The sequence below is a fragment of the Lissotriton vulgaris genome, chromosome 7 (assembly GCF_964263255.1).
Source record: "Lissotriton vulgaris chromosome 7, aLisVul1.2, whole genome shotgun sequence".
NCBI lineage: Eukaryota > Metazoa > Chordata > Amphibia > Caudata > Salamandridae > Lissotriton > Lissotriton vulgaris.
Window position 1 is genome coordinate 1767642360 of NC_141695.1, and position 135487 is coordinate 1767777846.

At 45.9% G+C, this 135487-nt stretch overlaps 1 protein-coding gene across 1 annotated transcript; it reads right to left on the reverse strand.

The window, feature by feature from the left end:
• Positions 1-17662: 17662 nt before the first annotated feature.
• On the reverse strand, positions 17663-121604 carry LOC147706626 (cell adhesion molecule CEACAM6-like). Its single transcript, XM_086933116.1, has 8 exons — positions 119383-121604; positions 90569-90934; positions 52598-52879; positions 52242-52505; positions 34763-34895; positions 33484-33527; positions 23583-23614; positions 17663-19268 (listed from the first exon to the last, which is right to left on the reverse strand). Exons 1-8 carry the CDS (start codon positions 119450-119452, stop codon positions 18903-18905), a joined length of 1557 nt encoding a protein of 518 aa, XP_086789242.1. The 5' UTR covers positions 119453-121604; the 3' UTR covers positions 17663-18902.
• Positions 121605-135487: the final 13883 nt, after the last annotated feature.

A 135487-nucleotide genomic window follows, 5' to 3' on the forward strand; every position in this document is an offset into this window, starting at 1 on the left:
ATAGTGGTGGGTCCAGCCCTTCTATCCTTGTCCGCCATTACCGGGGCCAACCTCTCGACCACCAGGCTGCCCAGGGTCGCCCGGGAGGCTCGAAATCTGTCGCCCTACCCTCCCCAGCCGGTGGTCACTTCCTCCCAGTGGAGAGCTTGCCATATCCCCCCTCAGAGCTGGCCTATAGAGCCCGGCAAGCGGGCTCCCATCCATCTTGTTTAGCCACTATTTACTGATCGCAGGTCTCTTCTCCGCCACAAGGGTGGCCAAGGCCCACAGGTCTGACACCCTCTCCACCTGCGTTCAGAATAAATGACCATAGTTCTTGGATAAACGTATCAGTTCCATAGTCCGATAAATGCACCCCATCCTGGTGGTACATTGGTTCTCCGGAAATCATCCGGTGCTGGAGGTAGCGCAAGCGGCCCTTCACTGAGCACAGCCTTGCTAGCTCGCCGTTCAATCGCCTCACCGAGACGTTCAAAGATCTAGGACGCACTCCTGGGCCCCATGCACTGCGTGATATCATGCCAGACCAGACTAGTTTCATTGATGGGAACACATGCCCCAGCCAAGCAAACTCCGCTAGTAGGGCTTCCTTGACAGCCAAGTGCCCCCTGTCGACCATGTCGTTGCCTCCCAAATGCAAAACAATCCAATCCGGCGATTTGTGCTCTCGTGCCCTGAGCTCCTCGACGATCCGCCTCAAGTGTCGGATCCGCATCCCTCCAACGCCATGCCATACGAATTCGGTCTCGCCCAATGTGGCCGGTTTCACCACCTCTCTTTGCTGCAAGCGCACCGCTGCGTGACGCACGAAAGAGTGCCCAATTACCCATACCACGGAAGCGGGCATACTAATCAAAAAGGAGAGAGATGGAACCGTTAGACACTGCACACATATGCATTACAACAATTCAGGCCTCACATATTGTTTGTAACAATCAGAGGTCCAGCGACCTATACCTTTCACCATGATGGGGGGGAGACCCACCCCAGCCGCTAAAGTTGCGGCGCCAATCCTAAAGGAATGAGAAGAATAGCCCGCTGGTCCCAGTCCCAGGTTCCCCAGGGCCAACCCAAAGACTGCCTTAAACTGGTATTGCGACAGGCAATCCCCGTTTTCGTGGACGAAAAGAGCCGACCCCCCCCTGCTGGGCGTCGGGCTAGGTACGCCTGCATACGGGATACGGGGCAGGCTGCTATCCCTGGGGCAGACCGCAACTGAATGTTGACCCCCTTTCCTGTTTGGTCTGTTTTGGACCGTCTTAACCGCACTACTAGGCCCCCCGAGGAAATGGAGATATCCTTGAGCTGCAGGCCCCCCCCCGTGGTCTACTCTGGAGGCCCCCACAATTTCACCCAGGCGGAAGGCCCCGTAAAAGGCCAGGCAGAAGGCCGCCCCCAGCATGATTCCCTCGAATGGTGACTGGCAAATAACAGGCAGTACCCCCAAAATATCAATCAAGGTCGGGAGATCCAAAGGCCTACGACAGTCCCGCCGTGTCCGATCTAATCGGGCCCATCCCGCTAAGGCCTTCCTGATCAAGAATGAAGCCCCAGGATCCCGCTCCCCCGCCAGTTTAGCAAAGAAGCCTATCGCCGCCAGGGAAGCCTTAGCATAAGACACTGTTTTACCCTGGTCCTGCAGAACCTGTAAAAAGGCGTACATCGTTTTAGTTGAGAAGACCCTTCCCCCACCCAACTGTTCAACAAATGATTTGTAAACATTAAACTGCGACTGATAGGCGCGTTTGGTGCGATCACTCAGAGCGGCACCTACCAGCCCCACTAAAGCGGGGCTCCAATTCTCCACAGTGACGTAGGGAACGTTGTCATGCGCTCTTCCGCCTGCGGGTGGAACCTCCGGAAGTCCTGCAACTTGGAACGAGACAAAGCGTCAGCAGCATGGTTATCAACACCAGGTATATGCGCAGCTTTAAAAGTCAAATTCAATTTCAAGCATGCCAACACCAACAACTTCAGCAACCTCAGTACGTGCGGGCAAGTCGCCCCCTGCCGATTGATAACCTGAACCACTGCCATGTTATCCGACCAGAAGGTCACGACCTTGTCCCTGAAGCACACTGCCCACACCGTAACTGCCACCCAGATGGGAAAGAGCTCTAAAAAGGCTAAATTCTTAGTCAGGCCCGCTAAGTGCCACTCCGCTGGCCAGACCGCCCCACACCAGGCAGGGCCCAAGATTGCGCCAAAACCAACACTACCAGCTGAATCGGTGAATAGTCCTAGTTCTTTACTGGACACCGGCGGCGCGGGCCACACCACCCGCCCATTGAGATCTGCCAGGAAATCCCGTCACACATTGAGGTCCTCCTTCACCCCTGCCTTTAACCTCACCCGGTGATGCTTCTGGGTAAAACCCACCATCGCTCTGGCTATAGACCTCGAGAAAGGGCGTCCCATCGGAATGATCCGCAAAGCAAAGTTGAGCTGCCCCACAAGCACTTGTAACTGGTGCAACGTCACCTTCGGACATGCCAATGCCGCCTCAATGGCTACAGAAAAAGCCTTTACTTTATCCATCGGCAATCTACATTCCCCCGCCACTGTGTCAATTTCAATGCCTAGGAAGGACATGCACGTGTCAGGGCCGACTGTCTTGCTCGGTGCCAGCGGCACCCCAAATTCCTTCATCATCGCCACCAGCTGGCTTAGGGCCAACGCGCAGGCATCCGACGATGCGGGACCCATTACCATGAAATCGTCTAGGTAATGCACCACATCCGTACATCCTGACTTTTGCGAAAACACCCATTGCAGCATGGAGCTAAAGGTCTCAAAGTACTTGCAGGAGACCGCATAACCCATAGGCATACATCTGTAGTAATAAAATTGCTGTTGGACCTGGAAGCCTAACAAATGATAATCCTCGGGGTGTACCGGTAACAAGCGGAATGCTGACTCAATGTCGGTTTTTGCCAGTAACGCCCTCGGCCTAGCTCCCTCACCTTCTGAACCGTGGCATCAAAGGACGAGTACGTCACTGAGCACACCGCCGGGTCTATGGCATCGTTTACCGATGCACCTTTCGGTGCGGATAAGTTATGGATCATCCTGAACTGTCCCGGCTCCTTTTTGGGGACCACTCCTAAAGGGGAGCAGACAAAGTTCTCCCAGGGAGGAGCCGGGAACGGGCCTGCTACTCAGCCTAAGGCCCGCTCCTTCTCTACCTTTGTGGCCACTACTGAAGGATGGGTTCTTGCTGAAACCTGGTTCCTACACTGGGAAATAGGAGGGACATGCGAAGCTGGTATACGAAAACCGCTGGAAAAACCTTCAAAAAACATCCTGGCAGCTGCCCTATCTGGATACCTACCCAACCAAAAGATCAGTTTCTCAATGTCAACAGGAGTAGGCAGATTAGGCTTGGGGAGGCTTGATATCCTTAGGGGGTTGCCCCCTCGCTCTTTGGATTTCTTATTGCACCTTGACTCAGGATGGGACTGGTGACCGCAGTAGGCGCATGCGTGCTTGAACTTGCACTGCCCCGGGGGCCACGTGCACCCTTTACCATTGAATGCCCAGCATGTACCTTTCTTCTCACCCGGCCCTCCCTGGGAAGTCCGAAAGGGCTGCCTAGCCGGGGGTTCCCTATTGCTTACGCTCTCTAACCAAGCATTGACCTCAACCTGACCCCAACAAATGGAGGGGTTTTCTTCCTTCGCCCAGCGAAACTCCCTATTGTATGTCAGCAAGGCAGAACCGCCATGAGTGGCATGCGCCTTTACAATCTTATTAGTATAAAACACCAGCGGAATCGCCAACTCCGGTCTTTTTTCCAACAACACCGTAACATATACGTGAAAGCCGAACAACCAATTGGTTATAGTCTCCTCTATCCTAGGTCTCCGATCTCCGAAGGAATGATCCTTCCCATCCCTGTCCTTGTAATCCTCTTCCCGCCTCTTCGGCCTGATAAGAGAGAATATATCCACGTAGGCACCTCTCCAAATCTTCTCTCGCATTTCCGTACTAACATGCGTAGCTAACATCCCTGACTGGGACAACACGTTCCCCTGGCTAGTTCCCACCTCGCTGCTCCTTAGCGCAGTGTTACCAGGGTTACCTCCTGTAGGTGGCACCGCTATCACTGTCGCGGGGGGCTGTGCTTCAATCGCTACGCTGGTCAACGCTTTACGCGACTCGACTAAAAGCGCCAACTGCCTCTGAACATTTTGCAATGCGCCCTGTTCTGTGACCTGCGGAGGCACCCACGGTGCTGCCGCCCCAGCGCTCGCTCTCTCTAATACCCTTCAAGGGGCTGATAGTTGGCCCACTAGGGAGGAAACTGACGCCAGCAAGCTATCCAATGGATCGCTAACGGCTACCAGTGCGGCCACCGGCTGCGGCGGGAGCGGTGCCGGATGGACCGTAACCAATAGTACAGCGCCTCCCGGCGCCAACGCCCTAAGCGCTTCCCTAATCTGAGACAAAACTGACCCCACTGGGTCTGCTGGTGTGTCCGCACCCGGCTCAGGATCTGAAGGAAAGACCCGTTCTGCATCTGGAGGAGGAGTGGGGACGGGACCTACTGATCCCTCGTCCCGATTCCCCCCGGCAGGGTTAGGCCTATTCTTCGTCCCTTTCCCTTTTGGCTGCGCCTTGGCCTTCTTCTTTAATGGCGGACAAGCAGCCTTCGGTCGCACCCCCCTGCACGGCCGCTTTACTACTTTGGGCTGCTCCCCCTGGGAAGAATCACTCTCGTCCCCGCTATCGGGGGTCTCCTTGCTCAACTTTTTTAGCAGCAATTTCATAATCTGCGCTAGTCCAGGTTCAGAGTCTTTTCGCTTTTGTCCACCCTTTTTTGGCGCCATGCTAACAATCGCGTGCCTCGCACTACCTCGCTATAGCACCTAACGCGCCCTGAGTTCCCTGTTCCCACACCCCTAAGCACCGTTCATGCCACCCGGCAGGTGCCCGTACCACGAAGAAACCCCGCACACAGCCGTAAGCCCCGTAAGGCAGCGACACTCCAATCCCTACCCTGCACCCACCGTGACTCACGGCTGCCCACGAGGCCCCCGAGGCACTCGACCCCTTACCTGGCTACACGAACGATGCTCAATCCTTCTGCTTCTGGAATTTCGGAAAGCCGGCCTGGGTCTCGAGAATGGCCAGGAGCCGGCGTGCAGTCAGGAATCCAGGAGTGATAGCGGGAACAGAGACCCCAGTCACAGGGAGTTGACCCTGAATAGGCCCAGAGTCTCCACCCCCTGACCCTCCGGTCACGCGATATCGCCAGAGCGGAAATGGGTTGGTTCGGACGCCGATTGGGCCGTCCGCCTGACCAATCACCAGAGACCAGGAGCGGGCGGGGTCCGGAGAGGCCGGGTCCTAAGTGCGCGCGTCGTGATTCTCCACGCTTGTCAACTTATAGACAGACTGAAATATAAAAGTACAGACCAAAAGGATAGGTCATTAATTATGATCAATGTATATATCCACCCAACAAAAACAAGTAGAGCACCCATATGTGCAACCCTTAACACCATATTATTGGAACAAATCCTAGAAAATCCATTAGTGGATTATTTGATGACTGTGGATTTTAACCTTAATTTACTAATACCGTTTATAAGGGATGATGTCTCACAATCACAAGACCTTCAATGCTCAATTCTGCAGCAGGACTATCAAGGAGTCACGACTAATAAGGCACGAAACCAAATTGGTATAACATTCATTAAGGATATAGAAGCATTGGGATTGCGAGTCCTTAATGGGCGATTTAAAGAGGATATACCCCCCGCATTCACGTATTTCGCACATAATGCAAGCACTAGGATCGATTATACAATGGTTTCACTCAACATATTTCAAAACATAAACTCTTATAGATTAGTTAAAGTTGGAGATAGTGACCATTGCCAGCAGATAACTACCAACATTAGACACAATATTAACCAACCGTACAATACTGTGCCGGGGTATACTGGAACAATAAATTATAAAAAACTAATTTGGACTAATCTGAATAAGGATAGTATGAATGAAAAAGTTGAGAACATTATAAAGAGCTGCTTTACTGAAAATACGACAGAAACAGCAGTTGAACAGTGATGGAATTCACTAAGAAAATAGTGAAACCCCAAACCCAGGTTAACCCCAACAAAAGGAATGTAAAATGGAAAGAAGAAGGAAAGGACTCATATATTAATCTTCCGTATACAATAGCGAAGTTAAAAAGAGACCGAAACAGAAGACAAATAAAAACCACAGTAACTAATGATGAAATCTTGAACAATCTAAAAGCATTAAATCAATCCCTGAAGAAGCTAATATGTAATGAGAAATACCAAGCTAAACAGGAAATATGGACTAAATTATTACATGCAAGCAAACAAGCAAACGCAAGAGAATTTGGGAAAATTATAAACAAATTAGTACGGCCGGACAAATTGGTAGTTTCATCAACTTTAACTGAGCAAGAATGGGCTACTTTTCTTGAAAAGCATCTAAACAGTAAGGGAGCTACAAAATCATTGTGAACATACAAGAGAGCTCTACAATAAGTGATGAGATGCAAGAACAATTCATAATCTCAAAAGAACAATTAGTAAAACTAATAAAGAAGCAGAAAGATGGGGCACCAGGCCCCAATGGGATACCATTTGCCCTTTATAAAGAAAACCCGGACTTTTGGTCGAGCTATTTGGAAAAGGTATTCAAAGAAGTTATAGAGACAGGCAACATCCCTGAGTCCTGGCGAGGATCTCTAATTTCCCCCATATTCAAGAAAGGCAATTGGGCACTTGCGGAGAACTACAGACTCATCACTCTACAAGATACAGATGCCAAGCTGTTTGCAGGAGTACTGCTAATTAAATTAAATGAATGGGTAACAGAAAACCAGATTTTGGAATTAAATCAAACTGGTTTTATTAAGGGGCTTGGAACAATGACAAACATTATGGCGTTATCACTAATAATTGAAAATCACTCAGAGTAAAACAGCCCTTGTATCTGTGCTTTGTAGATTTTAAATCTGCTTTTGACTGCGTGCAAAGGAATTTATTGTGGAAAAAACGTATTAAATAAGACATTCCAATTGAACTATTAAGACTGATTCAATTGTTACACAGTAAAACCTGGGTAAGAGTAAGGATGGGGGACGGCCGATCATTAACAAAGGAGATTCCAGCAACAGAAGGGCTAAAGCAGGGATGTGTGTTGGCCCCCCTCCTTTTTAATCTATTCCTAGGAGATCTATCAGGGAACCTTGACAAACTTAATGCACAATGAAGTTAGGGCGTAAACTGATATCTAACTTAATGTATGCAGATGACGCCATCCTTCTAAGCCATACTAAAATCGGTCTTCGGCGCTTAATTAACAGAATGGTTCTGTATGCTCAGGAAAATGGAATGGTAATGAATGAAACCAAAACAAAAATCATGGTTGTCACTAGGAACATAAAACTGAGACAAAAACATAAATGGTATATGGAAAATACCCAACTGGAACAAATAGAAGTGTACAAGTATTTGGGTGTACTATTTGACCAGAAAGGAAACTATCAACTACAAAAACTGGACATACAAAGGAAAGCTAACTCACTAACTGCAGCATTCAAGATAGCAAAGAAATCGCTCGGAAATCTGACCTATCGGCCGCTTTTGAAAATTTTAGGGGCTAAATTGCTCTCAACAATAACATATGGCAGTGAGGCATTAATGGGGACGGATGCAGAATTGATAAACAAGGTCCTTTCCAAAACATATAAAACTCTCTTCTATCTCCCAAATAATGCTTCCCCAGCTCAAATTAGACTGGAGTTTGGGTTAAACGATCAAGTTTTTGCAAGAAAAGGCCAATTTATTAAAACGTGGTATAGGATCAAAAATGACCATGATAATCATATATCTCAGCTACTTTGGCAAGAAATAAATAAGAACACGAGATCAGTTGCATGGAAATATCTCAATGATGCATTAGAAGAGTTTGCACTAACGCCAATCTGGAACAATATGATAAACAATGGATCCTTTAAAAAAATAGTAAATCGAACAACAAACCACCTATCACTTGTAAACGACAAAGATACACTGGCAAAAAGAAAACATTTGTGGTCAGTAATAAATGGATACTAAAAAAAGAAAGTACAAGAATACTTGGACATACCTTGGTCTGAAAAAAGTAAACAATGTCTTGTGAGAGCAAGATTTGGAATTCTACCAGGCCTTAGTCACGCCCCGCCTTGGAAAAAAACCAACAGCAGCACTTTGTGTAGACTTTGTAAAGGTGGGGAAGAGAATATTGTCCACCTCTTATGTATCTGTCCTGGACTCCGTAACGAAAGATGCACAATACTTAAACCTCACTTTAACATGCGTGGAACAAGGACATGTAGACAGGCATTGACAGTCTGTCTTCATTCGAATGATATAGTCATGAACGCTGCCTTTGTAAAGTTCCTAAAGATAGCATCTACAAAACTGGGAGAATAAATTAGAAAAAATGCTTTTATGAATATTTTTTAAAGAAATTTTTTAGGATATAATTGCTTTTATTGTATTGTATTTATTGAATATGTTTTTGTACTGGAAAAATTGTAAGATTTTAAATAATCAAACAATAAAGAATTTACATTACATACACATGCTAACAGCTGTTTTTCGATTACAGCGTATCTTCGTTCAGTTTCATTGACGGTACGAGAGGCAAAACACACATTCCACTCCTCTTTCCCACACCTTTGTGACAAAACTCCACGATACCATATAAACTGGCATTCACCGTAATGACACACTCCTTGTTCATACAATAGGGGTTATGTGAGGAGGCTTGAAGGATGTCAGCTTTGATTAGCTCAAATGCTAGCTGTTGCTCTTGTTTTCATTCAAAACTGGTATTGTGTCTAAGAAGTTTCCTAAGAGGCTCCATTTTAGATGCAGAATTGTTCACCAACTTGCTATAATACTCAGAAATACTGCAACGCACTATTGTACTAAGGTGCCTGCGTTGGCACAGGCAGCCCATTGTGCGCTGGTGCAGGGGAAAAGGACAGGAATGCGCTGTATCTAATACATACAGCACATTCCTGCCCTTTTCTTTTGCAGTAGGGAACAACAGCAGGAAGGCGTGTGGCACTGACCTACTGCAAAACCTCATAAATGAGGCTCCAGATGTCTTGGGTACCACTCCATCTCCTGACAGAGTGTGACCTAAATATTCCACAGAGCTTTTGAACATTTTACATTTGCTTGATTTTATGGTCAGACCATTTTTCCTCAAATTTTCACATACATCTCTTAAATGTTGAACATGTTCCTCTACAGTACTTGAAAAAATCAAAATGACATCCTGAAAACATTTGACATATTTATCAACATCTCTGAATATATTGAACATAATTCTTTGAAATACCGATGCCACAGAGGCTAAGCCAAACGGCATCCTGATGTATTGGTACAATCCCTGTGGAGTGATAAAAGCTGTGAGACTTTTTGATTCCTCTGTAAAGGGAATTTGATGGTGTGCTGATTTAAGATCCAGTGTGGAGAAAACCTTTGCACCCACCAACATAGAAACCACCTCATTAATGTTGGGAAGGGGATGACAGTCTACAATTATACCAGAATTGAGTGCCCTGAGATCAACACACACTCTTACATTTTTATCAGATTTCATCACCAAAACAATGGGAGAAACCCATTCAGCTGAGTCTATGGGCTCAATAATTCCTTCAGATACCAAATCATTTAACATGTTGTAAGTTCCTCTCCAACATTAATGGGAACACCGCTCAGTTTTTGTTTAACCGGAATGACCCCACGTTTAAGTTTTATTTTAAGGTAATAATCTTTAATCTTACCTAACATATCTGAAAAAACATCTTTGAATTCATTTTTATTCAAATTCTCTTTCTCCTCAGAACTGACTACAGCAATGCCATCTAAACAAAAAATCTCATCTAACATCACAGGTTCTTCAGCACGGGTACTAAGAATAATCCCCAAATTCGATTGATCTCTCCACCCTAACACATTTACACCCTTGACCGCAATATACAGCTTGACAACCATACACCTAGTTTTAAAACTAAGATCTACTCCCAAATGACCCAAGATATCAATTCTGGACCCATCAAAGCTTTCCCCAATAATGTCAAACGGTAACATTTTTGTGATATCCAGAACAGAACTCAAACAAAAATGTCAAAATAACCTTCGAAATAATTGTCCTGGGTGATCCTGAATCAGCCATTAGCTCAAGCTTAACACCACCCACCACCACTTTACACATGGGATGCTTTTTGTATTGACAGGATGTAGAGTCATTACCATTAGAAATACCTTCAATAAGATAATCTACGAATCCTTTTTTTTTCATTGCATCCACCACATTCACACTTACAACCCGTAGAATTGTCCTCTGAAATACAACACTTTACCACGAGTGGTGGAAGTAAATCTCCTAACATCTCTACATACCATAAAAAAGTGTCCTAATCTGCCACACTTCCTGCACTCTTTGTTAATAGCAGGACATCCTCCATACGAGGCCATTTGTGTCCTGCTACCTCATTTGTAACACATTTTCTCAAATTTCCATAATTGCGAGGCCGAGTAGAACTCGAACCAGCATGCACGTTGTCATTACTCTGTGTTTCTTTGCGCTTGACAGCGCAAACTTCATCACACAACTCTGTTTTAGTGCCATTGTGGTTCTTAACAGGGAGCATCCATTTCTCAGATTGTCTACAGCTTTAGCAATGAAGATTGCTTCAGACATTTAGGATCTCCTAATTCCCACAGACGTTTCTGAGTCTTCTTATTCTTAACATGCACAATGATTTGACCTCTTAACATTTCATCACACATATTACCAAAGTTATAATGCAAGGATAAAGATCTTGAATCAGTAACACAAATCATCAAAAGATTCTGAATCATTCTGAGCCCGCGTATAAAATGTATATCTAATAAGGGCTATATTTGTAACTGGTTTAAACCTTTTCTCCATCCTAAGTAAAGCCTCTTTATATACATTTGAACCTTCACCTTCAGTGGGTGGAACTTGAGGTAATGCTCTAAACACAACTTGCCCCTCTGAACCTAAACAATGTAATAAAATACTTTTTTTTCTTTCTGCTCCCATGCGCTCCCCATCAATAGCCCTCATGTCATTAATAAATTCTTTCTTCCATCGTGTCCACGGATTGGGGGTTCTCCATTGTTTTGTAGAAATTTGTCTGGAGGATAGAACTGCATGGTTCTAATATGAGGTATGAATTCACACAGGATGTACCACAAAATACACTGCGATCCTGGAAGGACTATAATATGTGAACAGTTCCTTTACAATGAAATGAAGAGAAATTATGCTTTTTTTAATGGAAAGAAAAACAAAAACAAAAACAAAATAAAATAATAACAAAAACACCAGAGTAATTTGAATGTAGCAGTTCAACAAAACCATGCAAATAATCTTTCAAAAGATTTAGAGTATGCTAAAAAAAAATGGTATTGATGCGAGAAGATAATGCCTCGACCTTTATGATATTCCCACCTGTTCTTTCTTCTTTTCAAACTTTGCAACCAAATGTAATATAGGTGGTCTTTTGACAGATTAGGTCTTTGAAAAATGTGACGATAAGAAACAACAAAATGGCCGTCACGTTGCTTTTTGTTGCATGTACACGCAGTCAGTGACATACCACAACTCAACGTAGACTCCGAGCGATGCAGTCTGAATCTGGAATCCTGCGTCAGATTGCTCAAAGCTTACCAGGCTCGCTCCGCCAAGATGACGCCCTGTATACCTTCAAAATTTAGGCGCGCCCTATCCACTGACCTATCCACTGACTTCTCTGATGTGAACTGCTGCGATCTATGAAAATATGTAAAAAATAAGCTTTACCGACCCAGAGCAGCTCCTTGTTTCTGGATTTTCTGCAGCTTTTCGGTTCCAGCTCGCATCTTCTAAAGCTCAGTTTCCTTTTTCTTTAAAATAACAAGTAAATGTGGTGACACACGTTTCATCCAGGTTGAGGAACACTCCGCGCCTGTGCTGCATAAAAAGTTGGTAGGGATGTTCTTCTCTTCTCCTCTTCGCCAATTTGCAAGAGATAATGCTGGAAACTGGTAAATTAAAGTATTTCATAATATAATTGCAGCACAGCAACAGGCTACAACTGCCCAGCACACATGAGCAGTACAACTGACCTGAGTGCTTAGCAGCCACGTAAGGTTCTCAGTATAACTGGAATGTACATTGTAAGATGCAGCAACCTTAAAGGCGAAGGAGAACAAACTAAACAGTAAAATGCAATTGTAACACACTCCCTGAGTTCAAGCCCCTTTTCTATGTTGTCTAGTTTGGCGGAGGTTTTTACCATCGCTAATGTTATTGTTTGGATTATGTCCATTTTGATTTCCAGATTGTGTGATTTCCAGGTGCGGGCATTAAGTGCTGCCGTAAGAGTCGTGTTTATGGAGTTTCAAACACGGGGATTACCATATGTTCTATCCGGCATGAAGATTAAAGAATTTGGAATTAAACTGAAGTCTGGCAAGTGTTTCCTTGTTTCCTGTTCTTGTTGTAGCAGGTCCGGGTCTTCAATATCACCTGGGATTAAGGCTGTAGAGTTGACAGTACCAAGCCGGCCATCATTGTGGTCTCTGAGGATGTAAGGACTGGCTCCTGCTGGACACTGCAACTCCTGCACCTGGGCAAAGTAATTTTTCTAGAGGTTCAACTAGGGTGTGGTTTGCTCAAAGGCGTTGTTCTTGTTTGGGGGATTGCGATCTTATGGCTTCCTGTTAAGTAGATTTGATTGCCACATTTGTAGATCGAATCTCCTTTGTATCATATCCACCATAGGTGTGGTCTCTTTTGAGCATAGCGGGGGCCTCCTACATTAGAAATGGGTGTTCCCTTGGTCAGTGACGGCCGGCACAGATAAACGCAGTGGGGCAGGAGGAGGGAAGTTGACATACGATGGAAAAGGTATACTTAAATAAATAAATAATACCTATTTTGTCGACTGTTGGCTTCTCCCCTGCAGTGCCATGCCCGCCTCACCGCACTTACCTGTGCCGGCCACCTCTGCCCTTGGCTACAATTGGAAAGTATTCAGTGAGTGTCTTATGTCTTGTGTCTCAGTCCCTGCCTGCTTCCTTTTTTTCCGGTGGATCAGATAGTTGTCTTTTGTGTGTTTCTAATTGTTGTGGGGGTTACTGCCTCTATAATGTCCTTTGATAGTGGTGGTTCATTGTCAGTGTAATTGAGTAGCTAGAAACAACACCGTCCTGAGGCTTATGCCAGTGAAACCTCCTGTGTTGATATTGATCATTGTGGATGGACATTCACTGTCTGTTAATTCATTAATCTTTGCTGATTCACTGCCCATAGAATAGACGATGACACGCCTGTCTTCTTGGGTTGTGGTCATGCTTTTTTGACCTCTACTCTGTAGTGTCTGCTTGAGCCTGCTTCTACATTTCACCATTATTCTCCTTTGTAAAAAGTTTCTATGGGCTAGCTTCCAACCCTCTGCAAATGGGTGTTTTTTACTCAAAATGATGTTCAGGCTCTTACGCTTGAGTTACAGAGAGCACACCTATGTATTCCTTGCACCAACTCCAACTCCTGGGCCCATGTCAGGGCTCTCTTTTATACTCATTAAGGCTCATTTGAAAACAGTTAAGATAACAGTGGAGTGGGATACGCAGTACAGTGCATATGGCGAGCGGGGCACTGTGAGGAGAACCTTTAAGCCACACCTGGCACCTAGCCAGGCTGCCTCTGCAGGCCCCTCAGGGCACACTCTCTGCAGCGGCTGGCTGCAGCTACTGTGCTCGCTGCATACACGTCCTTACTTGATCGTTCTGTGCTGCCAAGGTACTTTTTGCTGCGTTTTCACTCTTCCTTATGAGCGGGGTTTTGCGGTAGAAGGTAGTACCCCTCTGCTAACTTTATCTGCGGTCTCCCTCTTGTGCCACCCCTCCACCTCCCAAACTGTTCTTGCCCCCACTAGAGCCAACCAGAGTCAGCACCAATGCCAGCACCTGTGTTGTTTGAATCTCTTGCCCGGCGTGCCTGGCTCGTTGTGGAGGAAACTGGGAGCCGGAAGCTGGAGCTGGATGTAGTGGGGTATGGACATGGGCAAAACAAGGACAGCACAGTGCATGGGCTAAAACACAATGGAGACATTGTGGCAGATTGACTCCACCAAGACTGAAGAGTCCGATGGTGACTGCATTCGCGGAGGCGTTGGAGTTGGTGGCTCTGCGTCCCAGCTGCTGCTGCGACTCCGCTCAGCTCAGCTTGCGTGCATTACATTGCTGCGTATCTCTTCAATCCCAGAATGTTGGAACCAGTGATTCAAGCAAATACTTAATTTTCCTATCTTCAAACCACTGAGCATATAGAAAGTTGTCTACTCTGTTTGATCCTGTGCAATTAACAAGTAATTTATTGCTATGTGTGCCACGATCATGCAAAACCACTTTACTTTAGACATCCTTTTAATGAAGGAGGATGGAGTTTGTCGTGTTTTTAGGGGTCAACCATGTTGCACCTGTATTCCTGATAATACCATACTTATTTATACATAGGTAATCTAACTATTATTTTGTGTAAATGAAAGGTTCATGAAGAATAAGGATTGTGGAAATTAGTTTGGTGTGGTTCAGGGAAATTGAAAAGTGTTTTGCAATGGTTGGTGAGTGGATTGGTAGAATTGGGGGGGGGGTCTTATCAAAAATACAGTTTACTGTTTTAATTCTTCTTCTAAAGTTCTTTATATTAACCTGCTTTAAAAAAGGTTAGGATTGTGGATGTGAAAAAAGTGCCAGCAACATCAAAAGACGCAATGTGAAATAGAGGAGATGAAAAAAATGAAGGCTTGTGTTCATGATGAGATGAAGGCTTTGGAAGAATGGGGAAAAAGAGATTTAAAAGAATGAAACTATATTCTAAATTGAGTAGTGGATTTTGACGAGTGATTAATCATTCTGAGGGGGACTGATAGAGAGGATTTAAATGTATTCATTTATTAAAATTGTGCACCTAATGTTATGTACCGAAATGAAGAAATTACACTTTCAAAAATGATACGTTTCTGTGCTGGACAAAACTAGGCTTGAACTATGCGTAAATGTGATCTTGACTCCCATGAGGCACAGGGTCAGACTGATTTGCATATGGCCATGTCTGAACTGGGGTGGTGTGGAGTGCAAAAAAACGATGGATTTAGGCCCAGATCTCTGTACAGGTGTGAATGTATGACATTGTTCTGCATTCTGTCCATCAAGTGAGGTTTTTGCACTTGACTCCTAATGTAGCCATGATGTGGGTTTTCATGTCTCCTCTCCTCTGAGAAATCTCTTTTTTCAGCTGCGAACAGCCATAAAAGCATGCAGGATATTTCAAATATCAATTAAATATATACAATTTATTAAAATCATGAAAATAAAATACATAAAATCATCAGGTTTGGGAAATTGATGACAAACAATCTAAATAAAACAGAATGAGCAAAACCGAAAATAAAACACAGACGGGTCCTAATTCATCACTCTACTAAAATTAATCTAAAAGCATCACCCTCCTGGAGCCGACTGCAGCTTTAAGAAACAGAATCACATGTCCACATGTCGTCTGGAAAGGCCAGTAAAAAATAATATGCTTGTATACAAATCTGTAGATTCCCAAGCCTTAAAAATTGTATGAGTATTTTTTGGGTATACATTTTATAATATTCACAAAAAAAGAGAATAATTGCCATAGTTTGTGCAAGTTAGTACATGGGCATTTTCTAGAGTCTCGCTGGGGTTGGTGTCCTACTAGAAGACAAAGAAAATATTTCACTATACCCACCTGGAAGTTAAAGGGTAATACCCCTAGATTCATCATCGGCATGTTTTGCGAGTCTGTAATAGCGATTAATAAGGAATCGCTATTACAGACTCGCAAAACGGGATTCATGTAGGAATCGCAATATTCATTGCGATTCCTACAGCTTCCTTATTTGCGATTAGCTAATTGCTAATCGCAAATAAGGAATAACTCCCCATTCATTCCTATGGGCCTAAAGGCCCATAGGAATGAATGGGAAGACATATCAATGTGCGAATCGCTATTAGCGATCCGCATTTTGAGTTTGCGATTTCAAGGGTGCAGGGGTGTCCAAAGGATACCCTGTTGCACCCCTGAAATGATATTGGATGCTGGTGTTATGCACACACATGTCCTAAGGACATGTGTGTGCGTAACATACAACTTAGAAAAATGCACTTCAGTGCATTTTTCGAAGTTTCCGCTATTTACCACGAGGTTTGACTTTGCGGTAAATTGCGGCCCAAAATTGCAAATTCGTAATTTTAAAATGTTTCATGAATTGCATTTAAGGAATCTCAAATAGAGATTCCTTAAATGCAATTCCTCGCAAATTTGCAAATTCTATAATAGCGATTTTTGCATTTGGGATGATGAATCCCAAATGTAAAATTGCGCTCGCAACTTTGCGAGCCGATTTTCCATTGATGAATCTGGCCGTTAGTCTTTCCCAGCTCTTATTAGTACTCTGCAAATAGTTGGCAGGAACGGCTTTGGACTTAACATGTAAATAATGCTTCACATTTGTCTTTCAGACATCTTCCTCTCTTCTTTGGCTCACTCTAGCAGCAAGACTTGCACTTGCTTTCTGACAGGGTCTTCCCGCAGCGATCTGTCTGAAAACATATTAGCCAATCCAATGGCATCCAGAGATTTCTTGATGTACGCTATCCAGGGGATCAAAAGACCCTTATCACATGCCAAGCAGTCTAAAACTATCTCTCTACTTAATTTTTCTTCTTCTGGGCTCAAGATAGATAGCTACAAGAGAATTGTCCGGCTCGAATTAATTCGCTCATAAAGTCTAATTCTAGTTCGTTGTGGCAAATAAAGCTAGAAGTTGACATGGGGGGTTGACAATGCTCTCTGGCAGAAATTATTTTCCACCCTTTGGAGGGTTGTCAAGTTACCTAAGACCCATATGCTTGCCCAATGAGTTGCTATAGGAGCACATTGTGCCACATATATTTGCAAAAGGGGGGGAAAACCCTCCCTCCCTTGGGTGACAGGAGACTTAGCAGAGAGCCAACAGCCCTGGAGAACTTTGTCCTACCTTGTGCTATATTCCAGACCATGTCCCAGACAAGCTGAGAGTAACCCCCATGTAAGAGAAGGAACATTGTGCTTAATAACACTTCCTTGCCTACCGTATAGTTCAGGGTCGTGTGCGCTTTGGGCCACAGGTCATTATAATGACTTAGTACAATTTGTTAATAAATCTAGCCTGCCAATAAAATTGGCAGAGGAGTGCACTAGATAGGGCAAGGCTTTGGAGGTGTGAGCAAATAAGACTGCGTCATCCACGTATAATAATGCTGGAAGGGGGGACCCGCTCACAAGCGGCACATCCGGGGTGCACTTACTAAGCTCCCTACTGAGATCGTTAATACATAAAATAAAAAGGAATGGGGCTAAATCGCACTCCTGGTGAACCCCTCAAGCAAAATACTAAATACAGCAGTGTCTCCTCTCATTGTATGAAACAAAATGTGCACAAGTGTCATGTTCTATGTTAAGTTGCTGTTCTCGAAGAGCACTAAAGAAAGCTTTTTGCGACATTTATTTTTTTATTTTATTTATTTTTAAGGTTTTATAGAGTGCAAACAAGATCCTTGCGGATATCAGAGCGCTGCACAGTGATCAAAGCTGATTATAGATACTGAATAGCATGACACATTATACATGCGGTAAAGACTATTAACTCTTACACCCCACACTCAAAAGTCTCAAAAGGCTTCCAACCAAGGTCACTCAACTGCCTAGACTCCACTTGTAAAGAAGGGTATCAAGGCACTTTTAAAAACCACTGCAGCCTAGCCACCATCTGTAAGGATACTTATGATGCTCCCACAAAGACCCCTAACTAAATTATAAACCACATCTCTATCCCAAGTACTAACCATTGCAGCCTGCCCGCGCCCCCGCCCCCCCTACAAGATTGGTCAACTAAAGCCTCCAAGCTTTAGTCAGGCCACCTTCACCCTTCGAACAAATACTATACCTACCATATTCTGGCTCTTCCTGCCTGAATATGGTAGGTTTATTCATGTTATGATACTTTCATCTTTTAATGTAACTTGATAGATCCGATGACATTTGGGTGAAAAAGATTGGTTTAGATCTTCATGTGGGAATGGAGTTGGGATGGAGCCAGCTGATGCTGCAGAATATTTTGCCTTCTGATTTGTTAATTTGTGTAATGACTCAATCACCTTATGCTGACCCTGCTATTTTTACTGTGTATTTTGTTATATATGGATCTGTTTTTGGTGTGCCCACTAAAGTTTGATCTGACTCTAGAGATCACACCCCTGCTGGTCTCTTTCTTCATTAGGCTTTACAATCATTTTGCTCTGAGACTTAACTTCATGTCATGTTCCTGCTGCAGCTCATTGCGCCTCATGCTCATTCTCTACATTGATTTACTGTGCATTTTGACTATTATTTGTGCCTTCTCTACTGGGCTTTCATTCTTTAATACATTTTTATAATTTCAACCTTTTAGAAGTCTCAAGTCCTTTTGACTTAAGGCTTCTTTAATTGACTGTGCTGCTATGGTTGCTAATAACTGCTCTCTGTTGGGCCACATTGCCTCATATGCTCTTGAGGTTACCACTGTCTCCCATCCTTGGTAGGCACTTTATCATAGACCACCTGATAAGATAGCGTCAGCAGTAGCGTCAGTAGATGGTTGGTCAGACGGTCGGACACCGTGACGTGTACACCAGAGAGTAAATTGTGTTCTCCGGAGGTGGCGGCTCACACTGTTGTTCTTCACGTGTAACCTTGGACAGAGAGAAGATGGTCATTTCAGCAGAGGTGGTTCATTGAGGCGGGTAAACCTGAGAGTAAATAGTGTCCTCCGGAGGTGACAGCTCGCACGATTGTCCTTCACATGTAGCATTGGCCAGAGAGTAGATTGTCGTTTCAGCAGAGGGTGGATCAACATGGCGCGTGGCCTTCACCTGGGAGTACATAGTGTTCCCAGGAGGTGGCAGCTGAACAGATTGTCCTTCACATGTAGCATCGGCCAGAGAGTAGATGGCAGTTTCAGCAGATGGTGGGTCGGGTGGTAGCGCATTGCGGTGTGTAGCCTTCACTTGAGAGTAAATGGTGTTTTCGAGAGGTGGCGGCGCTGTTGCTTTTCCTGTCTTCGGCTCAAAATGGACTGCCATGTACTGAAGCTCCTCCTGCAGGCAAGAAAAAACTGTAAACACACATGCTTGGTCTTGCATTTAATGGTGCATCAACAAATATGGCTGAAGGAAATCCCTCCTCCCCCATGTCATCCGCCATGTCATTTTTGGGGAAAAAAGCTAGCCTTATGACCCAAACCAGAGAATACGGTTCGAAAAGAAGCAGCTCTGTGCAGAGAGCAGGAATGAACCAGAGCAGACTGTGATTCAGGAGGAGACCTGCTGCTGTGACCTAAAGGAGGAGAAGATGGTAAAGCACTGACTATTCCAAGAATCTTCCTTTATATTTTTTATTTTTTTATTTTATGCCCAGACCCCTAAGACCAGTTGCAGACTCTGCAAAGGGCTGAGAGGACCTCCAAGCACAGAATATTGCTGGGATGGGAGATCTGTTTCAGATTTATAACTTGACCCTAAGATCAGGTAAGCCTGGTAAGCCCGGAAAGGGGCCCACTCACGAGCTGCATTTTGTAGAACGCTTAGTAAAACATCAATACTATTACAGGTGCACTCAAACTGCTATTTACAAACATGTGTCTACCTCTGTCTCGCCTATTGTTTTCAATTCGGAGATCTCGGCCGCAACTGCAGAGCCTCCACACACATAAGGATTGGTTTTAGTGGTAAATTTGGGAGGGGAAAGTGGAGTGCCTGGAAATAGAGGAATACTTCCAACTAAAGGGGATGGGCTTAGCGACGTGTAAAGTCAATCTATCAATTATTCACAGGGTTCTTGTAAAGAGGGGCTTTTCACCCCTGAGCCTCTTCAGGCACCAGGTCCTAACGTTGTTGGTGGAAGAGCCATGTCTTGAGCTTCTTCCTGAATTCTTCCAAGTGAAGGGCAGGTGCGAAGGTGGAGGGGAGGTCATTCCATGACTTGGTGGTGAGGTAAGAGAGTGGTCCCTACGGATGAGGGGGTTGTGGGCCAAGGTGAGGGAGGCAGAGCGGAGTTCCCTAGTGGATCGATGGAACGTCAGGCGGCGGTTTATTGTAGGCGGGCTCAGAGTTGTGGAGGGTCTTGTAGGCATGAGCCTGGTGCTTGAAGAAGCATCTTTTCTGCATCTGAAGCCCGTGCTTGGCTCTGAGGTCGGGGGAGGTGCTGGTTCTCCTGGGGAAGTTGAGGCTGAGTGTTGCTGAAGTGTTCAGGAAGGTCTGGAGGCGGTTGAGTAGTTGCTTGGTGGTTCCAGCATAGAGTGCATTGCCGTAGTAGAGGCGGATGGAGATGAGGGCTTGGGTGACTGTGTTCCTGTGGAGACGAGGATCTATTGGAAAATCTTGCAGAGCATTCAGAGGGTGGTGCAGGGTGCCGGAGAAGGAGACAGAGTTAACTTAATTCTTCATGGTTAGTTGGCTGTCCAGGATGATTCTGAGGTTGAATGCATGTTAAGAGGGAGCAGGCCAAGAGCAGTGAGCCACCAGGAGTCATCCCAGGGGGAGGGGATGTTTCCGAAGATTAATACCTCTGTTTTCTCTGAGTTGAGCTTCAGGCAATTGGCCTTCATCAAGTTGGCGACGTCAGACAAGGTGTTCTGGAAGTGGCTCTGGTAGTGTTGTTGTCTTCCGTGAGGGAAAGGGTGAGCTGTGTCGTCTGCATAAGAGATGATGTTGAGTACGTTGGAGTGGGCGATGTCTGTTAGAGGTGTCATGTAGGTGTTAAAAAGGGTGGGGTAAGGAGTAGCCTAAGGTAATGCTGCAGAAGATGTTTTTGGGCTTGAAGGAAAAAGGTGGAAGGTGGATCCTCTGCGTTCGGCCTGTGATGAAGGAGTTGATCCAGTTGAGAGCCTTTTCTTGGATTCCTCAAATGGTGGAGTCTGGTGATGAGGGTTTGATGGGAAACAGTGTTGAAGGCCGCCAAGAGGTCAGGGAGGCTGTTCCCACTTGGTGCAGTAGCCATTAGATGTCATCAGAGGTTGCAATCAGGGCGGTCTTTGTACTTTGGTGGCCCAGAGGCCTTATTGGGAAGCGTCAAGAAGGTTGTTCTCTTCTCGATGGACCTCGGCTGGGAAGGGGATAGTGAGATGAGTCAACAGTTCTTGAGTACGCTAGGGTCGGCATCGTTTTTTTTCAGGTGAGGCTTGACCTCCGCGTCCTTCCATGCAGCGGGAATGGTGGCTGTCATGATGGACGTGTTGAGGATCTTGTTGAGGTTGTTGTTGATTTCTACTCTCCCTATGTTGTAGATGTGGTATGGGCAGGGGTCTGTGGGTGCGCCAGAGTGGATTGAGTTAATGATGGTAGTGGTGTCTTGGATCGAGAGCTGCTCCCAGTTGGAAAGTGGGTGGCATCGGTAGGATAGCAGAGATGTTTGAAGTCAGTGGGCTGAGGGTCAAAGTCCTGTAGATGTCTGAGATCTTCTGGTGGAATCAGTCTACTAGGGTGTTGCAGAGGGGTTAGGCGGGTGAATTGAGTTTTTGATGGTAGCTGGGCAGGAGAAATCTCTGATGATGGTGAAGAGCACTTTTGCGTGGTTTGCACTTGCCCGGATGCGGTTGGTGAGGACGTTACTCTTGGTCTCCCTGAGGTGGTGGTGGTATTTGTTGAGGGCAGATCTGAATGAGCTGAGATCAGAGTGGTTCTTGTTAATGCACCAGCATCTCTCAGTTTCTTGCAGTCGTATTTCACTGTCTGTAGATCGGGTGCAAACCAGCTGGCATGCTTTGTGGGACTGTTGCAGGGGTTGTGCTTCATAGAGGCGATGATATCTGAGGTGGCAGAGAGGCAGTTATAGAAGTTCTAGACTTTGAGGCTGAGGTTGCCGGCAGAGTCGAGTCTGTTTGTTTTGAGGTAGGAGGTCCTGAGGGGTTCTGTGACTAAAGTGGGGTATAAGGAGGGTATAAGGACAGTCAAGGAGGGTTTAGGGAGGAACATGCACCTATCGATGAAAGAGTATGCCCAAATATATTTTTCAATTTAAGCTACAGAGAAATAATTGTCATTTTTTGTTAATATATATAAACTATTTAAAGATTTATGTCAAACTGAAGATATTAGTGCTGTAGCATTTTTTCTTTCCTTCTACATTTAAAATAAAGATATCAAATTAATTCGCATGAATGGAGAGAAGAAATGAGAGCAATTAGATGAGAGATAAATTGGGCGATGTGGGGAGATAAATGGACAGAAATGTGGGGAGAGACAAATGGACAGCAAGGAGTGGAAAGATAAGAAAAAAGAAATGAGGGAACTTGGAGGGAGAAAAATGGGGGGCATAAAGGAAAAAGAGTGGAGAGCAATTGGGAGAAATTGAAGAATTGTCATGAGGGAATATATGAAGGGAAAACTCAACAATGAGAAGAAAGATGAAGGTAGAACACAGAGGAGAAAAAGGAAAACCTAAGTGGGAGAAAAAGTTAAGAATAACAGGGGAATTTAGTAAGGGAAGAGTGAGGGAGGAAAGGTAAAATGGGAAGAAAGTGGAGATACAAAGAGAGAAGAGGTAAGGTAAATATGAAAAGATGAATTCAAAGAAAGCAGAAGAAAGGGAGCAATGAAAAAAGGCGTTTATGCGAGAGGTGCAACTAAGGAAGATATGAAGGGTGGGCAGAGAAGTGAGATATATGGGTGGCCATGAGGGGACGGGGTGACAGGGTAACTGCAAGAGAGATTAAAGGAGTGAAATGTGGGGCTATGAAAGAAGAGCAGCAAAAGGAGCCATTGAAGGGAGCAACGAAGAAACATATGACATGAAAAGAAATAGGTTAGAGCTAAATGGAGAGCAGTGAGGGCAGTGAGGGGCGAGATGCGGCTGGTTAGAGGGAGAGGTACCAAGAATAAAGGAGAGAATATGGAGTGAGATGAAGGGAGAGTAGGTAGAGATTGGAAGAAGGAAAAGTAATGAGCAAACAGAAGATGGGAGAACAATTAAGGGAAGTTGAGGAAGAGCAATGAGGGAAAATGTGATGGGAGAGGTATGAGATAAGAGATGAAAGGAGAGATATAAGGAGGAAAATGAAGGTAGAGTGCCTAAAGAGAAAAAAGTAAGAATGAAAGCGGGAAGTTATGGAAAGGAAGAGTGAGGCAGGGAAAGGAAGACAGAAAGAAGGTAGAGATAAAAGAAGAAAGGGAATGTAGAACTGGAAAGAATAAAATAAGTCTTTAGTTGAATTTAGTTCTTACATATTTTTTATTTCCTATAAAATGACCACTGGCATAAAAAAGGTTCTACCTTCAAGCCACTAACAAGACAAGACTAAACCTCAAGAGACAAATAATAAGTGATTATGGAACAGACAGCAAGAAAGCTTGGTCAAAATAGGCACAAAACAGAATAAATGCACTCATATGAAATGGACCAAAAACATGTCTCACCCCTCTGGAGTTAGTGTTGGTTTCTGCCCCATCTGAAAAAAGAAAGGATCATTAAAATAACGCCATGTAGGTCTCCATAAAATACATCTGTTCCTTAGCTGCAACGTTCCATGTAATCATCTTAATGAATGATCTGAGGGCCTCGGAGCTCCAACTCTCTTGTGCTTTTGAGAAAGATGGGAGCTCCCTTATCCTGTCCACTCCTCAAGCCACACGCCTGAAGAGAAGTCCTTTCGCTTAGACCTTCTAGGCGCTGCTCTGTGTCGCAGGACTGGGCGGTGGGACAGACTGACGGACTTGGGCTGCCTTCTTGCTCCTTGATGGCAGGACATCATGTTTCAAGTCCTGACCTATCCTGCTACAAATCACTGTTAGAGAGTGCGCCAGCCAAAGAGCTGAAGGAAATCAATCTATGGCTCCGCCTCACAGAACAAAAAGGGTTCTTGCATGAAAAGCTGGAACTGGAAACCTGTATCTTGGGTAAGGAACAAAATGGCAACTGTAGACAGGAGAAATGGAGGCCAAAGCCAACAACTGCTGTTAAACCTCTTGGAATATTCTTGTTTTTTGTACCAGAGGACAGCTGATCCCTCATCTTTCCCTGAGGGAGAGGTGCTTGTGGATACAGGCTCTGAGATCCATACTCGAGGGACTTAGTGCCTGAATTAGATGAGAGTTTAGTGGAAGGGTTAATCCTTCTCAAAGGTGGGGATATCCCGTCCGCCCTATTGATAACGCCTTATATCCTATGGAACTTGTGGCAACGCTGGCGTGATAGCTGTGATGATTGTGATGGAGTCCCTGTCCATCAAACTCTAATCAGGCCCAGGGTCTGCTTCATGGTCCAGTTTACGCCCAGCATGCACGGATACAAGAAGAGGACTGATGTCTTGGATCACTCCCTGGCAATCTTCATCAATCTTGGCTCTAATACTCCTCGCTGCAGTCCCATCCATCTGATGGAACAACCTCCCCATGGTCTATCCTAAGCTGTGGCAGGGTTCCCTTTGTGTCCCTGGTAGAGGAAACTTTAGATCTCTGAACAACTTGAGGTGTTTACCAAAAGGAAACTAGAGAAAGGGGCATTCAGTGCTGGTGTGAGCAGTGATACGTTTCGAATGAGTCCCTCTCTGTGATTGGACTACAGAGTGCGCTGGATAGAAATGCTGCCATCTGCACTCCAAGTGACATTGACATACATCCACAGCAGGCACTACAGCTGAAACCACATCTACCAGTGCTGCAGGGACCACAGCACCAACCAGGGCTGCCACCACAGCAGGGACAACAACGGCTGTCAACACAGCAGGGTCACCAACAGCAACAACAGCTGAACGCACAGCAGGTACAGGAGCAGCAACTACTGCTGTACAAACAACAAGAACCACCTCACCAACCAGAGCTGCCACCACGGCAGGGACAGCACCAGCTCTGACCCTCCTTATGCTGGACTGGTTCTTAGATAGAAGTAGTTATTACGCAGCACAGGACTGATTGCTACATAGTTCAAGATGGTTGTACCTGTGACTCTCCTTTTACAGGATTGATTCTTGTGAGAAGAGATGTTGTTATGCAGCTTCAGGATGGATAGACCACAGGTGGAGGTTCTTTTTGCATTAATGTGAGTTGAACAATACTGATTCTGGAGAGTGCTGCACTGAACATACCCATGTGTGGGACTGCTTGACTGCTCACCTATGCCACCACCACTGGTTGATCCATGTGGGACCCACCCCAGTAAAGACAAGGAACTACCTGCTGCCCTTTGGCCTCAATCCACAGCTTAGAAACAATAAAAACAACTCCTATCATTGAGTATAGTACAAGGGAATGCATGAGTGGAGTAACGGAAGCATTTAAAAGGGGATAGTACTAGAGCAGGAGCATGGGGTGCACAGAAGCAACTGTCATTAGAGATTAGCAGTTCTACAGGTAAAGACTGAAATGCACGAGGCACCAGGCCATGAGTTTCTAGAGAGGTACCTGGCCAGTCAGTCAGCCACCCACCAGGGGTTATCCCCTACCCCTTACACCAGAATGAATCTATGTGTCCTCCATCACTCTCCTGATTGAATATCCCTGGAGGGGGCTTTCTGTGAAGGTCACTGTTGCAGCCTAGCAAGGTCTTCTTCCTGACTTTGAACTCTGAGGCGACATCTGTTGTGGCTGGTAACGTGGTCTCCTGACCATTGATGGTGGAAATGTCTGGTGTCCACGGTGTGATCTGAAGTGTATGTGTGAAGGGGGGGACCCTCTCACGAAGATGTGCGCACTATTAAACTGGAAACTGCTAGGTTTCTTCTCTTCTTTGTCGTTAAATTGTTCAATAATTAATTCATGAGGCTTTTTTCATAGTTCATATGGTATTTATTGCATCAAAATATTTATTTCTTATTGTACTTCATAAAAAAAAATTCTTCCATATTTACATTCTTTGCATTTTATCTGTTGTCCAATGCATTTCGGGTCGAAAGGAATGACCCTTCTTCAGGGGCCTACCAAACGAACTGACTTCCAAACGAAAGACAATATGTTAAAAAGAAGTCTTTTTGAAAAATGACCGATATTTCTCATGAGTATTCCCAATTACAGAAATGTGCAAATATCTACTGTTTCTAAACTCTATATTTTGTTCCCATATCAGAAATACATAGGTATCTTTCATACCAATTTGTCCATGTATACATTTTCCCAGAATAATTGCTATATACTCGGTACATAATAAAAAACCATTGCAAGTCGCTGCTCAGTTTTTGGCTCTGGGTTTGTCAGGTTCTTGATGAACCTACAAGTCCTATATAGCCCCACAACCAGTAAGGTCCCGTGGATGTAACAGTATATTGCTTTCAAAGAGCTATCATAATTAGAATAAGTTACATATGAAAACGTTGACACAAAAGGCTGTTTTTTTAACTAATTTTCAATTTTTCCTATATATAACTGATAGTTTCAATAAAGAAACCTTGAAGAATCTACACAAATGACCCTTTGCTGAATTCAGCATTTTGTTTACTTTACTAAATTGTATAGATTTCTAGGATCCAATATTGCTGTCATACCCATTTCTACCATTAACTGGAAGGAGGTTGAAAGCAAAAAAAATAGCAAAAATAGGCTATGTCCCAGAAAAATGCCAAAACTTTGTAAACAATTTTGGTTTTCTGGCAAATGTCTGTCATTCCCTAAAAGCTGAGAAAATAGTGATTTCAGGTCCACAAACCATTTTTTGATACCATTTGCAAGGAAAAACCCAGATGCTTTTATTTGCAGCACTTTTTTCCCATTTTTCCCCTAAAAAACTAAATTAAGCTGTATTGTGGCTAATTTCTGGGGCCAGTACTGGGGAATCCATAAACCCTGGGTACCTTCAAAATTCCTATGATGTTAGGAGAAAAGGACGCAAATTTGGTGAGGATACCTTATATGGTCAAAAAAATACAGGGGCCTAAGCACGAACTTCCTCAAATAGCCAAAAAAAGGCTTAGCACAGGGGGAAAGGCCTAGCTGCAGAGGGGTTAATTCAGGATATGTTCTTACCATCTTGCCAAATAAGACTTTATAATCTATATCACGCCAGACCAATCTAAGGTCATCAGTGGAGGGGGACCAATCCCTTGCACCACACTCTTGACCATAGATCGGCCTCGGGGCAAGATTCAGAGTTAGGTTAATGGGGTTATGATCCCCATGGACAGTAGGAACAGACTCAGATTTTAACAGACATTTTTCTAACGACGAGGAGATAAAAATAAAATCAATGGTGGAGGCCGAGCCCCTGCCTGTGTACCAAGGTTCTTTATGGTTAGCTCTTGTAGATACTGCAGCAAGCTCCATCACATCCAAAAAGTTGTTAGTGCTTATATAATTTAATAATTGGGCCCCCCTATTACATAATGATGCCTTGCTGGTAGGGTGAATAGCAGAATACATTCTGCTGGGTAGCTTAACATTGGAGTCCCCCCCTATAGAAATACCTACAGAGCTAGCGACACATTTGGACTTCTGAAGGAAGGAAATACATTTAAACCAATTAGTAAAATTCATGTTTGGGACACTCTGAAAAGCATTATTATAAACATTAATTAAACAAACCGAAACCCCTGTTTATAAATTATTGCCTGAAATGTATCGTTTTTTGGTGTCAAGGACCCTTGCTCTACCACCTGCCGTGATATTAATCCAAATTGAGAGACCTACTGCCGGACGACCAGAATTTGGACTTGGGACTACAATGTTAAAACATTCAAACCCCTCCAGGAAAACCTCCCGTGTGGCCCATGTCTCCTGAACCATTAAAATATCCTGTTTTTAGACTAGCTACAACCAGTCTGGTAAGTTCATTTTAGATGCCAGACCCGCAATGTTCCAGCTTAATATTTTCAGAGTGGGATCAGCGTCAAGCACAATTGGGGTATCAAGTTCACAGGATGGGAACACAGTTGGAAAGGGAGCTGGCTCAGGTCATACTGATGGTGCTGGTGGAGGAGACAGTCAATCCTGGCTATCCAAACCTGACAGTGGTAAGAACCTATTTTGTAAAGAGAGGGAAGGGGCGGCAGAGGGAGCATCAGAAAGTGTAGCTCCCAAGGGGGGTTTATAAAAATAGCCCAAGGGTAATGCACATATGCTAGTGACGATATTGGAATGTGCCTCCTGTGCCATTATTATCAATTAAGCCACTGATGGATTGTGGAAATTAATGCCTATACAATCCCCATTGATACTCTTTGGAAACTGCCCCACCTAACCAACTCTGCGTACCATGATGATGTTATTGGTAAGGGACGCCCTAAACCCTTTGTGTTTGGATAGCAATTCAACACTTTTGTTAAGTAGTGGATCCCACGATCCAGCTTGATTTGCCTAAAGAGGGGGCACACCTGCCAAGACCATAACGTAAGGGCAGGCTGCCGGGGCAAGTTTAACACCTCCCTACTACCATTAGGACTTAACATGCGTGTAGTATCAGTACCACCCTCAAATGATATGCTATTACACTGTATTAAAGCCTCTATACATGTATTTTGTTACATGTATTCACTCAGATTTCCACGGTAGGCAAGAATGCTTGCATTGGCCACCTCTTAAACAAGCCCTAGAGATAAAAGATTTGCACTTTGAGAATCCTTGTTATGTAATTTATGAAGTGGTGTATATTGTTTTACCAACTGTAATACTGTACATATTTGTACTTTTAAGACTTTATACTGATAGTTGCCTTGGAGGACAGTGTGTACTCAAGGTATTGGTTATGGCGACAGCTGGTGATAAGGGTATAAGCCTTATTAATTAATTGGAAAAAGTTATATCAGGGACCATAGGAGTAATCTTTTTATTTTACAAATGTATGGCATACGTAGTAGGCCTGATTTATTTATTGTACAACGTATCTGTTAATGTGAACAAGCCTTTAAGAGTGGGTTCTCACTACATTGTGTTAAAGCCTGTAGACAAGTGTTACGTCACATGGATTCATATTTGTTTACTGCTCGGGCAAGGGTTTGGGGGTTGGTAGCCTCCTCTTTCCCCTCCTCTGACAAACCCTGTAAGGAGAAGGTTTGCACCTCAATGCTGCTTGTTAACTTTATTAGAAATGGTTGAATGTTGTTTTTCTAACTGTCATTTTTTGTAGATGTGTACTTTCCCAACTGTATGCTTGAGGGTTACCTTGTGGGAAAGTGTGTACAGAGCTCAGTAAGTCTCAATCAGTGATGGTGATAAATGTGGTAAAAGCCATCCTGATTGGATTATTGGGAAAACTTGTGTCAGATGCGGTAGGTCTAAATTAATTGATATAAAAAGTGACGGCAAGGACAGTAGCCCTGACTTATTGAGAAAAGCTATTCTTGCTTCTAAATGTGGCAACAATGTTGGAACTTTAAAATAACAATGCGCTATGTGCAGTACCATTGCAAGATGGCCACCAGTTGCTATCTGAATGTGGGAGCAATGTTGGAAATTTGAAATAACAATACAGTATGTGTAATACCACTGCAAGAGGGCCACCTGTTGCTATCTGAATGTGGGAGCAATGTTGGAACTTTAAAATAACAATAAAGTATGTGTAATACCACTGCAAGAGGGCCACCTGTTGCTATCTAAATGTGGTAGCAATGTTGGAACTTTTTTTTTGTTTAGGAAATTTTTATTAATCATTTGAAAAGTAATACAAAGGACATGTCATAAATAATTAGGAAAAAATACATGTGAATATAGTATTAAATGACATAAATCATCATAAAGAAGTGCATGAGAAAGAGGGGAAAAAGAATAGTGAAAGAGATGATAAAGAAAAAAGGGAGAGAAAAGAAAAGAAAGAAGGAGAAGAATAAAAGGAAAAAGAAAAAAGAAATAGAAGAGCAAGACATACTATGTGGGATTAGTAGCAGGCAATAAAGGAGGAGGGTTGGAAGAAAGATATGAGGTGAAGGGAAGCCACAGTAGATCAGATTTAATTTTTAGGGGGACAGAGGTGGAGGATGCAATAGATATTCTGTGTTCATCACAAACATAGTTCCACCAAGTGTGGACAGAAAGCTTAGAACTATCCTTCCAACACGATAAAATAACTTTAAATGCAAGAGCAATAAACAGGTCTAATAACTTAGTAGAAGAAGGTACAATATCAATATCATCAGATAAGGAACCTAAAAACACATTCAATAGAGATAATGGGGAGGAGCAAGAAAACATAGGCATGCAGATATTCCATACTTCAGTCCAAAATGATAAAACAGGGGAACAATCGTATAGTTGGTGTTTAAGAGTACCAGGGGGCATATTATCAAGGGGGTTTATCTCCGCTTTTTTGGCTTTAAAAGCCAAGAAAGCGGAGATAAAATTATCTCCCTATTACCTAGCTGTCGCTAACACCAGTTAGCGACAGCTAGTAGGAGATAGCGACCATCTTGGGCCCCACTTTTCATGTCAGTGATATTTATCACTAATGAGATGCAGAGTGGGCGTGCCAAGATGTTAGCGACTGAAAACAGTCGCTAACATCGCTATCTCCTATTACCAACTTTTGGAGATATTCGCGCTAAGCGCGAATATCTCCAAAAGCTAACACCTGCCCTGAGCAGTTCTTAGCCATGTTATCCAATGGGAGGTGGATAACATGGCTAAGAGCATTAGCTCGGTAATGCATGAATATCGCTGACTTTTCAGCGATATTCATGCATTGCGGCGATTTTTATCGCATTTGCGATAAACCTTGGTAATACCAAGGCTTATTTGCGGTAAAAATCGCCGCAGCTCAGCGGTAAATTTTTGTCTCTAACCAAGCAATAGCGATAATTATCGCTATTGCTTGGTAATATGCCCCCAGGTTCCTTGGAACATGACCAGCATAATGGTGAGGAAACTGGAGAAAACCTATGGATACTAACCGGGGTATTAACTACTCTATGATATATAAAGAATAAAGATTGCCTAATACGTGCAGCAACAGATACTTTAAAAAGTTTGGACCATAAACGATCCCACAATGCAACAGATAGAGAGACATCAAGGTCAGTCTCCCAAGCAGTCTCTATGTTAGATTTAGGACGTTCTGAGATATTAGATAACAAAATTTAATAAACAAGAGCAGCTTTAGGTAGTTGAGTAGAAAATAAAGGGTACAATGGAGTGGTGGGGGTGAAGGAAGAAAAAGAATCAGATGAGGAGAGGGAAGACACGTGAGATTGAATTGAAGATGTTATAATGGTATATTCAGTAATAAACAATGAAGGCAAATGAAATACATTTAGCAATACTGGGAAGGAAATAATGGATGAACCAACAAAAAATTGATGCACAAATAGGATACCCTTTTCTTTCCAGTGTTTAAAGTAAAATGATTTGCCCTCGTATCGAAGGAATTTGTTGTACCACACCAGAGAGGACAAGAAACACTGAAGCGGGGATAGAGTAGAAGAAAAAACAGTTTGTAATCAAAATTGGGAATATTTCAAAATGGGATATTTGGATAAAAAAGAGCAATTTGACATGAAAACAATATGTTGGAATGGGAAATCTTTCAAAAGGGAGCGTTCTAGGAGAACCCACTTAGGCACAGGGTTATCCATGAAGTCATAAGCCAAGGAAAATAACTGTTTAATCAAAAAAGCAGAATGGTATGATTAAAAATCAGGAAAACGAACACCACCTTCATGTTTAGGACAAATTAACTTGTGCAGAGCAATTCGTGGATGTTTGTTATTCCACAGAAATTTTATACAAAGAGAATTAATGCGTGCAAAATAGGATTTGGGAATTTTAAAAGGGAGCATGGAAACAGTATAAAGAACATGAGGGGTATTCATCATTTTGATGGTATCCAATCTACCCCACCAGGATAGGAATAAGGGGGACCAAATTTGAAGAAGGGATTGAATTTTCTGAATTGGTGAATCAAAGGTTAATTTAAGGGTGTCTTTTAGGGAGGAAGAAAACCATATACCAAGGTATTTAATTTTGGAGGGACACCATGCAAAATCAGTATTATTAAACATGTACTGGAAACAGAGTGGATTAAGGGGTAGAACTTCTGTTTTATATAAATTTAGCTTATATCCTGATATGGAAGAGTACAGATGGACCTCATTCAAAAAATGTGGAAGGGAGGATTTCTTTTTTTTTAATCCTCACCAAAACATACCTTAACAAAATTATCACCAATGAAGCGTGTCACACCCTTCTCAAAATTAAATCTAAATTCCATGGTGGCCAGAATAAAGCAGGTAAAATGTTGGCAAATTATTTAAAAATAAAATCTGAACGTAAAACTGTTGGTCCTATCTTTAATGAATCTCTTAATAAATTAGTCACTTCCAATGAAGATATTGCAGAAGTATTTCATAAATATTACCAATCCTTATACTCTGATGACACACATCCCTCTGAAGTGGACTTAACAACATTTTTTGAGGGTCTCCCAGCTCCCCCTTCCCTTCCGATGGACTTTGCTCTTTTGGAACGGGAAATTACTCTCCAGGAAGTTATTACAGCCATTAACTCTCTCAAAAAGTCGAAAGCCCCTGGCCCTGATGGTTTACCTGTTGAGTTTTATTCCTCTTTTAATTCTTTTTTTGCACCTAAATTCCTTCAATTATTTAATTCATTTATTTCAGATGCCAAAGCCTCTGGGTCCTTTTTGGAGGCTCTCATTGTCATTATTCCCAAACCTGATAAAGACCACTCACAATGTAAACATTTTCGCCCCATACCTTTAATTAATTATGATTGCAAAATTTTTGCTAAAATCCTTGCATCTCGTCTAGATTCTATTATTCCCCGTTTAATTAAAACAGACCAAGTGGGATTTGTGAAGGGTAGACTTGCTGCTGATAATGCTCGCCTGTTTTCCAGTGTCATTGCACATGCTAAAAATGTTAAAGTCCCATTGGCGGCCATATCCCTGGATGCTGAAAAAGCTTTTGATCGTATTAATTGGCAATTCATGTTTCGTACCCTCAAATGGTTTGGTTTTGGTCCATCTTTCATATCCTTGGTTAAACTTCTTTATTCTTCCTCCCGTGCCAGTATTTTTGTTAATAACCAATTCTCTAGATTTTTTTCATTGACTAGAGGTACAAGACAAGGCTGTCCCCTTTCCCCCTTGTTATTTATTTTATGTCTTAAGCATTTCTTAAAACATATTCGTTCCAACTCTAATATTACTCTCCTCTACTGAATCTAAACTGTCTGCTTATGCAGATGATGTACTGATATATATGTGCAATGTTGGAACTTTAAAATAAACATTTTACTATGTTTATCTGCATTGTTGTGTTGGAAGCAAATGCTATCTATGATTAGTTGGCCACATGATTTCTTTTTCCTACCTCCTGCCAGCCACACACATTCTTAAAATCACATCCCTGCTCTGACCACAGGGTGCGTAGATCCTTTTACTTACTGTTGCCATGTGTGGTACCTGTAGAAATCACGCCAGCTGTGGATCTAAAGAAAGAAGAGAATGCATTATTGTATTTAACGTTAAACAGTGCATTAAAAGTCAATAATTTTTAATTTTTAAATTTTTATTGAATGCGATTTTATATAGCGCGAACATTACCCGAAGGTGTCAGAGCGCTTTACATAATAACCAGTTGCGATACATAAGGACTTAGGATTACACGTGTTACATAAAAGATACAAAGAGAAAAAAAATTGCAAATGTACAAGTTATAAAGACACACAAGGAAGAGATATTCAAGGAAGGGATAGTTATGGATATACTCCAAGAGTCACATAGGAATGGTAGAGTACAAAGGTCTACTGCATATACTAGTGATTAGAGTTATCTCTATATACATAAGGAAGGGATATGAATGGATATACTCTAAGAGTCACAAAGGAATGGTAGAAAGTACAAAGGTCTACCACATATACCAGTGATTAGAGTTATCTCTATATACATAGGGAAGGGATACGAATGGATATACTCTAAGAGTCACATAGGAATGGTAGAGAGTACAGGCTACTACATATACTAGTGGTTAGAGTTATCTCTATATACATAAGGAAGGGATACTAATGGATATACTCTAAGAGTACAGGTTTGATGAGTCTTGACAGTGGTTTGCTACTTATGTATAAGTGGTTTATTTCTCCCATGATGCCTGGAGTCAATTTTCTCTCAGTATTTACCTTTAATATTTTTTCCGATGGTATCATAAATGACAGCTGTCTGTGATAGACGTGTGCCCTTGGCCTGTAGCCAGATTGTATTTAAGGTGTGAGGTTCTGTAGAGTAGATATCACGTATTGTTGTTAGTTGTGGAAATCCCATCATAACTTCTTTTACATGAAGTGTTGCATTTGAATTATGCTTTGAATGGTCAAATGTGTGAGTCAGATTCAATCCCTGCAGTATTTCAAAAGGCTGAAAGGCTCTTGCCCTCATCATATATAATCTATTTTAGTAATAGTATATGTCTTTACAAACACACAGCCCAGTAGGATTTCCATTCTGGCATTAGCAATAGTATCACAATGTCATTGAAACGTAACTGTGTGAGAGGCGGTATTTCTGATGGGAGGGCATAGATGGAAAAGGTGAGTCAGCAGTGGTGGCTCAGTGAGGTTGTATCCCGTGTAATAAAGATGTTTGATTCTGGCTCATCCTTCAGATTGTTCTTCAGGTGTAATGTCCACCAGCCCATTTATCATTGTTTGGTACACGGGATGCTTACCGTACTGTGGAACTCTTTGTACGACAGTAGTAAACCAACACAGCAACAAGAATGACAGCAACCAGGCTAGCAATCGCAAAGCCTACAATGGCGTAGACGGGCATCGAGCCGGTGTCGTCTTGAGGATCACGATCTGGCAAGAAACAAAGAGGGGTACAGGTATTACACACACTTCATGATAAGAAACAAATGTGCTTTTTTCAAGACACTCAATCCACTATGAGACTCTGGGTCTGATTTTGAGTTTGGCCCACAGGTTACTGTGTTGTAAACTCAATGCGTCACAGTTTTTTTTACATAGTCAGTGCTCCTTGCTGTTTATTATCTAAAAACTGAGGGGTTGAATCAAATGCATCACTTTGTAGAGCCCTGCGTCACATTGTACCTGCACCAGATATAATGTATGCAGGGTAGGCATCCCCACGCCAAAATCCATGTAGAAGTGGCACAGTTAATTTTACATTTTACTGTGTCACTACATGTCTTTACAGTATCAAACTCCTTACGCCTGCTCAGACCAGGCATAAGGATTGACGCAGAACTTTTACAATGAGGCTCGCCTCTGTGTTCTGATGCACTGCTGGTGTTGCTTCAGTTTTATGACCAACTCCAGCAATGCGTCACTTTAGCACCAACAGATGTGCCAGAATTTCTGACACGTCTGTTAATCCTTGCACCATGGACCCCTGTATTATTAATACAGTCATCCATAGTGATTTGATGCAGGCACAAAAAATCTGATGCATCAATGCCGATGTGTCAGTTTCTTGTAAAGGAGGCCCTCGGTCCACCCGCCTTATTTAGAGTGCCCATTGGCTAGATCAACAGAATACTTCCTCCAATGGCAAAATCTTATAGGGGGTGTCAGAGAAAGGGTTTCATAATGTCTTCCCTATATTGGGTGGATATTGTAAAATCCTTTTTCCTGTCCACCACTGCCAGGAAAAACGTGGCAGTAAGGGGCAGGAAAAAACACAATAATGGCCCTCACAACCTCAGAGAAAACTCTCAGGGTGAGGGGCCTTTACAGTGTCAAAAAACCCTTGAAACGTTTAGCCGTTGGCCGTCTCAGCTAATAGCTAATAGTACGGGCTTTTAAACTTTATGTATATTAACAGGAAACCCCATTAGGGCAGTTCCTGCGTATGTAGACAGTTGTCCACAGGGTAGGCAGGCACCTCTAAGTTTGGTGGGTGGACGTCCCTCAGCATGGCAGAGGTATTGCCACCCCCATTCCGATGAAGTAAACTCAGTCTGAAAAATTATAAATCAGGCCCTTTGTAACATAAAATTTCAAATATTTTGCTTGTACTGTCCCAAGATGTTGTCCACAAACATTTGTTCTGGTGTCAATATACATTAATTGACACAATAGCCTCAATATAACTTAATGCGTTATTTTTTACAGACTAATATTGCTAAACATGAGTTTGCTTTGCTTCTGTAGAACATTGCAGAGTAAGGTCTAGAGACTCTTGTATTTCTCATCATTTTGGGTTTATTCTGTTTTCAAGCCAGCTACATATTTTTTTTACAAAGGTTTTTAACTCAGATTTTAATCTGTATATTTTGCACATCGAATGGAGAGGGATCTTTCCTGAGTATAATTGTTTGGTGGCTCATTAATAACTATTATCTGATATTAATGATTGCCCTCAAGGCACTTTGGGGGTTACTTATGCGAACCCTGCTTGACTTTTGCACCACGTGCAGTGGTACATGTGTGACGCAGAGCTCTGAATCAGGTTTATAAAGCCACGCAAAGCCACCCTCATAAGCCTTAAGTAAGGCGACGCAGCGCAGATCGCTGTGGACATACTCTGCGCCCGGGAGGCGTTCCATGGGCAGTGCGGTGGGTATTTCTACGCAACTCCCATGGAGTTTTTTTTTGTTTTTTTTTTTTAAATTTTGAAAACCTTTATTGTGCATCAACAGCATACATATACGGGCCTACAACCACCTGGCCGGCCTCGAAAGCAATTTATAGCACAACCGTTAGCAATAAGGCAACTCAGCAGTCCCCCCAGCACGAGATACAACAGTTTTACCAAAATAGGACTTCAGTTTGACGCGACCATTGAGTTACAGGATTAGGTAAGGTTATTTTTAAAGTTATGAAAATAAAGGATCAGACGTAATTCAAGCAACCGAGGACCTAGGGTGAGCAATGCACGCAACAATGTGTCAACAGAACGGGTGAGCACAAACTAGGTGTCCGAGCTAAATTACACTCATCAGGATGTAAAGCACGCATGCAAGTTCGAGCTAGCCATCGCCCACCCCATAGACGTGAGGCTACCATAATAATGACTGCAAAGAAAGGAAAAACCAGCACACGGAAGCACAAAAGGCGCAAAGTCTAACCGCCATGCTGACCCAAAAAAGAAAGGAGAAAAAAGAGGAAGAAAAAGGGAAGGGAAGAGAAAAATAGAGGCCCATGGAAACTGAAAAAAGGGACAAAACAAGAAAAAAACCCTCCCCCAACCCCCCACCCTGCACCCCTGCAGAGGCCACGGCCTACCCCCCCCCCAAGCAGCGTGCCTGTCGCCCATGAGAGTACCCGAAATGTAGTAGCAGAAAAGAGAAAAAGAAAGAGTTATATATAAAACTGGAGGAGGGCCATCCGTACTGGCTCCCGGTCACCCCGTCCCATAAGATTCACTCCTCCCCAAGATACATAATGCAACACGTTAAGCAAGCGAATCAATCAGGAAAGGGGAGAATTAGCAACATACTGCACTAATAAACACATCTGAAAAGCACACGCCCCCCAACCCCGCCAGCCACCGAAATGTCAACATTTAAGAATACTGCTTATCCTTGGCCAGTCCTCGCAAGTCCCCGGAGGCATGTATGTCGAGTAATTCCCTCATCCGCTGACACAAAGAAACCAAGTGCCCAAGCAAGGCCAGAGGGCGACATGAGCGTACAAAATGGATGCCGCGGGCCACCAACAGATTCATCCGCATATACGGCCATCTTCCCCAATGCAGTCCCAGAACACGTACCCGACATCAAGGATGAAAAGACAAGGGTAAAAGAAGCAGGGACAGGAACCAGTCGTTGCCGTGGCAAAGCAGAGGACATCGAAAGTTTTACAGAGTGCGAAGCCACCATCGTCTGCTGTGAAAGGAAACCATCAGAATAGTTCAAATCCCCGGCTAGTTGTCGACCTTTCACAGCATAGTCCAATGTCATCTCTGCCCCCCCGCACAAAAGGGCGGCCACAGCACCCCCATCGGAGACAGGCTGGGAAAGATCCTCGTGTACCAGGGGGTCGTCCGACCGTAAGTGCCCCAGCATGAACGCGACACCATCCAGCTTCCTCCCCAGTTCACGGACGCCGTGGTCCCAGGCAGATCGAAAGGCACCAATAGCAGCAAGGATGTCGCTGCAAGAGAATGCAGGCCCTTTCTCCCATACCGCAGCATTATTTGGCTGTGCACATTCCCCCTCTTGCTGTACATCGATAGTCAGGGTAGCAGCCTCCAGCACTTCTCGGCGGCCCCTCGGAGTTCCCATCGCAACTGGGGACAGGGAGGCGGTCATAGGCGAGTCCAACTCGGTGCGACCACTATCCGAGTCGCAGGGACAGTGTAGGCAGATCGCCTAAGGAGCGGTTTCCTGCGGTGTTCTTCGTCGCTCTGTTCCAACGCCAGCCCAAAATTCGGGAGCTGCCCGCGAAATCCGGGCAGAATCCTAAATCGCGTCAAGGCGCCCACCGTCTGTGTTCCACATACATACAAGGGTTCCACCAGGTCACCGCCTCGGGGGTACTCTACAGCCGCGTTGTCTGGCAATCAGGGCTTTTGTGGTGAAAATCGGGCGGATGGACAGTGGGCTCCATCAGACCGACGCCGCGCCAGTGGAAATGGCCGCTGTTGTTGTCTTAGCGTCCGGCCATGTTAGGCAGCAGATGTCCCGGTCACAGAGTCTTTCAGGCCTCCGGATGCCGTCGCGGATTTCTCCGGCTATGGGACCGGCAGGGAGCACGGTATCGCGCTATCAGTTTCAGCGCTCATTCCCAAACTCCAAAATGAGGCACAATTGCAGGATGGTGAGCAGGATAGTCGTGCGGGGCTCGGAGGTTCACGGAGCCGGGAGCCTACGCGTCCGTCCCGATCGCCATCTTGGCTCCTCCCCAACTCCCATGGAGTTTGATGCTGACCCAGATTTGCAACAATACATAAACCTGGGGAAGCTCCAAATCCTTCTGCCTCCTGCGGCAAGCCGTAATGAGGAGAAACATGTTTATTTATCCTTGTTTTTCCCTCTTTCCGTGTGTGCTACATTCTGCATCGCACATAGAAAGAGGAGAACACCTCTTAGGATGACTTCTGTGCAGGAAGGTACCCCTTCCTGCTTAAAAACAATCCTACACGCAACGGAGGCTCCCTTGCACCATGGTATGTGGGCGCTAGGCTGCCGAAGCAGCACCAGCGAAGGGAGATAGGATGAGAATGCACCGTATTGCATAAATATAGTGAATTTCTGGCCTTTCACTTTGGTGTAGGGCAGTGGAGAAAGCTGACTTCAGGGCCGGACTGGGAACCAGAACCGGGCCTGGCAAAGTGCTCGGCCGGCCCCCCCTCCCCACTCGGGAGGAGAGGGGAGGGGGGAGAGGTGCGACCGTGCTCTGTGACAGGGCCGGTTTTCGGCCGTTTTTGTTACAGGGCCGTTTTTGAAGCATAACGGCCCCAGGGGCCCAAAACCGGCCCCAGGGGCCCAAAACCGGCCCCCAACCATGCGGCCCACCGGGGAATTGCCCGGTGCCCTCCACGGCCAGTCCGGGCCTGGCTGACTTGCTGCGCTGCCCTACGCCAAAATCCAGTAAATGAGGGCCTTTGTTTCTTATGGTTAATGTTAAGAATTGCCCTCTGCACTTTGTATTCCATTAAGGTGTCTGGACTGTTGAGGCGGTACCCCACAGCCTGTTCTGCCACTTTTAGGTTGAGTCTGGGCAGCGCATGTGCTGCTCTGCGAGGCATGCTGTATTTGAGTATGCGCTTAAGGCTCCGCCCACTGGCCGCCCATATTTTTCTTTGGCTTGCGTTTTTGTTGTTTGTAAATGCTGGCTTCTGATTGTGTAATCGGATTGTTAGTCCCTCTTTAGTACCACTTTGTCTTCAGTTGTAACCTCCCATGAGGGCTGGGACTTTTACTTCTGTTGTTACACTGTCTTTGTTATTCAGTCTGTAAGCACTATTTCTTTAGTGAGTTTTGTCTTACGGCAGGCACAACCTGCTGTGCAGTAACATTCTGAAACAAATAAAACACAGTGCCGAACAGTCTGGGTTAATGAAAACAAATGCACACCTAGTATCATTAATTACTAGGCTGGTTTGTCAGCCTAGTAATTAATGATACTAGGTGTGCATTTGTTTTCATTAACCCAGACTGTTCGGCACTGTGTTTTGTTTGTTTCAGAAGAGTGGTCCAAGCCGGTCAGAGACAGGACCCAGCCTTTCCCCCTTCTTTCTGTGCAGTAACATTCAGCACGCCATGCATGCTTTCACTTTCCAAGCAGCCGGGAAAATGGTGGCTGCTTCTTTGGAATGCCATAGGTCTCGCATTTAGGAGCGTTTGAGCTATTGGCATTGTAAATGAGAATGGCTCAAACTCTCGCAAATGCGACACCTATTGTTTTACAAATTTTATTTTTGGGTGCATTTTTTCCAAGCGCGCCATGCAGCGCTTGCACTTAATATAGGTCATGCTCCTTTCTTTAGACGCGGCTTGTCTGAAGAAAGGGGCGTGGCCTCTATTAAGTGCAAGTGGGCATGGGGCGCTTGGAAACAAACATTATTTGCAATTCAATAAGTCTTGCATTTGCAGAAATTAAAGCTATTGACATTTACAATGCCAATAGCTCAAAGTTTTGTAACTGCAAGACCTATTGCATTGGAAATGCTTGTTTCTTTTGTAAGGTGTGACGCAGAGAACAGACATGTTGGGAAGCGATCTAGAGGATGGGAGGAGGTCATGTGTATGTAATTGAGGAGGAATATAAGCAGGCTTGCGGCACGTTTGCGGAGAGGGGAAGTGCAGTGGGTGTGTGAGAGGCAAGCCACGGCAAGATCATGTACCCGCACACTGCGTGCAGTGCCAGCCGTGGTGCCCAACTGGGAAGCAGTGGAATTACTGAAGCAGAATTACCTTGTCCATCAGGCTGGGTTTATTCCAGGGAGACATTCAAATCTGTCAGTGGAGAAGTGTGGCTCAATGCTTAGAGCGGCAGACCTTGATGCAGAATGCTGGCCAGGGACCAGGGTTCGATTCCCGCCTCGGCGGGTTTCGGGCTTAAATTCCTCTGACCGGATATTCTCGCCTCAGTGCCGATTCTAAGCATGGGTCCCACGCTGCAACTCTGGGCAATAGCTTGCTCACAGCCTGATTCATGTAGCTAAATTGCACTCGCAAAGGGCCAGATTCTCAGAATCTGGCCCTTTGCGAGCGCAATTTTTGCATTTGGTATTCATGATACCAAATGCAAAAATCGCTATTTAAGAATTCGCATATTTGCGTGGAATAGCATTTAAGGAATCTCTAATAGAGATTCCTTAAATGCTATTCATGACACACAACAATATAGCGATATTGGACATTTGGGGCCGCTATTTACCGACAGGTCAGACCTGTCGGTAAATAGCAAAAACTCAGAAAAATGCTTTTAAAAGCATTTTTCAAAGTTGCATGCAGCACACACACATGTCCTTTGGACATGTGTGTGCGCAACACCTGTCCAAAAGGGCATTTTAGGGGTGCTACAGGGCGTCCTTTGGACACCCCTGTCACCCTTAAAATCGCTATCTCAGTTGCGAGTAGCAAATTGCTACTCGCAAATCCCCATTCATTCCAATGGGCCTCTTGGCCCATAGGAATGAATGGGGAGTATTTGCGAGTAGCAAATTGCTACTCGCAAATAAAGAACATGTAGGAATCGCTATTTAAGTAGCAATTCCTACATGAATGCCGTTTTGCGTGTCCTCAATAGCGAATCGCTATGATTCGCTATTAGGGAAACGCAAAACGGCCCGTACATGAATCAGGCTGTTAGTCTCCACAAAGGCCCCCTGATACACAAGGGATGCCTGGTTTCACCATGGGATGCCCAGGAGTGGACACCCCACAAGGAAAAGCCAGGAGGGGTTCCCTTGTGGTAGGAGTACAAGCGCCGGGATGCCTCCGGGTCACTGTTCGCGCTATACAAATACGCCACATTTACATTTACATTTACAGCAATTGGAATATTTAAGAGTGTTTCAATCACAGGCTATGAAGTGTACTCTGTCAGAGATGGTGGGAGATTTAGGTCAACAAGTCAACAATCCTAAGAGACAAAAAAAGGCAAAAGAAACTTGGCTTCAACTCTGGTGATTCTTTGAAGGATCCAATGGTTAATGAGATTTCCTTGCCCAGCATGCGGTCGAAGGTTTGAATTTAAATATTCAACACGATTCCGATGTGTTTTTTTATCACATAGACTTGGACATTGGGTTCTTGCACACCGGATTTAGCCTTAGCGTGTCCATTTGGTTTTAAAATCAAGCACCAGCTTGGCCTAGTAAGAGAAGCAGAGGCTTGGCTATTGATTTTAAACAATGATTTAAACATTGCAATAGTTGTACTATTTTACTCATGTTGGGGAAACTGGGAATGTCTGAAACTGTGAATACCTATGACAACAATTGGAGGTGTTTTGTGTAAACACTCCTGGTCCTTGCCAGATGTTTGGCAAACTTTTAGCGGATTTCTTGTCCTCACCAAACTTTAGTAATTCAAGAGTTTATGGAGGAACATTTCAATGATTGGGCTGATGAAGGCTTCCCTTATTGGTTCTTTAGATTCCCTTAATCTTTGCCATCAAGTCAAAGAGCCCTCACACCAAGCCGCCACTGCCAGATCTTCATTTCCGCAACCCAAGGTTGAATAAACTTCAGTTACTTTTTAATTTAATTTTGTGTTGTCTTCACAACACTTTTAATCGACTGGACTGTGATGGCTCTGTGCAACGGCTTAATTCTGAGCAATGTCTTAATTATCAATGGGTGAGGTTTCTGCTACTCCTTTCTCCACTACAGCCTCAGCATTGCCTTCCTGGCATTAAATCCTAGAATGATTCAGATCACAACTCAATGCCCACATGTTCATCAGCAGTTGTAGACCAGGCTTTACCAAAGATGTTCATTGATCCTCAAAGAAGGCGACTTTCTGTGCCCTGGTACAGGGCAGAGAAGGTCTTTAGTCTTTTAGTCTTTAGTCAAAGAGGATAAGCTCAGATGTTAATACTTGAATTGCGAATGACATTCTAACTACAATCCAGAGACCAAGGTAGCCTTTAAGGATGGACTCAGATCCTACACAAAAATAAGTCCTGACAGTAAATGTTCATTACTAAGCAAATATAATCCTTTTTCTCCCTTTTTGGATCAATAATAAAATCAGCCGCTAGTTTTTATGTTGGTAGAAAGGGACATACGGGAGGTTAGATGTGTTGTGCATCTTGGGCATGATATGATTTATATCCAATTTTCAGGTTTGATCTACATGCATGAGCTTCCAAAATACTATTAAGTGCAGCATGATAAGATTGTACAGACTTTATGTCAAATCCTGTATTGTTGTCTTACTAATAGTAGTAATAATAGAGTATTTAATGCACTGGTAAATCTAATAGATGGAGGTAGGACTTCCTTTCTTTGTGCATTTGAAATGTCTCGCTGTGAGGCCAGAGTATAGTCAGATATTGCGCTTTCATGGGAGGTGCTTCCCAACCCTAGGATGGAATAAACGATGGTCCATGATCCACTCCTCTTCTCGCTTGGCTAGCGCCACTCAAACTCTTTCATCTTTTACAGTGGAATACCTCATGTGCCTGTGGATTTATATGAAATGATAATGCGTAATCGAAATCAGTGTTGGCCCTGTTGGCTTCATAAGGATCATGCAATGCATATGTGTGTCCTGTGCCCTAAGCTTCAGATGTTTTGGTCTGAACTCTGGCATAAAACTACTCAGATTTGTAAATCAATGCTCCTTTTTCGATTGTGAATCGATTCTTGGGACATATTCATGATGTGTGGTTGTAATACCTTTTAAAGATGACACAATTGATATTTAGTGTGTTGCATTACAGGTTGTGACATCAACTTAGAGGAGTTATAATAATCCTTCCTATAAAGCCTGGTGGAGCTTGGTGTGTCATAACCATAAGTTATATACTTTAGCTATGAAAAGCTATAAGTTGAGATAATCCTTGACTCCATTCTTAACTAAGCGGCTGATTTATATCTTGGTGGTATGTATACTCTATCGCAACAACAACAACATATTATACATACCGCCAAGATAAAGGTCTGCCTGGCCGATTCTGAAGTGGGTTGACCTTAGGTTTGCCTACGGCAGTGGCTACTCTGTCACTGCATAGTCAAACTTCTCCGATGACCAAACAGAGTAAGGGCCACTGGAGAAATGGCTATATCTCCACCCACTTAATCAGCATGGGTGGACATTTCTTTCAGTTTGTGGGCGACAGGCAAACCCTAGTAGTGAGGGACAGTAAAATAGTAATAATAATGCTGCCCTTGCCATTGCAAGGGGAGCATCACATTTTTTGCTGAAATGCGTTGGTAGGAACACGCGGTGACAGCTGTGTCGACCAATGAATTATAAATGACTGCTTGGCGGTCATTAGGTTGAGCCTAGGCAGCACATGTGCGAGGCATGCTGAATAGGAGTATGTACTTCAAGCTCCGCCCAATCTCCGCCCATATTATTCATTGGTGTGTGTCCTTGTCCTTCCTAAATGCTGGCTTCTAATTCAGTAATTGGCTTGTTAGTCCCTCCTTAGTACCACCTCGTCTTCATATGTAACTTCCCATAAGAACTGGCCCTTTTACTTCGGTTGTTACACCGTCTGTGTTATTACTCTGTAAGCACTATTTTCTTTAATGGGTTTTGCTTTTCTCATCTTCAGCCCGCCAGGCGTGCTTTCACTTTCCAAGCAGCCAAGACAACGGCGACCACTTGTTTGCAATGCCATAGGTGAGAGTTTGAGCTATTGGCATTGGTAAATAATAATAGCTTAAACTCTCACAAATGCGACACCTATTGCTTTACAAATATTTTTGGGGTGGGTTGTTTCCAAGTGCCTCATGCCGCGCTTGCACTTAATATAGGCCACACCCTTTTTTTAGACACGACTCATCTAAAGAAATGGGCATGACCTCTAATAAGTGCAAGCGCGGCATGGGGTGCTTGGAAACACACAATATTTGAAATTCAATAGGTCTCGCATTTGCGAGAAATTAAGCTATTGACATTTACAGTGCAAATAGCTCAAAGTCTTGCAAATGCGAGACCTATTGCATTGCAAAGGCTTGTTTATGAATGTAGTGGGCAGGCCCTGCACCAGAAGGACGGAGTTATTTACTCCGCCCACTTGACACAACAACAGGCCGTCTGCCCATATATAAATTGACTCCTAAGTCTTCATTATCATCAATCAACAACGCTGATGTACTAAAATCTGTTGAGTCTCAATGTTGAAATGTCCTTGCTGTTATGCAGTTAGTTCCCATATGATTTTTCTTATTTCATAGTTTTATTTAATTTACAGTCTTCGTTTTTATATTGATACTGAATTTGCTTAGACTTTGATTATTTTGCTAATCTTTTCTTTTCCTATTACTTTCTTTTATACATTCATTCTTGCTTTATTTCTCTTTTCCTGTTTTGTAATGTATTTTTTCTTTCCTTTCCTAGCTTCAACCAACGATTTGTAGAACGCTGCTCATTGCCCATGAGGGTATCCAGCACTGGGGGGCTGGCGGGGGGGGGGGGGGGGTTGGGGAGGGGGGTTTAGGGAAACTGCCTCTGAGATTTTTCTGTCGCTCATCCAGGTTTTTAAGCCATCTCTGAACTTCTGTAGGGTGGATGCAGTCGGGAGTTGGTGTGGGAGGTCATTTAAGGTGTTGCCGGCCAGGTAGGAGAAGGTGCAGTAGCTGCTTTTGTGGAAGCAGAGTATTTGGGCAAGGGAGAGGGAGGAGAAGTGCAGTTGTCTGCCGGTTTGTGGAAGTTCAGTAGGTGGTTGAGGTAGGCTGGTCCTTTGTTCTGCAGTGCCTTGTATGCGTTGGTCAGCAGTTTGAACTGACACCTTTTTTGGACAGGGAGACAGTAGAGCGCCCTAAAGTAGGAGGTAATGTGGGTTCTTCTTGGGAGGTCGAGGAGGAGCCTGGATGTAGCATTCTGGATGGTTCGCAGTCTTCTCTGTAGTTGTGAGGTGATGCCCATGTACAGGAATTTTCCGTAGTCCAGGTGCCTGGTGATGAGGGCTTTGGTGATGGTGAGTCTGGTGTTACTGGAGAGCCATTTGAATATTTTCACAAGCATCTGGAGGTGAGGAAGCAGGCTGAGGAGACAACGTTTATCTGCTTCTTCATGGTGAGCTTGTTGTCGAGTATGATGCTGAGGTGTCTGGCGCGGTCTGTGGGAGAGGGGTCTAGTTCCGCTGGCCACCAGGAGTCATCCCATGGTGAGGTGTTGCTCCCGAAGTTGAGTACCTCTGTTTTGTCAGTGTTGAGTTTGAGGCATTTGTTTGCAACCAGCTGGCTGCACTGGTCATGCACCTGTGGAAATTAGTGTTGGTGTTAGTGGATTTTGAGGATAGGGAGAGGATGAGCTCAGTGTCCTCAGTGTATGATATGATGTTCATGCCATAGGATTTAACCAGTGTGGCCAGAAAGGCCATGCATGTATTGAACAGGGTTGGACTTAGTGAAGCCCTTCGGGGAACGCCACAGAAGATGTGGTTTGGGCCTAAGGTTTAAAGCGGGAGGCGGACACTCTGGCTTCTTCCGGTGAGGAAGGACACAATCTATATAAGGGCATTACCTTGGATCCCCATCTGATGGGGTCCGTGTAGGATGATGCAGTGTGACAAAGGTGCTAAAGGTTGCTGAGAATTTGAGGAGGATCAGGGCTGCTGTCTTTCCCTAGTCTAGGAGAGACTAGATGTCATCTCTGGCTGAGATTAGGGCGGTTTCTGTGCTGTGATTTAGCATGGAATCCCAATTGGTATGGAACCAGGAGGTTGTCGATCTTTAGGTGGTTGTAGAGTTGTCTGTTTATTGCTTTCTCCAGGACATTAGCCAAGAATGGGAGCAGGGAGATGGGCCGGTAGTTCTTTTGGGTCAGTGCTAGTCGTTTTAGCAGAGGTTTTTCTTCTTCCTCTTTCCATCCTTCTGGGAAGGAGACAAAGGTGATGGATGAGTTGCAGATGGTGGGGAGTTCCTAACTGATGAAGTTGCTCCACAGGTTGACCATGTGGTTGATGGGGACAGGGGACTGTGGGTGCTCCTGAGTGGATGAAGCTCATGATGGTAGCAATGGTTTGTGTGATTAGTTGAGCCCACGTAGTGATTATAGTACTTAAGATAGAGTTACTGCTGTTGAAGAGTTCTTCAAAGTTGTCACTGGTTGGTTGAAGTGTTCATAGATAGTGCCTATTTTGTTGTAATTGAAGTCTGTGAGGGTGTTGCAGAGCTCCTGTGAGGGGGTTACGATGTTCTCAGATGCTGAGTGGGGGTGAGCTCTTTGAGGATGCTGAAGAGTTACTTCCTATGGCTGGAGCTAGCTTCGAGGTGGGTGGTTCGGGCTTCCTTTTGCCATTTTTCAGGCACATGTGAGAGCCAATTTAAAGTTTGCTCGGTCGCTGAATGTTTTGTTCTTCAACAGATTCTTTCTAGTCATTTGCAATGGCATTTGGAGGCTTTTAGTTCAGAAGTGAACTTAATGGTGTTTTTTGAGGATCAGCCTTGTTTAGCTGGTTTGAGAGGGTGCAAGTATGTTGGTGCATTTGGTGACCCAGGTGTTGATATTTTTGACGACGAACTTGAGGTCGGCAGTGGTGTCCGTGGGTAGGTGTTGAGGGTGTTAGTCCATAAATTGCCTTGCTCCAGCTCCAGTGCTGGTCTGGGCCGTGGCAGTGTTGGCGGGAGGGTGGTGGTGAAGATGGAGAAGTGGATGATTGTATGGTCGGATCAGGTGGTCTCCATGCTGTGGCTGTATTTGAATCTGTTGCTGGCTGTGAAGATTGGATCCAGAGTATGTCCAGCTATGTGCAATATTGTGAAACTACTTCTTATGGTTATAACATCAAATTACAATCAGAAGACCTTGCAAAAAAGCTATAACAACAAAAAAAGAAAATGAGGGTTAATTGTAATTTAAATTTAAAGCCCCACCTGAGTGTTCGTAAAGAGCATATTTTGTAGGAAAAACAGACACTCTTGTTGTAGACACATTGGAGACTCAGGATCATAATGTATAGAAAATATGTAAATTATCTATATTTAATTTAATGATGCTGGTATAGAGTACTCTAGGAGGAATTCTAAAGTCTATTTTAGTGTTCAATAAGCATGTCAGAATGGCTTTGATTTTGAAAGATTTGTAGATTAAATTAAGTATGTTAGATGTAAATTTAAGAGGATATCATTTAATAAATCCACAGACATTTCAGATAAGTGTGTGAATGCAGCTGGGTCGGTGACCCATGAGTCTGCGTCTATCTTTCAATGTCCCTTACAGGTGGTGCCATATCAAAATATCCACAACTTTTCATCTTTACAAAATTGTGTAAGATACAATAATGGTGAATAGGTTTTGTAACAGAAGACCCTATTCATGTGACAATAACACACGTTCCAGAAGTAGGTGAGAAATAAAAGGTGAAACCTGGTTTGAAAAGTAAAAATGCTTATACGAGTGACGAAGAATGTCCTACCAAGGAAAGATGTATAATGTCCATTAAATGGATAAGGAAGTTGCAGCTTGGAAAGATAGTTGAGATTGCAGTAATACACTTTCTGACTCTAAATAAGTAATTGTAGAGAATGAACTAGAAGGTAGTCTGAAGTGAGCAGGGATTTAAAGGCCTTTAAACAAGACACAAGGTTAGTGTTGACTCAAGACAAACAATTGCAGGGTCATTGCCAATGAATTGACATAGAAGATCCACACAACTCAGAGTCAGTCAAGAATATATGTTAAGAGCAATGTCTGTGGATGGAGGACAATGAAAGTTTAGTTTCTGTCTATCAAAGATGCGAAAAAGATGAGGAAGCCTTGGCCACACGCTTGACAGTCTTCATTGAAGGATGTGGAGCGTGATGTACAATACGTGTATTCACAAAAAGTGGTCACATATTGCACAGCTGCTTTTAAAAATGGAAAAAAACTTTGCAAACTGACCTATGTGCTAATGCGTCTGTTCACAAAATTCCAAATTGTAGTGGGACATAAACAAACCTAGCTCATCAATATTCATGTCGGAGATACCAAATTGCGAATCACAATGATTGGGTGCCATCACAGGGATGGTAGACTACTGCGTAGTCAGTAAACCTTTTAAAATTCAGTCTGAATTTCTTGAATACAAAAGCAGATTTAAAAATAATGTTTTCCCCAGTTGGTTGACCATGGTGTCTGGGGGATCTCCTACTCCCTACTTATTTACATTTACAAAGGGGAAAAGGGTCCTCAGGGGACCTGTTGGATTTTGAAATGTTTTTTCATCCCAACTTGGGAGTTGGTAACTTTTTAAAGTTTTGCAACAGGATTTTGGTTGCAAAACATTGATAAACACAATAGGAAATAGGTATTTAGAAGGGACGCCCTACACACGTCCCATCCAAATAGCGATACTCAATACTTTTCTAAACCCATTTTGTGATTCGGTAACTTCCCTCCCTTCTCCCATTGTCTGCAAAGAAGGCTTGCGTTTGCCATGTACTGTATGGATCAAGGGTGCAGAAAAGGTCCTGGAAGGCTGGATTATTGATACCCAGTACTAAGGGCGAAGATAAATGAGACTGGGCCTCTCTTGATAGTGGTGACTTAGAACTGTGCTAGATATCCAATGCTTTTCCCTTCCTGGGTGTAACTACTTAAAGTCATAGGGGTAGATTTACGTTTCCTGGCGTATCCCTGCAAATCAGCAGGGATGCGCCAAGAAACGTGCAACACGTAATGCCATTGTTGCACCACCACGGATGCGCCGCATTTACAATGCAGCGCGCAATGGCGCAAGGATAGGCAGATGCGTGTCGCATCTGCCGGCGTAAGGTTGGCGCATCTCTGTGCCGTACTCGGCCTATCTTCCACATGGTGCGTCACACCTTACACCTGCTTCAAGTAGCCACAAGGTTTTGATGCAGCGGGGTCGGAAAAGTGACTGAGTGAAATCTTGTAGATTTCACTGAGGCACTTTTCCGAGGCGTTCCTGTGCCAGAACACCCACCCTGCGCCGGTACGCCCACATGAAACCTGACACAGGTTTCATGTGGCACAGGGCTTTACAACGTGACGCATCTCCCTAGATACGTCACGTTGTAAACCCCCCACAGCATAGCGCTAGCTTTACACCACTGCTGAGTCACAGAAGTGATGCAACGGCTGCACAAAATTGGGGCACGGGGCTTGTAAATCTGCCCCATTGAATCATTGGTACAAAAATGTTGACCAGGTGGAAATTCATGGGCTGTGGTTTGTTTTTGAATGGTCAATATTTGACCCAATACTCTTCACTCATACCATTAAGTCATGTGGATGGGCTGAAATCTGTCCCCCAAAAACTTTTCAATAGATGTGTCTCTGATTCTATGCTCAGGGTATGCTTGGATCTTTTCTGGGTTTTACTGTGGTGGTTTTCACAAAGTAAGATGGCAGCATGGGGATAAAATAATCTTGAGAGGTGACTCTCTGATACTGTGTGATGAGGTCTATTATTCATCATATGATGGTGTAGTGCCTCACCTAGCGTTGCTTCACAAAAGGCAATTCTTCAGTGCACTATTGAAAGACTATCTTGTCCCTTGTCTCCTCCCTTCTGCCAGTGCTGGTCTTCAGCATTTATCTGCCAGATTCCATGACCTCAAGTAAAAGTCTTGGGAATCTCAGTAGCTGTCTGCTGCCAGAGGGCATCTTTACTAAAGGCTGTCCCGATTGGCCCTCCTATGCAGGATGGGATGAAGGAGCTGACACTTACACCTGAATGGGCTGTGCCTGTCGCTACATGAAGGGCTGAACACCGCTCTGTAGTGAATCTGGAGCTAAGGCAGGAAGGGCTGGGACACTGTGCACTTCACAGACCTCTCTTTGAAGTCTCCCTACTACAAAGGCACAACTGGTAGAAGTATTGGACTTCAGGCCCCACCACTTCAGCACACTTCTGGACCTGAGGACATTCTGCCCGGAAGAAGGACTGCTGTGCTGCTGTAAGGACTGTCACTCTGCTGGCCTCTGCTGGACTTTGCTGGACTCCTGCTCTGCTGTACCTGCCCTGCTGCCTGCTGCCCTCCTTGCCCAGGAGTGATGAGGACTGAACCTGCATCTCTACATACCTAGAACCAAGGTGACTCCAAGGGTTTGTCTCATGTTCTAAAGTCTCAGGGACATCAACTTCCAACAACCCTGCTGCACTAACTCTGAGCCTTGCCCTGCGATGCATAGCCAATCCAGTTCTGGGCCCTTGGATGTGGGTTTTCTGTGCTGCATCCACCAAAATTCATGGATCACTGTTGTTGCACCGATCAGAAACAACACATCTCCCCATGACTCATCGCCACTGCCGCCGAGGATAAAGACATTGCATTTCAGGCTGCATGGCTGGACGACAACACTTCGCCTACATCTGCAGGGGATGACGACGATGCATCTTGATTTGTGCAGCTCAGAACCGATGCATCTTCTACACCCAGAAGGATCGACAATGACACATCGCCTCCTCTTCTACATGCATCGAGCTCTGTGGTGTCTACAAGATCGGTCCCAGTGTCCGATCCACACTCCATCGCAATCAGCCTAAACTTTTGAATGTGACCCAGTCAAGCGTGACTAGATAGTCCCATGTGTCAACCCATGCTTTCAAGCACTATATTTACAGATGTTCAACTTATTGAATGTTTGTCGTGTTTGTTTTGTTTTGATCAATACATTAAGCACTGTTCTTCTAACCAGGTGTGGTAATTTTGTGTGGTGTTTTCACTTGTTTACTGTTTTAAGTGTTGCACAACTATTTTATACAATACCTCTTAAATTAAGCGAGACTGCTCTGAGCCAAACTACCTGAGGGTGAGCACATATTTTTTTAGGGTGTGTATCTGACTTATCCTGACTAGGATTGTGGTCCAGACTGGGACATGGTGCATTCCTCTGCCAACTAGAGACACAATTTCTAACAGAGGGTTAGGGAGCTGCTGTCATGTCCAACTAACCTCAAAGACCAGCCCTTCAACTGGCCTCAATGGAGGAGTTGAGTTTCTTCATGTGAGTCCAAAGTGTGATACCAGATAAGTATATATCACTACCCAGACCATTTTAGCCGTGTGACATGCATAGAGCCAATTAGTCTGTATGTGCCATAAGGAACCATGTGTAGAGCCATACAGAAACATATAGAAACCATGCAGAAATGTACCTTTTACAGCTATGAAGACAGAGGCATTGGAAGTCTTTCCGGTGGCTGTATTACGGGCCACACAGGTGTAGTTTCCCTCATCTTTAGAAGACACTCTGAAGACAGGTAGCTGCGTTTTGTTGAAAGTTAAACTGGAGTTATTGAAAAACCATTCATATGTGTCTATCTCTGGAACAGACCGTGTGAAGCAACTTAAAGATACATTTGCCCCTGCTTCTAGGATCTGAGTTCCTGAGGGGTCAATCCTTGTGTCCTCTGGCCCATCTGTAAATGAACAGAAAAGAAATGTAGCTCTGAGGGCAGTAACAGAGAACAAAAATGAGAGAGCAAAAACTATGAACTTCGAGTTTACTTACAGGAAACAGCTAGAGTCTGCGGGTCACTCGTGATGTTACTGATGGGGTTAATGGCTTTACACTGATAGATCCCGGACTCCAATCGGGTCACGTTGGTGATTCTTATGGTTCGGTTGTCTTGAGACAGGACAGTCCTTGTGTTATTAATCAGAAGATGTTGTCTATCAAAGAACCATAGAAGTGTTTCGGCTGCCCCTGAGGTGTTACAGGTCACTGTTACTGTATCTTTATACTCCACTGGCTGTAGTTTGGTCATTGTTACAGTAGGTTTAGTCACAAGTGCTGGAATCAAAATACAAAAGCAAGGTGTTAAGACTTGTATGTTCACCTCAGGGGTGGTGGAAAGAGGAATCAAAGCAGCTCAGTATGGCTACGTCCATGTGTCTGCTGACTCTTTGTGCTGTAGCTACATGGGTGGCACCTGTTCATAGATCTACTGGTGGATAAACCATTACAACAAGCCTCCAAAATGGCCTCCTCTGAAGATGCAACTTCATCTAAGGAGAAGTGGTGTTACATCTGCCATGTCCTATACTCAACATCCACCCCTAGTTCAGCCCCATTCTCTACATCCTATTGAAATGATGAGTCTGATTGAATCCCAGAGGGATCGAGCGCCCTCTTTCGATCCATAATGGCCACAAACCACTCTGTCTATACTGCTGACTTCTTTGATACCTCTCCTTCTGAAACGTTGCAGCCTGTGTCTTCTCTGTAACAAAGGTTCACATGCTCTTGTCTCCTGATATCCAGCATCATCATGGAGGCACACACTCTGTGACTGAATTTCCTGAAAGACCTATAAGACCTGATTATTTTTTTACACTCTTCTGCATGTATGTTCTCAGTTACTATTGCCCTGAGGAATCCCCTGACATTCAATTTTTTTCTAATTACTGAGTTCTGCATATATAGTCCTGACTTCTTCTCCACTACCCGGCCACAAATACCTGGGTGGGTTATTATGCTGTACTTTGTAGAAGAATACTGCCTCTAGACACTGATCTAGCATCTTTACATCAGGTGCAACCTCCATTTTGGTTTGAATCAGTTAAAGTTATCAATGGCTCATAGTTTGAAGGGGTATATGTTCCACATCTGCCACACGCAACACTAAGTTAAGCTTCACTCCTAAGTGCGGAGGGTCCGGTGCCCCAAAGTGATGAAGTCTTCTTTTAAATTTGGGACTGTCGACTCTTAACTCTTCATAACATTCTATCTACAAAAGAGTATCCAGATCAAATTTGCATCCTTTTTCCACACATGTTCATGTTGGAGTTTTTATAGGTAGCCAGAGTTTACTATTGACTATGTAGGGGCTTAAGAAAATCACCAACATATGGCAAATCTTTTTTTTTCTAAAAACAAAATGGGGAAAAGCAATGTAGTATAAGGTTTGCTGTGTGTGTTGTATAGCTTTTTAGGACCCTAGTGTAATTTTCCCGATTCATGCCCTTATATAGGTATGAAATACTGTATCCTTATATAGGCATAGAAATCATAACCATATTAAGACATAGCTCACATAGTCCTAATACGGCTTGGCTACTTCTACTAGTTCCGAAAATCTACAATGATTTCTAGGAAAAACATGCCTTCAGCAGTCAGGGACCTCCCCCTGCATGAATATTGATTTATCCAAGAACTCATAGAGTTTTCAGAGAATTAAGTCTCTGATGACGTTATTATGTCCAACCTTACGTCAAACTCGGCACCTTCAAGGTATAAATATGCCCACACTTGTCCAAACAAACACACAGTGGTTTGGAGCAGTTCGACTATCTACTTGCCGACACGCCCTGCTGCAGCAAGTGCCGAAGGAAGCCGACCCTCCAGCTGACGCACTGAGAGATGCTGTACTTTCTCCAGCCGAGAAATCCAGCTCCAGTATTTCCAGGCTACACTTGCGGGTTGCTGGGAAGTCGAGTTCTGAAAGAGAGATACCAGACCTCCTACATTTGAAAACCAAGGTACAGAGCTGATTAGACCCTAGGAGAATTCTTGGATTAGATTCTTGGCAAAGAATACTGAAACTAAGCTACACCTCACTTATTTCTTCCCTTGTACTAGATCTAGATTAGGTACACCGGGGTAGGCGTATTTTAGAAGCACCAGTTGAGTACTTTTAGTCATTATTTATCAATGTATGTATTTTATATATTTTATGGCTTAGAAAACATATCATTCTTTTACAGTATTATTTTATAATACTCTTCCTACTGTACGCTTTGTACTTTACACCAAGTATTACGATTGCAGCAGTTCATTTCTTATGCTTGAGAAAGAAGACTGTTCAATAAATACATTTTATTGAAAACGCCCGTCTCTATTTTCTCTGCACCTCTGGTGAAACGAAGCATGCACGATTGACTGAGTGAAATAACTATCTATTGTTTCCACGACTCTAGAGATACATTTCTTATTCTTGGGAAACAAAGTTGTCATGTTTTAAGCGGTTGTCAGAAACTAATCCCTTCTTGTTCATTCGAGAAAGTTTCTCGTGACTCCTCAGCTAGCTGGCACACACACAATTAATTCTAGTATATTCGGTAGAGACCTAGTCGACTTCAGTCCTACGTCTAAACTAAAGTAAACACTATTCCAATGCGCAGAGCCTATTGGGAATATAGGAACTACACTACATGTGTAGGCTGCCATCTCTCCAGATTTCAGAAAAGGGCAGAGTTGGAAAAACCTATCACCACTGTTTTTGCAATTTTCTAATGTGATGAAAATATTTGAAATGTTTGTGCTGTGTTCCTTCTTGGTCTGTGTAAGGAAAGCAGGTGTGGAACCCTTGAACAAACCCAGGAAGCTGTACATTTCTGGAACAAAATTCTGAATTGATCAAGAAATCCTTTGTGTGAATAGTTAGAAAAACATAGTAACCATAAGTGTTAAAAAATGTAAAAGGTGACAATGTTTTCTTCTCTAACTTTCTGCACCCATCTATAAAGTAAAATATATAGTGTGAACTTCAAGGTTCATAATGTTACATAGAAATACAGTGTGTGTGGTTTGTCCAAAAACCTGCAATACCCTGAACCAACAACTTAGACTTGGCTCACAATGACTTTTTGTTATTCACCAACTAAGTATACCTGGATATTAAAAAATCCAATTACTACGCATTTTTTTACGCATGAATTTGAGTCTTGGATATGGGGCATGTGTACCACTCCTAATTTCTGATTACCCCAATGTCTTATGATTGTGTGGGAGGTTTTTCAAAAAGTGTTCATTTTGGTGAGTTTATCAGATAAACAACAAATTTCTTAACATTCTTCCACAGTTTCCCACTAAGAATGAGACACTACATATGTGAATGAGCCTATTACATGGGAGAGGAAAGGACCAAACCCAAGTCCAAAAATGAACTTCAAAGATTTTTCCATAAGTCCATTTCTTGGGATGTTGGTAGTTGCGGTTTTTGTGTCCAGGGTCACTGAGCACTTAGAGAAACATAATAACCACAGGCATTTCTGAAAGCGGGAGCTACATGGGGTCCTGTGTGGTGTGGCTTGTTCGGGCACTTCAGGAGAGGTTTTTAGGCTAATGGCTTGACGATTTCTGGATTACTAATATGTACCCACCAGACCTCCCTCAACCCCGTGAAGCCATAAGACCCCTCAACAGGAGTTTTTTATCCCTTTTTTTCTCACCCATTGTGGGAGTGAAACTAGATCCTACTACAGATTTTTTGTATGTAGGTTCCAACAATAGGAATCTTGGACTGGCAGGGTGTTAGTGAAGCTTGACCACCCATTTTCCTACGGTCCTGAAGAAAACCCGGTAATTTCCTTAATACGGGTTGAAACATGTAGACCTTGCACATTGATACACACAGCCATAACTTACTGTAATTGTATCACCACACATTTTATTAATGTCCAGTAGTCTTAAAATAAATTCATTTTTCACAGACATACCAGGAAATTTTTTAACATTTTTTCTGCACCATTCACAAGAACCTGCTCCACTGCATCCCAGGTGTTGTAGCACACCCTGTTGGCACTCTGCCTTCGGGGTGGCCCCGATGATGAAGCCTGTCACCACTAGGTGGTGAGTGAGGGGTTTATTATAACCTAACAAGGACTCCTGTCTTTCTTCTTTTGCTTCATCATCTATCCATCCAGACCACCTTTTGATCTTTTCTAGGTGTTACTCCTCTCTTGTTTATTGTGGCTTGTTTGGGAGCCATCAGTTTTTCATACTCAGGATGCTTTGCTTCCAAAATAGATTTTTATCATATTTTTTTGATGGAAATATCAGACATTTGTGTGTGGAGGTAATTCCCATTTTTTGTGCAGTTTTCACTTATTTTTGCCCCATTTGCTTATCTGGCTTTTGAACTTTATGGAACCCCAAATTATATAAAGATATAGTATATGGTGCAAATGTGCCCCAGAGACATAGAAAGTTAGAGTCTACCGGTGGACTGCAGCAACTATTGTGCCAACCACTACAGTGGCAGTGAAAACCTGGCTTCAGCTCTAAAACATGTCACCTGACAGCAGCAGCCTGAATCCTGCAGCCCAAGCCTGCCAAAATCAATCTTTTGACAGGCAAAAAAGTCTGATTTTAAATATTAAGTAAGTCACCCCTAAAAGCATCTTGTTGCCCACAAGGTAGGGTGAATAGCATTTGAGAGTGGAAGACGTGTGACCTTAGAAATGGCATGTTTCCCCGGTAACGAGGGTCAGGCCGTAGCTGTCACAATGGAAGTATATAGTACATCTGTCTATCTTTTGGCCTGTACCAGTTACAGACTCACTTTAAGACTTATTTTCATCATAATACAAATCTAATCTAATTGTAATTTAATAAATGTTTTGGAAATGTAACTACATTGCATTTTCTTTCCAGCAACTGAGCCAGTACTTGGCATGAAATCAATGTGGAAACTGCTTTGAGAGCAGAGATAACGGCGTGAAAATGAGGAGGTGGTTTTCGTACCCTGTCAGGAAGACCAGATTGGTGGGCCCAGGGACTTAATGAAAATCATAAGCATGCCCTGTCACAAATACATGTTAGCCTCTGTCCCCATAGTACTGCTGGCATCAAACCCAGTGGCAAGGACCCATCACCGGTTGTAAGTGACCACAGAGGAGAGGGCTGTTCATTACCCTGGCCACACCTCTGGGCGGGCACACAGGCGCTGCACAAGGAAGGAAGACTTTCCCCCTCTTGTATTCTGGGAATAAGGTGCACTGTGGGATTGTTTGCAGCATAGAAATCCAGACACAGACTGTGAAGATATTACCAATATGGCTTTCAGGATTACAGTTGAGAGACACAGACTGTGAAGATATGCCCAATAGGGCAATCAAGTTACGGTGGGTTGTTGGGCCCACCAAATCGGGCACTGTGCACTTAGCGCTCCGCGCTTTAATTATACTTCGCACACTTTAAATGTTTAGTTGCTTGTTTTATTCTTGTTCTATTTCAAGCTTATTTATATTACTCATGTATTATTGTCATTATTCATAATACAAGCGTATTTCAACATTTTATCATTTTTACATACATAACAAATACTTCAGTGCTTTGATATCAATTCAATTACCACACTATACAGTATATACATATTTTACACGTGAGCCCAATGCATTTCGGCGCCGCGATGGTGCCTTCATCAGGGGCGTGTCTGGAAATCAAACATATGAAATGATGTCAGAATCTTAATAGGGGTTCATGGGGTGCGTGTGTCTAAATTCTATCGTTAGGTCATACCTGATGGTTCAAACAATTTATATGCGTCTCAATCCTTTTGTTCAGTGTTCGTCACTGTGGGTGATAATAAATCAAAGTTGATTGTCAACTAATGGCCGCATAAGGGTTTAATAAACTATATCCTGAAGGAACTAATGGGAACATACCTGTATGTGTCGTTATGTGATCGCTTGTCTTCACCAAAATCAGATCACTATCTGATGAAAGAAAACTCAATTACTAATCTGCTTAGGAGCAGTGCGGCGATATTTTCTAAATACTCGAGATAAACATGTTGCAGGCATACCTGGTTCGCCAAATGTTTCCGCCTTGTATGGGGTTTCGTGTGATGGGCGTTATGCTACGCGGAGTGCCGGTAAAACGCCATATGTAGCTCCGTTTGCTTCGCCGCGGAGCGGAGTTGAGGACATTAAGGAAGGACTGCACCAAAAAGGACGTGGGAGTCCTGTTGATCGATGTGGGCGCCATATTTGAACCTGTCTTTTGCCAGGAAACTCAATGTTCACTGCTATATCGGCAATCTAACACTCTAAATTCATGGTAATTTATTCGATCGCCCACGGGTGGACAATCTGTAGAGCCTGTTATTAGAATGTGCACTAGCCTGTTGGAAGAAATTACGATACCAGCAGATTCCCGATGTGTGTTATAATGGGTCTCTGACAGAATGTGATCGATGAGCTGTCAACGAGCAATCGCTATATTAAGAAATTATATTCGTAATAGAGATATGCTTAAACAGACTGACCCAATTCGTATTGTTATATTTACTATGGAGTTACTATTGTTTGTAACAACTCTCTGCAGGCAATCGCTGTTTAAGGATACTTACATAATAATCGGAGTTGATTAGAGGGACTGGCCCGGTGGTTCAAGTTATGTATTTCTACTCTACTAAGGACGACCATCATTAATAGTGTGATGGTCGTGTGGATTACTGGTTAAAGCTTGTGGGTTGTTTGAAAAATGTACTAACCTAAGCCTTCAAGCTTGTTTCAAATTGTATGAGACATGAAATCACGTGAACCTATAAACGGTCTGTACACATTCACTTAAGCATTTGGTGATCATATCTATTTGCAAACATTAATCAATTTCAAACAATGTGATGCAAAAGATCTTATACACTTATGTGAACATTAAATGGTCATGTCCATTCTCAATCTATAACATCATATAATATGTTGGTAAGTATGCAAATAGGTGGATCATAAGGTGATCAAACATATGACTCATATCACTAACCCCACATCAGATGAGATTCATGTGTCATTTAAAACAGATTTACATAATCAGATCCGTTCAATGTGAATTATCGTTATTGTACCAAGGGATGAATCTTAGGGATTTGTACAGTAACTAGATGCTCCCTATGGTTGTGTCAATTCATGTAGCGAATGGAATTCCTACAGATAACATGAAAGATCGTATTTATCGTTCAACCCCAGAGGGGTTAATGTTTTTAGATATTTGATCCAAAACAGTTCGCGTTGCATTAATCTCTGATGATTATCAATGCCTTCCTTAATCTGTACCTTTTCAATTACAAAAAATCGCAATTGTGATATGGTATGTTTTTCATCTCTCCAGTGAAGTACTAAGGGTGATGTTAGGTTCAAATTGCGAATTCTGCTCTTGTGCTCTGTTATACGCACTTTCACTTTGCGTTCCGTTTTTCCAACGTACATTTTGCCGCAAGGGCACTTGATGGCGTATACGACGTTGTTGGAATTGCAATCACTGCTATGTTTGAGCTGTATGGTTTTTCCTGTTGTTGGGTGTGTACACACATTTCCTATAATCACATTATTGCAATTGGTGCAATTGGTGCATCTTGTTGTTCCTTTGTATGTTGTTGGGCTCATGGTAGGTTGTTTATGTTTTAACTTGGTTCTTAGGTTAGGTCCTCTGGTATGGGCATGTACTGGTGACTCTCTAAAAATCCCATGAAAGTCTGGTTCTTCTGATAATAGCTCCCATCTTTTGTTGATGATAGCTCTGATTTTTGTAGAGAGTGTTGTATATTTGGTCACGAATACCATTCTGGTTTGAGTTTTTCTTTCTCGTGTTTTTAAGAGGTCAACTCTGTTCATCGTCGTTATTTTATTCAAGTGTTGTTCCAAAACTTCAGGCGGATAGCCTCTGTCTATATATTTCTGGGTTTGTTTTTCCAAGTTCATTTGACACTCGTGTGGTTCCGAACAGATACGTTTGCTTCGAATGAACTGAGATGCCGGTAAATTGCTGATAAGACTCCTGGGGTGAAAGCTTTTGTAGTGGAGCGCACTGTTGCGATCCGTTGGTTTCGTGTATAGTGCTGTTTCAAAACCATATTGTGTTTTTGTTATCCTGACATCAAGGTAGTCGATAGTGCGATCACTGATTTTATGAGTGAATTGAATCCTGTGGTCCACTGTGTTTAATTCCGTGATTAGTTCTTCAAGTTTTTCACGTGTGTCATCCCAAATTAAAAATACGTCGTCTATGAACCGACTGTACATTTTGACATGTGACCATTCCATGTGTGTCATTAGGTTGTTCGCTTCATATTGGGCCATGAAAATGTTAGCATATGCAGGGGCCCCTGCAAAACCCATAGAAGTTCCGTGTAATTGAGCGAAGTACTCATTTTTCCAAGAGAAATAGCTGTTGTGCAAACAGAACTTTAACAACTGTAGCAAAAAAATTTTTTGATTATTTGATAAGTTCTCCATTTTGAGCAATGCCCATTCAATAGATTCCAATCCTGCATGATGTGGTATGGAAGTGTAAAGTGCCACCACGTCAATGGTGCACATGATCCAGTGTTCTTGGAATCCTTCTTCAGTCCATTTTAATTTGTTGATGAAGTCTGTGGTGTCTCGTATGTAGGATCCCCATCCTTGGACAAACTGTTGTAAGTGGTGATCGATGTATTTACCTAAGGGGTCGAAGATTGATCCACATCCTGACACTATTGGTCTAAAGGGAGGATTGGTTGGGTGCTTGTGTATCTTCGGGATCATGTAAAGGCTGGGGCGTCTAGGGTTCCTCTCCGTTAAATATGCTGACGTTTGTTCATTGATCCAGTCATTATCCACCGCTGATTTTAATAGATTACTAAGCATCTGTTGTAAACTGCCCGTTGGATCCATTGGTAGTTTCAGGTATGTGTTGATGTCTGTTACATGTTCCTCAACTTTTTGCTCATAAAATTCCGTGTCCATTAGTACCAGGGCTCCCCCCTTGTCTGCGGGTTGGATTGTCAGTGTTGGATCGTTAGCTAAATTGTTGATTATATTTTGCTCCATCTTAGTTAGATTATGGTGTTTTTTCTTTTGATAATCCATTGCTTGTAAATCTTTTCTTACCAAGATTTCGAAAGTATCAAGCATCTTATGTGATACTGGTGCTTGGAAGATGCTTTTAGGTTTGAATCTCTTAGTTTTGTCCTCGTCAGTATTCTCTGTGGGTTCAATGACATTCTCGAAATAGTGCCTCAATCTTAATGTTCTCATAAATCTAAAGAATGCCCCCTCTGTTTCCAGTTCGTTTGTGGTTACTGTGGGAACAAATGTTAGACCTTTGTTTAAGGTTGAGGTTTGTTGTTCAGTTAATGTGATTGAAGATATGTTGATAATCAAATCACTGTGCGTCCGCTCCTGAGGGCTTTTCCGGCCACTTCCTCTCCTTGTTTTCCGCTTGATGCCAGTGGATCGGGTACTGATGTTGGGGGTTGTCCTGGCTCCTGTGCCTGTAACAAAAAAGATGCCGTTTCACTACTAGTTGTAGCTTGATTGGTGCTTTCACCAGTTAATATGATGCCCTCCTGTGTTGCTTTGACTGGTCCTCTGCGTATGGATATTTCTTTGTCAGTTACAAGGCTTTCTTCTGACGACCGTGCTGACGTGGGTGTTTTCTTTGGTACATATTGGCGTCGTGCATATATGTCTGCCCAAGTATAAACCTCGTTGAGTTTATAGTCGATGGTATCGCGTTTGTATTTCCTGAGTTTTCCTTCCTGTAATTCCTTTTCATATTTGTCGAGTTTGATGTTGATACCTTCCAGACTCATTTTCCAGGTGTCGGTCTCCATTCTAGCTTCTAATTCCGTTTTTAAAACGTAAATTTCATCTTCGAGTTCCCTTATGGTTTTTGCTAGTTCTTCTATTATGAGGAGTATTAGGTCCAAAGAACATTTGTTTAAAATACTAAACCATTTCTCCATAAACTTTGAGTTAAGATTGAAACGAAATAACATGGGTTTGATTGATAGACGTAGGCCTCTTGGGATGCGTTTAGCTCGATGATATTGGATGAGGGTTGAAGCGTGCATCCTTTGGTTTAATTGACGTCGTGACAAATATTGATTTATTATCACCCACAGTGACGAACACTGAACAAAAGGATTGAGACGCATATAAATTGTTTGAACCATCAGGTATGACCTAACGATAGAATTTAGACACACGCACCCCATGAACCCCTATTAAGATTCTGACATCATTTCATATGTTTGATTTCCAGACACGCCCCTGATGAAGGCACCATCGCGGCGCCGAAATGCATTGGGCTCACGTGTAAAATATGTATATACTGTATAGTGTGGTAATTGAATTGATATCAAAGCACTGAAGTATTTGTTATGTATGTAAAAATGATAAAATGTTGAAATACGCTTGTATTATGAATAATGACAATAATACATGAGTAATATAAATAAGCTTGAAATAGAACAAGAATAAAACAAGCAACTAAACATTTAAAGTGTGCGAAGTATAATTAAAGCGCGGAGCGCTAAGTGCACAGTGCCCGATTTGGTGGGCCCAACAACCCACCGTAACTTGCTTTCATACCCCAGGATTGACAACCCTGATAAATCGGAGCACCATTGGAATAGCAAGAAATATCGTGAATAAAAGGGAGTGCTCCTTGCGCACACCATTTACTTGAATCAATAGGGCAATCAGGAATGTAGATGCGAAATGCAGACTTTGAAGATATGGCCAACAGGGCTATCAGGAATGAAGTTGAGAGACGCAGACTGTGAAGATATGCCCGATAGGGCAATCAGGAATGTAGATGAGAGGTGCAGACTTTGAAGATATGGCCAACAGGGCTATTAGGAATGAAGTTGAGAGACACAGACTGTGAAGATATGCCCGATAGGGCTATCAGGAATGTAGATGAGAGCCGCTGACTGTGAATATACTATGGTCTTCTATGAATGATAAATGTGCCAATCAGGATTTTTAGGCAATTTCAAAATGTTTTACATGTCAGAGCACCGGCTTGGGTGCCATGGGACCGATTCACAGAACAGATCTGAGATAAAATCCTAAACTTACTACTTTTCGTATTCACAGAAGGCATTTAGTAATAGTAAACTTAGGAGTCCTACTTCCACAACATTGAACAGAGCCACATCGAGGCAGATGCTGAGCACACCTTGTTATTTCGTGTGTGTTTTTAATATGTGTGTTTTATGGTGATCTATTTACTCCATTTTTAACTGTTATTGTGATTCCTGGATTTTGTTTTTCACTAACAGTTGCATTTTAATATTCATTGGTATTTGCACTTCCTTCATTAATGCTTAGCAATCCCCATTACATTTACCTCCTGATAGACTGCCCATTTGCGTTCAGTATTCTAGCGGCAGTTGTGCATGCCGCAGGGGGGCTCTTTAGGAAGCAGGCCGTGGGTTCACACTAGTTAGTCACAGTGTGTTTTTTATATTTGTTTTTTTTTGTGATTTTTTTACTTTGTTAGTACTGTGATTTTTTGATTTTGTTTTGCACTAGCAGTTGTATTTTAATATCTACATGATTTACTATACAGTGTACGGTCAGCGTTCTAATGGGCCACTTGGATGCACAGCAGATGCGTGCAGGGGGCGCACCTGTTGCACACCAATGCCAAGCCCAACTGAGCCTGTCCATGCACGGCCAGGACCAGGGTCCAGCTACTATGCCAACAATGTGATTCATTCAATTTTAGAAGCAAATGGCATATGTGCTCCAAGGGCCTCATTTACAAAGAATTTACATAGAGCAGCACCACAAGTCATTTTTGAAAGGGCAGAAATGTACCATATTTACAAGATATGGAGCATTCCTGTCCTTTCAGCCAGTGGATAATTTGAAGCCGCGTGCCAAAGTAGGCACCCTTGGTGCAAGGCTGCCTGTGGTGTTGGTATGATTGTTTTTGTGCAGAAATGGGCACCATCGTGCACAAAAGCAATCACGAGAGGCATTTTCCTCGTTCTATGTGTGCTGAAGAAGGCAGCACAAGTGGAAAGTGGAAAAAACGTAAACATTTCTCCTCATTACGCCTGCTCTGGGGGGCGTATGTTTTTGCTGTTGCCACAGGTTTACGTGCTGTTGTAAATCTGGGGCAGTGTCAGAACCCATGGGTGTTGAGTGATAACGCCCACAGCAATGCCCATGGAATGGCGCCTTGACACAGAGTCTGGTGAGGCAGTGCTTTGCTCTCCATTGCCTTACTCCACTTCTATGAGGCCATGCAGAGCATCGCGTGGCAGCTTTGCAACACCTCATAGATATGATTGAGAGGCCTGCATCACTGGAGCGTCATACAATGTGATGCTCCTGCAGCGCGTGCCTCTTGCAAATGAGGCCCATAGTTTTTAATGGAAGCATGGTGGTCTGAGGAATCTATTCCGGGCATGCTCGAAGCTATTGCTGATGACTATTACATAATGAAACAGAAATAGAGCCTGTACTACAAAAGGAGGCGGACAAGTAGCAAATATCCATTGTAGACTATGATGTATGGTAGACCTGACTGGCTCGATACATCTAGAGTAACGCAACGCACCGGAAATCCCTGAGTTGCGTTACTCTGCCCCAGGGAGGCGTTGCATGGGTGGAGCGTGGGTGTTCCCACACATCCACCAATGGTTTTTGGTGCTTTCCCATATATACTATTAGTGGTAGACCTGGGAATGCATCAAAATGCTAAGCATCCTCAGGAGAGGCGTAACAAGGAGAAATGTCTTTATTTCTCCTTGTTATATCGTCATTCTGCAGCACACATAAAAAGAGCAAAATGCCTCTCAGGATTGTTTTTGTGAAGGAAGGTGTCCATTCCTGCACAAACACAATTCTGCTTACAATGCTGGCACCCTATTAGGCACCTTTGTACCATGGTGCAAGGATGCATGCATTGGCGCTTGGCAGCCAAAAGTGCACCAGCCCAGTGAAAGCAGGAATGCACTGTGTGATGTTAAATACAACACATTCCTGCCCTTTTCCTTTCCCTTTCACACAGCGCAGCACAGAAAGGTGGCTTGCTGCATTGCGCTCAGTGAAGTATGATAAACACGCTCCCTAGTGTCTACTCTACATACACTACAGATCTTTCCAACCGATGTGGCTCACCTAATCCACCACCTTCCAAGATGGATGCATGCATTTGGTTTGGCGCTCTGTCTACTTCAAATGGGCCGGGCACCTTATTTAAGCAGGGCCGATGCATGGACACACAGCTGACGTGCCAAAGTTAAGCCTGTCTGAGCCAGGCTGCACCTGTGAGGCGACCGGCACTGACCATGCTGCTGTTTTTTTTCACGCTGGCCAATATATGCTATTCGGCTAACGCCTTTTTTGCATTGTGACCTGGAGGTAAGTGCTGCAGCTTTAAATGCTCCCTGGTCTCCATGTCTAACCTGTCTGTTTGCCCTGCTAGCTCCTAGAAATTCAAACCTTTTAAGGCCGGCCCAAATCCCTCAGACCCCACACCCCATATGAGGCCTAATGAAACAAAACCGTATCCTATCAATGTGCATTCACTTTCAAAACACTCGACAGATTTTTAACCAGCTTAATGGTTGCAAACCGGATTTACTATTTCTCACAGAAACATTGATACATGATGCCTAAAACCCACACATTTCTCCGATTCTCCCTTTAACCTATTGCGTTCTATACAGAGACAAAGAAGGACATTTGTGGGGAAGCAGTGAATTTTCAAGAAAGTGCCTTTTGTATGGTTAACCCCCACTTTTTGCCTGATGTAATTTCGAAATTGTAAGTGCACTGAGTCCCTGCTAACAAGGTTCCAGTGCCAGATCTCTTTCTCTAAACACTGTATCGCATTTGGCACACCTTCAACTACCCCTGTAAGTCCCTTGTAAGTGCTGACCTTGGTATCTAGTGAATGGGTACTGAAGAGGGTTCTAGGGGACTGCAACACTGGTTTTGCCACCCCAGGAACCCTCACCAAGACTGTGCACTATGCCATTGCAGGCTGCGTGTCTTGGTGCAAGAAATTCCGAAGAGTGCACACCATAGGCACCGATTCCCATGAGGTTCAGTTTGTCAACTTACTGCTCCTTGAATACCTCAATGCAGCACCAAAGCAATAAGAGGTATAGCAGTTCGAGTGGGTCAGATGTGCTCTCTATCAAGTTTGGAGGCACCAGGACCTACCAGAGCTGCGGTGTACCAATACCTGGGGTACCGGACCACCAACGGTAAAAACCAAGAAGAAGAGTCCACAACAGACACCAAAAGCAACAGAAGCAAGCACCTGTCAAGGCACATCACAGCACCCTAGACCAACTTCCTGAATGGCCCAGAAGTCCGGAGATTGCCTCTACATGTTGCCAGCTCCTGACAGCGAGGACCCTAAAGATGCACGATGCCCAGCTGTCTTGTTTGCTCGGCACTCTGCCCCATTAGCCCCAGCCCCGACTAACCCGCTCTGCTCCAATGGTCCCCAGTCCCTTGTGACCTCCTCCCTCAAACAGAGACCCACCAATCTTAACTGTAAGTCCACCTGTGCTGTGCATTTTCAAGTGGCCCCTTCGTCTTTGAGCACCAGTTTCCAAGACCCTCAGCACTCTGCTCCTACCCAATCCTGGACGCTCCCGAACTTCTCCTGATGGAGCTTTGGAACTGGTCTAGGCATCGATCGAAAATAAGGTGAAATTTGTGAAAGCACTGCCTGATGTTATAGATATTTTTCCCCATTGTTTCATATGGTGCGTAATCTCGCACAAAAGTGATATATTTTCTGAACTTTGAAAAATAGTAACTCCGACAGTACTTAACTTAGAACTGTGTAGTTGGTCTTAAAAAAAAAATATATATATATATATTTTTTTAACAATTGGTCACAGATCTCTTTGATTGCCTCTGTGAGTACAACAAATTCTTAGCAGTACCCTCTGATAAGCCTAACTGCTCGCCCACACTACCACAAAGAGAGTATTAGAATGATCTGCTTTTACCTCTGTGTACCCTTTGGGTATTCTCTGCACATTGTACTTCTTTTTAGTACACTATAAAGAGCCAGGGGAACTGCACCTTTCCTTCATATAATCCACTGCGAATGGAAGAGCTCGGTTTCTCTATTAAGATTTCTCTCAATTTTACCCTTTCGGGGGCACTTTTCTACCATCCTCCAGGGTCGAGAGTAGAAGTCATTAGGTCCATTGGGCTGGCAATGGCTCCCATCTGTGTGAAGTCAGCCAATTTTATGGTTTTAGGAGATTTCAACCTACATGTCGACAATGATTTACAAGGGGATCAACTGATCGACACTATGGCCTCGTTAAATATCCACCAATGGATACGTTTGCCTACGGATGTAATGCAGGGTAGGTCAAAACGCCTCTGCCCAAGTTACGGCGGCCACGCATTCAATGCCACAAGGAATTGGGTTGCAGGCTTACAGGTGTGCTGTGAGGAGCCATCTCCCTGTTAGACGCATTGAGGAAGTTGGTCCCTGATGCGGTGGCCACAAGCCTTGGCTGCTGTAACTGAAGAGTTGGTGATGAGTGGCATTGACATATACCATGTCGGTTTTCACCACTTGCCCATCTTTACCAGCATTGTGCCAGGGACTAGAGCCTCCAGCCCAGAGGGAGCTTCTTGTCGATTTTTTGAAGGGTGGAGGTATCTGGGGATTTTTGGGAGCCTCACAGTTTCCCAGGAAGGCAGCAGGTTGCAATTGTCAAGATCCTTAGCAGTGGCAGGGGTTGGTGCCAATTTCTTCTACACGGGACTCATTTCTTGAACTGGATGAGTCCTCTTCCATCGTCTTCATTTTGCCTATCGAATCTGAATTCAAATTCTTGGGGAGCCACCCAAATAATACATTTTGGGCGTTTTCTAGGGGAGGCCAGGTAGTAGCCAATAGGGTATCTACCTGTGGGTGTCTTCACCCTCTTTATGCTCACCCCATGTGGGAGGTGGGCATACCCTGACTCCTAATTGGCTACTATCCCTATCCTCAAGATGGTGGATAGTGAAAAGTGGGGTCTACCTCGCCTGCCCCACCTGACGGGTGGTGCAGGGTGAAGGTAGACCCACCTTCTACTTTGCCTAATGTTCCTGGCAATCCTACAGCTGAAAGTGGAGCAGGATTGGGGGGGGCACCATCTGCTTCTAACACCAGAGGGCTGGGGGAAGGGTTCAAATGTGGCATGTCTTTGAAGCCTCCACTTCTGCCAAGGCAGATCCTGCAATGGTAAATGTTTGATCACCTCCGCCCAGAAACGACATTGTGTCTGAGCTCTGGCTCCCTACTCAGGGGTCGAGAAACATGTCTGGTGATGGCAGGCTGGCTAAAACTAGACAAGGAAAACATCAGTAGTTGGTAAGGCTTCAGGGAACCCTTTAAAAGGGTCTTCTTCTGTGAATGTATTAATATGTTGAATGCTGGCATCAGCACAGATTTATTAATACAAGATGTTTGGTATCAAACATCATAGAAATTTTTGCAGGAATTCTGCTCTGGAACACAACTATGCTTGGGATCATGGAACATTAGATATATAATGTGGCAACAGAGACAAACGTGTTAATATATAGTAACTTAGGGACTTTATTTCTGTTCAACTACCTCTATTTAACTGTTTTAATAGAAAATAACCAGCAGAGGTCAGTAAAATACCAGAATTGATTTCTGCTGAGGGACTTTCTTTTATTTTTCTGGCAACTGCCTCTATTGAACTATCTTAATAGAAAACGACCCGCAGAGGTCAGTAAAATACCAGAATCAATTTAGCATTCTTTAGATTCCAATCCATAGAAATTGTCTTCCACGAGCACCTGTACACAATAATATTTTTTTCAAATCTTATATTTTCAGTGATATGACCACCAAAGGCTCTGGTTTTATATTAAAAACAGAGCTTTGGACTTTACCATTTCCAACTGAAAGGCAATATTTCTCTCCATGTCTTCCCGTTCCTAGCGTGTCATGCAGTTTGTTGCTTACTTTCCCTCCATGTTAAAGAACAATAGATGTTTCAGCACCCAGGCTAATGTGCTGCATAGCTAAATATATATAAGGTCCTAAAGGCGAGACCTTTTGCATTGCAAACGCTTGTTGGCTTTAGCTTTGATCTGTTGAAGAAGGGAGACCTTATTGATTGAAAAACAAACACACAGGGAAGGTTTACAAAGACCATCATAACCTCCAATGTTAAATGTTGCTTGGATGGTGACTCATGGAAAGACATCAACATTGTCTTTTGTGATTAATATAAACCGGTCGCCTGCAATGGTTTGGCAAATGCCTTATCTAGAGAGAATGAAGCTGAAATGAGATTAACCCTGTTAGTGAACCTCCATTGAACTTGAAGCTGAGACCCAGAAAAATCCTTCCATGGCTGAGATCAATGTTGAAGGTTTCCTTATCAATGTGCACAGTCACAGTATTGGTAGAATAGCTTGGCTCAGAGGAAGGGAAGGTAGAAACAAGGACAATGGTTTGTTAAATGAAGGGATTTCTTTTTATTCACATTTGGTGCATTTAATTCAACAAATTGTAAGATGTCTTCATGACTCTAAGGCTTTTGGCATAACGGAAAAACGAAAACAAAAGCAGCAGTTGAATGATATTTTGGGTGACCAGGATTTTTACTGGCATTAGGTCATATTGGCAGACATGCTGTTTGAGTCCAAATAAAGGGCCATGCGCAAAAATCAGGGGTCTCTTAACCTCATGCACGCGGCGGCTTTTCCCGCTGTGCGCTGAAGTTTTGTAAATACCGCGGTTCATGACGGGCTCAGCTCGTTATGAGCGTACGAGAGGTGTACCTCATGACGAGCTGAGCTTGTCATCAGCGTGGAAGGGGTTAAAACAAATACCTGCTTCGCCCAGACAACGCATTATCCGTTGACTCCAAGCCCCTCAACACTGGGGAGAGGATGTGGCCTAACGGCTAGGGGGCTCGACCTCGAATCTGGGGAATCGGGTGCGAGTCTCGGCAATGACGCTCAACATCCTGTGATTCTGGGAAAATCACTTAATCTCCCTGTGCCTAACAAAAATGAATGTGTCCTCATGTAACGCAACTGGTGCTATGTAAAGCTCCTGCTTGATACCCAATACCTTTGGGTCAAGTTCACCCTATATAAAACTCTTTAAAAAAATTAAAAAACGATGAGAGACTCTAATTAACACCGGGCGGTAGACTCGACTCGGAGCAAGCAGGTCGGAAGTAGGCCTGAGTGGAATTTCAATTACGCAGGTTAATTAAAGTGATTTTAGTAACTCTGCGTAAATCTTTGACATAGTATTTTCGATAGCTATGCAATTACTGCTACTCGCGTAATTAAGTGTAATTTGCGGGAAAGATCCTATCATAAGATCACATTTACTGAGCATGAATGGCAACTTATTCTACTAATTTATGTTCTGCTGCGTTTAGCGCTGTTTCTTGGTGCAAACTGCATCCTCGTGTCCATTTTGAAAAAAAGAAGAGCTAAATATTGTTAGTAAGTTGGGGGAAAATCCTGCCCCAGGAGTACATTTAGGAAGATGGAGCGACCACTCGTACGTGCTATTGATGTACTGGTACATTTACTTGTATTTCTTCGGCCAAATGCACCCTTATGTCTGTTTTGGATGCGATGCAGCATTTTTGCTCTCAGAAATACCACTAGATGCAAATCTATCCTTCTTTGTAACTCAAGCCTAATCTTGTGAATCTCTTAGGTGATTCCGCATGATGACGCTACACTGAATTACGCCAGTTATGCCCACCCCTAGTCAGAGGCCCCGGCCGCAGAGCAGAACCCCACCAAGTAGACCCCAGAGGCCCCCTAGATGCACAGGGCCCCAGTGACGACAGAGCACGATACAGATAAGGACCTCGGAGCATTCCCTGGCTCCCTGAAAGTGGGCAGCTATGAAGGTGATAAGAGTCTAATAACTCGGTGAAGGTACGGCTTGCCTGACAGCAAATGGTCGGACTGGGGCAGTCATGAGTCAATGAAAATGGTGTCCATGCTTGGTGAGGGTGTGGTCACTGCTCACGTCTGAGCTCCTCGTTATGGTCTATGAGGAACGTTCTTGTATCTGACAGTGTGTGGTCCCTGGCCAGGTGTCTAGCTCACCTGTGTGGGTGCAGGGAGGTCTCTTAATTCTGTTTGTTATTGAAGGATTGTATGATCTCATCCATTCTAGACTGAGGTTGGCCTCTTACAGTGTAGATGATCATGATAGAAACTCGAGATGTGGACAGTGGGCCAAAAAGCTACATGTGCAGCACCTGCACCGTAAATGACCAATACACTTTTTTCAAAAACAAAACAAATCTCCAAATGTGCCCCCTGGCCAGAAACACCTCCCCTAACAAGGGGACATAGAACAACAAAACTAGATTGGAGCCACATTACTAATAATCACAGGCATTAAGAGCATCAATGAAGAGAGTGGCTTTTGATACCAGCTGTGTATAGTTTTCTTCTTTATTATTCTGTTCATAAAAAACCATCAGCCAACGTGTTTCGTCCTTTTTACATAGGACTTCTTCAGGGCTGTAAGTTAAAAAGATGTGTACAGCACATTTACAAAAAAACAAACTGTACATGACTAACCACATTTATATATACACAACATGCTAACCATGGGGACTTTCATGGCTGGTCATATTTTAGAATGAATTGTGGGAATCTGGCAGCGATGACCACGATCAGAGAAATGATTAGTGGATCAGGTTATTCAGGTTAGAAGTTTGTGCAAATCTCTGGCATGCAGGCAAAGAAATTCAGTTTTAAGGAAAAGGAGACCCTCTATTGCTCCATGGTGTTATTATATTTCTTCTTTTAAGTGTATTATTGTGAACCCTATGAGGGGTGGATTCATCATCCATCCTATTATCACTAATAATGTCAGAGCATATTAATGATAATTCACTGAGGAAATGGAGCCAAGGAAGAAAACACATGCATTTGATGAGCCTGTCAGGGACTGCGGAGAGAAGGTGAGAGAGAACCAGAGGTGCTTTAGGTGTAAAGAACAGCGTAAGGGGGTGAGCAGCTGCATGTCTGAGCTTCCAAAATGTGTGTCAGCACACGCTAATGGTGAAGGCCACACGGTGGGATATTTGGGTACGTCACCAAAAATATACTGAGGACTATGTCAAAAGAGAATCAATGAAATCCAAATGACATAATTCAGGAAAACCACTTTGAAGGAAAATGCAAATACTTCTGAGTACACTAATTACATGACAACACTTATCAAGTAGATGAAGTATGCTTGGGAATGATGACGGAAGAAGAGCGTTTGCCATCAATTTAGAGCCAATATCTGGAATCGCAAAACATGCATTATCCAGGTGTCCAACTAAGAATTTAACAAGTGCTATCACCATGGAACAGCTGTGATGGTGGAAAAAGACTGACCAGCAGTGTTGCCTGAGGCTGATCCTCTTCTCCTGAGAAGCAGAGTTGATTTCTAGTTCCCAGGACAACCCTGAAAATTACATGGCACATCTATTGTGTTAATGTTGTAGTTGTGGGACTTGTGAACATCTGCTCCACACATGACACTTTCCAAACTGCACACATTCCTCCCTCCCACAAGGGCACAATGGTGGTTTTGCCGCGTGGTGGTAAGAGTTTGCAGTGAAATGCTTCAGTTGGTGAGTTGCCTTCAGTGGAACACACTTTAGGTGGAATGTGACGTCACCTGCATGTCTGTGAACAGCGCTGTCATTGCTTCACAGCAGCCTCCTGAAGGCTCCTTGTGGACCCGAAGAGACAAGGGCTACAAGCATCGGACCCTGCTGCATCCCACATGGTGAGACCAGGGGCAGCTGTGGGTGTTTTATCTTCACCGTCTGGGATCCACCTAGTGAGGAATGAAGAGAACTCGTACACAGCAATGTCACCTGTGTCCACTCAGGAAAACATTCTGCCAAAGAGGTTGTGGGGAAGGCAGCTGGGAGATCAAAGCTTGAGTTTCTTCTTTTCCGAATAAAGGGCGTGTCTGCCTGATTTTCTGATTGTCTGAAAACACCTTTTATTTTCGGGAATCATTTCCACTGTAAGGAGACAGCGAGGCGCCACGAGGCAGTGTGAGGACAGCTGGCCGCTGGACCAGTGAGATGGCTCCATCCAGCAGAGGGTTGGCAGAAGGATGGGAGATGCATTCTGGGAAGGGAGGGATTTCATACTCAACAATGGATATTCTGCGCATGTCACAGGGTATGTGTATCGTTTACCCTCTCAAACAATATTTCTTATTCACAATAAGGTGGGGGCGGGGGTATGTCCCAGGAGACAGGGCACCTTTTAAAAAATACACAAGTCACTTTTCTTAATTGTGTTTCAAACATACTAGAAAAATATGTTGTGCTAAATCTGTTGTCTACAGCGGGAACAGTCTTTCTTCTGTGGGAATACGCTGCACTGTGCTACACGGCCCTGCATCTTTCAAGACGGTTTATTTCGACAATTCGTGCCAGAAAAGCAGTCCAATGCCACCATCAATGTTAATAAAAGAGGAGATAAAAACAAGCATTTGCAATGCAATAGGTCTCGCATTTGCGAGAGTTTAAGTTATTGGCATTTTAAATGACAATGCCTTTTATTTATCTGTTCTGATAATTAACATATAAATAAAAGACATTAGGCCATATTATCAAGTAATTGCGATAATGATCGAAAAGCTCACTTAGTGCGTTTTTCATTATCGCCCTCTATCGATGAATTACATCGCTGTGTTAGCGGTGTATTAGCAACGCTTTGCTAACAGGCGATGTTCAATCCAGCGATAGACTGCGATAAACATCATTAGCGTGTGAAATCAAGCAATTATTTTAGAGCGCTAATGATAAGCTTGTAAAAATGGGAGTGTAGCCTTAATCTGTTAATCCACCTCCCATTGAAAAGATAGCTAAGTCAGGATTTTACCTGATGTAATATTCCTATGATAACCGCGGTTAGCGTGGCTATTTTTATCGCATCGCGTGTCCACGTCCGGCTTGCTAATAGCGCGATGTTGTCTTTGCGACTATTTTGCAGATGTTTTGTGAAGGAACACCTACTCTGCATCTAATTAGCGATGCGAGGCGTTAGTAAAACTGCTGCTAACATGCGCTAATGCATGTTAGCGGCGCATTGATGTTATGGAGATAAATATATCGCCGCTTTTCGGCCGAAAACGGCCGCTAAAGCGGAGATGTTGGCCTTGATAATATGCCTCTGTCATTTACAACGTCAATAGCTCAAACTCTTGTAAAAGTGAGACCTATTTAATTTCAAAGAAGCAGCCGCCTTTGTCCCAGGCTGCCTGGAAAGTGAAAGCGAACATGACTACCTGAATGTTGTAGGAAAGCATGTCGTGCCTGCAGTAGGAGAAAGTCATTAAAGAAAATAGTACGTACAGACCAAATAAGACATACCGTGTAACAACAGAGGTAAAAGGGCCAGTCGTCATGGAAGGTTACAAATGAAGACAAGGCGGTACTAAGGAGGGACGAGTAAGCCTATTAACGAATCAGAAGCCAGCATTTACAGAGGACAATGACACAAGCCAATGACAATTAGGGTGGAGAGTGCGCTGGGCTTCAAGTCCGTACTCAATTACAGGCCCGACCTAAAAAGGAGAAAGAACCTTGAAGGGCCTTGGGTCCAGTCTATGGAGCAACCAACACTCAAGCCTGAGATCCAAACGAATGCGACAGAAACATTCTGGAAAGTCATAAAACCTGCAGAGTGAGAACGGAAATAGCAGGGTCTGAAGGAGTCCCAGTGCACATCTGTCTTGCTAATATTATCACATCTCTGATCCTGCTTGGGTGAAATAGCCTCCATCAACTAGGAGGACAACCAAACAAGTGGCACATTCACATCCAAGAGCTGTCTGGTCCTCCCCTTGTTGCCATCAGGATATTTCAGTGTATAAAACCCTCGCTGCTGAAATACGTGGTGAGCTGCTAATTGAGTTTGAATCCCCAGGCTGAGTCTATTCCTACCAGCTCAGCAATTGAGTAACAACAAACTGAGCAATACAAACGTGTTATTTACAGTGCTTAAAAATGCCAGACATCTGCTGTGAAGCTACAAAAATAAGGTGTTATTCATATTATTAATTTTTCTTTTTAAGGAAACAAGAACATCATCAAAACTAAAGGTCTGATCACAAGTAGTCTGGAACCTGCATGGGAATATACCAGGTCTGTAATGATGAAGTTGGATATTCAGTCCACAGAATGAGGAATAACTTCGAAGGCACAGAATCACCAGGTGAAAAGCTGGAGGTTTTCTTCTGGAGGCTATTCTACTCACATTTGGTGGTAAATCTGAGCTAGTGGCCCAAGTTGGTTGCTGTGCTGAGGGGGTGGAAGGTCAGGAAGGCTGGGGACGTATCATGATCCCCGTGCTGCAGGAAGGGATGGGATAGGATCCTAGCTGAACAGGGATTCCTTCGGGTAATTGACTCATCCCCTTTCCGCTGATGAAGGGGAGGACGAGGACATCATCTGGCGGCTCAGGGATCCCTGCACGAGGAGTTTCTGTTACTTGCAGCTGTTGCCTCTGTCCCACCGGAGGGTGCCTCACCCAGCGGTCATACCAATTGGGGTGCCAAACGGAGAAATCTGATCTGACTGTTTGGTCTGCAGAGTCAGCAGTGGAGAACTGGTTTCTTTGAGCTTCGGATATCAGGTGAGTCAGTTTTGATTTTATGTAAATGTGGTACCACTATGGTTTGTGTTTGGTTTTGTTTTGGTATTTGGAATGTTTTGGAAAAAAAGTGTTTGCAAATACTTTGCAAGGTACAATAACGATTTGTTTTTATTCCTTGGCAATGCCTATTTTTAGTAAACGTCTGAGCTTGTTTTGTGGTTGTTGTTCAACTGATGCACGGTTGGACAAATCCCAACCTGCACCTCCTGAGGGCAGTCCTAATTATGATATGTATGTGAAACATGGCCTTGGCCCTGTTATGTTTAGTACATTTTGGCATAAATATACGAGGGACAATGGAGAGTTACAGTGGCCTTTGATGGGCTCTTTTGATGAGCAGAAGATGGGGTTTCTACAGGAACAGTTGTTTAAAAGATGTAGTCGACAATCTATGTTTGATTCTCTTCATACTTGGCAGAAAGAGGCCAAGCAGAGACGGTTAAAGATGGAAAGAGAAGCTAGAAAAGCAAAGATGCAAATGCTTACACAGAAAGCTGTAGCTTATAATAAAGAAAAACAGGAGACAGGAATAGAAAGTGAGCATATGAGATTTTGGTTGCATATTGATAAGTCTTATGTGCCTAAGGAGGAGGATGAGACTTTTGTGGAAGCTTTGTTACATACTCAGCTCCCATCACCCTATGCCCCGCAAACAATATACCCTATGGTTCCTCCTCAGCAGCAACAGCCTTCCCACGGTGCCCCTGTCATGCCAACAGCTCCAGTTCACGTACCCCCTACTTTTGATCTTTCCTCACCACCTTCGACGACCATGACATCGGTTACATCTATTGCTCCGGTTTCTTCGCCTCCGTTACAGTCTTTAACCACTGTAATGCCTACTACTCCCATTCCGTTTATTCATATTCCATTGCCATTGACTACTGATACGCCTGTACGTAGTTTAGAAGAAGAGATTTGACTAGGTTCAGGGAACGGTTAGTTCCATTGGTGGGGAGAGGTGTGACGCCGCGGCGTGGGCGACTGACAGCTGGAATCTGGGTATCACGGTTCGATCCCCAGCTCCGGCGGCAGGTTAGTCCAGCACCATGTGGCTCTGGGCAATAGCCTAGAGACCCTTACCGGTGAGTGTTTGCGCTTTACAAATGTGGATTATTATTATTATTATTATTGGTGCGATCTGAAGTGGGGGAGGATGGGACGAGGGTAATAGCGAGTAGGCAATGCTGTAGGCTTGTAATGCGATCTATAGCCTTGAGGATATTTGGCAGGTCGTGTGTGATTTTGAACCTTTTATACAACAGCATGCCCTTAAATACATGTCTGCCACATTGACTTATCGTTGAAACACACATATTGAAATGAGGGATCTCCAAATATTGTTTGATATCAGGGATTGCGTCTATGTTACAGAGCAAGAGCCAGAACAAGTGTTTGGTAATATTTACACTTTACTGTCTTACAGAGGTAGATTATATAAAAAAAAGTCCTACTCAAATAGCTCAGTATCCTATGTGTGAAGACCACCCAATTTATCACCCAGAAATACCTGTGTTGATGGACCAGAACGGAACGGTCACTAGATCGGCTGTGGCTGCCCGTTTTCAGGAACAATGGGTTTACACTCTGTGGAAAAGGAGGGAAGTTTTGGCCCTTAAGGCCACCTTGCCCGATCCTAAAAAGAATCCTACTGTTATTATAAAGAATTGACTGAGACTGCCTCTTCTATTGTAATGATTCTTGCTGATATTGAAATGTTTTTTGGGTTGCTCGTCCTGGTTGATATTTGGTGGCAGGTACATACTCAAGACCATGTCGCTAAGTTGGGCGGAACATGGGATGTAATTAGAGGTTGGGAGCAAGACAGGAAAAACCAGGAGACAAACCACGTCCTGAGATACTTGCTTTGCCTGGTCGTATTAAAGCTTATATGCATACACTTATTCCACCTAAGAAGGTTAGTTGGGATAGATTGACAGTCTGTCGGCAAAAGAAAGATGAGAGTGTGTCTTAATTCTTTACTTGGTGTGAAGATACGTTTTTAGATGACAGTGGGCAGGATATGTCCACGGAAGGGGGAGTCCGTTTGTTTGTTGACAGGTTTGTCACTAACCTCCTTTGTGAAATAATGTCTAGATTGCAGGTATCTGAAAGCACCTAGTCCACATCTTCTCCCTCTGTTATTCTAAATATGGCCCAATATTATGAGCATCTAGATAATAAGGAGAAAGACAAGAATGATAAAAAAAACATAAGGATTTGAAGACAAAGGTGTTGTTGCAGCCGGGGTATCGGGGTAACACCAGAGGATGGGGAGGTCCCTTGCAACAACTCCCTTGTACAAGGCAGCCTTTGATGACATCCTTTGGACAGAATCAGTGTGCTTATTGCAAGGAGGAATTACATTGGCACTGCCAGTGCCCTGTACTTTTGCAGAATATTGCAGCCCCTAGAGGACGGAGTTCTGGTAATAGGGGCCGCTGGACTGATAGACAACAACTCAAGCGGCTCCCATAGGCCGTTCTGATAATGATTATTTTGACGACCCGAGAGATGGACAGTACTATAATGATGATTTATGACTTTGACTATGTAACAGGTATGTTTTACATCTAGGACAGCCAGGGACAGGGTGAGGGACCAGTTCAGATACCTGTAGATCAGCGTGGTCCTTATGTCAAAGGGGATTTGCACGGCTCAACTAAGGAATGTTTGGTGTACACAGGTGCAGCAAAGAGTTCGGTTTCCCGACATATGGTCCCCGGAGCGGCCCTGTCTGGCCATAATAATGTTTCCGGGTTTTTCAAGAGTACTGGTTGTAAGCCTCATTTTATGACCCAGTGCACTTACTATTGGTACTTTTATTGTGGAGTCAACATTTCTGTTAAAACTGTGGTGCAAATTTGATGGGTTGGATTTATTGAAAAAGCTGCACGCTATTTATTGTTCTCCTGATGGTGTTTATATTACCATGGGTCAAGATGTAAGTACTAGACAGTGTCTGTCCAAAGGTTGCACCTCTTCCAGCTGAGTTTGAACAAGTACCACCCATGTTATGGACCACTGGTGGTACTGATGTGGGTCTATTGCATATACCACCAGTTTCTATACAGGTCAAAGATAATGCCATTTTACCCCGCATTCCTCAGTATAAAAATACTGCAGGCAGGGAAACGGGCCCTTCTTCAGATTGTTAAGGATTTAATATGCAACGGAGTGGTCAAAAAGACGACTGGCAACATATGTAATAGTCCTATTCTTCCGGTTCTTTAAATGGCACATTTTTTTTTGATTGATTTGCGAGAGGTCAATAGAATAGTGGTTCCAAAATTTCCTGTAGTTCCTGCTATTTCCACACTCTTAACATTGATCCCATCTGCCGCTAAGTTATTCTCTGTCATTGATTTGCAGAATGCATTTTTTAGTATTCCTATACATCCAGATAGTAGGTACTTGTTTGGACCCAATCTGCAATATAACCTGACAGGAGAGTCAGAGGAGGGGCTTTGGGGTATGTCCATCCTGACCCTTGCTTGACTGTCAGCCTACAATGAAGTCATCATCCTGGAGGTGCAGCGCCTGGACACGTTCCACGCAGTCAGGGAACAGCTTTTGTTAGTTTCCCTAAAGGATGTGAAGTTGGTGCTGCTCTTAATGCCACCTGGCCCAGGTTTACACCCCACCACCTGCCCCAGCCTGCCAGTCCAAGAGCTGCCTCTCTATATAGCATGTGCCATCCGTGCATTGCTTTTGGCTGGCACAAGGCCGTCCATTTTGGGGCCTGAGCCCACTAAAGTGAAATTTCAGGGAGGGGGGGGGGGGGGGATTTTTCCAGCAATGGAGTGAAGATGCAGGGTCTCTAAGAAGGGATGAAAGAACATCAAAGCCTTGTTAACAAGTAAATGGTCTTTTAAAGACCAGTGAAGTACTCAGGTGTGGCTGTGTGTATGCCCTGGAAGTTGTCTCACCCAGGCTGACACACACGACGGGGGTTGCCGGGGTAGGGGGGCGAGGGGAGTTTGAAGCCCGTTGAGCCCAGTGGGCGTTGCACGCCTGACTGCTGCCAAACAAATAGTTAAGGATAGGCCTTCATTACTGTACGACTGGTAAGCAAATGTTCTCTGCTGCTCTTCAAGTAAGTCCTGAACACGTACAAAGGAGAAAGGGCCTCTTTCTCATGAGAGTTGGGCGAGCCAATCAATTAACCGGGAGCAGCCTAACAAGCCCTGGCACAAACTGAGAGCCATGAGAATATTTGCAGCAATGTAAAAATATGATAAAACCTCTTCAAGAGTAAAAAAGGGCATTTCTTAAACTTGCTGAGAGCGCACGGTTTCACCTTAAAATTATCACATTATATCACTGCGTTGAGAGGAGTTTATTAAAACGAATGGTTCCAAACTTAAGCCTGGAAACGTTCCTGCCCCCACCTAGACAACAATGGCATTAGTGAACACTAAGCAGCAAGCAAAATGTCTTGTGTGCCCTGGATTATAATATGTAGAGCAACATTTTAGCATATTAAATCACACACACACAAGATTTTTGTACAGAACACATCCTAAATTCTCCTGTTTGAAGGTGTTCTCAAATGCGACAATGTAGGAAAGACGGCATGAGGATAAAAAATCTTTCCTTAGGATCACACAATTTGTCAAGCGGGGAAGCTGGGATTGGTCACATTTGTTATAGTTTCACATTGTACATTTTAAATTAGTCACTAGATGGGAATGTCTGTTGCTCCTATTGTACATCAAAGGTTAATGCTTTGACTTTGAAACGTATTTCCTGAAAGCAAAACAGCTTTACCTTAAAATGTCAGATGATATCACTGCATTATTAGGCATTCATTAAAACAGATTAAACTTCAACTTAAAAGCATTCTTGTCCCCCTCCAACACAACAGTGCCATTGGTGAAGTCTAAGAGGCAAGTCAGCTGTCCTTTGTGCCCCATATTATTAAAGGTGGGGCTCCATTAGGGCTTATTAAATCAAACACGTGAGGTTTTTGTACTGTGCATATCTGATACTCACGTATTTTAAGGTGTTCTCATATTTGGGTATTAGGACAACAAATTGGAAACAAATATCATGGGAATAATTCCATGTAAAAAATATTGAGGACAAGAATATTGTGTCAGTCATTTGTTATGGGTAAGGAAAGCTTTACTATATATAACTCCACATAGTGGAAAAGTGTGGCTCAGGGGTTAGAGGCGGCAGACCTGGAGCTTGAGTTCGGCCCTGGACCAGGGTTCAATTCCCCGCCTCGGCGGGTCTTGGGCTCAAAAATTCCATGGACTCGTTAATTCTCGCTCTGGTGCCTTCTCGACTCACGGGTTCACACTCTGCAACTCTGGGCAATAGCTTGCTTAATCTCCACAACGGCCCCTCGCAGTGGGATGCCTGGCTTTCACCTTGTGGATACCCTGCCAGGGTTATCTCACAAGGGAATACCAGGACGGGTTCCCTAAGCAAGCGCTGAGATGCCCCAGGGTAGTCGTGCGCTATATAAGTTTCATTCATTTCATTTCATTTCATATATGTACCATGGGAATATCCTAAAGGTATGTAGATCTGGAGTTAAGAGTAGCAAATTATACCTACCTATTGGCACTTACCTACTAAATAGTCTTGCCATAGATATTTTTGACACAATATTCTTCCCACACAATATTTGTGCTTTCAATATTCTGTCACTAATCCCACATGCAATAATGAAGAAAAGGCACCATGGGAAAAAACATTTGCCTTGGATAACACAGTTTGGTCAAGCAGGGAAGCTGGGATTAATCCCAGGTTTCATAGTTTCACATTTGGAGTTTAGAAGCCAGATGGAAATCTATTCCTCTCATCTGTCTGTTTTACATTAGTGGTTAATGCTTTAACTTTATTTCTTGAATCCGGAAAACAGAAGAGTTCCTCTTAAAATATCAGATTATATCACTGATTTGAGAGACATTTATTGAAACCGATAGTTTTTAAGCTTCAGCATAAAAACATTCCTGCTCCAGGCAGGGACGTAACACAGGCCCCTGCAGCCCGCAGCCCCCACGGTGCGTGGGGGCCCGAGCTGTAGGGGGCCCCCACAGCACTGTGCTCAGTCTCAGGCCTGAGAGTTCCAGATTAGATCCGGAGTGGGGGCCCCTCTGTGTACCTGCAGGGGGCGGTGGGCCCTTCAACTTTCCTTACGCCTATGGATGAAATAGCTAATAAAGTAGGTCTCCAGATGTGATATTAACTATACAATTCTGTTGGATTCGGAATCTGCTCCACCAATCAATCACAAACAAGCGTGCTAATGTATTTGTTTTGGTGTTCTTGTATTTTGTACATACATTTTTATTGCTCTTTAGAAATTCCAGAACATTTTACTGATGTCCTTATCATGTGCAATAACCCTAAAGGGAATTGGATGCTAGAAGCAGTGGAAATGACATCCCTAGGTTGACACCTTGTCCCACCTTTAGCACCTCAACAGTTTATTCTTTGCTGCACATGTATTAGGCAAATGGCAAGCAGTGGAAACTACAGGCGGCGAGCAGGGCTCTCAGGGCCAGGTTCACTTTCTTTCCCTCCAGTTACCCTCATGGCCCATCAGTCAAGAGGTAACCAGGGAAGTGCAAAGGGTACAGTAGGGCAAGCATGGGGTAGCTATCCCTGGTCAGCACTCACTGGCATCCATGTTCGAATTTTTGTTTTTCTGAATGGCATAACGCTTCTCCCACGTGCAGCTTCACCTCTTAAAGCCCTGTAAGGCCGGGTACAGTACAAGCACTGCCCTACATGTCCGAGTATGATCTTTAGTAATTATATTGAGATCTGTTGCTTTCAGGAAACAGTGGTAAATGTAAGATGACTCCCATGAGACGAATGGATAAACTATGGAAAACGCAAAGCATTGGATGAAATTGGATTAATGTAGGCATCAGTGATATGCATTCATTAACGCAGTGCGTCCGGCAGTGGGGTGAGAGGTCGCCCCATTTTCCTGAAATACCCACTCTACTTTATGCCACTACACTCAGTGCCACTGTACGGCACTCTACACCACTCCTCTCTATTCTACCCTACTCTACACCACTCTACTCCACGCCACTTTAATTTCTGCGTCACTCCATACCATGCTACTTCACCTCACTCTGTGCCACTCCACTCTGTACCACTCTGTTCCATACCACTACACACTATGCCACTCTGCTCCACTTTATTCTATGTCACCTTACTCTACGCGACTCCACTCTTCATTACTCTACTCTAGGTCATTCCAGTTCACTCTACTCAATGCCACTGTAGTCTACGGCATTTCACTCTGCACCACTAAAATCTAAACCACACCACTCCGCTGTACACCACACCACTCTACTCAACACCACTCTACTCTACACCACCCTTCTCTACAACATTCTACTACACTCTATGCCATCTCTTCTATTCCACAGTACGCTATTCTGCTCTATGCTACTCCACTCCACTCTACGCCACTCCACTCTACACCACCCCACTCTACGACACTCCACTCTATGCCACTCCACTCTACGCCACTCCACTCTACGCCACTCCACTCTACGCCACTCCACTCTACGCCACTCCACTCTACGACACTCCACTCCACTCTACGACACTCCACTCCACTCTACGACACTCCACTCTACGCCACTCCACTCTACGCCACTCCACTCTACGCCACTCCACTCCACTCTACGCCACTCCACTCCGCTCTACGCCACTCCGCTCTACGCCACTCCGCTCTACGCCACTCCGCTCTATGACACTCCACTCTATGCCACTCCACTCTACGCCACTCCACTCTACGCCACTCCACTCTACGCCACTCCACTCTACTCCACTCCACTTTATGCCACTCCACTCTACGCCACTCCACTCTACGCCACTCCACTCTACGCCACTCCACTCTACGCCACTCCACTCTACGCCACTCCACTCTATGCCACTCCACTCTATGCCACTCCACTCTACGCCACTCCACTCTATGAAACTCCACTCTACAACACTCCACTCTACGACACTCCACTCTACGACACTCAACTCTACGACACTCAACTCTACGACACTCCACTCTACGACACTCCACTCTACGACACTCCACTCTATGCCACTCCACTCCACGCCACTCCACTCTATGCCAATCCACTCTATGACATTCCACTCTTCAACACTCCACTCTACGACACTCCACTCTACGACACTCCACTCTTCGACACTCCACTCTTCGACACTCCACTCTGTGCCACTCCACTCTGTGCCACTCCACTCTGTGCCACTCCACTCTATGACACTCCACTCTATGACACTCCACTCTACGCCACTCCACTCTACGCCACTCCACTCTACGCCACTCCACTCTACGCCACTCCACTCTACGCCACTCCACTCTACGCCACTCCACTCTACGCCACTCCACTCTACGCCACTCCACTCTACGCCACTCCACTCTATGCCACTCCACTCTACGCCACTCCACTCCACTCTATGAAACTCCACTCTAGGACATTCCACTCTACAACACTCCACTCTACGACACTCAACTCTACGACACTCCACTCTACGACACTCCACTCTATGCCACTCCACTCCACGCCACTCCACTCTATGCCAATCCACTCTATGACATTCCACTCTTCAACACTCCACTCTACGACACTCCACTCTACGACACTCCACTCTTCGACACTCCACTCTTCGACACTCCACTCTATGCCACTCCACTCTATGACACTCCACTCTACGCCACTCCACTCTATGCCACTCCACTCTATGCCACTCCACTCTATGCCACTCCACTCTATGCCACTCCACTCTATGACACTCCACTCTATGACACTCCACTCTATGACACTCCACTCTATGACACTCCACTCTATGACACTCCACTCTACGCCACTCCACTCTATGCCACTCCACTCTATGCCACTCCACTCTATGACACTCCACTCTATGACACTCCACTCTATGACACTCCACTCTATGACACTCCACTCTACGACACTCCACTCTACGACACTCCACTCTACGCCACTCCACTCTACGCCACTCCACTCTACGCCACTCCACTCTATGCCACTCCACTCTATGCCACTCCACTCTATGCCACTCCACTCTATGACACTCCACTCTATGACACTCCACTCTATGACACTCCACTCTATGACACTCCACTCTACGCCACTCCACTCTACGCCACTCCACTCTATGCCACTCCACTCTATGCCACTCCACTCTATGACACTCCACTCTATGACACTCCACTCTATGACACTCCACTCTATGACACTCCACTCTACGACACTCCACTCTACGACACTCCACTCTACGCCACTCCACTCTACGCCACTCCACTCTACGCCACTCCACTCTATGCCACTCCACTCTATGCCACTCCACTCTATGCCACTCCACTCTACACCACTCCACTCTACACCACTCCACTCTACGCCGCTCCACTCTACGCCGCTCCACTCTACGCCGCTCCACTCTACGCCGCTCCACTCTACGCCACTCCACTCTACGCCACTCCACTCTACGCCACTCCACTCTACGCCACTCCACTCTACGCCACTCCACTCTACGCCACTCCACTCTACGCCACTCCACTCTATGCCACTCCACTCTACGACACTCCACTCTACGACACTCCACTCTACGACACTCCACTCTACGACACTCCACTCTACGCCACTCCACTCTACGCCACTCCACTCTACGCCACTCCACTCTACGCCACTCCACTCTATGCCACTCCACTCTACGCCACTCCACTCTATGCCACTCCACTCTATGCCACTCCACTCTACGCCACTCCACTCTACGCCACTCCACTCTACGCCACTCCACTCTACGCCACTCCACTCTATGCCACTCCACTCTATGCCACTCCACTCTATGCCACTCCACTCTATGACATTCCACTCTACAACACTCCACTCTACGACACTCCACTCTATGACACTCCACTCTAACACACTCCACTCTAACACACTCCACTCTACGCCACTCCACTCTACGCCACTCCACTCTATGCCACTCCACTCTATGCCACTCCACTCTATGCCACTCCACTCTATGCCACTCCACTCTATGCCACTCCACTCTATGCCACTCCACTCTACGCCACTCCACTCTACGCCACTCCACTCTATGCCACTCCACTCTATGCCACTCCACTCTATGACATTCCACTCTACAACACTCCACTCTACGACACTCCACTCTATGACACTCCACTCTACGACACTCCACTCTAACACACTCCACTCTATGCCACTCCACTCTATGACACTCCACTCTATGATGGTTCACTCTATGACGCTCCACTCTGTGATACTCCACTCTATGATGCGCCACTCGATTCTACGTCACTACACTCTACTCTACACCACTCTTCTCTACAACATTCTATTACACTTTATGCCATCTCTTCTATTCCACAGTACGCTATTCTGCTCTATGGCACTCCACACCAATCTAATATATGCTGCTCTATTCCCTCCCAGTGTATGTCACTTTACCCCACTCCATGCCACTCACTCGACACAATGCCACTCTACGCCACTCCACTACACACCACTACACTTTATGCCATTCTACTCTATCACTCCACACAATGACACTAGACCGTATGCCACTCTCCGCTACTGAATGCCACTCCATTCCACTCTATGCCACTCCATGCCACTCTACTCCACACAATGCCACTCTGCAGCACTCTACGCCACTCCACTCTGTCATGCCACTCTGCCACTCCACTCTACGCCACTCTAGCATCCACTGGATCACCTGCAGGTACACTGACGAAAGAAGCTTGGAAGTACATCTCATTGTGCATGCTCTGAGTGACTGAGAGACGTCAGTGTGCAGCATTGTGCATGCTCATATTTATGAGAGCACAGCACGCCACGTGGCCCTGGCTTCCTGCTGCCAACAAACAAGCCTTGCCCCTGATGTTTGGCTTCTGCTGTCAGTCAGAAGACAGTGATGACTGAGTACTGCCTCAGGAGCAAACAGACTTTGATGGTCAGTAAACAAACGTGAAGTTACTTAACACGGAGTTCTAGAAATGTTATAAAATTAATTCGATTTGGGGGGGTTTTGGAACATTTTATGATACAAATGTGGTATTACAGGTAACTTGTACACATGTTCTAGCAAATGTCGTAATTATTGGTCATTGCAGCGGAAGAGCCAATACTTCTTCTGAGTCTCCAGGAAACGGGCCAGCATTTTGGAGGACAAGAGGGTGCTCTGCAGATGAAGATGCAGATAGAATGGAAAACTGACTGCCTGTTATATAAACCCAACAACTTCATGAGTCATCAAGAGAGAGTTTTGGAGGCTGATCCCGTTGAAATAAATGGAGGATGGGGAATGGCGTCATGGTGGGTGGTCATAGTCAAGCATTTTTGAGAATGAAGACATCAAGAAGATGATATCTTCTAAATTAGAGTGAATTCAGAAGTGTGTTAGAGGAAAACAATTGGAGTTCTATAGGCAAAGGTATTGTGAATATAATTAAAGAGTGCTGACAGAAGTCTTTATGTAGAAAATGAGATGCTTTTACGGCTTAGTGGCGTAAAAATGGCCCGCGAAGTGCGGGCCCCCCTTCAACACTGTGCACGGGCCCTTAGCCAGAGAGCTCCTGACTGGGTCTGGAGAATAGGGGGCCCCCTCCATGTACTTTGCAGGGGGGCCCCCTCAAGTTTTGTTACGCCACTGGTAGAAGAAACAGTAGGGGGAGAAGAAACAATAGGAAGAGAAGAACCAGTAGGGGAGAAGAAACAGAAGGGGAGAAGAAACAATAGGAGGAGAAGAAACAGAAGGGGAGAAGAAACACTAGGAAGAGAAGAAACAGTAGGGAAGAAGAAACAATAGGAAGGGGAGAAGAAACAATAGGAAGAGGAGAAACAGTAGGGGAGAAGGAGAAGAAACAATAGGAAGAGAAGAAACAGAAGGGGAGAAGAAACACTAGGAAGAGAAGAAACAGTAGGGGAGAAGAAACAATAGGAAGGGGAGAAACAGTAGGGGAGAAGAAACAATAGGAAGAGGAGAAACAGTAGGGGAGAAGGAGAAGAAACAATAGGAAGAGAAGAAACAGTAGGGGAGAAGAAACAATAATAAGAGGAGAAACAGTAGGGGAGAAGAAACAATAAGAAGAGGAGAAACAGTAGGGGAGAAGAAACAATAATAAGAGGAGAAACAGTAGGGGGAGAAGAAACATTAGGAAGAGGAGAAACAGTAGGGGAGAAGAAACAATAGGAAGAGAAGAAACAGTAGGGGAGAAGAAACAATAGGAAGAGAAGAAACAGTAGGGGAGAAGAAACAATAGGAAGAGAAGAAACAGAAGGGGAGAAGAAACAATAGGAAGAGGAGAAACAGTAGGGGAGAAGAAACAATAGGAAGAGGAGAAACAGTAGGGGAGAAGGAGAAGAAACAATAGGAAGAGAAGAAACAGTAGGGGAGAAGAAACAATAATAAGAGGAGAAACAGTAGGGGAGAAGGAGAAGAAACAATAGGAAGAGGAGAAACAGTAGGGGAGAAGGAGAAGAAACAATAGGAAGAGGAGAAACAGTAGGGGAGAAGAAACAATAGGAAGAGGAGAAACAGTAGGGGAGAAGGAGAAGAAACAATAGGAAGAGAAGAAACAGTAGGGGAGAAGAAACAATAGGAAGAGGAGAAACAGTAGGGGAGAAGGAGAAGAAACAATAGGAAGAGAAGAAACAGTAGGGGAGAAGAAACAATAGGAAGAGGAGAAACAGTAGGGGAGAAGAAACAATAGGAAGAGAAGAAACAGTAGGGGAGAAGAAACAATAGGAGGAGAAGAAACAGTAGGGGAGAAGAAACAATAGGAGGAGAAGAAACAGAAAGGGAGAAGAAACAATAGGAAGAGGAGAAACAGAAGGGGAGAAGAAACAATAGGAAGAGGAGAAACAGAAGGGGAGAAGAAACAATAGGAAGAGGAGAAACAGAAGGGGAGAAGAAACAATAGGAAGAGAAGAAACAGTAGGGGAGAAGAAACAATAGGAAGAGAAGAAACAGTAGGGGAGAAGAAACAATAGGAGGAGAAGAAACAGAAGGGGAGAAGAAACAATAGGAAGAGGAGAAACAGAAGGGGAGAAGAAACAATAGGAAGAGGAGAAACAGAAGGGGAGAAGAAACAATAGGAAGAGAAGAAACAGTAGGGGAGAAGAAACAATAGGAAGAGAAGAAACAGTAGGGGAGAAGAAACAATAGGAAGAGAAGAAACAGTAGGGGAGAAGAAACAATAGGAAGAGAAGAAACAGTAGGGGGAGAAGAAACAATAGGAGGAGAAGAAACAGAAGGGGAGAAGAAACAATAGGAAGAGGAGAAACAGTAGGGGAGAAGAAACAATAGGAAGAGAAGAAACAGAAGGGGAGAAGAAACAATAGGAAGAGAAGAAACAGTAGGGGAGAAGAAACACTAGGAAGAGAAGAAACAGAAGGGGAGAAGAAACAATAGGAAGAGAAGAAACAGAAGGGGAGAAGAAACAATAGGAAGAGAAGAAACAGTAGGGGAGAAGAAACAATAGGAAGAGAAGAAACAGAAGGGGAGAAGAAACAATAGGAAGAGAAGAAACAGAAGGGGGAGAAGAAACAATAGGAAGAGGAGAAACAGTAGGGGAGAAGAAACAATAGGAAGAGGAGAAACAGTAGGGGAGAAGAAACAATAGGAAGAGAAGAAACAGTAGGGGAGAAGAAACAATAGGAGGAGAAGAAACAGAAGGGGAGAAGAAACAATAGGAAGAGGAGAAACAGTAGGGGAGAAGAAACAATAGGAAGAGAAGAAACAGAAGGGGAGAAGAAACAATAGGAAGAGAAGAAACAGTAGGGGAGAAGAAACAATAGGAAGAGAAGAAACAGTAGTGGGAGAAGCACTCAAGCGGGAGTGTAGGGTGGAGCTGCATGTGGGAGAAGCAGCAGGGATCACGGCGCAAAGGGGTGGAACAGCTGGAAACCATATGCACTCTGTTGGAGCCCTAAACTAAAAAAGCAAAAGTAGTGCCTGAAAAGAAAGCAGTAGAAGGACACAAGTAATGAGGGCGTGCACTGGGGGTTGGACAAGGCCTCAGCAGCTTATTAATAAGAAGCAAGCACAGGAGTGTGACAATGAACCCAAAGGAGGCAAGCACCGGGTCGGCTTTGAGCCCACTGTACATTGAGATTAGGTCTCTTTGCAACCTGGACAGCTTAGGTGGTGTTGAAGATGAGAGGAAAATACATCTTTTGTCAGACATGCCTCCCCCGCTATCACCCCTGGAAAACAGTCTAATAATCCAGAAGTTAGAAGGAAAATACTGTTGACTTACCGTGCACTCTGAGCTGTGCTGTGGCGTCCTGTAGCCCCCCCGGGTCCACGTCCATTCGCACGGTGTAGATTCCGCTGTAATTCGTCTGCACATCTGTGATCCGCAGAGACCCGTCCGGGAGCGCTGACTCTCGGTCGGTGGATTTAGGACCGTAGGACGGAGGATCGCTGCCAAAGAGACCGAGGATGACGTCATCTGCATGTATCCTTCCGCCCCTGAACCAGTTACAGTACACTAAACTCCCCTGGTACCGCACAGACAGGGTGACGGTGTCTCCCACCACCGCGGTCACCACATCTGGAGTGATTGACAGCTGCGCCTCTGTGCACTGGAACAATGACGTCACCCAGACTGACGTCACCCAGGCTGAAAGAAAACACAGAAAAGAAACAACATCAGTGTTGTGAGACGTGTCGTCAACACCTGGCTGTCACAGAGGATGACGGACCCCAACATGCCCACCCTGAGGGTGTAGAGCGCAGTGTTCACAGAGGGAAGGAGGGCGTGGCGCGAGGGTGCAAGGAATCAGCGGATCACCAGAGGGAACCTGGTAACCCACTGTCAGGGAAGGACCGTTCCATATTCTAACCCATTACACTAGGACGTAGACTCCATGACCCTTTTTTCCTGTTCACAGTGCCTTTTTTTAAAACGCTGCTGTTGGAGACCTTTCCTGCATGTAGCTGCCGCCTCATTGCTTATTTATTAAAACTCGGTGCAGGACAAAGGTTTTCTGCCGAGTGCCGGGGTTGCTGTATACCAGGGCTGCCCAGCTTGATTCCGCCTGATGCCTCTTTCTTCCACCACCCTACACTTCTGTCTCTTTCCCCCAATATTGGGTTCATTTTCATTCTGCTTTCTTCGTATGTCAATGTTTTTTTATCTCTCTTCCTCCTTTTTTCTCCCTTTATGTCTTTTACTCTGAGGATAAGTCACATGATGGACAATAAACCCTGGCCCACCTCATTCCTCTTTCTTCTCCCACCCTACACTTCCTGTTTCCTTACCCCCATCTTGATGGTTATTTTTCACCCTTCTTTCTCCCTTTTCTGCCTCTCTCTCTCTTGTCCTGGGTCTAAGTCAGATAATGGGCAATAATCCTCCATAGATTAGCGCTGGTGCCCCACCAGCCTAGCACCAGTACAGATTAAGCACTGCTGCAGCCTTAGGTTTTCACCAGTGTTGCTAGTATGAGCTGAGACAAGGAGTGCTGTATGCATCAATTAGAGGTTGGTCACACTAAGGCGTGATATTTACCACACCTGGTAAATACCATCTCCTCTGGTGTCCAATGAAACACATAGAAACTCCATGCCCTATGCACAGAGTATTGTATGTGGCAGAACAACCACCTCTGTCACCTTCACTCATTACAGCTTTCTGAGAAATGTGATCCCAAACTCCCAGCATCTACTCCCTGTTCTCGGGAGCTCTGAACCAGTCCCCCTTGGCCTACCAAGAACATGTCATTTTATCTAGCCTTCATCTGGCTGTCTTAGCTTCTTCCTTTGTTCTTTCCCGTTGGCATCCCTCTCCTTGTATTGGTCCTAGCGCCAAGATATCTCTGATTGCCCATGGAGGGCGCACAAAGAGGACCTTGACTGTGACCCTGAGAAATTTGCAGTGGTTGAGATTAACTCAAGCGGTCCAGTCATCACTTGCTTCTTTTCCTCAGTGCGATGCCCAGGGCCCCATGACCACTGCACGATGGCCACGGCCCCATGACCACTGCACGATGCCCTTGGCCCCATGATCACTGCGCGATGCCCACGGCCCCATGACCACTGCACGATGCCCTTGGCCCCATGATCACTGCGCGATGCCCATGGCCCCATGATCACTGCGCGATGCCCTTGGCCCCATGATCACTGCGCGATGCCCTTGGCCCCATGATCACTGTGCAATGCCCACGGCCCCATGATCACTGCGCGATGCCCACGGCCCCATGACCACTGCACGATGGCCACGGCCCCATGACCACTGCACGATGGCCACGGCCCCATGACCACTGCGCGATGCCCTTGGCCCCATGACCACTGCGCGATGGCCACGGCCCCATGATCACTGCGCGATGGCCACGGCCCCAAGCTTCCTTTGTTCTTTCCCGTTGGCATCCCTCTCCTTGTATTGGTCCTAGCGCCAAGATATCTCTGATTGCCCATGGAGGGCGCACAAAGAGGACCTTGACTGTGACCCTGAGAAATTTGCAGTGGTTGAGATTAACTCAAGCGGTCCAGTCATCACTTGCTTCTTTTCCTCAGTGCGATGCCCAGGGCCCCATGACCACTGCACGATGGCCACGGCCCCATGACCACTGCACGATGCCCTTGGCCCCATGATCACTGCGCGATGCCCACGGCCCCATGAACACTGCACGATGCCCTTGGCCCCATGATCACTGCGCGATGCCCATGGCCCCATGATCACTGCGCGATGCCCTTGGCCCCATGATCACTGCGCGATGCCCTTGGCCCCATGATCACTGTGCAATGCCCACGGCCCCATGATCACTGCGCGATGCCCACGGCCCCATGACCACTGCACGATGGCCACGGCCCCATGACCACTGCACGATGGCCACGGCCCCATGACCACTGCGCGATGCCCATGGCCCCATGATCACTGCGCGATGCCCTTGGCCCCATGATCACTGCGCGATGCCCTTGGCCCCATGATCACTGCGCGATGCCCTTGGCCCCATGACCACTGCGCGATGCCCATGACCCCATGATCACTGCGCGATGCCCTTGGCCCCATGACCACTGCGCGATGGCCACGGCCCCATGATCACTGCGCGATGGCCACGGCCCCAAGCTTCCTTTGTTCTTTCCCGTTGGCATCCCTCTCCTTGTATTGGTCCTAGCGCCAAGATATCTCTGATTGCCCATGGAGGGCGCACAAAGAGGACCTTGACTGTGACCCTGAGAAATTTGCAGTGGTTGAGATTAACTCAAGCGGTCCAGTCATCACTTGCTTCTTTTCCTCAGTGCGATGCCCAGGGCCCCATGACCACTGCACGATGGCCACGGCCCCATGACCACTGCACGATGCCCTTGGCCCCATGATCACTGCGCGATGCCCACGGCCCCATGACCACTGCACGATGCCCTTGGCCCCATGATCACTGCGCGATGCCCATGGCCCCATGATCACTGCGCGATGCCCTTGGCCCCATGATCACTGCGCGATGCCCTTGGCCCCATGATCACTGTGCAATGCCCACGGCCCCATGATCACTGCGCGATGCCCACGGCCCCATGACCACTGCACGATGGCCACGGCCCCATGACCACTGCACGATGGCCACGGCCCCATGACCACTGCGCGATGCCCTTGGCCCCATGACCACTGCGCGATGGCCACGGCCCCATGATCACTGCGCGATGGCCACGGCCCCAAGCTTCCTTTGTTCTTTCCCGTTGGCATCCCTCTCCTTGTATTGGTCCTAGCGCCAAGATATCTCTGATTGCCCATGGAGGGCGCACAAAGAGGACCTTGACTGTGACCCTGAGAAATTTGCAGTGGTTGAGATTAACTCAAGCGGTCCAGTCATCACTTGCTTCTTTTCCTCAGTGCGATGCCCAGGGCCCCATGACCACTGCACGATGGCCACGGCCCCATGACCACTGCACGATGCCCTTGGCCCCATGATCACTGCGCGATGCCCACGGCCCCATGACCACTGCACGATGCCCTTGGCCCCATGATCACTGCGCGATGCCCATGGCCCCATGATCACTGCGCGATGCCCTTGGCCCCATGATCACTGCGCGATGCCCTTGGCCCCATGATCACTGTGCAATGCCCACGGCCCCATGATCACTGCGCGATGCCCACGGCCCCATGACCACTGCACGATGGCCACGGCCCCATGACCACTGCACGATGGCCACGGCCCCATGACCACTGCGCGATGCCCATGGCCCCATGATCACTGCGCGATGCCCTTGGCCCCATGATCACTGCGCGATGCCCTTGGCCCCATGATCACTGCGCGATGCCCTTGGCCCCATGACCACTGCGCGATGCCCATGACCCCATGATCACTGCGCGATGCCCTTGGCCCCATGACCACTGCGCGATGGCCACGGCCCCATGATCACTGCGCGATGGCCACGGCCCCAAGCTTCCTTTGTTCTTTCCCGTTGGCATCCCTCTCCTTGTATTGGTCCTAGCGCCAAGATATCTCTGATTGCCCATGGAGGGCGCACAAAGAGGACCTTGACTGTGACCCTGAGAAATTTGCAGTGGTTGAGATTAACTCAAGCGGTCCAGTCATCACTTGCTTATTTTCCTCAGTGCGATGCCCAGGGCCCCATGACCACTGCACGATGGCCACGGCCCCATGACCACTGCACGATGCCCTTGGCCCCATGACCACTGCGCGATGGCCACGGCCCCATGATCACTGCGCGATGGCCACGGCCCCAAGCTTCCTTTGTTCTTTCCCGTTGGCATCCCTCTCCTTGTATTGGTCCTAGCGCCAAGATATCTCTGATTGCCCATGGAGGGCGCACAAAGAGGACCTTGACTGTGACCCTGAGAAATTTGCAGTGGTTGAGATTAACTCAAGCGGTCCAGTCATCACTTGCTTATTTTCCTCAGTGCGATGCCCAGGGCCCCATGACCACTGCACGATGGCCACGGCCCCATGACCACTGCACGATGCCCTTGGCCCCATGATCACTGCGCGATGCCCACGGCCCCATGACCACTGCGCGATGCCCATGGCCCCATGATCACTGCGCGATGCCCTTGGCCCCATGATCACTGCGCGATGCCCTTGGCCCCATGACCACTGCGCGATGCCCTTGGCCCCATGACCACTGCGCGATGCCCATGACCCCATGATCACTGCGCGATGCCCTTGGCCCCATGACCACTGCGCGATGGCCACGGCCCCATGATCACTGCGCGATGGCCACGGCCCCAAGCTTCCTTTGTTCTTTCCCGTTGGCATCCCTCTCCTTGTATTGGTCCTAGCGCCAAGATATCTCTGATTGCCCATGGAGGGCGCACAAAGAGGACTTTGACTGTGACCCTGAGAAATTTGCAGTGGTTGAGATTAACTCAAGCGGTCCAGTCATCACTTGCTTATTTTCCTCAGTGCGATGCCCAGGGCCCCATGACCACTGCACGATGGCCACGGCCCCATGACCACTGCACGATGCCCTTGGCCCCATGATCACTGCGCGATGCCCTTGGCCCCATGATCACTGCGCGATGCCCTTGGCCCCATGATCACTGCGCGATGCCCTTGGCCCCATGACCACTGCGCGATGCCCATGACCCCATGATCACTGCGCGATGCCCTTGGCCCCATGACCACTGCGCGATGGCCACGGCCCCATGACCACTGCGCGATGGCCACGGCCCCATGATCACTGCGCGATGCCCACGGCCCCATGACCACTGCACGATGGCCACGGCCCCATGACCACTGCACGATGGCCACGGCCCCATGACCACTGCGCGATGCCCATGGCCCCATGATCACTGCGCGATGCCCTTGGCCCCATGATCACTGCGCGATGCCCTTGGCCCCATGATCACTGCGCGATGCCCTTGGCCCCATGACCACTGCGCGATGCCCATGACCCCATGATCACTGCGCGATGCCCTTGGCCCCATGACCACTGCGCGATGGCCACGGCCCCATGATCACTGCGCGATGGCCACGGCCCCAAGCTTCCTTTGTTCTTTCCCGTTGGCATCCCTCTCCTTGTATTGGTCCTAGCGCCAAGATATCTCTGATTGCCCATGGAGGGCGCACAAAGAGGACCTTGACTGTGACCCTGAGAAATTTGCAGTGGTTGAGATTAACTCAAGCGGTCCAGTCATCACTTGCTTCTTTTCCTCAGTGCGATGCCCAGGGCCCCATGACCACTGCACGATGGCCACGGCCCCATGACCACTGCACGATGCCCTTGGCCCCATGATCACTGCGCGATGCCCACGGCCCCATGACCACTGCACGATGCCCTTGGCCCCATGATCACTGCGCGATGCCCATGGCCCCATGATCACTGCGCGATGCCCTTGGCCCCATGATCACTGCGCGATGCCCTTGGCCCCATGATCACTGTGCAATGCCCACGGCCCCATGATCACTGCGCGATGCCCACGGCCCCATGACCACTGCACGATGGCCACGGCCCCATGACCACTGCACGATGGCCACGGCCCCATGACCACTGCGCGATGCCCATGGCCCCATGATCACTGCGCGATGCCCTTGGCCCCATGATCACTGCGCGATGCCCTTGGCCCCATGATCACTGCGCGATGCCCTTGGCCCCATGACCACTGCGCGATGCCCATGACCCCATGATCACTGCGCGATGCCCTTGGCCCCATGACCACTGCGCGATGGCCACGGCCCCATGATCACTGCGCGATGGCCACGGCCCCAAGCTTCCTTTGTTCTTTCCCGTTGGCATCCCTCTCCTTGTATTGGTCCTAGCGCCAAGATATCTCTGATTGCCCATGGAGGGCGCACAAAGAGGACCTTGACTGTGACCCTGAGAAATTTGCAGTGGTTGAGATTAACTCAAGCGGTCCAGTCATCACTTGCTTCTTTTCCTCAGTGCGATGCCCAGGGCCCCATGACCACTGCACGATGGCCACGGCCCCATGACCACTGCACGATGCCCTTGGCCCCATGATCACTGCGCGATGCCCACGGCCCCATGACCACTGCACGATGCCCTTGGCCCCATGATCACTGCGCGATGCCCATGGCCCCATGATCACTGCACGATGCCCTTGGCCCCATGATCACTGCGCGATGCCCTTGGCCCCATGATCACTGTGCAATGCCCCCGGCCCCATGATCACTGCGCGATGCCCACGGCCCCATGACCACTGCACGATGGCCACGGCCCCATGACCACTGCACGATGGCCACGGCCCCATGACCACTGCGCGATGCCCATGGCCCCATGATCACTGCGCGATGCCCTTGGCCCCATGATCACTGCGCGATGCCCTTGGCCCCATGATCACTGCGCGATGCCCTTGGCCCCATGACCACTGCGCGATGCCCTTGGCCCCATGACCACTGCGCGATGCCCTTGGCCCCATGATCACTGCGCGATGCCCTTGGCCCCATGATCACTGCGCGATGCCCTTGGCCCCATGATCACTGCGCGATGCCCTTGGCCCCATGATCACTGCGCGATGCCCTTGGCCCCATGATCACTGCGCGATGCCCTTGGCCCCATGACCACTGCGCGATGCCCTTGGCCCCATGACCACTGCGCGATGCCCTTGGCCCCATGACCACTGCGCGATGCCCACGGCCCCATGACCACTGCGCGATGCCCTTGGCCCCATGACCACTGCGCGATGCCCTTGGCCCCATGATCACTGCGCGATGCCCATGGCCCCATGACCACTGCTCCTCTGGAACCAAGCGGCACCCGGCTGAAGAGGCCCTATTAGAAGCAGCTGGTTTGGTGCTGCTTGTATTTTGGTTCAGAGGAGACCCAGCTTGGTGGTTCCGGATTGACTGTACCTATTTGCTGATTTCCATATGGCTGGTTCCTGTCTGAGGTTGCATGGTGGGCAAAAATACTTAAATAAATTACCTGAGATGAATTCACACACTCCACTCATCACGTTTTTGTTTCTTCTCTTGCTTAACAATCACACAACAAATCTCAAAACAATACCGGTCACATACCTTACCCCAGGGGCCTAGAGTTATGAATGCCATGGTTCAGTCAGGGATAAAACTATTCCTTTGAAGACAACAGATCAATCAAAGAATAATTGCTTTATATAGTATTCTTTGATTGACCTGCTGTCTTCAAAGGAATAGTTTTATCCCCGACAGAACCATTGTTGTTTTTGCACATTCAAACCCAGATTCTGAGGGACACAGGGTTACCCCATTATTGTTTGATAGAATTATGAATGGGCAGAGTTGTTGAAAACCCTAAGCAAAACCCTATTTTCAGAGGTTGAAATTCCAAGTTGTCCATGGTTTACCACACCGGGTATTTGTGGGGCACAATAAAGTCTTCAGTACGTCAAACCTGCAGGAATTGAACAGGGGACTCCAGAGTGCGGATTTTATTGCGGCATGCGACGTTTTATGCAAAAAACACCAAACGTGCATGTTATGCTCCAAAAACTCGAAATAGGTGCCATTTATCTTTCCCAATATTCGTGAACAGGTTCTCAGGTTTTATTAGGTGTATTCAATTGTGACAGTCTCTTTGCTGCACTAGTAATTATTCCCGGGGTAGGGTATTTGCCAGGTGCGTAAAAGGCCTCCTATCTTAATAACCTCAGTAAAAAAAGAGGCATAATATTTGGAATGTGTGTTTTCCTTTATCTCTCACTGTTTTTTCCAAATACATTTTGCCATTTTTTTTGTTGCTGAGATTATGGCTTATTTTATAGTCAATTGTTGAAGTGGAATAAGAAATGATGTTTTAATTAAAACCTCCGAAAAACACAGAAAATCACCAATTATAGTTCATGGAACTAACGAAAAGTTACACCCCTACCATGCACCGCTTATGACCTCACATATTACATCTCAAATGACACCACTGATGACACACTGATGATATCTAAACTATAACTGGCCAATCTCAGTGTTTTCTATTTTTAAACATTTCAACACCTAACGATAATGTCCTTATAAAGAAACCTTTGGCCATCCCCCCTCAGGGGTACAGCGGAAATCAAAATCAAAATAAATCAATGGGTTGTAGGTACAACGGTGCCAAAACCTAATACAGCAGTACCGGTATCACAACAGCACAATGGGTGCCGTGGTGGGTACTGTGGTACAAGAAATGGTATTGTGTTACCAGTGATAACGTTGTTTAAACAAAAAATGTCTTTAGAAGGGGTCCTCTCAGTCTCACATGACCATGGGGCTCAGGGTGTGCCTACCCTGCCCTCTTGTGTGACAATTGATGTTTTTTTATTCAGGACTCAACATATTCTCCATGTTGTAACTCTCCAATAAGGATCACCCATCCACCTTACATAGACCATTCAAAGAGTTAGATCATGGCCTAGAAAGCATATATTTTCTCTACTGCTGTAAATCTGTTCAGAAATTTTGGAGAAATTAAGCTAAGAAATATTTGTATATCTGGATGGTTGGGTTTGCAAAATTCTCCAGTAAGTCATGCATTGATGAACATTTAAAAATGGAGCAAAACCGAAGAGGATGATGGGCGGAGTGTTGAACAATGCAAGCACTCATCCCCAGTCAACTGATTTGGGTTCAATCCATCATCATTCTTTAACTCACTCCACCACCCTAGTTCAGACATGGCCATATGCAAATCAGTCTTGACCCTGTGCCTCATGGGAACAGTCCAGCCCGAACTGCCAAGCCAGGTCCTCCCTGGACCGGAAACAAGCATCCTAGGACCAGTTTCTGGCTAATCAGCCCTCATCAGCTAGGCTCCAGTGAACAAAGTGAGCAAGGGACTTACGTCTGGGCATATCCTGCCAACTCAGGGCGAACAAAGCAAAACCAAAGGATATGGTGGATGGATTGTTGAACAATGCAAGCACTCACCCCCAGTCAACTGATCTGGGTTTAATCCATCACCATTCTTTAGCTCACTCCGCCACCCCAGTTCAGACATGCCATATGCAAATCAGTCTGACCCTGTGCCTCATGGGAACAGTCTAACCCGAACTGCCAAGCCATGCCTTCCCTGGACTGGAAACAAGCTACTGAGGACCGGTTTCTGGCATTTCAGCCGTCTTCAGCCCGGCTTGCTTGAATTCAGTGGCAAAGTGAGCAAGGGACTCACGTCTGAGCATACCCTGCCAACTTATGGCGAATAAAGAAAAGCCAAAGGAAATGATGGACGGAGCGTTGACAATACAAGAACTCACCCCCACTCAACTGATCTGGGTTTAATCCATCACCGTTCTTTATCCCACTCTGCCACCCCAGTTCAGACATGGCCATATGCAAATCAGTCTGACCCTGTGCCTCATGGGAACAGTCTTGCCCTAACTGCCAAGCCATGCCTTCCCTGGACCGGAAACAAGCTACCCAGGACCCGTTTCTGGCATTTCAGCTGTCTTCAGCCCGGCTTGCTTGAATCCAGTGGCAAAGTGAGCAAGGGACTCACGTCTGAGCATACCCTGCCAGCTAATGGCGAACAAAGAAAAACCAAAGGAAATGATGGACGGAGCGTTGACAATACAAGCACTCACCCCCAGTCAACTGATCTAGGTTTAATCCATCACCGTTCTTTAGCCCACTCTGCCACCCCGGTTAAGACATGGCCATATGCAAATCAGTCTGACCATGTGCCTCATGGGAACAGTCTAGCCCGAACTTCCAAGCCATGCCTTCCCTGGACCAGAAACAAGCTACCCAGGACCGGTTTCTGGCATTTCAACCGTCTTGAGCCCGGCTTGCTTGAATCCAGTGGCAAAGTGAGCAAGGGACTCACGTCTGAGCATACCCTGCCAACTTATGGCGAACAAAGAAAAACCAAAGGTAATGATGGACGGAGCGTTGACAATACAAGCACTCACCCCCAGTCAACTGATCTGGGTTTAATCCATCACCGTTCTTTAGCCCACTCTGCCATCCCAGTTCAGACATGGCCATATGCAAATCAGTCTGACCCTGTGCCTCATGAGAACAGTCTAGCCCGAACTGCCAAGCCATGCCTTCCCTGGACCGGAAACAAGCTACCGAGGACCAGTTTCTGGCATTTCAGCCGTCTGCAGCCCGGCTTGCTTGAATCCAGTGGCAAAGTGAGCAAGGGACTCACGTCTGAGCATACCCTGACAACTTATGGCGAACAAAGAAAAACCAAAGGAAATGATGGACGGAGCATTGACAATACAAGCACTCACCCCCAGTCAACTGATCTTGGTTTAATCCATCACCGTTCTTTAGCCCACTCTGCCACCCCAGTTCAGACATGGCCATATGCAAATCAGTCTGACCCTGTGCCTCATGGGAACAGTCCAGCCCGAACTGCCAAGCCATCCTCCCCTTTGGTTTTGCATTGAAAAATGGAGCCATGTGATTGGTTGAAAGTGCTTTTCCCCCCATTGCCTGCCTTGCTCCTATGGGAGAAACAAGTTCCCGCAAGTCCTGTGAAAATAAACGCTCTGATTATCTGGCCACAACATTAAGAGAAATGTTGCAGCCATCATTATAGTACTCAAGTACTCGGTTCCCCTGTGCTGAAAATTAATAATTAATAAGGAATAAGAGGGAAAGGTTAGGAGTATGTGGGCCCAAATCTAAAAAAGCAATTTTGTGGCTTTGCAATCCCTCAGGAGTCTTGTGGGAGCTAGCATGGACACAGGAGTCCTATAGGCAAGCAGATGCCTCGCAAGTTCCTGTAAGACACCCCCAAAATGCCCACGAGAGAAAAAAATAAAATAAATGGGTTGGGTCTCAGTATCTGCATTGACTTCTTATGGGCAATCTTATTCCCCTGTTGGAGGTAGTCTAGGCCCTGTTGCTAGCCACTTGTGTTGCAGGGTCTTTAACTGCCTGCAAGGGGGGTGGGGTGGATGGGGCATGCTGGCAACCCTATGTCACACACGGTGGAAGGCCATTCGTGGTGTGGGGTCAGCTTTACATATGGTAATATAATAGGACTTTACGTTAAAAAACCTATAGAAATTTACTGAAAAAAAACAAAGGTTAAAGTGATATTATAGTTAGAAATTGTAATAAGTTCTTACTTTACCTTTAAAAAAATCTCATAAACTCAGTGAGAAAAAAAAAAATATATATATATATATATATATATATATATATCTATACTACTATAATAAAGCAGAAACTTTCAGGCTTTGAGGCGGGTAAACGCGGGAACCATTGCACCAATCTACACACCTGATACACCGTTGAAATCGGCAGGGTGTGTAGATGGTTATAGGCGATATTAACTTTAAAAATAAACCTTAATAAAAAAATTAATTAAAAAAAAAAGTAGTCCCCCCAAAGTAGCGCCGGCCGCGACGTGCGTCGTCACGTTAGGAGCAGGGGAGGAGCGGCGTCCCAGGAGCTGCGGTCATTGCGCAGGGGAGGAGTGGTGACGTCAGGAGCAGAGGACGGGCGAAGGAAGATGAGCGGCGGACATGGCGCAGGGGAGGAGCGGTAGTGCGAGCTGACAGGCAGGAGCAGCGCCAGCGGAGGTAAGTTAGTGAACTCATGTAGGGGCAGGCGGGGGTCGGGGCAGACGGGGGTCGGGGAGAGCGGAAGAGTTGAAGAGCAGAACCAAGAAAGGGAATTGTTTACAAAAGGATAACCTTCCCGTAGTGAGCGACTCATAATGAGCTCTCAAAGCATATTAACTCGGGAAACATTTGAGGGGTTTTAAACATAATCCTGAACAAATAGGGATTGCCATAAATAAAGGAAGTATAGTGCACGATTACTCCTAGGGAGTGCTCAGTGTTTGTGGCGACCCCTATACTTCATTTGCATGCCATGGTCACACAGGGGCACCCGACGACTGTAGGCCGCTCCCTGTGCCCCCAGCTCTCACTTCTGGTCCTTTATTCAGGGGCTGCCAGCGCAGCTCTGCCGAGCACTATGAATTTGTTCCATTCACACAAGTCCGGAACAAGTATTTTCTATTGGGTAGAGAAGGGCCCAGCGACGCCAAATCCGCACGTCTGAGGATGCCAAAGGTCGTGCCCAAAGACCGCCCGGCCCATCGTCCAAGGAGCACTGGAAGGCCCGAAATCAAGACAACTGGGCAGAGTGGAGACATTGTTCACAAGTGGCCCACGTCAGATCTGAGGTTATCGTCGCATCTTTCAGCCTGGACGGTCAGAGGGCATATACTGTTCCCCTGTGACCTCCGACGTCATCACTGCAACTATCGTCATATCTCTGTGTCCGGCCTGCCGCACTGAGGGGGTGCATTGTTCCCGAGTGACCTTAGCTCACAACTGAGGCTATGGCTATCACTACATCTCCATGTATAGCGTGGGGTCAGGCCGTAAATATTTTCCACGTGCAATCCCTACGTCAACATTTAGTTTGTCATATCTCTGGGCCAGGCAGGGCGGGACTCATGGCCCACAGGACCCCTCAATGCCCCCATTGTGAGACTCCGTCCTCTCCCTGCCTCTCACTGAGCTCTAATACGTGGCTCGGGGGCTCCCATTCCAAACCAGTCGGTAAAGCACATAACCATTTTAGAAGCTGGTGAACTCGGTTTCATTGACCTGTTCTCCTTACTCTGGAGTCAATCACATTAACTCTTCTCACTACTGCCCGTAGTTCAGTTGCCGCTGCAGTGTGGCATCTCAGTGCAGTCTTCCAGTTAAGCCAGTGTAGCGCCAAGCAGCGCCGGCGGAGGTAAGTTAGTGAACTCATGTAGGGGCAGACGGGGGTCGGGGAGAGCGGAAGAGTTGAAGAGCAGAACCAAGAAAGGGAATTGTTTACAGAAGGATAACCTTCCCGTAGTGAGCGACTCATAATGAGCTCTCAATGCATATTAACTCGGGAAACATTTGAGGGGTTTTAAACTTAATCCTGAACAGATAGGGATTGCCATAAACAAAGGAAGTATAGTGCACGATTACTCCTTAATAAAGTTTAAAACATAACACAGAAACAGGCACCTGCAAAAACCATGGCGCATGACAATTAGACTAATTGAAAAACAAGAAAAATGCCTTTGGAGTCTTTGCTGTCTGGATCTGTAGAGGGGGGGCTGCCACTGTCCAACGTGGAATTTCGTTGAAAACAGTGGCCATTATCAAAGAGCAAAGAAGCCTCCAGAGAGCAACAGAGCGCTTTTCGGACAGCACTGCTTATTGTGACAGGAGCATCTCAAACAGCAGGTACTGCATTAAGAAAAATAGGAAATGTGGGGCTGGAGAGAAATGCCTTCCAGTAACTGACCACAGTGCAGTGGTGGGGGCTGGGGGAGGGGGAAAGGATTATTGAGACAGCACTAGGCAGCACGCCATTGCACAAGTTGTTTTACCTCAATTCAAGTATCCTTATGTATGATGTCTGACAACAACACACTCCTCTTTGGGAGAACAGAGTGAGGAGGATGAACTTTCAGATCAGTCTTACTCTGGGAAGCCATGTGCAGTTACAAAAGTGGGGCGGGCGGGGCCACAGAAGCAAAGTAAAATACAGGAGGGAAAAGTTACGTCTGCAGGTTACAAAAGCGGGGCGGGAGGAGGCCCTGAAGCATAATTGCTCCAGGGCAACGTCGGGACGGGCTGCTAGTATATATATATATATTTATATATATATATATATATATATATATATATATATATATATATATATATATATTACCCAGTAACAGTTGCCACTGGGTAGTTATAGTTAGGTTGGCGTTTCGACAGGAAATGTATTTCTTGTGCTGTAAATAACTTTGATTGCTGTTTGGTGAACAGCCACAACATTTTCAAATAACGTTTTTCTGTTTTTTTGCAGTTTGTGCACAGAAAGTTTCAGGGAGATCCATCAAATGAGGACCGAAAAAATGGAGGTCCCAAAATGCAAAATTTGCATTCATTTCCCATAGACTTTTTTTTTTAAAGTGCTAGCGCAAAAACTGCTGAACGGAATGACACTTAATTTGGCAGGAAGCTGGATCTTGGTGCAGAAAGTGTGCTTTGTGTGATTTAGTGTATATCTGTGCAGTAGTTTTTGAGACATTAAATCTCAAAAATATTTTTCTTTCAGGACGGTTGGATTCAAGAGACTCTCATGAGAGTCCCTCAAACCCAATTTTGAAAAACAGAGTGTTCTGATTAGCTTACGAAGCTTTTTTACCATTGACCCATTTTGCTCCGGTGCAACCCCTATGATCGGCTGCCAGCAGCATGAAGAAAAATGTTAACAGCAACTCAACACCCACCTTGTAAAAACACCAAGAAACATGCAATAAAAACCGTGCACACCTTCTACAACTGGGTCTCCACTGCACGGGACAAAAATATACCAACAAACACCAAATCCAGAATACTGTGGGTTAATGACAATTTCAAAAGAATGAAACACAACTGAACACATTACAACACAAATGGAGAAAACCAAGTAATAAAACAGACAAAAGCCTCCTGCAGCACTATGCCAGAGCCTACAAGAGAGCCATCAGAACCACAAAAACACAGCACTGCTCCACGTGCATAACTAAAGCATATGACCCTTCCAAGGAAGGAAATACAAATCTAATTGACGTCAACAATCTAGGGGCATATTACCAACAACTAGCGATAATTATCGCTAGGTTGGCTTAGCGGCAATATTTTTATCGCTGAGCTGCGGCGATTTTTATCGCTTAGGAGCCTTGACATTATCAAGGTTTATCTCCTAAGCGATAAAAATCGGACAAAATGCACGAATATCGCTGAAAAGTCCGCGATATTCATGCATTACCGAGCAAATGCTCTTAGCCATTTTATCCACCTCCCATTGGATAACATGGCTAAGAACTGCTCAGGGCAGGTGTTAGCTTTTGGAGATATTCGCGCCTAGCGCGAATATCTCCAAAAGTTGGTAATAGGAGATAGCGATGTTAGAGACTGTTTCCAGTCGCTAACATCTTGGCACGCCCACTTTGCATGTCATTAGTGATAAATATCACTGACATGCAAAGCGGGGCCCAAGATGGTCGCTATCTCCTACTAGCGGTCGCTAACTGGTGATAGCGACAGCTAGGTAATAGGGAGATAATTTTATCTCCGCTTTCTTGGCTTTTAAAGCCAAAAAAGCGGAGATAAACCCCCTCGATAATATGCCCCCTAGAGTGCCTAAACATGGAAACACCACGATCACAAGGCTTCAGTGACCAAATCTCCAATGAATTGATCTAAAAAAATTATGAAGATTGAAAATTACTTGAAGGAGAACACAGACAACACCACAGTAATATGCAACGTAACCACTATAGAAAGAGACGACAATAACCATCTATCAATGCATACTTTCACACCTTGTTACAAAAAGAATTCCTCTGTATTTTCATTGCATTCAAACCATCAGGATCACAATCAGATCCAACACCACCAAGAGTCTTTAAAGATATCCGTTGCTCGACCTGTGCAACTGAGGTAGCCAGTTGCCCACTCAACACGTCCCTGAAACAAGGTTAATTCCCACCTGAGCTCAAATCCTCCAACATCAGACCTCTCCTCAAACAGAAAAAACATTGACCCATCAGATCCAGAAGATACAGGCTCATATTAAAAGGACCATTCTTGGGAGTGTTTACTTAACTCTCAAATTTTACAGAACATTATGGCTTACTGTCAGACCAACAGGCAGTTCTTACCAGAAAGAGGCGTCTAGTCAGCCCTTACATCCATCTGGGAATGACCTAAAACTGACAGTGGACAAAAGGGAGTGGCTGCCTTATTACTTCTGGATTTATCTGCTGCATCTGAAGCTGCCCACCACCACACCCTTCTGCAACGGCTTCACAATAATGGAATCCATGAACATTCTTTAATATTGATTGCTTCGTATCTAATAGGCCGACAAAGTGTAGTCTACCTACCCCCTTTGACATCACCTCTTCACACAGAGCAATGTGGAGTTCCTCAGGGCTCCATCAAATCCCCTCTAGTATTCAACATGTACCTAACTACTCACTAAATCTTACAACCTCGCATGTTTCAGCTATGGAGATGACATCGAAATAATGTTAAAAATGGATAGCCCTAAAGACCTCTACAACTCAAAACGTGATTACAGCCTTCGAACAATAAACCCTTCGGGGATATAGAACCATCTAAAGCTCAATACCACAAATACAGAGAGTATGACATGTGGACAAGGGCAAAACTACCAGGCTACCAACAAATGGCCTATGCCCCTTCAACAATATCAAGAGAAGTTAAAAAGCTAGAAGTAACCATGGATTTAGACTTATCCTTGATACCACATGCTATCAACGTCGCAAAGAATGCCTTTCACAAAATGAAAACACCATCCCTTGTATACCAACATAAACTGCAAGCCATCCTCACACTCGTATCTAGTTTAAGCTGACTTCTGCCACCCCCTGCTCTGTTTTCGTGCCGGGCTCACGGGCGGGCCTTTCTGCAGGCATCTGAGGTTGGCACATATTACTTTTTGCTAACTTAGGGAAAGTTTTTTAAACTTGCCATTGACACAAAAGTCTTCTTTTTTCATACAGTTTATCTGTTTTTCTTAGCTGCTTCAAAAAGGCATGGTTAAGAAAACCAAGGGGTGTAAAATCACATTTTCACACCTGTAATGCTTCCCACAGTCCTGAATCATTGCAGTGCCCTTGAAACTAAGATGGCAGAAACCCATAATAACATCAAAGGAGCAGGGAAGGAAGAAAGGACACCCTGAACTTGTTCACCCCACAATGAGCTCAAGCCATGAGCTCATTGTGGGGCGAACAAGTTAACTACCAGCGTGATTGCAAACTCCACGCAGTATAACGCCGCTGAACTCAGCTTTTGCCTTTAACCTTCTCTACACATTATAGTGCCTCAAAAATATATAGCTGCATATTGGGGATTTTGGTCTCAGGCTTCATCTGTTGCCTGTTGTATTGTCGTTCACATTTGGAGGCGTATTTATATGACCCTTGCACCACCTGTGCGGCACTTTTTGTGACAGTCCGGTGGCGCAGTGTCCTGCTTCATATTTACCAGGCAGCACTAGGCCACTTTTTTTTAGCTTCAATGCTGACTCGTAAAGATCGTTCCTTTTAGCAGAGTTTTCTGCATTAAAGGGGCATGCAACGGGTGTTGCTAGAGCAGCAGGAAGGCCACCGGCCCTGCCCAATGGCAAATACTCATAAATGAGGCCAATGTTTCTGCCCCTGGAGCATGTGCCGTGGTGCAGTGGATCAGCCCAAACTGTCCATGGACTCTCTTCATTTTAGTGACTGTACAAAGCCTGTGCACATTGTCTAATGCTCTTTCAGTGTGTGGGTTTGTAATTTTATTTGTGTATATCATATTTAAAAAACCAGCAGATTACTTTGCGTGTAATTCAGCTTCCCGTTAAAAGGTCCTTATCCTTCTCCTTTCAGGTCTGGCACATGGCTCAGCTCTAGGTGTGGTGCCTGGCTATTTTTTTAAAAATGTATTTAATACTATACTTGCAGATGGTCTTTTGGTCAGCTGGCTTCATCCTAGGATCAGTTAAACTGTTATTCACATTGTGCTCCCATCACCACTGCAAACAGGGGTGCAGGAGTTCACTCCTCAGTACAAGGTGGCTCCCTCCACTTAGAGGGGCTGCACAAACCTCTGCATATTTGCTTCAAAATAGTTCCTTTCTCTTCAGTCACAAAGGTGCTTGTTGGACCTGGCCTCGTGGCGTGGTTCCCTCCCCTGTTCCCCAGCACCCCGTGAGCGTAACCCTGCACCCAGAGTTCCCTGCGCAGCGCACCGTTAGCGTAGCCTGCCCCCAGAGTCCTGGTCGTCCCACTCCTGTACACCCAGACCCCATAACCGACGACCAGCCCTGCTTATCCCGTCCCACTCCCGGCTCCGAGCGCCTAGAACCTGCATGCCCCACAAGGTCCGGCAGCCATCTTCCTTCCCCGAGACCCCTGACTCCCTGGGCCTAGCATGACCCTGACCCCAGTGAAACCTAGACTCCAAGGCGCTCCAGTCCCGGCTGGGGGGTAAAGGGCTTCCCGAGTGAGATAAACCAAGGAGTTTCGATCGCAACTCCGGCCTCGCCTGAGAGACCGGTTTCTGTCACACCTTTGGCCTCCCCCTGTGGGCCAGTTTCGATTGCACCTCTGACCTCCCCGAGTGCTGGCTCCAGACCCTGCTGGGCGTCTGGGAATTACTGGGCGCATCCTCAAAGGATCAAGGAGCCAACCACCGGACCTCCCCAACGACCAACCCCCAAGACACGAGACCTCCGTCTGCGAGGGTCCGGACATCAAAGGGCCACTGGACTATATCAAGGCCCACACCACAACTAGCGGGCAGTTGTATCCTGGACAAGAAAGCCCTGCTGATCTGATCGCGGCTGACCCTAAGGAGAACTCATCTTGAATCGCTGAGCCCTGCTGACGCTGTCGCGGCTCCTTCTCGTAACACGGAACTGAACCATTGGAGCCCTGCTGACGCTGTCGTGGTTCGTCCTCACAAAAGACCGAACTAAGACCTCGGAGCCTTGCTGACGCTGTCGCGGCTCGAGATTGACCTCGAAACCACCTGAGCCCTGCTGACGCTGTCGCGGCTCGAGCTTGAACTCAAAACTACCTGAGCCCAGCTGATGCTGTCGCGGCTCCTCAAGACCTTCTCCGGATCGAGCCCTGCTGACCTCGTCGCGGCTCGAGGAGTACTCTGGTCCGGCCGGACCATCAACGCTACCTTCACGACCTGAGCCGACTCGACGTGAGTGAAGCAGCTAGTACGACCATCATCTTCGTATCCCCCGGCTCGAGGACTGAGAGCTGTGCGCAGGGTACATTTCGTACTGGCCTAAAGACTAAGACTGTCCCACTTCCCTCTCCCCGAATTTCTGCAGACTTTACGATCCCTCGATCGCCTGTAAATAAGATTACTGATTCATTTTTATTGCTTGATAAAGAACTTATTACTGAATACCTACAGTGTGGTGTCCGTTCGTAAGTGTGGTGTGAGCTCAGTGGGTATGATCCTAGACTCGAAGTCCCCACCGGTGGGGTCCTCACGATAAGATTCGGCAATATCTGAGGGAGAGGTGGGTCCTGGGGTGGTCGGGTGAATACAACCTGGCCCTCTGAGATCACCCCTTCTAACAGTGCTTCAAAGTGCACTTTAGTTTTTAGCCTTTGATACAGCCTCTTTGTAATGTTCAGGCTGCTCTTTGGCTGACTGGTTAAACAAGGATGCATTTACTGTCTGCTTGTTTAAGTTGCGGTTATAAAGTGTTTCAGTGGCATTGTAACATTGTATCTGCTGCAATTTGAGTGCTTGGTTAGTGGGTGATTTATTCTGGTCTCTGTCACAAACAAGACTTAAAAATGCAAGGGTGGCTGGATTGCTTGTTATTTGGAAACATGACCAGTGGAGCAGCCACATCACTGAATCATTTTTAAATATAATTTTTTTATTGCACGCTCATGACAGTTATGTTTAGGTGGGGTCAAATGTTTATTTTTGTGGTATATATTTTCAATAAAAAAATATTTTAAAAAAAACATTAACTCATACACCAGCTGGTCAAGGCCAGGCCTATTGTCTTTGCCAATGCTTGTTAAGGTTGCTGTGGAAATCAATTGAATTGACACTGTAGCTACCTACAAACAGCGTGTTCCAATGTGTGATGATTTCTTCTCGTCACCTTCATAAACAATAAAGGCAGAATCCATGGACTCACTCAAAGACTTGTTAAAAAGATTATTACTGTTAAACTGGTGAATGCTTTTAAAATGTAGCATTTTCCTGCAAGCATAGTGTAGCCACATTTATGTGGCAGTTTGTTTTGTGTTTATTTTTGAGGCACATGCTGGTAAAAAAATATAAAAACATGGGGGCTTATTTACAAGCCCATTGTGCCACTTTTGCGTTACTTTTAATATGGGAAAAGTGACGTATGGTTGGCGCAAGCGACTTGTAAATAAGCCCCATAATTAGAAGCACAACACTCGAGTGCGAAGGCCAGACCACTTTGCATTGACAATGCTTGTTTCACCTTGAAGCTTACATGCACCAACTCGTCCCTTACAGTTTTGCATTACTAATAGGAAGTGATCGAATGTCACATGAAGAGGTCCCCTGTCACGGTGGCCAGCTCGTGGTTTGTGGGTGTTTGGGGAACTCACATTTTAAGGTTTCTGTCCCCCCCTCTCACCCACCCTGCCAGGAAATGTCTTGAACGGTCTTTCCTGAGTCTCTGTACAAGTTCCTCTTAGCTCTGCATGAAGCCCAGCCAGGCTGTGTGGGTTGCTTCATAAAGACAGCCCTTGTTGTGCCTTGCTCCTCCCCTGGATGGATGTCTCTGTGTTCTCACAGATCTCTCTTTCAGATTCAGTCTTGTGTGGCCTGGTCCAGCCTTCCATCATCACTGTAGGTTCCCTGACGTGGACGCCTCCACAACACACTCGCTCTGATATTTTGTGTTATATCATGACATGTCATGTCTTGTCGTGTGACATCATATCTTGTCGTGTCATGCCATTTCTTGTTATGTCATGCCACCTGGCTTCCTTATCTTGTGGGCATTGTTGGAGGACGCAATAGTAAGATGAAATGGGAGGGCATTGGTGGGTGCAGTGAACCAGCCCCTGTCTGAGAAAGCCTTGGGTGCTGCTCTGGGACCATTACAGCCCCCTGCAGAGCAGCGTGGACTGTCTCTCCCATCCACGGGGACACGGGTGAACTCGCTTCAATGCGCCCGCGATGAATGGGAAAGGCAGGTTATTTTAGCCAGCAAAGACTACTCAATGTGCAGTTGACATAGAAGCGTTGCTGTTCGGTCACTAACACTTCCATAGTGTGATCAGGGGCACCATGGAAACAGCAACAAACATTATTTTGTTATTCACCTCATCACACACACTGCACTAAGAAGAATGAACACATTGAAGTTAACAGTATTTATTGCGTCAGGGTCTAAAACTACTACAAAGAGTGTTATAAAGACAGTAAGAAAGCACGTTGTGAATAAAAAGAATAACATATTTCTAAGATGTTTAAAATGTCCCTTAACATGTCATTAAGAACCTAACACCTGAACGACCTCTTCTATGCGCTATAGTTAGAGTGTTTGGAAGGCAGAGCAACTTGTAGTCCAGAGCTTCTTAAGTAGAGAGACGCACTGCAGGCCTTGTTGACGGGACAACAGCGCTCCCGGCAAAGGGCGAATACCGGCTGCGGTGGAGATCCGTCAGTGTTTCTCAGTGTTATGAGCCGCAGGTGAGATGTAGCGTCTGTGAAGTGTGAAGTGTGCTGGCAGCAGGTGCGACCGTCTCTGGCAAAATCTCAGACAATAACCTGCGCAAAGGGCCTCTCCGGACAAATGGTCGGGTGGTAATCCTAATATTCGAAGGGCCATACTTATGAAATGGTGGCGCAGGGTAGCGCAGCAAGTCACTGCGCGGTGCTGCCCTGCGTCACTGGGAGAGGCCTGGAATGCACCGTATTTATCCAATACGGCACATTCCTGTCCTTTCCCCTTTCGCTGGCGCCGTTTTGCAGCTAAGCACCAATGCAGGCACCCTTGCACCATGATACAGGAGGGCCCCAGTTGCATGCAAGGTTGTTTTTGTGCAAGAAAGGGCATCTTCCTGCCCAGAAACAATCCGGAGAAGCGAGGGGAGATTAAGATCGTTATTCTCATCACGCCTCACCGGGGGAGGCGTAGATTTTGGAGCAATCCCAGGTTTATAAGTCCTTGCAAATCTCAGAATACATCAAAGACCATTGGAGTTGCTTGGAAACACCCACCGCAGCGCCCTTGGAATGCCTCAAAGACCATGGGAGTTGCTTGGATACACCCACCGCAGCGCCCTTGGAATGCCTCAAAGACCATGGGAGTTGCTTGGAAACACCCACCGCAACGCAACGCCCATGGAATGCCTCAAAGACCATGGGAGTTAACGCCCATGGAATACCTCAAAGACCATGGGAGTTGCAAGGACACACCCACCGCAACGCCCATGGAATGCCTCAAAGACCATGGGAGTTGCTTGGATACACCCACCGCAGTGCCCTTGGAATGCCTCAAAGACCATGGGAGTTGCTTGGAAACACCCACCGCAACGCCCATGGAATGCCTCAAAGACCATGGGAGTTGCTTGGAAACACCCACCGCAACGCCCCTGGAATGCCTCAAAGACCATGGGAGTTGCTAGGAAACACCCACCGCAACGCCCATGGAATGCCTCAAAGACCATGGGAGTTGCATGGAAACACCCACCGCAACGCCCATGGAATGCCTCAAAGACCATGGGAGTTGCATGGAGACACCCATTGCAATGCCGATGGAATGCCTCAAAGACCATGGGAGTTGCATGGAGACACCCATTGCAATGCCGATGGAATGCCTCAAAGACCATGGGAGTTGCTTGGAAACACCCACCGCAGCGCCCATGGAATGCCTCAAAGACCATGGGAGTTGCTTGGAAACACCCACCGCAACGCCCATGGAATGCCTCAAAGACCATGGGAGTTGATTGGAAACACCCACCGCAACGCCCATGGAATGCCTCAAAGACCATGGGAGTTGCTTGGAAACACCCACCACAACGCCCATGGAATGCCTCAAAGACCATGGGAGTTGCTTGGATCCACCCACCGCAGCGCCCTTGGAATGCCTCAAAGACCATGGGAGTTGCTTGGAAACACCCACCGCAACGCCCATGGAATGCCTCAAAGACCATGGGAGTTGCTTGGATCCACCCACCGCAGCGCCCTTGGAATGCCTCAAAGACCATGGGAGTTGCTTGGAAACACCCACCGCAACGCCCATGGAATGCCTCAAAGACCATGGGAGTTGCTTGGAAACACCCACCGCAACGCCCATGGAATGCCTCAAAGACCATGGGAGTTGCTTGGAAACACCCACCGCAATGCCCATGGAATGCCTCAAAGACCATGGAAGTTGCTAGGAAACACCCACCGCAATGCCCATGGAATGCCTCAAAGGCCATGGGAGTTGCATGGAAACACCCACCGCAACGCCCATGGAATGCCTCAAAGACCATGGGAGTTGCTTGAAAACACCCACCGCAACGCCCATGGAATGCCCCAAAGACCATGGGAGTTGCTAGGAAACACCCACCGCAACGCCCATGGAATGCCTCAAAGACCATGGGAGTTGCTAGGAAACACCCACCGCAACGCCCATGGAATGCCTCAAAGACCATGGGAGTTGCATGGAAACACCCACCGCAACGCCCATGGAATGCCTCAAAGACCATAGGAGTTGCTTGGAAACACCCACCGCAACGCCCATGGAATGCCTCAAAGACCATGGGAGTTGCATGGAAACACCCACCGCAACGCCCATGGAATGCCTCAAAGACCATGGGAGTTGCTTGGAAACACCCACCGCAACGCCCATGGAATGCCTCAAAGACCATGGGAGTTGCTTGGAAACACCCACCGCAACGCCCATGGAATGCATCAAAGACCATGGGAGTTGCTAGGAAACACCCACCGCAACGTCCATGGAATGCCTCAAAGCCATGGGAGTTGCTTGGAAACACCCATCGCAACGCCCATGGAATGCCTCAAAGACCATGGGAGTTGCTAGGAAACACCCACCGCAACGCCCATGGAATGCCTCAAAGACCATGGGAGTTGCATGGAAACACCCACCGCAACGCCCTTGGAATGCCTCAAAGACCATGGGAGTTGCTTGGAAACACCCACCGCAATGCCCAAGGAATGCCTCAAAGACCATGGGAGTTGCATGGAAACACCCACCGCAACCCCCATGGAATGCCTCAAAGACCATGGGAGTTGCTAGGAAACACCCATCGCAACGCCCATGGAATGCCTCAAAGACCATGGGAGTTGCTTGGAAACACCCACCGCAACGCCCATGGAATGCCTCAAAGACCATCGGAGTTGCTTGGAAACACCCACCGCAACTCCCATGGAATGCCTCAAAGATCATGGGAGTTGCTTGGAAACACCCACCGCGACGCCCATGGAATGCCTCAAAGACCATGGGAGTTGCATGGAAACACCCACTGCGACGCCCATGGAATGCTTCAAAGACCATGGGAGTTGCTAGGAAACACCCACCGCAATGCCCACGGAATGCCTCAACGACCATGGGAGTTGCTTGGAAACACCCACCGCAACGCCCATGGAATGCCTCAAAGACCATGGGAGTTGCATGGAAACACCCACCGCAACGCCCATGGAATGCCTCAAAGACCATGGGAGTTGCTTGGAAACACCCACCGCAACGCCCATGGAATGCCTCAAAGACCATGGGAGTTGCTAGGAAACACCCACCGTAACGCCCATGGAATGCCTCAAAGACCATGGGAGTTGCTTGGAAACACCCACCACAACGCCCGTGGAATGCCTCAAAGACCATGGGAGTTGCTAGGAAACACCCACCGCAACGCCCATGGAATGCCTCAAAGACCATGGGAGTTGCTTGGAAACACCCACCGCAACGCCCATGGAATGCCTCAAAGACCATGGGAGTTGCTTGGAAACACCCACCGCAACGCCCATGGAATGCCTCAAAGACCATGGGAGTTGCTTGGAAACACCCACCGCAACGCCCATGGAATGCCTCAAAGACCATGGGAGTTGCTTGGAAACACCCACCGCAACCCCCATGGAATGCCTCAAAGACCATGGGAGTTGCATGGAAACACCCACCACAACGCCCGTGGAATGCCTCAAAGACCATGAGAGTTGCTAGGAAAAACCCACCGCAACGCCCATGGAATGGCTCAAAGCCATGGGAGTTGCTTGGAAACACCCATTGCAACGCCCATGGAATGCCTCAAAGACCATGGGAGTTGCTAGGAAACACCCACAGCAAAGCCCATGGAATGCCTCAAAGACCATGGGAGTTGCTTGGAAACACCCACCGCAACCCCCATGGAATGCCTCAAAGACCATGGGAGTTGCATGGAAACACCCACCGCAACCCCCATGGAATGCCTCAAAGACCATGGGAGTTGCATGGAAACACCCATCGCAACGCCCATGGAATGCCTCAAAGACCATGGGAGTTGCTTGGAAACACCCACCGCAACGCCCATGGAATGCCTCAAAGACCATGGGAGTTGCTTGGAAACACCCACCGCAACGCCCATGGAATGCCTCAAAGACCATGGGAGTTGCCAGGAAACACCCACCGCGATGCCCATGGAATGCATCAAAGACCAATGGGAGTTGCTAGGAAACACCCACCGCAACGCCCGTGGAATGCCTCAAAGACCATGGGAGTTGCTAGGAAACACCCACCGCAATGCCCATGGAATGCCTCTCTTGAGCTGAGTAAGGCAACGCCGCGATTTGCATGGCGTTGCCTTACTCCAGATTCATGAAGTCATTCAAACCATGCAAAGTGGCGTTGTGCGGCTTCATACATCGGACTTAGAGGCTTGCATCATTCATGTGCCACTATGCATGGTGCAAATGTGAAGCAAGCCTCATGAATATGCGCCTAAAGTTTATTAGGCTGACATAAGTTCAAGAATGTCTGAAATAGATTATGTGCATTCATTTATGCGTCCCAGAGTTTCCTGATCAAAGTATAAGGTAAAAGTATATCAATTCAGACGATACAATTTTGATTGGGCATTATTGTTTTGGTTTTAATTCAACCTTGACATGATGGAAAGGACACGTTTGATCCAGACAAATGTCGCACTGATGGTCTTATCTGTGTCACTAATTGAAGGGCGCAATGCTTTCACAGTTCTTAGAAAGGTACGGTCAGGTGACATCTGCATCTAATAGCAGACATGACAATGATTTAATGGTACACATGACAGTGATTTTGCATAAATTGGGGAAGATAGCAGCTTCCATTGTTTGAGAGAAAGGATGGCGGCCTCCATGTTTGAGAGGGAGGATGGCGGCCTCCATTGTTTGAGAGAGAGGATGGCGGCCTCCATTGTTTGAGAGAGAGGATGGCGGCCTCCATTGTTTGAGAGGGAGGACGGCGGCTTCCATTGTTTGAGAGGGAGGATGGCGGCCTCCATTGTTTGAGAGGGAGGATGGCGGCCTCCATTGTTTGAGAGGGAGGATGGCGGCTTCCATTGTTTGAAAGGGAGGATGGCGGCTTCCATTGTTTGAGAGAAAGGATGGCGGCCTCCATTGTTTGCGAGGGAGGATGGCGGCCTCCATTGTTTGAGAGGGAGGATGGCGGCTTCCATTGTTTGAGAGGGAGGATGGCGGCCTCCATTGTTTGAGAGGCAGGATGGCGGCTTCCATTGTTTGAGAGGGAGGATTGCGGCTTCCATTGGTCAAGATGGGAGTACACTGACATTTTCTAGCAGACTGCACAGCTTCATGACTCTCCAGTGAGTACACTGACAGTTTTTGTAGCACCCACTTTAGAACACAGCCCATGATAGTCACACAGCGCTACATCATACAGACCTGTTCAATGTCCATTATGCTCCAGATGACATAGATTGCACAGCTTACACAATCGACAATCAACAATCACTGTACAGTTTACGCATATCACCAATTAGCATGGACTGCACAATTACCCTAATGAGCCAGCTAGCTGCGTTTCTGGTTTGCACAACGCGCTCCTGTGGGCAGTTTTGAAATGATTGACTAGTTAACACCAATTACAGTTTCCAATATGATCTCTTTGTAACCACAAACTCTAAGCAATCATGGAACCTCCATGTAGCACCAGTGTATTTTCCAATAATGTTCCAGTTTTTATTAGCATCCTAGTTCAAAAATATTTCATTGTTTTGCAGTTACTGCAGTGTCCAATGGGACCCACACTGGCAGTAAGCACTATTACAAACTTTCCAAATGGTAACCATCCAATCAGCAACTATTTTGTCCTTCACAAATGCCTAAAGTTTTCAACAATGCTCCCACCGCACACACTGTACAGTATTAAGATTTCAGATAATATTAATGGTACATATTCCTTAATGTTTCGGTTAGCACTGATCGCAAGCCTTCTAAATGCTGTGGTTAGCAAGCGTTGCAAGCTTCCACAATGGTGTAGTTAGCACGCTTTGCACATGGGCTCCATTCTGTGGATATATCTCTGGTTGAGGGCGGCTACAAAGCTGTGATAGGCACCTGTTGCAAACCTCCACAATGAAATGATTAGCATTGTTACACTGCTTGTCATTGCTGTGGTTAGCACTCTTTGCAAGTCTCTCCACAATGCTGTAATTAGTATATATTGTAAGTCTTCACAATGCTATGGTTAGCACCCTTTGCAAGTTTCAACAATCATGTGATTAGAATACATTGTAAGTCTCCATAATGCTATGGTTAACACCCCTTGCAAGTTTCAACAATCATGTGATTAGAATACATTGTAAGTCTCCACAATGCTATGGTTAGCCCCCGTTGCAAGTCTCCACAATGCTGTGGCTAGCAACTGTTGCAAAGCTCCACAATGATGTGGTTAGCACCCTTTGCAAGTCTCTAAAGTGCTGTGATTACTATGCATTGTAAGTCTCCCCAATGCTGTGGTTGGCACCCCTTGAAAGTCTCCACAATGCTGTGATTAGTACCCATTGTAAGTCTCCAGAGTGCTATGGTTAGCACCAGTTGCGAGTATTTACAATGTTTTGGTTAGCACCAGTTGCAAGTCTCCGCAACGCTGTGGCTAGAATACATTGTAAGAATCCACAATGCTGTGGCTAACATGCCTAGCAAGTCTCCACAATGCTTTATTAGTACCCATTGTAAGTCTCCAGAATGCTATGGTTCGCACCAGTTGCATGCCTCCACAATGCTGTGGTTAGCACCCTTTGCAAGTCTCCACCTGTTGCAAGTCTCAAGTATGCTGTGGTTAGCATCCAATGCAAGTCTACAAAATGCTGTGGTTAGCACCTTTTGCAAGACTCCACAATGCTGTGGTTAGCACCTTTTACAAGTCTCCACAATGCTGTGGTTAGCACCTTTTGCAAGACTCCACAATGCTGTGGTTGGCAGCCTCCAAAAGTTATGGTTAGGTCCCTTTGAACAGCCTAGCAATGACCCAGCGAGTATATAATCACACTATCTGCTTCCACTGGCCCCCTTTCTGCCCATCTGCCATCTCATCATGCTGGGATCTTGTCTCTAGGCGTTTTTCAATAGAGACATTTGAGATTCACACCTCCCAGTTCCCACTGACTAAGCTACACCTATGCCCCTGACAAAAGAGCTCTTCGGCAGTGGGATTTTCACTCACTCACACCTCTTACCTGTGTGAAGCAAAGCTCTGAAGCTGGCACCTGTGACACTCCCAATCCAGCTCTTCAATGGCTTTGTCATGTTGCAGGTACAGTGAATGCTGATCTGTGTAGAGGCAGGGTCTCTTCCAGCCCTGTGCACTCCGCCGTGTGCGGAGTCAGGGGCCTCCTGTTGTCTTGTACAGTTCCCTGTGTGCTAAAAAAGAACCTTTTGCAGCCCTGTGCAATCGCCTGCCTGTAGTGAGAGTATCCTCCGGCCCTGTGCAGCCCCCCTGTGGTCAGCGATCAAGCCTCCTCCGGTCAGTGCAGTTCCCTGTGTTTAGAAACAGAACCTCCTCCGGCCCTGTGTAGTCCCCCGGGTTCAGAGATCGAGCCTCCTCCGGCCCTGGGTGGTCCCCTGTGTTTAGAAACAGATTCTCCTCCGGCCCTGTGCGGTCCCCTGTGTTTAGAAACAGATTCTCCTCCGGCCCTGTGCGGTCCACTGTGTTTAGAAACAGAGCCTCCTCCGGCTCTGTGCAGTCCCCCGTATTTAGAAAAAGAGCCTCCTCTGTCCCTGTGCGGTCCCCTGTGTTTAGAAACAGATTCTCCTCCGGCTCTGTGCAGTCCCCTGTGTTTAGAAACAGAGCCTCCTCCGTTCCTGTGCGGTCCCCTGTGTTTAGAAACCGATTCTCTTCAGGCTCTGTGCAGTCCCCTGTGTTTAGAAACAGAGACTCCTTCGGCCCTAGGCGGTCCCCTGTGTTTAGAGATCGGGCCTCCTCAGGCCCTGTGCAGTCCCCTGTGTTTAGAAGCAGAGCCTCCTTCGACCCTATGCGATCCTCTGTGTTTAGAAACAGAGCCTCTTTCGCCCCTGTGCGGTCCCCAGTGTTTAGAGATCGGGCCTCCTCAGGCCCTGTGCGGTCCCCTGTGTTTAGAAACAGAGCCTCCTCCAGCCCAAGGCGGTCCTGTGTTTAGAGATCAGGCCTCCTCAGGCCCTGTGAGGCTCCCTGTTTTTAGAAACAGAGCCTCCTTCGGCCCTGTGCGGCCCCCTGTGTTTGGAAACAAAGCCTTCTCCGTCCCTGTGCGGTCCCCTGTGTTTAGAAACAGATTCTCCTCTGGCTCTCTGCAGTCCCCTGTGTTTAGAAACAGAGCCTCCTCCGGCCCCAGGCGGTCCCCTGTGTTTAGAGATCGGGCCTCCTCAGGCCCTGTGTGGTCCCCTGTGTTTAGAAACAGACCCTCCTTCGGCCCTGTGCGGTCTCCTGTGTTTAGAAACAGAGCCTTCTCCAGCCCAAGGCGGTCCCCTGTGTTTAGAGATCGGGCCTCCTCAGGCCCTGTGCAGTCCCCTGTGTTTAGAAACAGAGCCTCCTTCGCCCCTGTGCGGTCCCCTGTGTTTAGAGATCGGGCCTCCTCAGGCCCTGTGCGGTCCCTTGTGTTTAGAAACAGAACCTCCTCCGGTCCTAGGTGGTCCCCTGTGTTTAGAGATCCGGCCTCCTCAGGCCCTGTGCAGTCCTCTGTGTTTAGAAATAGAGCCTCCTACGGTCCTGTGCGGCCCCCTGTGTTTAGAAACAGAGCCTTCTCCAGCCCAAGGCGGTCCCCTGTGTTTAGAGATCGGGCCTCCTCAGGCCCTGTGCGGTCCCCTGTGTTTAGAAACAGAGACTCCTCCGGCCCTGTTCGATCCTCTGTGTTTAGAAACAGAGCCTCCTCCGGCCCTGTGCGATCCTCTGTGTTTAGAAACAGAGCCTCCTCCGGCCCTGTGTGGCCCCCTGTGTTTGGAAACAGAGCCTCCTCCGTCCCTGTGCGGTCCCCTGTGTTTGGAAACAGAGCCTCCTCAGGCCCTGTGCGGTCCCTTGTGTTTAGAAACAGAGCCTCCTCCGGCCCTAGGCGGTCTCCTGTGTTTAGAGATCGGGCCTCCTCAGGCCCTGTGCGGCCCACTGTGTTTAGAAACAGAGCCTCCTCCGGCCCTGTGCGGCCCACTGTGTTTAGAAACAGAGCCTCCTCCAGCCCTGTGCTGCCCCTGTGTTTAGAAACAGAGTCTTCTGCGGCTCTGTGTGGTCCCCAGTCTGTAGCGACAGAGCCTCCTCCCGTCCTGTGCAGCCCTCTGTGTTCAGAGATCGAGCCTCCTCCGGCCTTGTGCGGTCCCCTGTGTTTAGAAACAGAGCCTCCTCCCGTCCTGTGCAGCCCCCTGTGTTCAGAGATCGAGCCTCCACTGGCTCTGTGCGGTCCCCGGTCTGTAGCAACAGGCTACTCCAGCTCTGTGCAGTCCCCTGTGTAGATACACCCACTTATAATCCTTCCTTTACCGTTCGTGGCACAGATCTATCTCTCAGTGACCACGAAGAGGAACTAACTTGGCAGTAGCTAATCTCTGCGCTGAGGTCATTTTTGCCACCAAAAGACAAACAGGGAAATTAACACTGCTCTATCCGCAAACATTTTTTGAAAAACATACTTTTTGACCTGTATTTTAATACATCTTTTGAGATGTGAAACATGCCCAGTCAGCAGTTCAGCTTCAGAGAAAAAGACATGGTGCAGCCACAGCACTTCCGCACAGGGGTGTAGCTTAAGGGGGGGGGGGATATTTGAGATGATACATCCCCCTAATAAGTGTCTTATTTAATAAATAGTTGGGTGCAGGAGCTTTCAGTTGAGGACAGTAAGATGTCTGTCGGATTTCGCCTCGGATTTTTAAAAGCTCACGCAAAACCACACATGTGCACACACACACACACACATAGACACTCACTCTCATCTCTGTTTTGAAGGTCTTAAAACATTGTTTAAAAAAAAAAAATATGTTTTAACTACCGCTAACAACCCTCACTCCTTTCCCCTTCCACCAGCCCTCAAGCCTTACTCATGCGTTGCTTCTCATATAATGATTAACATGATATGCTATTGTGATTGTCGGAAAACCTAAAGCTTAACCCCCCCCCCCAATCTCAATCCCAAACTCAATAAGAAAACTCTCCAACCATCTGGAATACTAAAGAGCACTAGACACCTCTTCATCTTTGTTTATGAACAAAGAAATTGTCTCACATGTCCTCGAATCCTTTTACTATGCTGCACTACTCATTTACAAAGGGTTATGCCCTGAGGATGACCTCCATCAGCTGATTATGTCCTATGTGAAATGGGCCGAAACAGGTCGGCAGTGGATATAGAGATTAGAGGAGTGTTTGAGCCATTCAGGACATTTCATCAACATTTAAGGTGAAAGCACATACTTTATATGTGCTCTCTTGGATACCATTGCGTAAAAGAAGGCAAACCCTAATAAGGACTGAATAACTCTATGCTAACTAATGGGGTGTTAGGCTTGGCTTTTTCAGCCGATTTACCTCCAGACTTTTTGCTTTTTGGTCTCCATTTTTTTAACCTGTTTTTGCTGGCTTTAGGACTCTGGACACTTTACCTGCTATTCAGTGCTAAGGTGCATATACTCTCCAGGTAAATTATTTTATGGATTGGTGTTTCCATGATTGGCATATTTGATTTACTGGTAAGTCCCTAGTACAGTGCACTGTGTGTGCCCAGGGCCTGAAAATCAAATGCTGCTAGTGGGCCTGCAGCAGTGATTGTGCCACCCACGAGGAGCCTGCAAATGTAATTCATACCCGCCACTGCAGGGTCTGCACACAGTTTGTAACTGCCATGTCAACCTGGCAAGTGCACCCAGTTGCCAGGCCCTAATCTTCCCTTTTCTTACATATAAGTCACCCCTAAGGTAGGCCCAAGGTACCACTGTGGGCAGGGTGCTGTGTATGTGAAAGGTAGGACATGTTATGAAGTGTGTGGCATGTCCTGATAGTGAAATACAGACAATTTTGTTGTTCGCTATTCAAAGGCTATTTGTCCCATAGGATAGAATGGGAGTTAATTTATAATATTGTATAAATATAACTTCCCATTGGGACAAATAGAAAGATGGAATTTAGTATGCCTGAAATCAGAATATAAAAATGCATCTTTTAGTAAAGTTGATTTTTATATTGTGTGTTTGAAAATACTCCTTTTAGAAAGTGGGCATTTTCTTGCTTAGCCATCTTGTGTGCCTCTCCTGGTTTGTGGATTACTGTCTGGCTTTGGAGTGACAGGGGCTGGGGATGTGCATTCCCTCAGACAGCCACTGAGGGGAGGGGTGATATGTGTCCTGACTTTCCTGAATGAGTCAGGGCTGGGCAAAATAGACCTGGGCTGCATTCAGAGTAGTGAAAGGAGCTTTCACTAGCACCTGAATAGGCCTAGTCTGCATTTTGAGTGGTGGGAGGAGATTTCCCTTGCTCCTGAAAAGGCCCTGTCTGCCTTGGACAATGCTGTCTCCACCTCCTGCCAGGAAGCTGCACCAGAGAAGACAGAACTGGTTTGGGCTGGGCAAAGAGCTTCTCTGCCACTAGAGAACAAAAGTAGTTGTGCTATATAAAGTGGGGCCCAGAGCCCTGAACTTTAGATTACTTCTGAACTAAGGAACCTGTCAGGAAGAAGAGCTGGAAAAGCTGCCAGGAGGAACAGCCCTTTGCTGCATGCTCTGCTGTGTGGGCCTCCTGAATACTTCTTCTGTCGTGGGTAGAAAAAGGACTGGATTGTCCTTTCATCATCCTGCTGTTAGGGTTTTCACCAGGGATTGAAGTAGAGCTTAACTCCTGTTGGGAGTCTCAGGGAGACAAAAGACTTCAGACAACTCACTGGAACAAAGGAATGTACCCAGAAGAGGAGCTGGAAGAATTGCTAGGAGGAGTACTGCCCCCATGCTATGTTGTTGCTTTTTTGGGTTGGTCTGCAGTTGCTGCTTCTACCTTGGGCAGTGAAGGGACTGGACTGAACTTTCTTTCCCTGTGCTGAGTATCTCTAAGGGCTAGAAGCAGAGCTTGTCTCCAGTTCTGAAGTCTAAGGGACTGAAAACACATCCCCAACCTCTGGGTAACACTTCTGGAACCGCTGTTTCAGGTGCCACAGAGAAGGGAAAAGCGAACGACTCCATCACCGACTCCGTCGCTGGTTCTGTGTACTGAAGGCATCACAGAGGGCACTGTCGCCCCTCACACTGCAACCCTGGTCCCACGATTGCGACCGATGCCACCGAGCCGCTGCTTGCACAGTGACCTGTGTGCACCGCAATCCACACTGCCTCACCTCAGCATGCTCACCGCAACTTCCATGACCATTTCATGGCTTTGGGGCACTGCTCATCTGTCGCATGACGCACCGCCCCTTCCCACGCAGCAGTCCGGACCAACCAAAACCGGCTCTGTCACCTGCACTGTGTACCTGTCAGCACAGCAATGAGCACCGCCTTCACTCAGCATTGCAGCCCTGGTCTCACTGACGCAGCTGGACGACCATCACCGAGCCGCTGCCTGCGCCACGACTTCAGGGCACCGCACGCCGCACTGCTTAGCATCTCACCGCAACCGTGATGGTTGCCCCGACCGGCCCGCACCAAAGTGTTGGCCGCAACACAAAAGGTACTGTTTACGAGTCTGTTGACACCCCTGACCGACGCGGTCAGATGAACTGTTGGATTCTGTTGTTTACAGCACCAAGATAGCACCGGACAGAGCTACTGACTTCAAGGAACCGAGGGGCATATTATCAAGAATGGGCGTTACATTATCACAACTTTTCTCGCGGCGATAATGAGCTTGATAATATGCTCTATGAATTCCAATCGAAGCCCATGTTAGATGTCTTTACATCTAACATGGGCTTCAATTGGAATTCATAGAGCATATTATCAAGCCCTTTATCGCCGCTTTATCAGCAGTTTCCTGCCGATAAAAGCGGCGATAATGTAATGCCCATTCTTGATAATATGCCCGCGTGATCTTTAGGTATTTTTGAAAACTGCATGTTTTTAAGTAACTGTATGTTTGATTCTTATTGTTTTGGTCTTATTTTGGATATATCAAAATATTGGATATTTTTCTAAACTGGTGTGGTGTCCTTTTGCAGGGTTTTTACTGAATTAGTGTTGGTTATGCGCAAAAGCTTTACACTCTACCTCTGGGATTAGCCTGACTACTCGTGCCAAGCTACCAAGGGGGTGAGCAGGGGTTATTTTAGGAATGTAACTTCCTAACCCTGTCTAGCAAGAAGGGTCGCTGCTTGGACAAAAGGTGTAAACCATTCCCAACTTGAGACTCCCATTTCCAACACGGGGACACTGTCTCATGTTTTTATTTACTTTGATTTTAGTGTGATTCATTATATGGCTTATTTTTGTATGCCATATCTTTATGTATATCGATGTTTACAGTTCGTGTAGCACTTAATAAATAATTAATTTCTTAAATAATATAATGTAACTTATAAATGCATTTAGTTTAGATTCCTTGTGTATTATATTAATCAGTACTTGATGTATGGCAAATAGGGAGTCTTTTCCTTCTGTTTTTACTCCACTTAGCAAGGGCACACATCTACAAACTGTCAAAAACACTGCCGGAAGCAGACTTGCCCCACAGGTACTCCACCATTGTAGTCGACATTGATGCGTATTTCACACCTCTGGCTAATGCCGATTACGAGAGGTTTGTGCTGTGGCAAACCAAAGAAGGTACTGAGGAAACCATTGACTCTTTATATACCCAGCTCAAAGAACTCGACAGTGTAGCGCCCTTCCCAGCCATGCAAACAACCACGCGACACAGAGAGCTCTGTAATGCACAGCTTTATTCTTCAGAGTGCAACTGTTAACTAACTATGCATTGCGTCACAAACTTAATTAACCACACCCAGACAACTCAAACGATTATGTCATTCTTCTACGGACTCCACCAGGTACCAGAAGGCTCCTTCTGTACATATTTACAAGAACATACATTTCCTCCTCTGTTAAATAAAAGGTAATAAATATTACACATATAGATTATAGTTCCTCAATGAGTTGTCGAGGTGCTTGAATCAGTCTTCCAGACCTAGTCGTGTGAGGTTGTTTCAGCAGGACTTGCTTCAGGCACCAGAGATGCAGCCGTAGGAGTAAGAAGTGGGCTTTCCTGAATTTCAGGTGGGCAGGTCTCACTTCTGACAACTGGGGCCAACGAACATCGAGGTAGGTGCTTGAAATGTGATGAGTCTCATGTGATGGACAGGGCCGGACTGGCCATAGCAGGCACTAGGCGTTTCCCCGGTAGGCCGCTAGGGTGGGGGCCGGTTTTGGGCCCCTGGGGGTCAGCAATATCGACCCCTTGTAGCAAAGTCGGCCAAAACTGATAGCCGTAACCTCCTGAGGCACAGCCGGGAGATAGGTGCTGCTGATTTTAGAAGGAAATAATTTTAAAATTGCACGTAATTAGTTTTAAAAGCACACGCTCTACCAGCCTTGTATTCCACCTGGAAAGCTTACCCAGCGGCGGTTGACACGCTGAGAGGGAGAGCTCGTGGGAGGCTTCGTAGGCGCCATCAGCCCGACGGAACGAGGGACACGCCCACTTTGCGGACACGCCCCCTTGCAAGCACGTAAATAGAACGCTGATATCAGCGCGTCCACTGATAGCCGTAACCTCCTGAGGCACAGCCGGGAGATAGGTGCTGCTGATTTTAGAAGGAAATAATTTTAAAATTGCACGTAATTAGTTTTAAAAGCGCACGCTCTACCAGCCTTGTATTCCACCTGGAAAGCTTACCCAGCAGCGGTTGACACGCTGAGAGGGAGAGCTCGTGGGAGGCTTCGTAGGCGCCATCAGCCCGACGGAACGAGGGACACGCCCACTTTGCGGACACGCCCCCTTGCAAGCACGTAAATAGAACGCTGATATCAGCGCGTCCACTGATAGCCGTAACCTCCTGAGGCACAGCCGGGAGATAGGTGCTGCTGATTTTAGAAGGAAATAATTTTAAAATTGCACGTAATTAGTTTTAAAAGCACACGCTCTACCAGCCTTGTATTCCACCTGGAAAGCTTACCCAGCGGCGGTTGACACGCTGAGAGGGAGAGCTCGTGGGAGGCTTCGTAGGCGCCATCAGCCCGACGGAACGAGGGACACGCCCACTTTGCGGACACGCCCCCTTGCAAGCACGTAAATAGAACGCTGATATCAGCGCGTCCACTGATAGCCGTAACCTCCTGAGGCACAGCCGGGAGATAGGTGCTGCTGATTTTAGAAGGAAATAATTTTAAAATTGCACGTAATTAGTTTTAAAAGCGCACGCTCTACCAGCCTTGTATTCCACCTGGAAAGCTTACCCAGCAGCGGTTGACACGCTGAGAGGGAGAGCTCGTGGGAGGCTTCGTAGGCGCCATCAGCCCGACGGAACGAGGGACACGCCCACTTTGCGGACACGCCCCCTTGCAAGCACGTAAATAGAACGCTGATATCAGCGCGTCCACTGATAGCCGTAACCTCCTGAGGCACAGCCGGGAGATAGGTGCTGCTGATTTTAGAAGGAAATAATTTTAAAATTGCACGTAATTAGTTTTAAAAGCACACGCTCTACCAGCCTTGTATTCCACCTGGAAAGCTTACCCAGCGGCGGTTGACACGCTGAGAGGGAGAGCTCGTGGGAGGCTTCGTAGGCGCCATCAGCCCAACGGAACGAGGGACACGCCCACTTTGCGGACACGCCCCCTTGCAAGCACGTAAATAGAACGCCGATATCAGCGCGTCCACTGATAGCCGTAACCTCCTGAGGCACAGCCGGGAGATAGGTGCTGCTGATTTTAGAAGGAAATAATTTTAAAATTGCACGTAATTAGTTTTAAAAGCGCACGCTCTACCAGCCTTGTATTCCACCTGGAAAGCTTACCCAGCAGCGGTTGACACGCTGAGAGGGAGAGCTCGTGGGAGGCTTCGTAGGCGCCATCAGCCCGACGGAACGAGGGACACGCCCACTTTGCGGACACACCCCCCTCCCTCTGACCTATAATAATGTGTATGTACCGGAGGCGCAGCGGACGAGCGCAGCGGGCGCGACGAATGCGCGCCGAAGGCGCGCATAAGGCAAGCTCGTCTGCGCTCGTCCGCGCCGAGTCCGGGCCTAGGGCCAGCCCCCCTACTCCTCACCCCTCAGTACCCCTGCAGTATAGCCCTGACACCTTGCACAGTCTTAGGACATCCACTAGTAAGGGATGCCTACACGGATTTCAAGCTGATGCCCTACCCCCTACCTGTCCCAATTGTAACCTCCACCTTAAGCCCAAAACAACACCTGAACTGCTATATGACTACCGCATGTACCTGTTGAACTGCCGCTCCCTCCCAAAACATAGGGTTGAAATTTCTCTCCTAATAGAGGATCTTTCACCTGACATACTGTTTTTAACAGAAACCTGGCTAACTCCTGACGCTGAGCCAGTGATTCTGGAAGCCCTCCCCTCAGGCTTTCAAATCTCTCACCAAGACCGGCCTAAAGGGAGAGGAGGAGGTCTAGCGATAATTTATAAAGATCAATTTCGCTGCCGTGTAGCAGCCGAATCTATCCCGGACTGCGAGAGTATCACTTTCCATGTGGAACTCTCACCTAACAATTGCCTTTCCGGCACGCTTATCTACCGCCCTCCCGGCCCCCCGAATCAGTTCCATGTCTGCTTACCCTCAAACATAGCCGAACGCCTTAATCCCTCATCTAACTTTACCGTTTTAGGTGATTTTAATTTCCATTTCGACTCGGATTTGGACCACATAGCCACTACTCTAACAGAAGACCTCGCAGCTCTACAATTGACCCAAAAAGTTACCTCCCCCACCCATGTTAAGGGCCATCTGCTGGACCCGGTTTTTAGCAACTGCATCGGCCTTACAACAGGATCACCCATCCACTTGCCTTGGACCGATCATTTTTTGATCCCTATCAGCTGGTCTGCACTGAAACCCTCTAAATTGACACCGACCACAAGACTCACAAGAGCTTGGTCTCACCTCGCAATTGACAAATGGACTAATTTACTTGCTGAGAATCCCCCTCTAATCAAAGATAACCCTAACCTCGCTAATCTGGCTTATTCTAATTGGATCACTAAGTCTCTAGATGTAGCTCTCCCCAAAAAAAAAATCACACTAAAACGACTTCAAAAAACTGCCCCATGGTATACTGAAGATCTCAGAGCCAAGAAACGCTGCTGTAGGCAGTCTGAAAGAAGCTGGCGAGCTGATTATTCCTTAGAAAAAAAAAATCTCTATCATGAAGCCATCAGGGAATACAAAATGTTGATAAAATCGACCCAAGCTGCTTACTTTTCGGAGAAAATCTCCCTTGCTAAATCCAAACCTAAGGAAATTTTTAAGATCATAAAAAAACTGACCAAACAGTCCCCCTGTGATCGGGCAGATAAGTCCACTACCCATTGCAACGACGTCGCTGAATTCTTTCATCAAAAAATACATACCATTTACTCTGCTTTCCCACCGAACAACCTCACCCTCTCAACTCCTACCTGTCCCCCCATGACTCCCACTCTTCACTCACCTACATTAACACATTTCCCCCCACTAGAGCTAGCTACTCTTGAGCCCCTAGCACGGAGTGTAAAATCTGGCTCCCCTAACGACCCAGCACCTCCAGACATAATAATGGCAGCATCTCAAACTACTCTGCCTATAATTAAGGACATCCTAAACGCCTCCATTTCATCTAGTGTGGTCCCGACTGCCTGGAAGCAGGCTATGGTCAGAGCCCTAGTGAAGAAGCCCAACTTGGACCCTAATGATCTGAGTAATTATCGCCCCATATCCCTGCTCCCATGGATCAGCAAGATTCTGGAAAAATATATCAATAAACAACTAATCACTTTTCTGGAAGATCATCAACTACTGGACCCGACCCAGACGGGCTTCAGACCCAAGCATGGGACCGAGACCGCACTCCTCATGGTCACTGAGGAAGCGAGAAAGATCTTGGATCAAGGAGGATCAGTGGCAGTGATCCTCCTTGATCTCAGCGCGGCCTTTGACACGGTTAGCCATAACACTCTGCTATATCGCATGTCCCAGGTTGGGATTGAAGACAAAGCCTTGTCCTGGTTCAAATCTTTCCTCCAAGACAGATCCTTCTGTGTGTTTGAAGACGACTCTGTCTCTGCCAGCAGACCTTTGAAATGTGGAGTCCCTCAGGGATCATCTCTAAGCCCTGCACTTTTTAACCTGTACATGAGGCCACTGGCTGACGTCGTCCGTCCGTATGGGATTAAGATCATTTCCTACGCGGACGATACGCAGCTGGTGGTCTCCATGACTCAGGAAGCCACTCCATCGGCTCCAGGCGGGCTTAGAGAGTGCCTTGAGGAAGTGAAGACCTGGATGTCCCTTTCTTCATTAAAACTGAATGGGGACAAAACGGAGCTGATGCTCTTGGGCTCCCCAGACCCCAGCATTCCCCCCTCTTTATGGCCACCCAGTCTGGGCCCCCCACCTACTCCCAAAAACAGCATTAAAAGCCTTGGAGTATGGCTGGACAGATCCCTGTCCTTTAATACGCAGTCCACAAAACTTTCGGCCACCTGCTTTGGCATCATGAAAATGCTGAAAGGAATCCTCCCCCTCCTTCCCTGGGATGCCAAACAAACTGCCATACAAGGCTTAATTCAATCGCGACTCGATTTCAACAACATACTTTATCTTGGTGTCCCCGAATCCACCCTCAGAAGGCTCCAGATAGTTCAAAACTGCGCAGCACGCATTCTATTAGACCTTCCCCGCAGACAGTCAGTGAGAGCAGGCCTGATTACCCTCCACTGGCTACCGGTGCGACAGAGGGTCCTGTTTAAAGCCATGTGCACTGCGCACCAGGCCTTCTGGAACACTGGCCCTAAAATTACCCAAGACTTAATTATCCATTATGTGCCCAACAGAAGCCTTCGCTCCAGTCAAACATTTCTTGCAAAAACCCCCAAAATAAAAAGATCCAGATCCGGAGGCAGGACCTTCTCCTTCAACGGTGCTAGAGCCTGGAACGCCCTCCCACTGCACCTTAGAGCTAATTCTAACCTCTCAACCTTCCGCAGACAACTAAAGACCCATTTATTTCACTCAATCTAGCTAATCTCATCCCTAATTCTCCTTCTAAGCCTGCTGTAGGTATTCGGTTCTCCTAGCGCTTGGACGCCTCCGGGCAGCAATTCGCGCTATACAAATGTACATCCTATCCTATCCTATCCTAAAACCAGCCCTCACAAACTGCTAGGCTGTACTCCACCTCACCCCAGGGGGGGGGGGGGGCGGGGAAGGCCGAGCAGTGTGCCAGGGCCGGTTTCTGTTCCCAGTCCGGCACTGGTGATGGAATTTTTGGGATGTTCAGCATCAAATGTAGTATCCAACTTGCCTTTCCTTTTTTGCTCAACCAGGACCCGGTCTACCTCCATGAAAACCATGTCCTGTAGGCATGAAGGGCTGAACATAGAGCCGATTTGAGATCAATTTCTTCTAGCGCAGCGCACTGTACTACTCCATTTAGGGTTCGTATGAAGCGTTTGACCACGCCATTGTCCTATGGCCAGAGAGGGCTACTTTTCTGATGTCTGACATTCATGTAAGTGGGAAACTCTTTAAACCCTGGGCTGTTGAACGGTCTGCCATTGTCGGACTTAAGAAAAGAGGGGACACTCCATGTTGCCAAAATGTAATTTAACGCCTCAATGACTTTGTCATATGTGGTTGTCGACAGGCCTTCCACCAAGGGAAATTGTGAGTACTCATCAACAGCTAACATTAGGGGCCCGATGTAGGTCACCAAATACCGGTCGGTAACGGCCGAATTCGGCCGTTACCGACCGGTATTTGGTGATTGAGATGTAGGGGCCATTATTTTACAGAATCAGTAAATTTACCGAATCGGTAAATTTACCGATTCTGTAAAATACCGAATCAGTAATTTTACAGATTCAGTAAATCTCAGATGTAGGTAGCACTGTTTACAGTGCTACAGGCCTTCAGAATTCGGTATTTTATCACCCAATACAATTGGGTGGTAAAATACCGAATTCAGGTGTACATGCACATCTGTGCATGTACACCTGTGCCATGTGACACACAGACATGCCCTGGCACACAAGCCTGGAATTGGGGTGCTACAGGGTGTCAAAGTGACACCCCGTTTACCCTTGCAGGATTCGGTATTTACCAATTCGGTAAATACCGAATCGGTATTTCCCATTGATTCCTATAGGCTTCAAAGCCTAAAATAAAGCTTAAAATAAGAATTACCTACATCTGCCCCCTTCCTATTTACCTACTCTTAAATACCGAATCGGTATGATTCGGTATTTAGGAGTAGGTAAATAGGAACTACCTACATCGGGCCCAAGATGATTTCCATTGTTAAGGGGTCCAAAGAAATGTACTGCAATCCTCGCCCACACCTTCTTGACTTGATTAATGGATGCTGCGTTGTTTTGGGAGATAAGCAGCTGCACAAATGACGGGCTTTTCATTCTCTTTCAACTCTTTCATCAAAGTGAAGAAACAGCACTCTATCTTGAAGAGCTCTTTTGTTAGCGACAATGCCACAATGACCCTCATGGGCTAGTTCAACTACTTGCTGTCGCAACCGCTCTGGAATGACAATTCTAAAACCTCTTAATATAATGCCTTCTTGTGTGTCAAAGAGTTCCTTGCTCACATTTGTAAACTTTTGGTATTCAAAGTCATCTCTGAGAGGTCAAGTGTGTTTCTTTAAGGATTGCTTGGCTACAATGTCTTTTAGAACACACAGATCTCGATCTGAATTTGCTCCACTGAAAGAGATGCAGGTATGCTTGACTTGACTATAAAGTTAACATAGGCCTCAGCCGCTTAAGATGTGGTACTGTAGTACAGCACTGGTACTCGTGAGAAATAGTCCGTATGATTTTTATCTTTCCCTGGCCTATGCGCAATAGTGTAATCATACTTTTGCAACCACAACTCCCACCTCTTGATGTGAGGGGGCATCTTGGCTTTAGGACCCCAAAATAGTAAGTAAAGCTTAGTGGTCAGTGACGAGGGTGAAGTGTTTTCCCCATAGAAACACATGAAAGTTTTCACAAGCCCATACCACGGCTAGACTTTCTTTCTTAGTTCGGGACTAATCATATTCAGTCTGTGACAGACTCCGGCTCGGATCAGCCACAATGTGTCGTTGTGAATTGTCGAGTCTACTGAGCTGGACAAGGATCGCACCCAGCCCCACTGGGATGGCATCTACAACAAACTCAGTATGAAGTTTTGGGTCAAAATACACCATGTCAGTAGCGTTCTCAATTGTATGTTAGATTTTCTTAAAGCTTCAGTCGCATTTAGGTGACCACTTTAGGACAGCTTTTTTTTGTCAAGTCTCTCAATGGGGCACTGACTGTGGCAAAATCACAAATATACCTAGAACAGTAACTGTCTATGCCAAGGAAGGATTGCATCTTGTGGAGGAGTACCAGACAATAAAGCTTGAACTTTAGGTGGATCTTGCATCATCCCCTTTTCAGAGAAAATATGCCCAAAGAATTTAAGTTTTGTTTTGTGAAACTCACACTTTTTTGCATTCAAAGTGAGACCGGAATGACCCAGTAAGCGGCATACTTGTGTAAGGCGTTTGTGGTGTTCTCTCTGAGTGGCCGCAAATACCAGTATATTATCACTACAATTTAAAGCATGTGTGACAGCCTGTATTATGAAGAACCACATCCTGAAAAAGTTATGCAGAAGACGCCAACCCAAAACGTAGACTTCTATAGCTGCACAAACCAACATGTGTTGAAAAGGTGGTAATCAGCGGCGGTTTTCTTTCAAGGGCGGCGGGGCTCCGCCCTCCCTATCGACTCGGCCGGCATTACGGCATAGAGCAAGCCAGGGATTTAAAATGCTAAGTAACAGCAATGTTACTTACCATTTTAAATGCCGAAGCGCACTGCCGATCAAAGCCCCGGGCCATCTGACATCCTGCTGCCTGCCTGCCTACCATCAGTTTAGGACGCACTCGAGCGAGCGTCACTGCAGCAGCAGGCAGGCCAGGCAGGAAATGGAGGCAGCGTGTGCGGTGATTTGTGACACATGCGCTTTTGCGCATGTGTCACAATTTAAGGCTAAATACTGGGAGTGTAAACACCGGGCGCATTAGGTGCCAGCCCGGGAATATAAAGAATGGCCCTTTTGGGGCCCGCCCAGAAATGACGCAAGGCAGCATCATAAATTTACAGCAGCCTTGGGCGGGTACAGTGTAAGCCCGAGGCTGCATTGAAGTCTATGGTGTGTGCATGAAGGCTGGGGCATGATGACGAGTACACCCTCACCCCACCCTTTGATCAGTCGTCACTGGAGGGGGTGGGGTCATGCATAACTGACCCCAGCCATCTCTCAAAAACGACTCATTTGGGAAAGGTCATTTTTTAAATTACAATAATCATTACACTGAATGATTATTGTATATAAACTTTTAACTTTATTTAGAAAAAAAAAACGCTGGAAGCATTTTATTTATGTCACAGAGTCATGAGACTTAACTCATGACCCTGTGACGTGCTGTCACATGCTGCACTGAGTAGAGCTTTCACTTTCATCCTGAAAGTGAAAGCTTTACTGTTTCAGCTCTCTCCGAACCAGTAGCTGCTGGACAACAAAAGAAAAGGAGAAGCACAGCCAGCCAGCAACTCGCATCAACCGGCTGACTGACCAAGACAGAAGCTGCCTGATAACTGGGGTGAGTGTGAAGTATTAATTATTGTTCTTTTAAATTATTTTTGCAATATTTCCATTATTTAAATATGCTAATTTGTAATTATTTTTTAACATATAGCACACTCTAGTCTAGTATCATGACTCATGAGTGCATTTAAATAAACTTGCAAGGGTTAATGTGTCTCATGCAGTGCACTCCATGCAAACTTCTATGTAATATGCAGATGACAGATTTTTATTTTATGAAACTAGATAAGTGGGTTACTGCTTTTAATACAGAGCTCATTTGGTTATGTACAGTCCATAGATTTTAATCCTTCCCATATAGCACAGTGAGCTATAAACAGCATGCAACTCTTCAACCTTGTAACCCTCACTTACTTTTGTTACACAACCTGTACATTGATTTACACTCTTCATTTATTGTCAATATATGTGTACATGTGATCTAAAGCACTTTGACACCCTACATGTGGATGAGTAGCACTATAAAAAGAAATAAAAACAAAATAGTGGTATTTAAATTTAAAATGTTTGCAAATACAAATTCAAAAGCAAGC

Excerpts from the sequence above, each read along its gene's own strand:
- LOC147706626 (XM_086933116.1), bottom strand. The coding sequence starts at position 119,452 with ATGACAAAGCCATTGAAGAGCTGGATTGGGAGTGTCACAGGTGCCAGC. Across the intron at positions 90,935-119,382 it reads CAGAGCTTTGCTTCACACAG|CCTGGGTGACGTCAGTCTGG; the intron begins GTAAGAGGTGTG and ends GTTTTCTTTCAG. Across the intron at positions 34,896-52,241 it reads TGTCTTCATAGCTGTAAAAG|ATCGTGATCCTCAAGACGAC; the intron begins GTACATTTCTGC and ends GTTTCTTGCCAG.